Source organism: Pongo abelii, chromosome 8, assembly GCF_028885655.2.
Source record: "Pongo abelii isolate AG06213 chromosome 8, NHGRI_mPonAbe1-v2.0_pri, whole genome shotgun sequence".
NCBI lineage: Eukaryota > Metazoa > Chordata > Mammalia > Primates > Hominidae > Pongo > Pongo abelii.
Window position 1 is genome coordinate 17,745,659 of NC_071993.2, and position 113,778 is coordinate 17,859,436.

The 113,778-nt window shown below is 38.3% G+C and overlaps 1 protein-coding gene and 1 long non-coding RNA gene across 6 annotated transcripts; one reads left to right on the top strand and one right to left on the bottom strand.

The window, feature by feature from the left end:
• Positions 1-9,288: 9,288 nt before the first annotated feature.
• LOC134762032 (uncharacterized) lies at positions 9,289-12,529 on the bottom strand. The gene is made up of 2 exons (XR_010141483.1): positions 12,014-12,529; positions 9,289-11,911 (listed from the first exon to the last, which is right to left on the bottom strand). It is a non-coding gene; the product is annotated as an uncharacterized LOC134762032 (long non-coding RNA).
• On the top strand, positions 11,868-83,914 carry STAM (signal transducing adaptor molecule). Of its 5 annotated transcripts, none has more exons than XM_054522009.2 (14): positions 11,868-12,345; positions 28,334-28,418; positions 52,654-52,729; positions 52,811-52,906; positions 56,005-56,151; positions 61,232-61,322; positions 63,078-63,270; positions 64,802-64,896; positions 68,205-68,302; positions 72,421-72,508; positions 72,959-73,013; positions 73,593-73,746; positions 76,795-76,970; positions 82,532-83,914. In XM_054522009.2, exons 1-14 carry the CDS (start codon positions 12,306-12,308, stop codon positions 82,767-82,769), a joined length of 1,632 nt encoding a protein of 543 aa, XP_054377984.1. In that variant the 5' UTR covers positions 11,868-12,305; the 3' UTR covers positions 82,770-83,914. The 5 variants fall into 5 exon arrangements, with proteins under 5 accessions (XP_054377984.1, XP_002820612.1, XP_054377985.1 ...); XM_002820566.5 differs by having other exon boundaries at positions 68,214-68,302; XM_054522010.2 differs by lacking the exon at positions 28,334-28,418 and having other exon boundaries at positions 12,130-12,345.
• Positions 83,915-113,778: the final 29,864 nt, after the last annotated feature.

Sequence of the window (113,778 nt, forward strand, 5' to 3'; positions counted from 1 at the left end):
AAACCTATCTTTTCTCTGCTGAATTGCTCCTGTACCTTGTCAAAAATCAGTTGTCCATTTACGTATGAATATATTTCTGTTAGGTCTATTCTGTTCTATTGATCTTCTTGTCTGTCTTTATGCCAGTACTGTATTGTCTTGATTGCCATAGCTTTATAACAAATCTTGAAATCAAGTCGTGATTTGTGTTTGTGACAGTGACAGGGTTAATGATGTTAGTAATCTGTAATGTATATGTTCTTAGCACATCATGAGAGAATTTGACTAGGCATGGTGTGGTTACTTCAACAGGATGAGAGCAATGATACCACTAGAGAGAAGTGATAGCATTAATTTCAGAAGAAAAAAAACACTTTAAAATTTCACCAGTTTTTCTATTTGTAGGCATCACAATAGGAAGCAATGTGAGGAAGAAAGCTGGTGCATTTGGGAGAACACTTGTGAAATGTAGCAGAAGGCCAGGCGCTGTGGCTCACGCCTATAATCCCAGCACTTTGGGAGGCCAAGGTGGGTGGACCCTTTGAGGTCAGGAGTTCGTGCCCAGCCTGGCCAATATGGTGAAACCCCGTCTCTACTAAAAACACAAAAATTAGCTGGGCATGGTGGCGGGCGCCTGTAGTCCCAGTTGCTCAGGAGGCCGAGGCAGGAGAACTGCTTGAAACCGGGAGGTGGAGATTGCAGTGAGTGGAGATTGTGCTATCGCACTCCAGCCTGGGCAACAGAGTGAGACTGAGTCTCAAATTAAAAAAAAAATGTATCAGAAGTGAGCTGTACTGGAAACAAATACAAAGAAAGGGAGTGAGAACTGAAACATGAAGAGCAAGAAACCTCTGAACACAGAGGACTGATCTGGGAAATGATAAGTTGAGCATTGTGGTTTGGAAGGAATATTGGAATTCATTTAACCCAATCTCCTTATTTTTTTGTATTTGATGTGAAAACTGAGAGACAAGGAAGTTCCTTTAGAGCTTATCTATAATCTCCTTTAGAACAGAATCAATCATGCAAATTTGGTTCTACGCTGACAGTTGAAAGTCAAGACTTTGTAAGTAAAATCCTTCTGTTCTGTAGGTATATTATTGTAAATAAGAACTTCATTCTTAAAGAACAATTTCATACCTTACAAAATTGATTATGAAAATAAAACAAAACATACACATATGCGATTATGAATATTAATTATGTAAGACTAAAAACACTATAAAAAGTAGTATTTTAAATGCTCCTTTGGGGAATATTTTCTACATTGGCGCAGATATAGTCCAGGGAATTTTAGAATGAAAATACCTTCTTTCCTTTTGTAAATATGTAAATTTCATTTTGTAAATATGTATATGCATATAGAGTTAGCATATGCATTTTTCATTGTGCTAAATGTTGAATTGCCTTCAAAACTGGAGTCATCTATTCTGAAAAATCTTTGAATGGTAAATGATGGGAAGGAATAGATTCGTTTGTGAGGTCTTCAAAGATCCTTAAGATGTATCAGCTGCTGAGTCAGCAGAATCAGCATCAACCCAGACCAGCTGGTAAGTGTTGCTAATCTAGTTACCTGGTCTGTGGTAGTTACTGGGTGTTCACAAAAGAAAAAGACATGATCTTTATAATAGTGAAAGGCAAAAGTGGAAGAAGTCAGAAATTGAATTATGATGAATTGGATGAGTTTATATCATACTATCATTTGTTATGAAAAGGTTATTTATAGACCCTGGCATTACATAGATTGGTTCAAACTTCTCCAAATAAGAGACGTCAGACTATGATAGAGCAGCTGTTCCAGAATATCCATTAGGAGCAAAAGAACGACAGGGGTGGGGACAGGCCTGCAGTCTAGTTGCTGGCAAAGGGTCTGACTGAGGCTGTGGTTTTCAAACATTTTTGCTTTTTTGAAACATATACCTTCTCTCATATTTTTAAGTGATCTACAGTTTTTTTTAAAATCATAACTCTAAACAGTTGCAAAAGATATAATTTCTGGTGAATTTTAACAGCTTTATGTAGGTGTAATTCAAATATAGTATCCGTGCGTATTTAAAAATAAATATTGGCATATATACCAATATATATTGAAAATGTAGTAATGAAAGCATTACTAAAGTCAAAATAATGAAGATAGAGAGTCACCCCTTCCCACCCTTTCCCCCTCCCCAAAATACCCTATCACTTTAAAAAATTTCCAGTGAAGCCATTTAGGCCTGCTGTTAACTTTGTTGGAAATTTTTAACAAGAAATTCAAATAGAGCTTTTCACATTAAATATTTCTGGGGGCTGGACATGGTGGCTCATGCCTGTAATCCCAGGACTTTGGGAGGCCAAGGAAAGAGAATCGTTTGAGACCAGGAGTTTGAGACCAGCCTGGGCAACATAGCGAGACCCCATCTCCACAAAAAAAAAAGATAGAAATAAATAAATATTTCTTCGGTGAGCTTTATTAGTTTGTGCCACTGAAGGGATTTGCCATTTCCTCCGTGTTGTCCAGTTTATGGGTCTAAAATTGGTTATAATATTTTCTTATTATCCTGTTAACATCTATAGCATCTGTAGTGATGCCACGTCTCTCATTCTGCAAGTTGACAGTTTGTGACTTTTCTTATTTTCCCCCTAATTAGTCTGGTTATAGTTTTATCAATTTTATTAACCTCCTCAAAAAACTGGCTTTAGTTTCTTTTATTTTCTCCATTTGTGTCTTATTTCTTGTTGATTTCCATTCTGATGTTTATTAGTGCCTTTCTTCTGTGTACTTTGGGTTTCATTTGCTACTTTTCCTATTTTTTTAAGGTAAAAGCTGAGATCATTGATTTGAGACTTATCTTTTCTAACATAAGTGCTCTATTATACTATAAATATCTCTGTAAATACTGCTTTAATTGCTTTCCACAAATTTTGATATGCTGTGTTTTCATTTGTATTCTATTTAAAATACTTTTCAATTTTCATTTTTATTTCTCTTTGACCCTGGATTAGTAAATTAGTTGTTATTTAGTTTCCAAATGTTAATTAGTATGTTAATTCATTTCCAAATATTTGGAGACTTTCAACTAGCCTTTTGCTACATACTTTTAATTTAACTCCATTTTAGTCAGAGAACATACTTTGTACGACTTGAATGTTTTTAGATTTATTGAGATTTGTTTTATATCCCAGACTATGATCTGTCTTGATAAATACCTCATGTACACTGGAAAATAATGTATATGCAGCCTTTATTGGATGTAATATTCTAACAAGTTCAATTAAATCAAGTTTGTTGTTAGTACTGTTCAAGACTCTATAGCCTTACTGATTTTCCTCTACTTGTCCTGTCAATATTGAGACAGGGAAGTTAAAATTTCAACTATATGATTCAGTTGTTTATTTTTCCTCGATATTCATCAGTTTTTGTTTCATGTACTTTGAAGCTCTGTTATTACATGCAAAAATGTATAAAATTGTTATATTCTCTGTTTTTATTTTTAAAATAACTTTCTCTTACACATCATATAGTCTATTTTTAGAAAATAGACTGACAATTCCTGCCCTTTAATGGCAGTTTAGATCTTTTGTATTTAATATAATTATTAATGACTAGGTAAAAATCTATCATCTTACTTTTGTTTTCTATTTGTCTCTTCTGTTCTTTTTTCTTCTTGTCCTCATTTGCTGCCTTTTTTTGAATTATGTGAATTTAAAAAATGTTTATATATTTCCACCATTGTCTCTCTGTATCTTTTTGTTTGATTTTCTTTTGGGGGGTATTGCTCTAGAGCTTAGAGTATGCATTTTTAACTTATCATAGTCTACTTTTAAATAATATTTATACCACTGCATGTATAATGTAAGAACTCTTCTAGTATTATATTTCTATTTGTCTCCTCCTATCTTTTGTGATATTATTTTGATATATTTTACTTTTGCCTATGCTATAAACCCAATAATACAATGATTTTTGTTTTTAAATATATTTTAAAATGAGAAAGAAGTGTCTTTTATATTTACTCTTACATGACCATTCAGATGATTTTCATTTCGTTTTTAGATTCAAATCTCCAAGTGACACCATATTTCTATTGCCTGAAGAATTTTGGATTTTTGTTGTTTGTTTGAACATTTCTTATTGTGTAGGTTTTGCTGATGATGAGTTCTTTCAGCTTTTTTTGTATGCAGGGGATGTGGCCCCAGGACCCCCATGCAGATACCAAAATCTACAGATGCTCAAGTCACTTTATTTCAACTTCATTTTGAAAAAGATTTTTCCTGATATAAAATTTTACATTGACAATTTTTAAATTTCAGGACTTTAAAGGTACTATCCACTATCTTTTAAAAAAATTTTGCAATTTTATTAGGAGTCTACGGTAATTCTTATCTTCATTCCTCTGTATATAATGTGTCTTTTTGTTTTCTGGATGCTTTTATGATTTTATTATTATCACTTATTTTCAGTAATTTGATCATGCTGTGCCTTAGTGCCATTTTTGTTGTTGTTATTTATTATGACTGGGGTTCACTTACAGTCTCAGATTTGTAAGAATATAGTTTTCATTAAATTTGAGAAATTTTGGGGGTTTTTTTTGAGACGGAGTTTCACTCTTGTTGCCCAGGCTGGAGTGCAATGGCGCGATCTTGGCTTGGCACGATCTCGGCTCCCCGTAAACTCTGCCTTCCAGGGTTCAAGCAATTCTCCTGCCTCAGCCTCCCGAGTAGCTGGGATCACAGGCATGCGCCACTACGCCAGGCTAATTTTCTATTTTTAGTGGAGACGAGGTTTCTCCATGTTGGTCAGGCTGGTATGGAACTCCCAACCTCAGGTGATCCGCCCGCCTCAGCCTCCCAAAGTGCTAAGATTACAGGCCTGAGCCACCGCGCCCGGCCCTCCCCACCCCTCTTTATTACTTTCTATAGAACTCCAATTACCCATATGCTATACTGCTTTATAGTTTTCTATAGGTCATTGAGATGTTTTATTTCTCAGTCTTTTTCTTCTATGTGCTTCAGTTTTGTATAGTTTCTGTTGCTGTGTCTTCAGATTCACTTATTTTTTCTACTGTAGTGTCTAAACTCTCATTAATTCTTTTTTAAAAATGATTTTTATTTTTATTTATTTATTTATTTATTTATTTTTGAGACGGAGTCTCGCTCTGTCGCTCAGGCTGGAGTGCAGTGGCATGATCTCGGTTCACTGCAAGTTCCGTCTCCCAGGTTCACGCCATTCTCGTGCCTCAGCCTCCTGTGTAGGTGGGACTACAGGCGCCTGCCACTGCACCCGGCTAATTTTTTTTTTTTTTTTTTGTATTTTTAGTAGAGACGGAGTTTCACTGCATTAGCCAGGATGGTCTTGATCTCCTGACCTCGTGATCCACCCGCCTTGGCCTCCCAAAGTGTTGCGATTACAGACATGAGCCACCGCGCCTGGCTAAACTCCCATGAATTCTAGTGGAAGTTTTACGTCAGATAGTATAATTTTAATCTCTAGAATTGCCATTTGCTTCTTTTTTGATGCCTTTTATTTCTCTCCCCGTTATATTCATCTTTTTGTAAGCCCTTCAGCATATTGATCACAGTTAGAACTCTTTAAACATTCTTATGTTAATTCAATCATCTCTTGAATTTCTGGGTCTGTTTCCATGGACTGATTGCCCTACTAGTTATTAGCCACATTTTCCTGCTCCTTTATGTGTTCAGTAATATTTTATTGGAGTCTGGCCATTGAAGAATTTTATATTTTTGAGTGCCATAAATATATGCATTCCTGTTAAGGGTTTCATACTTTGTTCTGCCCCTAATTTATGTTGCCCCGCTTACTTTTCAAGAGTTACTCTTTAAGCTTTTTTAGAGCAGAGGTAGAGGTAGACTTCCATGTCAGGCCACTCCCCACTACTAAGACATTAGCCTTTTTGGGTATTTACTTAACATTCAGTGTATTCAACTAGTTTTCTTCCCTCTGGCTTTGAGAACTGAAATGATTCCCAGACTTGTATGAACTCTTGGGATTTTTCAGATTTTGCTTCCCTGGTAACAGGTCTTCGCCTAAAAGTGCTTTGCCCAAACTTGTAGAGCTTTACCGTACCCATGACTAGATTAGCATTCAAAGCCCCCAGGGGAACACTTGTGCAGATTTCTTTCTTTTTTTTGAGATGGAGTTTCACTCTTGTTCCCCAGGCTGGAGTGCAATGGCACGATCTTGGCTCACTGCAACCTCTGCCTCCCGGGTTCAAGCAATTCTCCTGCCTCAGCCTCCCAAGTAGCTGGGATTACAGGCACCTGCCACCACGCCCAGCTAATTTATTTTATTTTTAGTAGAGACGGGGTTTCACTATGTTGGCCAGGCTGGTCTTGAACTCCTGACCTCAGGCAATCCACCCGCCTCGGCCTCCCAAAGTGCTGGGATTACAGGCGTGAGCCACCACACCCAGCCCCTTGTGCAGATTTCTGAAGCTCTTCCCTGCACAGCACCCTCCTAATATATTGCCCTCCAAATTCTAGTCTCTTGGCCTCCTCAAACTTTGATTTTTGTCTCTTCAATGCAATAAGACCTTTGGGTTCTTTTGGGGTCCCACCTCCCTGTGCCACAGCCTAGAAACTGATTCCAGGCAGAATGTTGTTGCAATCACTGGGCTCACTGCATATGCTTCCTTTCTTCTTGAAATCATAGTCCAGTGCTGCCTGTTGTCCCATGTTTGAAATCATTCCATATATTTTGTCCAGTGTCCTGTTTGCTTATTGTAAAAAGATAAGCCTGGATCCTGTTAGTCTCTCATGACCAGTGATGGAGGTTTGCCATTTTAATCATAATAAATTTCATTTATTTACTGCATTGAACAAACATTTATGGAGTATCTACCGTGAAGAGCCCAGAAACAGGGAAAAATGATTCAGACTAATGCTTATACAATTACAAAGTTACAATATTGTGGTAGCTTTTAAGTATGACCCCAAAATTCTTTGACACTTTCCACCAAGAGGTAAATTTTATTTCCTCTTCCCTTAAGTGTAGATGCTGTGACTGCCCGTCCAAAAGAATATGACTGAAATGATGCTGTGCTTATTTCCTAGCCCAGGTCTTAAGAAACTGGCAGTTTCCCGGCTCTTACAATACTCAGTCGTATGCCCATCCAACACACTGAGAAGAACCAAGCAGATACAGAGGAGCTCCCATGTAGTTGTTCTGGTTGGTAACCCCAATGACTCAGCCAACTGCTAGGACCAACTGCCAGACATATAACTGAGCAAACTTTGAAATGATTGTAGTCCTGGCTGTAGTCATTCCAGCCTCTGAGCTACCCCTGCTGAGACTGTGTGGTCCCGGCTAAGTTCTAACCAAATTTCTGTTTGTAAGCAAAAGAAATGATTGTTGTTGCCCTAAGATGCTAAATTTGCAATTTGCAGTGTTGTTTTTTTTTTTGAGATGGAGTTTCGCTCTTGCTGCCCAGGCTGGAGTGCAATGGTGTGATCTTGGCTCACCGCAACCTCCACCTCCCGTGTTTAAGCGATTCTCCTGTCTCAGCCTCCCGAGTAGCTGAGATTACAGGTATGCGTCACCATGCCTAGCTAATTTTGTATTTTTAGTAGAGACGGGGTTTCTCCATGTTGGTCAAGCTGGTTTTGAACTCCCGACCTCAGGTGATCTGCCCACCTCAGCCTCCCAAAGTGCTGGGATTACAGACGTGAGCCACCGCGCCCAGGTATAACAGACACCTGTAACACATACCATACCATTAAGTGCTATAATAGAGGTAGTCAATTAACAAATGGATTAACAAATATTTATTATGTGCCTATTACTAGTCAGGTACTGAGTCAGGAAAGGCTTTCAAGAAGCAAAATCTAAGCGGAAGTTTAGAGGAGATCTAGGACCTAAACAGAGTAAGAGCAGGAAAAGCAGAAAGAGTTGCTTGTTTGAAGATATAAAAAGCATGGGGGTGAATGCCAGTAGTTCAGAAAGGCTAACGTAGAGGGTAGGAGAAAAAAACTGTGAAGAGATGAGTTACTGAGAGGCCAGTTCATTAAGGAGGTAATGCTAAAGAAGGGGGGTTTAATCCTGAAGGTAAGGCTACTCTGCACACTTGTAATCATACAATTAATTTAATTTTTTATTTAATGACTATCTTCCCCATAGGCTGTACTCCAAAAAGGCTAAATCTCAGAGCTTTTATCCCTATAATTCCAACATCTAAAATGTTACCTGGCACACATGGGAGTTAATAAATATTTACTGAATGACTGAGTAACTGAAGAAACCCTATAAGAATTTTAAGGAAATGATATATAATCACATTTGTGTATTAGAAAAATCATTCTGGCAGTAAGACAGAGAATGGTTTAGAGGCAATAGCTGTATTAGCTAGCTTGGGCTGCCGTAACAAAATACCAGAGTGAGTGACTTATACAACAGAAATTAATTTTCTCACTGTTCTAAAGGTTGGAAGTCTGAGATCAGGGTACCAGCATGGTCGGGTTCTGGTGAGGGCTCTCTTACTGGCCTGCAGAAGGCTGCCTTCTCGCCACATCCTCACATGGCTGAGAGAGGGAGAGACAGCAAGCAATCCAGTGACCTTCTTACAAGGGCAGTAATCCCATTAGCAAGGCCCCAGCCTCATGACCTCATCTAACTCTAATTATCTCCCAAAGATTCTGTCTCCAAATACCATCACACTGGGCGTAAGGGCTTCAACATTTGTTTTTTTGAGGATACAATTCAGTCCACAGCAGTAGGAAAGGAGAAAAGACAGCAGGAGGTGAATGTAGTAACTTGCCTAAGAGATGAGGGTATAAACTAAAGTAGTGACAATGCAGTGGAAGAGGAAAGACTGAGAAATAGTAATCATTCCTACTTGGGTTGGAATTATTAAACTGTTAAAAACCTTCCTAGGATATTCCTTTTCCTGAACTTGAAAATCATAGACTTTTTCCTGTAGCAATAGTAACTCTATTTGCATACCAGTTTTTTTTTTGTTTGTTTGTTTGTTTTGAGACAGAGTCTCTCTCTGTCGCCCAGGCTGGAGTAAAGTGGCCCAATCTGGGTTCACTGCAACCTCCATCTCCCAGGTTCAAGCCATTCTCCTGCCTCAGCCTCCTGAGTAGCTGGGATTACAGGTGCCCGCCACCACGCCCAGCTAAGTTTTTGTATTTTTAGTAGAGACCGAGTTTCGCCATGTTGGCCAGGCTGGTCTCAAACTCCTGACCTCAGATGATCCACCTGCCTCAGCCTCCCAAAGTGCTAGGATTACAGGCGTGAGCCACCACACTTGGCCAGTATTTTTGTTTTTAACGTAGATGAATTTTCAAAATCAAACTGAGAATAAAGGGATATAACATTTAACAAACAACCACACAATTTATTAAACATACATTACAGAAACATTTTAATATGACATTGATATGTAGTCTTCAAAACGTTTTAAAAACTATGGTAATACTAAAAGTGACACTCATAGAATTTCAGTATTTTAAAGGGATAATAAGGGACATTAACCACAAAACACAAAGCATTTCACTTTTTATGTTTGTCTTTTAAGTTAAATATTAAAAAATTTTATATTTAAAAAATGTTTATTATTTATACAGCACATTAATCATCGAGACCCCCCCACCCCCATAGCTAAAGTCATTCTAGGTCAGAATACACGGATACTACTCTCAATACTAGTATGTATTATTCCCAGGGCACACATATTGATAATCAAGGCTTGAACAGTTGGTGCCCTGGCTTATTGCTGGCAACAGAGTAATTCAGTCCAGAGTACAGAGCACGTCCAAATGCATTTTCATCAATATCTGGCTCTGATACAGCCAGTCTGAGCCACCAATATCTGGCTCACGCACTTATGATAATGGCCCAAGACACTGCTCATGATCTTAAGGTAAACAAGTTGTCACCTAATTCTGTCAGCCCAGCAATCAAAGCACATTTTTGAGAGGGAATGTTCTGACTTCCGTATCAGTCGTGATATTTCCGAGTAATTCTATACTTGTCATAATAAAACACAAGCACGCTTCTGGTATTGGCCCCTCAAAATATTAAGAAACTGGTGGTACCAACATATCATTTTTGACATTGTTGTGTTTTAACATTTTTTCTGCTTTTGAAAGGAATACACGCTCATCATTAAAATATTTTGAATAATAAAATGCACAAAGAACAAAAACATTGTCTAGAATCTTGCCACTCAGAGACAATCATGTCATAATACTCTCATGTATTTCTTTTCAGACTTTTAAAATTGTGGGCATTTGTAATTTTATAAGGTTTGTAACTTCCTTCTGAAAACTTTTGTATTCAGATGTCTTTCTATGTAAATACGAATCTGTATTATGCACCTTAAATGGCTGTGTAGTTTTCACATCTTATGTACTATGATCTAATTGACCAATATAAATTACAATGATCAGTTGCACTTATTTAGTGCTTACTCTATGCCAGGCACTATAATAAACGTTTTGCTTGTACTAATTCATTTGATCCTCACAACCCTATTATTCCTGTTTCTTACAGATGAGGAAACTGACACAGCAAGAGGTGAAGCAATTTGTCCAATCACTTAATGTGGGACATTTTAGTGGTTGGCAATGCTTTGATCCTTTAGACAATGTTGCCAATGTATACCTTTGTTCATGTTTTAAAAGAATGTCTTTAGGATTAATTTGCCAAAATGGAATTGCTGGGTCCTAACGTTTTAAAAAGTTTGTTCGTGCTTCCAAATATTTCCCTTAGGAAGATTATACAGTATTTACATTTCATCCAACAGTACGTGAGTGTCTGATTCCTCACATCCCTGATTCTTTGCAATCTTTTTTTTTTGTTTTGAGACGGAGTTTCGCACCCAGGTTCAAGCGATTCCCAGCCTCAGCCTCCCGAATAGCTGGGATTACAGGCGCGCATCACCACGCCCGGCTAATTTTTTGTATTTTTAGTAGAGACGGGGTTTCGCCATGGCCAGGCTGGTCTTGAAATCCTGACCTCAGGTGATCCGCCCGCCTCGGCCTCCCAGAGTGTTGGGATTACAGGCGTGAGCCACTGCGCCCGGTCGATTCTTTGTAATTTTTACTTAAATGACAAAACATTATCTAACCGCTACTTTAATTTGCACATTTCACTTTTAGAGGTGGGACTTCATTTTTAATGAATTTTTAAGCACTCTTTGATTACTATGTATTAATCCTGTGTTGACATCTCAATATTAGTTTCCATGCTACATTTGGAGGTGCCGTAATTTGGGGGATAATTTCCATAATTTGAAATTACGTACAAGATGAGCTTACCAAGTTTGTTCCAAGTGGGACGCAGCATCTCTAGTAGATGCTCCTTAAAACTCCATGACACAGAGAATAATTTTTACTGGTTAACCAAACTTATAAGTAAAATAATTAAACCAACATTTTGGGTTGCTAGGAATCACTCACTGATCGACTTCTAGCTCCAGTTTTTTTCTCTTTTCTTTTGTTTGCTCAGTCTAGGGAGGCTATCTTGGGCTGTGAAAGACATGTCACCAACCATCACAGCTGCTGAGTGACTGCACGGTTAGTCAGTAGGTGCCAACGCCCTACTAGAAGAGCTGTCTGCGGATTCCAAAGCCGGGCGTTCAGGGACTCCCGGGAAGGAGCCAGCGTTACCTCAGCCTCTCCGAGGGACACGCGCGCCCTGAACACTCCCCTCTTGGGATTCAGGCCAATTCATTCAGCTCCCATGACTTCATCCGAGCAAGTTTGTCACCTCAAGCAGCGAATTACACTGTTTACCTAGAAGATGATCCAAAGGAATTTCCATTTCCTTCCAGAGGGAATACAAGGTTATGATAACCGAGAGAGCGAAAGGAAAAAAGGGACACAGCTCGACCCCAACTCAACTTGCTTTCTTTCTCCTGGGTCTCCCAGTCACTCTTGGGGTTGTTAGTAGGCTTCAGCACGCCTGAAGGACCCCGTCCTCCGGAGACTCCTAGCCAAGGGAAAAGCAGAAAACACAACAACTATTTACACTCTTGTGTGTCACTAATTAAAAGAGGAGTCAGGCAGAGGGGACTCCCTGTTCAGCCTTTACCGACGGGGCAGGCTCGGGGCAGCTTTGTGACAGGCAGCGCCGAGGTCGCCCAGATTCCCGACAAGCTTCGCGCGGGGCTTCCTCGGCTCCTTGCTGTTGCCGCCGCCGCCGCCGCCGCCGCCGCCGCTGCTGCCGCGGTTGCTGGGGTTGGGTGAGAGGAGGAGCTGTCGCGGACCCTATAGAGTCAGTCTCTGTTGCTCTTTTTGCCTGAGGAGTCTTCCATCCTACGTCGAGCCCTGACTCCGGTGCTGTCGAGGGGGAGTCCCCGGGGACACCTCGGCACGCAGTGGAGATGCCTCTGTTTGCCACCAATCCCTTCGATCAGGATGTTGGTAAGTGTTTTTGCCTCTCCCTGCCCATTCCTCACCGGACTGCACGCTCACTCTGCCAGCCCCTGCCTGCATTCAGGACCCTCGGGCCAGGGCCGAGGAAGAGCTCGCTCTTCTCCTTTCCTGAGGTTCCCTCCTTCAGAGCTGGGAGGAGGTTGAGAGCTTGGCGCATCCTCTTTGAAAGAAATGGGACTCATCCTGTGAAATGGGCCTTGAGCTAGGACTGTAGGTTGCCAAAGAACTGCTGAATGGGTTGGTGTAAAGGGCCTGGGAGGAGCAGCTGGTGTAGCATCTGGTGCAGGGACTGTGCTTCTGGAAGAACAGCGAAGGGCTTAAGGCGTATGTTGGCTGGATTAGGATTGTAAACCCTATGCCAAAAGTGCTTGCCTAGACAAATAAATGTTGAGCGTCTGGAACTGGCAGAATGTTTTAGGTAAGGTTCCTTAGAGGATTTTAAAATCTTTTGTAACGGTAACTGAAGGAGGGAGCTCTGGTTAAGGGTAGACTCTCAAAAATGTTGAGAGCGATGAAGATGAAATACTTGGCAACGACTGAAACCGAATTGAGGACCTGAGCCTTTGGGATGTCTCTTTTAGGCTAGGTCTCTGCACTTTAAAAGGTGTAAAGAAGTGTGGAAGAAGTTGTTGAATATGGAAAGAGTTTGAAATGCTACGTTTTTGTTGTTTTCTGAATCACTGGCATTAGGTACTGATGATGTCAATTCAATAGGTTTGCTTTTTGTTTTTTATTTTATTCTATTTTATTTTATTTTTTCTGACTTGAAGATAATAATTATGGGAATTTTAGTTTCCGGGGAGAGAATTTTGGTTTAATTTGAACTCACGTAGGAACTACCTTGGCACAAAAGTGTGGAATGAAAGCAAATCCCTTATGGCAGAATGCAATCATTACTGTGAATAAGGACCACCTTATGAATTTACTTTATACGTCTTTGTGTATTTTAATTATGAAAGGTGGATGTTGAATTTTTCTTTTTAAACTCTTCCTTAGAGCATGTCACTGAAACTTGGAGGTTTATATAAGAGTAGAAAAAGGTTCACTCCTTACCTCTGCTACTTCTCAGCTCACAGTGAAATCATAGGCAAGTTAAATTCTTTGAGTTCCAGTGTTCTTGTCTTTAAAGAGGGGAAAACACATCATTCCGTTCTGCGGTTAAATGATACGTCTAGAGGGCCTGCTACAGTACCTTTATGTGGTTGGCACTTACTAGATGCTACCTTTTTTGTTCCGCCTTAAATGAGTGTCCTGAATCTTAGCAGTGGACGGAACCTTGGAGATCACCGATTATACTTAATGAATTGGAAAATTGCATTTAATTTAATAAGCACTTAGCACACACTACAGGACACAGCGGCTCAGTGACATAAGAGATACAGTGATGAGCAAGGCCTAGTGGCTGCTCTCAAGCAGTTTTACATCTCACTACATGAATCTCTAGGGGAAATACTTAAAACAGCTTCTTAATATTTGCTTCTTCTGTTTACAGCACCTTTGTCTAGTTTTCTTGGTCCTGTATAATTTAGCTAGCAACTACCCAATCACCTTTATATTCTGCTGACTTTGTGAACACATATTTGCATTGGATTCAGGTAAATTTCTTAATGTCAAACCCGTTCCTAGTACCTGTACCACCCAGTTCAAACACAGGCACCTTCTTGCCTTTATGCTTTTGTCCTATGCTTATGCTTTCTTTTATCTTTCAACATATCCTTATGTGTTAAGGCCAACTCAGAATCCAACTCGTTATACCTGAATCATTTCCTAATTACTGTAGCAAAGGGTTTCTCAGTAGCAACGTTATTGACGGTTTGGCCAGATAAATATCTTTGTCATAGGAGTTTGTCGTGTGCAACGTAGGGTGTTCAGCCTTATCCCTGGCCTTTATCCACTAGATGCCAGTGTCACCCAGCCCCCACTCATGATTTTAAAGTCTCAGGACATCGCTAAATGCCCCCTGGAAGGACAAAATACCTCCCAGTTGAGAACCGCTGCACTAGTCCACTCTGATTTCCACCTTCTTACAAAATCCTCTAACTTATTTTAGCATTTTTGCCTTTACCAAATTATTTAGCATTCAAGATAGTTATATACTGTATTTTCCTCCTTAATTAGTGGTTGCTACATAGGAGGTGTTTAATAAATATTTGTTGACTTGAGAATGTGTCAGTTGAGCCTGCCAGACAGTATACTTCTTCAATGTAGCAACATTGTTTTGCTCCAGAAAAGCTTACTTTTTAAAGTTGCTCAGGTTTTGGTATTGGACCAATTCTCTTCTGACAATCCTTGTATTGAAATATTACAAAAGTTTTATCTAAGAAGACTCCTCAGAGATGCCCAGTACATAATCCTTGCACAGAGTCCAGTAGACTCCTATATTATTTTTTAATAGTATAACATATAGAATACAGTGTATAGAATACACTTAACAATTTTTTCTTTCACCATATCTACCAATGAGTATGTCATAACATTAAAGTACCTCATTTGATACAATTATTTATCACTTAACACTTGTATACATTTGCACGTCTTCAAAATTAATTGTCTTCAGTCTTAATCTGAAGCTGAATCAGAAATTCACTGATTGATTTATATAATATAACATTTTTTATAAAGAGACACAATGCTGGTGATAGCTTTTCCCTTGGAAGAAACACCGAAAGATGTTACTAGAATGTGAGCTCTGTGAGGACAGGGGTTTTTGTTTGATTTGTTCACTGCTGTATCCCTAGCTGTAGACCAGTGTTTGGCATGCTGAAGAACTTTCAGTAAACATTTATGGAATAAATGAATCTCATTTTGGACATTATAATTCAAGAGCTGAATTTAGAAGAAACGTAAAGATAACTTATTTCATCAAGTTTTTATTTCAAAGTCTCTAGCGACTTCCGCCTTGCCAAATCCAACGGTCACTTTCTAGTCCATTTCTTTGTTGATCTCTTAAGCATTCCTCTTTGATATACAGTATTTTATTCATGGGATTTCAGGACACCAAACTTTTTCTCATTTTCTACTTAGCTCATTTTAAATTTTTTTGCTTCTCCTTTTTGCAACTTCTAAAAGTTGACTGCCCTGGGGCTTAGTTCCGGAGCCTCTTCTCTCCTTCCACCTTTTTTTTTCCCTTACAGTATTAGGAAGCAATTTAGCTTAGTGTTAAGAATTCAGACTCTGGGGCCACACTGCTTGGATTCAATCCCAGGTTTGCTGCTTACCGGCAGTGTGATTTTTGGGCTGGTTGCTTAGATACTCTGTGTCTCAGTTTCCTTATCTTTAATATGGAATATAAGAGTAATAATAATAGTTCTTACCTCAGAGAGTTGTTAAGAGGGTTGAGTTAATATTTGTAAAGCACTTAGAAAAATTTCTATACTTTTTATTAAGATTTTAAAAAGAACCTCATCTAATTTCTTAGCTTTAAATACCTAGCGTATTCTGGTGACTCCTGGATTTATGTTCTTACTCTCAGCCTCTTGCCTGAGCTCTCGACCTAGATATCCATCTCCTCACTGAGCATCTCCATTTGGATTCTGCTTAGAGTCTAAAAACAAACATTCAAAAACTCAATTCTTAGTTCTTTGCCCAAACCTGCTCATTCCTTCATCCTTGCCATTCTCAGTAGACAACATGATTACTGTTTCCTGTCACTGAGCTCCAATGTCTAGGAGTATCATTGATTCTTCTTATTTCTTCACACTTCACATTCATCCTATCAGCAAGATATTTTGGCTGTACTTTAAAAATATATCCACAATCTCATTGAGAGGTGAAACTAGCTGGACTTCCTGGGTCAAGTGGGGAATTGGAGAACTTTTTGGTCTTACAAGGGGATTGTAAAATGCACCAATCAGTGTTCTGTAAAAACGCACCAATCAGTGCTCTGTAGCTAGCTAGAGGTTTGTAAAATGCACCAATCAGTGCTCTGTAGCTAGCTAGAGGTTTGTAAAATGGACCAATTAGCACTCTGTAAAATGAATCAATCAGCAGGACATGGGTGGGGACAAATAACGGAATAAAAGCTGGCCACCCCAGCCAGAAGCAGCAACCGGCTTGGGTCCCCTTCCATGCTGTGGAAGCTTTGTGCTTTCACTCTGCATAATAAATCTTGCCGCTGCTCACTCTTGGGGTCCGTGTCATCTTTAAGAGCTGTAACACTCACCACAAAGGTCCGTGGCTTCATTCTTGAAGTCAGCGAGACCACAAACCCACCAGAGGGAACAAACTCCGGACACATCATCACCTTTTTCTGTTTCACCATTCTTACCTTACTTCAGTCGTTGTTATCTCACATAGTCAGTGGCAAGAGCCTTCTGGTAGTTTTCTTTGTTACCACTCTTGCCTCTACAGTCAGTTCTCATTTACAAAGGTCAGTGATCTTTTAAAAATGTTAATGTCACTTACCTGCTCAGAGTTCTCTGGTAGCTTCCTATCCTACTTAAAGGGAAATGCAAGGTTTTTTATTGTGGCTCACAGTATGGCTCCTTCCTGTGTGTCTGATATGATTATGATCTCCAAACTCACTCTCTTGAATTCCAGGCTTCTTAAATCTGAACGCTCCAAGCTCATTCCTGCCTCTGTAGCTATAGGGTACTCTTTGCCTGGGATACTCCTCACCCAGGTATTTGAAGGTCTGGATATTCATCACACCCATTCAGGACTCTGTTCAAACGTCATTTTCTAAGAGAGGCTTTCCCTAATAATCTTCTGTAAAAAAATACCTTTCTTAGGCTGAATGCAGTGGCTCACGCCTGTAACCCCCACACTTTGGGAGGCTGAGGCAGGAGGATTCCTTGAGGCCAGGAATTGGAGACCAGTCTGGGCAACGTAATGAGACCCTGTCACTACAAACAATAAAAAAGTTAGCTGGCATGGTGATATGCCTGTAGTCCCAGTTACTTGGGATGCTGTATCCAGAGGATTGGTTGAGTCTGGGAGGTCAAGACTGCAATGAGCTATGACTGCACTCTTGCCTGGGCAAGAGAGTGAGACCCTGTCTTTAAAAAAAAAAAAAAAAAAAAAAAATTCAAAAAGAAAGCATCTTTACCCTCTCAATCTGTTTCTTTGTTCCATTTTTTTTTTCTTTATAGTATGTAGTGACCTGACATTAATTGATTGATTATCTTTTGTGTGGAATGTAAACTCCATCAAGATGAGAACTTTTCATTTTTTTTCCCCTAATACTTTAGGGATAGTGTCTGGTACATAGAAAGCACTCAAGAATTATTTATCAAATAATGAATTACTGGTATTTTTCTAGAACATTAGTCTTGTATTTCTATTTGGTCTTCTTTTTTTCCCTCCAAAACAAATTCATCTGTCAGAAAACTGAAGTTACCTTTCTCAGTCTGGCTCTTCATTCATTATTTGGTAACATTTTTGTTTGTTTTTAAATCTTTTTTACATTAATATAGATGGGGTTTTGCCATGTTGGCCAGGCTGGCCTCGAACTCCTAGCCTCAAGTGATCTGCCTCAGCCTCCCAAAGTGCTGGGATTACACATGTGAGGCACCCGGGCCCAGCCAATTTGGTAATATTTTAGTGTTGTAGTTATCTTGACTTGAAACCCAAGAGGCATCTTTGAATCATTTCCCTGCCTCTGCTAAATCATCATATGTCTTTGTTTCTATAATAGAATATTTGTGTTCCCAGTCAGACTGCTTTGGGCCAGTCCACGTCCTACATACTTGGACATTTTTTTAGTCTGCTTTGCTTAGTCCAATCAGCCTCATAAATCATAAGCCAGATGAATCTTAAATGTTAATGTCACATTCTCCTGAAGTGTGGTATGATAGAAAGACCTTGGGCTTTGGGCTTAAACTGCACCTGCAGCATTTACTCTTAGTAAATGGACACAATATATATAGTTGGATAGGTATAGGACCCCTTTGAATTCACTTTCTACTTTGGTAAATAGGGATAGAAATATCCATTATACGTCATGCAGATGCTATGAGGATTATTTGTGAAAACACATGACATTCTGACTCTTTACCAGAGTTGAATAGGCTTCAAATATCTCAAGTTCAGCATGTTCAAAACCATTTGAAATTTTTCTTCTCAATTATGCTTTTTGTCTGTTTTGATAATTGGTACCTTAGTTTACTTAGTCATACAAGTCGAGAACTTGGGAGTAATTCTTGACTTCTGTAGTTGTAATTTTCTACATTCTAAACAACAAATGTATCCTGTCTACCGTGTGCCAGATACCCTGGTACCGAATATGCCCTCAAGGATTCCAGGTTTAGATCACCACTCTCTCAGATTAGTACAGTAGCTTCCAGCTGTTCTTCCCTGCCTCCAGTTTTTCCCTAGTTATTTTCCAGATGGCTGATGGTGATATTTTTAAAATGTAAATGTACGCGTGGCCCCTCCGTTTAAAATATTTCTAGAGAGGGCTGGGCGCGGTGGCTCACGCCCGCAATCCTAGCACTTTGGGAGGCCGAGGCAGGCGGATTATGAGGTCAGCAGATTGAGACCATCCTGGCTAACATGGTGAAACCCCATCTCTACTAAAAATACAAAAAATTAGCCAGGCGTAGTGGCGGGCGCCTGTAGTCCCAGCTACTCGGGAGGCTGAGGCAGGAGAATGACGTGAACCTGGGAGGCGGAGCTTGCAGTGAGCCAAGATCACACCACTGCGTTCCAGCCTGGGTGACAGAGCCAGACTCCGTCTCAAAAAAAAAAAAAAAAATTTCTAAAGGATCTACAGCTTTCACAGTACTTTGAACTTTTCAGCAGGGCATTTAAGGCCTCTTATGTTTGGCTTCTTTGTAACTCTTCAGCCTCACCTTCCACTTTTTTCTTACAGGTGTATTTCACTCCTTATTGGTTTTATGCCATTGTGCTCTTCAGATGTGAATCCTCTGGCTTGACATGCCTATTTGTTCATTAATCCTCAGTAGGTTTGTTTTGAGGAGATGATGCATGTAAAGCACTTAGCATAGCACCTGGTATGTAGTAACCAATGGATACGTTTTAGCTCGTTTTATAATCAAGTTAGAAATAGACGTGGGGACTATTGAATTCTAAAGTGTGCAGTCAGTTACTGTCAAAACATAGGAGAGAAATGTGAAAATTCAGAATACAAATATGTTAACTGTCTGATATCCACTGGATTAAGAACTTGTATTCTTTGGTTCTTCTGTCCCTATTTTACCTCTCTTCTAAGCTGTTTTTTCTAATGCCTTTAGGTTATCATTTCTGTTTTATGTTCCTCTCTGAAATGCTTCCATGCTGTTCTTTTGATACCTACTTCTTTTTCTGGTTAGCAGAGCTTCAGATTACTTTTCTTTGCAGATACAGTTTCCAGGAGGATCAGGGACATTAGATGAAAGATTTTTGAAGAATTGATTTGCAAAGAGGATAATTTTTTTCAGACTTACTTTTCCATTGGCCATTTTTAATGAACTGTTACATCTTCGGGCTGACTGAATGACAGTCCTTTCCTCACTGCCTGAATATGATGCGAAGTCATCCTGTCAGCATTTCTTACCTCCCCAGATCTTTGACAGTCATACATTTTGAGAAAAATCAAAAGTAGCTGCTTATCAGAAAAAAAGTTCTCTAATCTTTTGAAAAGACTTTTGAAATTCAAATGAGGCTCTGTGTGTGTTTTTTCTGGGTACTTCTGGGCAGATTTCTCAATCTCCTCTTTTTGAGTATTAGTGTAAGGATAATCTCAGGATAAAATGAGATCATTATGAAGCTTTGAATTCTTTAGAAGCAAGTCTGTTATTTTTGTCGCTTTTCCTTTTCCCACAAACCCTGTTTTTGTCTTAGAAAATAGATAGTTTTGACTTCATTTGCTATTCACAGAACCATGTTGAAGGTAGTTTATATCCTTCTGATTAAAAAAAAAATACTTGTTCTTTTATAACTGAGAAGAATTGTGCCACTGATTTTGATGATTTTGAGGCAGCCTCAATAAATGATGTGAACAATTTTAGATTTCTGAAGTGGATTGTTTCTGATCCATCCATACAAATATGAGTCAGATGCTGATTCTATTAATGTGTAGGAAAGTAATAAAGTAGTTCATGAGTGTTCAACATAATCTCTGCTGATAACTGTATCATGTGTTCCTGGGTATATCATTAATTCAAGAACTGTAAGATAGCACTCAACTATGATAGTAGGCAATTTATATTTGATCAGATAAACTTAACTTTTTAATAACAGTTTTTAAATAAGGTGGCAGGTTTTAGTATTTAAGTGTGTTCTTTTAAAAAATGCACTTAAAAAAAAAAGCCTGCTTGGCTACCAGTCAGTAAGAATGATGTATTAATTATTAAAATGGACTACCAGACCAAAGTAATAACATGCTTTCCTTTTCTAAGATGAAGAAAGTGATATTGTTCAGAATGACTCACTCAATATTCTTGGGCTTTAGAGGGGTTGAGTACCTAGGGAGCGGGCTCTGGGACTCCTCAATCAGAGCACTTCCACTTGTGTTTGCCGTATATATTGGGTTTCTTTTAAGATAAAATTCTCTTATGGAGTGTTGAATGATAAATAGTTTGACTAGTCTTTGTTTCCTAGGAAAGAGCCTCTAAATCCTTGGAATTTTCTGAGTGATAGGAGCATCCTTGTTATTTATGGTGGGCCCCTGGGATAAAGGCTTAGTTTATACTAATAAGATGACTCGGTCTGGGGGCTGGCCACCCCAGAAGGACTAACCATGTGATTAAAGGATTTGGGCTTTGAGTCATAGGACCTCCTGGGAAGGATAGGGACCTGGAGATTGAGTTCCACTATGTGGTCAGATTTCATAAATCATACCTATATAATGAAACCCCAATTGTAGAATCCATGAAGGTACATTTCCCAGTCCATTGAAACCTACACTGAAAAACCAAATATTCCGCGATAGAAGCTAGAAACAAGCTATTTATGAAAATGCTTTGTGATGTGTGGATTCATCTCACAGAGTTAAACATTTGTTTTGGTAAAACAAGATAAAAACTCTGAACACTGAAGCTCAGTTGAGCATTCTGGTAGGTGATACACATTGTGGTGATACACACTGATGTACTTGGAGGTTGATGAAGCTTCCTAGCACAGAAGCTTTATGTTTGGGACCCTCCCAGATCTAGCTCTATACGGAATGGGGGTCTGCATTCATGGATTCAAACAACAGTGGATCAAAACTTGTAGAGGAAAAAATATCATGTCTGTACCGAACACATAGAGACATTTTTCTTGTCATTATGCTCTATACAGTATAATTATTTACATAACATTTACATTGAATTAGGCATGATAAGTAATCTAGAGGAATTAAAGTATATAGGAGGATGTGCAAAGACTTTATGCAAATTCAATGCCATTTTATATTAGGGACTTGAGCATCCGTACATTTTGGTATCTGTGGAAGATCCTGGAACCAATCCCCCACGTATACCAAGAGACAACTGTGTATCTCTGTTGGCTGGTCCTGGTTTGTGTTTTTTATGATAAAACTCTAATTGTAAGTATGGTACTTTCTGAGTTATGTGAGTTGCTATGGTGAATTATCAATCCTGAAGGATAGTGGGAACTCCCAGTTTGTATCCAGTTGGTCAGAAGTGCCTGGGGACCCCAGAGCTTGTGTCTGAGGTTTGAAGTGAAGGGAGTCTTATGGAGAGCTGTGTCTTCAACCTGTGAAGTCTTTGCTGACTGGTTAGTTAGCATCAGAAGTATGCTAGCCCTCTGGGTAGTTAGCAGTGCATTGTTAGAGGGTTTCTGCATTTGAAAGTTAAGTTTGAAAACCATTAAACCAGGTATTATTGTTATTATTATTATTATTATTATTTTTGAGATGGAGGCTTGCTCTGTCACCCAGGCTGGAGTGCAGTGGCATGATTTCAGCTCACTGCAAGCTCCACCTCCCGGGTTCACACCGTTCTCCTGCCTCAGCCTCCCAGTTAGCTGGGACTACATGCGCCCACCACCATGCCTGGCTAATTTTTTGTATTTTTAGTAGAGATGGGGTTTCACTGTGTTAACCAGGATGCTCTCAATTTCCTGACCTCGTGGTCCGCCCGCCTCGTCCTCCCAAAGTGCTGGGATTACAGGTGTGAGTCACCATGCCCGGCTAAACCAGGTATTATTTAAGGTCAACATGTTACTATGACTTTTTGTGGCTTCATATTGCAGATACATGAGTATTATCATTTTTCTGAGCACTTAGACTGAGAGCATGGTTATTAAAATAATTCCCCAAAGTAAACCTTATTATTTTCAAGGGATTTACAATATATTACCAAAACTTGAACAATGATAGGTAAATTAATCTATCACATATTGGTGATAGATTAATGTTTTTCAAAAAAGTCTAGTTCTTGTTGTTTTATTTCCTTATTTAGAACTCTTGGCATTCTGATGTTTCTCGAAGTAGTACAAACACCTGAGCTAGTATTTTAGGTCTTAATGTTGTTCTCTTATTATTCCAAACTTTCACAAAGTAGTCTGTATTTCAGCCAGCCTAGATTCTTCCTTATACTTATTTTCTGTTTTGGTGACTTTACTTTTTACTTTATTCACTTAATTAGAAACAGATGAATTCATTATTCTGTCCTCTTCTTATTTTCTAAATACGTCGGGAAGCCCTTCCTGATTCTCCTCTTCTCTCTCTCCGGGATCTTTACCTTTCTTTCAATTTGCTTTGTGCTTTGCATTATTTGAAACCCTTTCAATCTTGAATTTAAGTCTATCTGCTGGTTTCATTTCCTTTCTTAGATTGTAAGCTACTTCTGATAGGGTATGGCATGGACTAGAAGGCTATTCCATTTTGCTGAATATGTGTTCAAATTTTATAATTGCCTGCAAGTAAATCGCTTTATTGAGATCATGAATTGTTTGGATCTTTGTATTAATTCTTACGCGAGGAATTAATTTGTGTGAATAATCTGCTTTTGCTATCTTCTATGTTAGAAGATTGTAGGGTAGCTAGGTAGGGACCCTACCTAACCAATACCCATTGGTTATTATCCACTTGGTCTTTACTAGATGCTTATTTTAGTTGTCCAGTGGTAGTGACTAACTAGCAGGTGATGCTGTGATATATAGCAGGTATTATACACCTGTAAAATATTTGGTCAGAGTTGACTGCTTTCTATTTTCTGTGCTTAAACTCACTTGACCTACTTCTGCTCTCAGTAGTAGGTCAAAATGAGGAAATAAGTGTACTCTGTTGATCTAGGCAGCAGGGCATGGAGGAGAGTATGGAAACAAGAATTTCATTATCACATGGTCAAGACCAACCATTACAGATAAGAATCTTGGTATGAGTCATTTCCACCATCCCCCCCAACCCATCTGTGTTTAAAAAATGGAGACTGCTATTGAAGATCTTGGTGATGTTATCTTTCAGCATATCTGCTTTTTGAACTGCAGTGTTCCAGTCAAGACTGGTTACCCTCTGCTTCTGTACAGCTGTTGTTTTGAAATATAATGATTTTTTTAAAGTTTTTTTTCCCTCCTACGCATATTCTTTTTCTCTTAAGTTGCTTTTTTCTTTTTCTTTTTTTGGTCTTTTTCTTTAACTTCCACATTAGAAGATAGTTTCCTCATGCCTGTAATCCCAGCACTTTGGGAAGCCGAGGTGGGTGAATCACCAGGTCAGGAGATTGAGACCATCCTGGCTAACATGGTGAAACCCCGTCTCTACTAAAAATACAAAAAACTTAGCTGGACGTTGTGGCACCCACCTGTAGTCCCAGGTACTCGGGACGCTGAGGCAGGAGAATCGCTTGAACCTGGGAGATAGAGGTTGCAGTGAGCCGAGATCGCACCACTGCACTCCATCCTGGGTGACAGAGCGAGACTCCGTCTCAAAAAAGAAAAAAAAGAGTTTCAAATAGCTTGCTTGTTTGCCCATGGCTAATACTGGAGAAATCAAAAGCACATTGGAAATTCTGATCATGTGGTTAGGTCTCATTGACTTTTAACTTCACTGTAGGTTGATCTGGTGGGCCATTGACTATGGAATTCTGCCTCTCCACTCCTCCTCCTGCAATATTACTGTCTTTAGGTCTTTCCTCTTGGGCTGACATAGAGCCCTCAGAAAAGAGTCTTCTGATTTCTTGGAGGGTAACGGTTCAAATGTTGAATCAGCCTTGTGTACCTGGGATGAATCTTAATTTGTCATGGCATATATAATTCTTTTTATACATTGTTGGAATCAGTTTGCTGATATTTTTGTTATCGGTGGAAGGTATCTGAGTTACTGGCAGTGAGTCTGTATGGATCTGCACCAGTCTCAGTTCTTGCCTCCTCAGAAGAAAGAATTCATCTGAGGGGTGTAAGGCAGACAAGGAGATGAGGCAAGTTTCAGAGCAGGAGTGGAAGTTTATTAAAAAGCTTTACAGCAGGAAAGAAAGGAAAGTGCGCTTGGAAGAAATCCAAGTGGGCGAGTTGAAGAGTAAGTGCGGTGTTTAACTTTGATCCCAGGACTCTATAGGTTGGCCCCTTTCCTGTGATTCTTCCCTTACGGTGGGCGGCCCACATGCGCAGTGTCCTCCTTATACTTGGGAGGTGAGCATGCACAGTGTGTTTAGAAAGTTGTATGCATGCCCATCGGAGGCTTTCTTCCCTTTTCTGGTGGATTGCCCCAGGAAGGTCATATACTGCCATTTTGTCTCTTAATGCACATGCCTGGGCTCACTCATCCAGTGCCTGAGATTTTATTGGAGCCCCCTTTTTTGCTTCTCCCTGGTGCCTGCATTCAATTAATACTTTAATGTTTAACACTTGTGGACTGTTAGGAGCTTCTCTCTCACTGCTGCAGGCTGCCAATTTATCACTTTTAGAGAGGCAATGTGATAATTGCTGAATCACCCAACATTCCTAGTGGGTGTGGGATAACCCTCTCCTGCCCTGCTCATAACTGTCTTACTACCTGTAACATTTTGTTGAGGATTTTTGCATTTATGTTCATGAGAGATATTGGCCTATAGTTTTCTTGTAATGTTTTTGTCTGGTTTTGGTATTAGAGTAATGCTGGCTTCACAGAATTAGTTAGGAAGAATCCCCTCTGCTTCTATATACTGCAAGAGATTACACAGAATTAGTATAATTTCTTCCTTAAATGTTCGGTAAATTTCACCAGTGAACCCATCTGGGCCTGTGCTTTCTGTTTTAGAAGATTATTAATTATTGATTCAATTTTTTAAATAGATGTGGGCCATTTAGATTGTCTATTTGTCGTATGTATTTCAGCAGATTATGTCTTTCAAGGCGTTGGTCCATTTCATCTAGGTTATCAATTTTGTGGGTATAGAGTCGTTCATAATGTTCCTTCATTTTCTTTTTAATGTCCATGGGGTCTGTAGTGATGTCCCTTCTTTCATTTCTGATATTAGTAATTGGTGTTTTCTCTCTCTCTCTCTTTTTTTTCCTTAGTTTAGCTTGGCTAGCAGCATATCGGTTTTATTGCTCTTTTAAAATAACCAGCTTTTGGTTGTGCTGATTTTCTGTATTGTTCTTATGTTCAGATTCATTGGTTTCTGCTCTAATTTTTGTTGTTTGTTTTCTTCTGCTTGCTTAGTTTGGATTTAATTTGCTCTTCTAGTTTCCTAAGGTAGAAGCTTATTGATTTTAGATCTTGATTCTTTTTAAAAATATGTATTCAATGCTATAAATTTCCCTCTAACCACTGCTTTTGTTGCATCCCACAAATTTTGCTAAGTTGTATTTTCACTTAGTTCAAAATATTTTAAAATTTCTTTTAAGTTTTTTTTTTTACTCTTGTTTAAAAGTGTGTTAATCTCCATATACTTTGGGATTTTCCAGCTATCTTTCTGCTATTGATTTCTAGTTTATTCCATTGTAATCACTATGTGATTTCTATTTTTTTAGATTTGACTTAGTTTGTTTTATGGCCCAGAAGGTGGTCTGTCTTGGTGAATGCTGCATGAGAGCTTGGGAAGAATGTGTATTACACTGTTGTTTTTGGATGAAGTAGTCTATAGATGTCAGTTGTCAATTATATACAGTTGGTTGATGGTGTTGTTGAGTTCAACTATGTCCTTTCTGATTTTCTGCCTACCTGACCCGTCCATTTCTTTTTTTTTTTTTGGTCTCACTCTGTCGCCCAGGCTGGAGTACAGTGGTGCAATCTTGGCTCACTGCAACCTCCACCTCCCGAGTTTGAGTGATCCTCCTATCTCAGCCTCCTGAGTATGTTCAGCTAATTTTTGTATTTTTTTGTAGAGAAGCAGTTTCGTCATGTTGCCCAGGCTGGTCTTGAACTCCTGGGCTCAAGTGATCTGCCCACGTCAGCCTCCCAAAGTGTTGGGATTACAGGCAAAAGCCAGTGTGCCTGGCCTCATCCTTTAACTTTTAATCTCTATGTGTTTTTATGTCTAAAGTGAGTTTCTTATAGACAACATATAGTTGTGTGTTGTTTTTTGATTCACTTTGACAATTTCTGCCTTTTAATTGGTGTAGTATGCAGACCATTGACATGTAAAGTGACTGTTAATATACTTGTGTTAATAGCTACCATATTTGTTACTGTTTTCTATTCATTGCCCTTGTTCTTTCTTCCCATTTTCTATTTCACTCTTTTTTTGGCTTTTGTGATTTTAATTAAGCAGTTTGCATGATTCTATTTTATCTCCTTTCTTGGCATAGCAGTTATACTTTTTTAAAAACTTTTTTTTTTAGTAATTGCCTAAGAGTTTTCAATATACATTCACAACTAATCCAAGTCTGCTTTCGGATAACACTGTACCACTTCATGTGTAATGCAAGTACCTTATAATAAACAAAAATATTATTAATTCCTCCTTCCCATCCCTTGCATCATTGCTGTCATTCATTCTACTTACATGGAAGCATACATAAGAATATCAGAATATATATAAAATCATAGGTAATGAATACATTGTTGCTGTTATTATTGAGAATAAACTATTTTCTGTTAGAGTAAGAAGAAAATTAAAAATAAAAATTATTTTTACCTTCGGGTATTCCATCTCTATTCTCTTCCTCTTTTTTTTTTTTTTTTTTTTTTTAAAGAGATAGGATCTTGCTCTGTTGCCTAACTGGAGTGCAGTGGTACGATTATAGCTAACTTCAGGCTCAACCTCCCGGGCTCAAGTGATCCTCCCACTTCAGCATTCTTGGTAGCTGGGAATACAGGTGCATGCCACCAGGCCCAGCTAATTATTTTTTTAACCATGAGGCCTTGCTCTGCTGCCCAGACTGGTCTCCAATTCCCATCCTCAAGTGATCCTCCCACCTCGGCCTCCCACAATGCTGGGATTACAGGCATGAGCCACCCTGCCCAGCCTCTAATGCTGTTTTTTTCTTTATGTAGATACAAGTTTCTAACTTAACATAATTTTTCTTCTTTGTGAAGAAGTTCTGCTAACATTGCTTTCAAGGCAGGTGTACTTGCAGTAGATTCCCTCAACTTTTGTTGAGAAAGTGTTTATTTCCTCTTCACTTTTGAAGAATAATTTCTTAGGATAAAGAACAGGCAGTTATTTTCTCTGAACACGTAAATATTTTATTTAAGGAAATACATTCAGTCAAAACTTGGTTTTCTTTCCTTCAGTCCCCTCTCCATATTATCAAAAAAAAATCCACAAAACTAGCTAAATAATTAACTTAATTACCTGAAACATTTTTATAAAGATTTACTAGCAAGTAAATAATCTTTTGCTAATGAAAATAGTATTTCTTATTTTAGTCTTTCTATTTGCAGATGGTGGTAGACCTATATATAATTTTTTTAATAAAGAAAAATCAATGCCTTTTGTTTTATACTAAGTAAAGAAGCAACTGCATTGTGAATAGGGAAAATAATTGCAAGAGATAATGAGGGTACATCTTTTCAAGACGGCCATGAAAATAACTAGAATGCTGGCAACTATTCTGATTTGTTGTTAAGACTTGATTATACTATAGTTTTGTGATTTAAATGTGATTATATATCTTTTAAAGATTTAAAAAATAATGTTTCTGCAATCCCCTTTACAATCTACAGAGAAAGCAACCAGCGAGATGAATACTGCTGAGGACTGGGGCCTCATTTTGGATATCTGTGATAAAGTTGGTCAGTCTCGCACTGGGTAAGTATTTAGTGTTTCAAAGGATTTTTATTTTTCCTTTTTAAAAAATACGAAAGGCCAGGTGCAGTGGCTTGCACCTGTAGGCCCAGCCCCTCAGTAGGATGAGGTGGGAGGATCGCTTGAGCCCAGGAGTTAGAGGCTGCAGTGTGTGATGATTACACCCATGAACAGCCAATGTACACGAGTCAGGGCAACATAGTGAGACCCCCGTCTCTTAAAAAAGAAGGATCAGGAGGTAAAGTATATTACCATTAAATTTAGTTTAAAAAGAGAATATTTTTATTAAAAAGATTTGAAGAATCATCCCATTTAAGTTATATACCTTTTAACCAGTTAGGGTAACATGGCTGGTAAAAAGTTGATACTTTAATCACCCTCCTTCATATTTTCTTCTGGAATCTCATTTTTCCCACTGATTTTAGAGTTATTAGTGATTTCTCAGTTACCAAGTTTCATGGTTATTTGTGAGTTCTTTTCTCCTTTGTCAGATTTGCAACATTGCACCTAATGAATCAGTTAGGTGGAATTGAAAATAAATTTTTTCTTTCTATTGAAAGATTAGGGGAATAGAATCTTAAAGTTTTTGGCACATATTACAGAGCTTTCCAAACAGTACAATAATTGGATTAATTGGTGTGGATATGGGTGATTTCTTCAGCTCCTGGGCTAACAGCATTAGCCTTTAGCAGTTTCATTTACTGCTTTATGCCACACAAATGGTATTGTCTTATTTGTGCACTTTCATGTGAAAAAGATTAGGAAGCGCTGCTGCATTATACTTGATACTTGCAGTGGTAATATTAAGCCTTTGCCGGTGTCTTCTTTGCCTCTTCTTCCTTCATCCCTATATATAGATGTTCCTGAAACTTTCCCTGATTCATTTTTTATTTCTAAGATTTTTTCTTTTGGTCTCACAACTTCCAGCTGTCTTTATGTAGATGGCATCTGTATTTTCAGCTCTTCTTACTCAAGCAGTAGTCTTATGGACACTGCATTATTTCTGGATATCGTTCTATATAAGCCTTCATCTCACCATCTAGAAACCAGAACTCCTGTCTCTTTTTGCTTTAAACCTACTTTCCTTCAGTTTTTCCATTTCAATTAATGACGAGGTGATTCTTTCATTGCACTAAAACTTGAGTCACCTCCACATTTATTACTCAATTCTGTCCGTCTGCCTTCATAATCTCTCTCAAAATGTTGATGTTTTAAAGTCTCCTTAATCAAGTTTTTGAGCATGGCCAAATGGTGCAGAGGCAGTCTTCTTCAGGGGCTGTCTACCTTCCACTCTAGCTTTTTTTGGCCCCTAATGTCCTCCCACTATGACGTTCCCAAAGAATCTCCCAAATGTGGTCCTATCCATCCCCTTTGTTGTATTTACATTTTAGTATATTCTGACCTGGTTCATTAATTTAATTGAAAATTTTTAACTACTGTGTGTTACATATTGCGTTCCCTTTTCTCCATTTTTATTTGCCCTACTTTACTATGGACGTTCCTTACCTTGCCTAGGCTAGCAAATTAACCCACTGGCATTTTTTTTCTGTTTCCATCTCTTTTCTAATTCTTATATCCAGTTGCCGTATAACAGCTGTGTTCATGTTACTCCCCTACCTTCCATACTGAGTTCAGTTTAAACTCCTTAGTCTTCTGAATCATTCATTTTCATTTTTTTCCCTCTTGTATAACATTCATTTCAGCTCAACTATTTGAGTTCCAGTGCGTTTTTTCTACCTTAGTTTGATGCTTTTGGTCCTTTTGTTTCTTGAGGATGGAATGTTTTCCTCTTTAATTTCCCATCTCTGTATCTCATATCCTTTCAGACCCAATGTAGATACCACTTCTTCCACAAAGCCTTTCCTTATCCCCTTTACTGACAATGGTGTGATCCTCTGAATCCTCAAAGCACTCTATCAAAACTATTCTTATTTGTGTTTTTTCCTGCATTTTAGTAACTTATATCTAATGAACTGAAGTTTCTTAGATATAAATCAAGTAGATTTGTAGAATGAGTGGTCCATGAACTTTTGTTGCGCATGGGAAAGAAGCAAATAGCTTAGTGGTGGAGATCATGTACTCTAGAGGGAGATTGCCTGGGTTCAAATCTTGGCTCTAGCCATTTAGCTATGTCGTACTGGGTAAGTAACTTATCTTTCTGGGCCTTAGTTTTCCAGTTTACCACCTAAGAATAATAATAGTATCATCTTCATAGGGGAGTTGTTATGACTTTGAGATTAGTTTTATCAAGTGTTTATAACAGTACCTGGCACATGGCTGAATGAGTGCAACGCTGCCCACTTTTGATTGAAGTCATATTTTGTGACAGTTTCTGTTGAAGACTGGGCACCAAGCTAGACCACTTCGTGCATATTTTGGAGATAAAAGTTTTATCTAGCATTACAGCTGCAAAGCCCCTCCTCTATCTGTTCACTTTGTTGGTTTCCTTTTTATCTTTACTTTGGTGTTTTTCATTTTGTAGACGCTTTCTGTAGTAATTGGGTCAATTGCTTGAAGTTGTTTGTCAAAAGGCAAACCCCCTTTTACAACTACAAATATTCCATGTTTTTCCAGTTAAAAAATCAATTTGTAATGCATCTGAAATTCTGTATGTTGTAGCACAAAGCTGTAGAGATCAATTTGTTTTTCTTCATGTTAACGTTATTCTGCCAGAAATGTTTATTATTCTTTTCCCTATTTTATTTCCTTTCTTATTTGAAATTTACTAATTTATAGCTTTAAAAATATTTTTTATTTGTCTTTTTGTTTTTATCCAGTATCGATAGGTTTAGATACATGCTCATTTTTTTTAGTTTTTCAAATTTATTTTTAAACTACATACTTTCTCTCAGTATATTCCTTAATATTTGAATTGTCAGTTGGGGATTTTAATTGACATTATACTAAGTCTATGAATTTACTTAGGAAATATTTTCAACTTCAGCGAATTCGATAATGAAGGTGGATCTGTTTGTTCTTTTAGTCAGTGTTTTTTCCTTTTCTTCTTCCTTCCCTCCTTTTTCTTCTTTTTTCTTCCCACTTACTCACTTAGTTTTGACTCCTTTAATAGTTATTGCTCTGGTTCTTTTAAATCCCCATCAAGTTAATCTTCAAGTATTTATTGTGTGCATAAATGGGATATCTTGTTTTACCTCTTGTTAATGAAGAGTTGTTTGAAAAGGATTAAACAATAATTGAGATACCATTCTAATATTATTGAGGTTTTAAAAAAATGTCAGGCCTTCAATAATTGCTCATGTATGTAGTTTCTTTCAATAATACTGTTTAACATACATCTCCCATTGTGTTTTTTCTTTCTTGTTCTCCCTTCATAATCTCATATTAGGAAATAGTAAACATAAGGGTCATATTAGGACATTCATAGGCCCTAGGCACTTTTGCCTTCTTGGGCCCCTCTTTCTATTAAAAAAATTAAAAATATTTTATGACTACATTGTTTTAAGGAAAAATATATTAGTATTATATATTAAAACATTTTCTTTGAAGCAAAAGTTCTCTTTTTTCTTATTTTAAAAGAAATTAAAACATTTACATGTACTTCTAAAATTATAGTGAGTCATAGGCCCTGTGCCTACATGCCTAATGCATAAGCATTTACAGAATTGGGTTATATATTCACAGATCAACTTAGTAATAGAAAATTGTTAGGTTTCTTTCAGGTAAGCACTAAACTGTGGGATACTTATGGTGACATTCCTAGTATGTCATTTGTTTTTATTTTTGTGGTAAAATATATATAAAATAAAATTAACTATTTTAAAGTGTTCACTTTAGTAGCATTAAGTACACTCAAATGCCCACTGTCTGTCTCCAGAACTTATCCATCATCCCAAACTGAAACCCTGTGCCCATTAAACAATAACTCATTCCCCTTTCCTCCAACTCCTCTTAAACATTTATAATTTGTCTTTAATATTTTAAATCATTTTATAATTAGTATATAAGGACAACTTATAGAAATCTGGTTTATGTTTTGTAGGAACCTGTGACTGGATATGGGTTGCTGATGGTAGCATAAGAATGTTGAACAGTACTGTAGGCTGCCATTGAGGTATTCTAAATATCTGATGTGCTTTAGAGAAGACTATAACATGTAAGTGGGATGAGAGGGGAAAGAGGACATGAGTTTTCCAGAGACAAATTCAGATAGAGTCTTTTGAAGTAGAGGGATGTTGTAGATTGGAATGCAGTTCAGAAGTGATTTGTGTTTCAGACAACAATCTAGATTTAGAAAAAAAAATATTATTGCTATTTGGTGTTAGCCTGAAATTTTGTAAAGTGCAGAGATCTTTTTAAGAGGACAGATTCAGAGATGGTGGAAGGACTTTAGGAGGAGCATTTCACTTTCAGTAATATTGTATTTTTTAAACCAAAATGATCTGTAACTAGTAATATATAGTAGAATTATTTAGAGGATAAATAAAATGAAATGGTTCATATTATTTTAACCTTTTTTCTCTTTTGGCTTCTTTTTTTTTAAAGTTGTCTGTCTTAAAATTATGGTAGTTTGAAAAATATTCTTAGGTTTTAAAGGGGGAGAAAAGAGCTATTATTGTGAAGTTTCATTTAGTCAGAACTGTGACCCGGAAACATGGCTCTCAGTGGTGCTGTGAAAAAATTTTCTTAATTCCTTCTCTTAAAAAGAAAGAAACCAGACAAACCAATTTTCTGTTCTTTAAACTCACATATACATATGCATATGCATATATATTTATGTTTGTTGATTTAAAGAGATACACATGCTTATATAAAGTATTTACTTCTTTTAAAAATAAGTATGTATTCACGTGGCTTAAATGTTAAAACAATTTAAAAAGATGGACATTGACAAGTCTAATTCCTATCCCTGTTTCACTGCTCTCATCTTCTGTAGGTTACCACTTCTGTATATTTTGTATCTTTCCATTATTCTTTTACACAAACGTGAATACATTTTCCCCCATTTACATGTAATAAGCATATTGTATATATTCTTCTGCATTTATTACTTAATTACTTATCGTCACTTATTGAATACTTATTATATCCTGTCAGTCTTAGAAATGTATTTAGGTCTATTAGTATTGGACAAATTTAAAAATTATTTTCTAGTTTAACATTAATTTTGGTTAGTGGCATGTAGAATATCTAATACGTATACATAATTACTGAATAAAAATTAGTAATTTTTAGTAATAATCTCAATTTCAGAAAACCTACTAGATGTAATCCCTGTTTACTTCATTTAGGTTGTAGTTTTTTTTTTAATCCTGAAATATTTGATTATGCCAAACCTAAAACTTTAGCAAACATTCTGAAATTTTTTTCTAACGTCTCAAGATATTCACATGATTTTTAGTGTGCAATTTCCAGTGTATGAGTAACTAGTGAAGAATGCCCAGCCAATTAGGTCATATGATGGGCTGAACAGCCTTCATTTGTTTAGAAATCAAGAGAACTTTCACAATGATAATAGCAGTTTTCTTTAACATGTCTTCACATAAATAATTTTTCTGTGTTAGTGTTGATTGATTTGTTTATATTATCATATGTAAACATAGACATGAGGATAGATACTGATTATCTGCAATAACAAGTTAAAGTTCTGTAATTGACCTCTAGATTAATTTTTGCTATTATTTTATATGTTAACTGTCTTTGCTTAACTTTAGCCAAAGGTATAGTTGACTGAAGGTGGAAAACATCATGTAACTTTTTCTTTACCTGACTAATGGATATATTTTGGTACTAAATTTATTGTAACAGAATGAGAAAGATCATATGATAGTCATTACTGGTGTTTTGTGAAAAACACAAATGTAAGCCTTTGGGAAGGAGTTTTGTTAAAAATGTTTTTCCTTGGCTTTGTATTTTTTTTATTTTTATTTTTATTTTTTGAGACGGAGTCTTGCTCTGTTGCCCAGGCTGGAGTGCAGTGGCGCGATCTCGGCTCACTGCAAGCTCCGCCTGCTGGGTTCACGCCATTCTCCCGCCTCAGCGTCCCGAGTAGCTGGGACTACAGGCACCCGCCATCATGCCCAGCAAATTTTTTTTTGTATTTTTAGTAGAGACAGGGTTTCACCGTGGTAGCCAGGATGGTCTCGATCTCCTGACCTTGTGATCTGCCCGCCTTGGCCTCCCAAAGTGCTGGGATTACAGGCATGAGCCACCCTGCCCGGCCTTTGGCTTTGTATTGCTTTGTCCTGGACTGGACTATGACTATTTCCAGCCTTCAGTAGGAAGTTGAAAGAATATTTACTGATTTTTGTAAGGGAAAAATAATCTCTGAGCTGGATATCCTAGAGTTGAAAGGGCAGCATCAGTAGAGAAACAGACCACTTTCAAATCTTTTTTTCTTCCTATAATCATATCCTCATTTTACAGGACTTTATCTTCAAAGTCTTTTAAATGCTTTTTTAAGAATAATCATCACTTATTGACTACTTACTGTTTGCCAGACCTTGTTACAGTGCCCTATGAACGTTTTGTTTGATTATCACAGTAGTTCTAGGTACTGTAGATTCTCTCAACTTTTCAAGTGAGAAATCTAATTGATATTTAGGTTTCTTTTATATAACTTAAAATAGGTGAGGTGAAGTGTTCCAGCAGAATTAAATGTTTTTTTTTTTTTTGAGACAGAGTTTCACTCTTGCTGCCCAGGCTGGAGTGCAATGGTGCGATCTTGGCTCACTGCAACTTCTGCCTCCCGAGTTCAAGCGATTCTCCTCTCAGCCTCCTAAGTAGCTGGGATTACAGGTGCACGCCACCATGCCCGGCTATTTTGTATTTTTAGTAGACATGGGGTTTCAGTGTATTGGCCAGGCTGGCCTCGAACCTCTGACCTTGTGATCTGCCCTCCTCAGCCTCCCAAAGTGCTGGGATTACAGGCGTGAGCCACCACATCCAGCCCATAGAATTTTTTTTAAAAACATGATCTTGATTTCCATGTTGCGCACAGTTTCATAAAATGGCAGAATTTCTTTAATTCGTTTCATTCTCTTTGCATTAGTCATTTTTTCTTTTATTTGTCAAACACTGAATGCCAAGTATCATGCTTTGGCTATACAGTGGTGAATAAAGCAGGCATAGCCTTTGCTGTCATTGGTGCTGATATTCTAATGGTGGAAGATGTGAAATAAACAGATAAACAGGTGATGGTCAATAGCTAAGAAGCTAGTAACCAGAGTGCTATAATGGAAAATAAAAGGGTAGACTGGTACTAGGGGGTTACATTTATGCTATAATTTTAATGTTGAAAAGAGACAAAGTTCAAAGCACTGCATCCCAGAAAGAAGCAATAGCCTGTAGGTAAATGCTGAATGCTACAAGGTAGAGAAAACTTGATGCCTTCTAAGAACTTGAAAGTTACAGAGTAGCTGGAGCAGAAGTCAGTTGCCCTGAATGAGCGCAGAGTTGGGTTTCAGAGTGAGTTAGAAAAATAGAAGATGATGGTTGGAATGTAGGATGCTTTAAATTAAGACTATAGAGGGTTTTCAATTATTGGTAATGACAAGGTCTAATGATTCCAAGGTCCATCGGAGTTAGTAAGATGTGATAGAAGTTGAAAAGCCAAGGTGTTGAAAGCATCACTTACACTGTTATTAAAAGCTCCAAGAATTAGGACAGGAGTGATGTTGGAGAGAGAGGCAGTGATCCAGTAGCTAAAATAATTGACAGGTGAAGGGGCATTTGAGATTTTTAAGTAAACTGCAACATGAGGGGACTGACGTGATTGGAGCTGGGCAGTTTTAGGAAAGAGGGAGAATGGTTTGGAAGAGGCAAGGGAAACGAATGCACATTGCTTAGCATAATGCATATTGAACAGATAGTACAGAGGTCAACCCCGGCACAATTTCCCCAATTATTCACATTTTTCATTAGTGTATATATTTGTTACAAGATATGAACCAATATTGATACATTACTATTAACTAAAGTCCATAGTTTACGTTAAGGTACACTTTGTTTTGTATAGGTCAATGGGTTTTGACAGCGTTTATAATGACATATGTCTACCACTGTGTAATGACACGTATCTGTCATTACAGTACCATGCAGAATAGTTTTATCACCTTAAAATGACCTGTGCTCCATCTGTTCATTCCTTTCCTTCCTCTTTGAACTTTAAACAGCTGCTGATCTTTTTACTGTTTACAACTTTATCTTTTCCAAGTGTTGTGTAATTGGGATCATAGACTATATAGCCTTTTCAGACTGGCATCTTTCACTTACCAATATGCATTTAAGGTTCCTACGTGCCTTTTCGTGGCTCAGTAGTTCATTTCCTCTTATTGCTGAATACTGTTCCATTATATGGATGTTCTACAGTTTGTTTATTAACCTACTGAAGGACATCTTGATGGCTCCCAGTTTTTGTGATTTTTAATAAAGCTGCTATAAACATTAATTTGCAGGCTTTTGTGTTGACATCGTTTTCAGTTCAGTTGGGTAAATATGTGAGAACATGATTGCTGGATCATATGGTAAGACTGTTTATCTTTGTTAGAAGACACCAGTCTGTCCCCACAGTCTCAGTATGGTTTTAGTTTTTACATTCAAGTCTTTGATCTATTTGGAATTTATCCTGTTAGGCAGTAGGAAGTATGATTCTAACTTTATTCTTTTCTATTTGGCTACCAAATATCCCAACACCATTTACTGAATAGTCCATCTTTTTTTCCTTCTGATTTGAAATACTTCTTTTATATATTATATTTGCATATGTATTTAAGTCTGTTTTTCTCTTTTGACCCGTTGGTATGTGTCTAAACACATTCTGCTACCACATGGTTTGAATTATTAATATGTTTTGACATTTGGTACGACACGGTCTTGAGGTTTTTTTTTTTCCTGAAATGTTCTTTTAGATATTCTTTCCCCTTCCTACTCTCCTTAGATAAACTTTCAAATTGAGTTGACTGGTTTAAAAACAAAACTTTTTGTTTAAATTGGCCTAGTTTTAAATTAACAAATTTATGTCTTTATGATATTAAATCTTCCTATCCAAGAACATAGCATCTCTTTTTGTTTATAACCTTTAGTAGTGTTTTTAAGTTTTCCTCTTAAAAGTCTTGTACGTTTTTTGTAATGTTTCTTATGAGGTATTTTGTCCTTTTTGCTGCTATTTCAGTGGGGTTTTTCTTTCACTGGGAATTTCCCTTCTTTTTCTTTCTTTCTTTTTTTTTTTTTTTTTTTCCCTGAGATGGAGTCTCGCTCTGTTGCCCAGGCTGTAGTGCAGTGGCGCAATCTCAGCTCACTGCAAACTCCGCCTCCCAGGTTCACACCATTCTCCTGCCTCAGCCTCCCCAGTAGCTGGGACTACAGGCGCCTGCCCCCATGCCCGGCTAATTCTTTTTTTTTCTTTTTTTTTTTTTTTTTTCGTATTTTTAGTAGACACGGGGTTTCACCGTGTTAGCCAGGATGGTCTTGATCTCCTGACTACGTGATTCGCCCGTCTCGGCCTCCCAAAGTGCTGGGATTACAGGCGTGAGCCACTGCGCCCAGCTGGGAATTTCCCTTCTTAAAGGGTAGACGAGATTATAGCATCTGTGTATCTGGAAGAGAATGATGCACTGTGAGGGGGAAATTGAGATGATGATTCAGGAGAGAATCGGGATAACAACAGAAGTCAAGTTGTTGACTAGGCAGTAGGGAATGGGATCCGATGCGAGCTGATTTTTCTATCTTTACTTGTCTAGACAATGATTTTACTTTTTTATTTTACTAAGTCTTAAAAACACCGTATATTTTATAGAATGAGACTTGTAGAATTCTAATGACTATTGCGCTTGTTTTGCAGATGAGAAAACTAAAGCCCTGAGATTTTAATGTGACTTGTCTAAAAGGAGTGAGCAGAGGCAAAATTAGAAGTCAGATTTCTTTACTTCCCATTTTATGTGTTTTTCTACCTTCAGTGTGCTGTGTGCTTAAGTGATTGTATGAGCAGTTATATTTGAAGATTAAAATTACGAATCAAGACATACCAATCTTACATTAAAGTTTTTGGTGATTCCTCTCTCCCCATACGTTATGTTACATTGTGTTTTGTTTGACTGAAATATACCTTAGTGTTATATGCTCTGGGAAACTCAAAATATCATCATACTGAATTTAATCCTCAATATTTTAGTTCAGCATGTAGAAGTTTAGTTTACCTCCTTTTCTAATGAAGTCCTTTGGGACTTACATGAACATGTTTGTTAAATAATAGTCAAATAACGTCACTGTATATATTTATCTATATTCATGTTCCATTATCTCATAAGAAATGCCTACTTAATAAGCTTAACATTAAGGGAATAATTTGATATTTGTACTCTATATTTTGCCCCTTTTTATATGTTGTGTGGGTTATGTTTTATGTAATGTATGTTACAAATCAAATTTGCATTTTGAATATGTTCAGTATATAAAGATTGCGTTATTGCTGTTGTGATTTCTTTTGTATTTTTATATTAGAATTCTCTTACAGTCTGTGACATGCCTTCATGCTTATGAAAGGCATCTAAATAAGGCTCTACTCAGTATTCAAGGAGCATTCATATTATCTGTTAATTTCTAAAAATATTTAGTTCATTCAGCAAAGATTTGAGTTCCCATGTCTTTTAGCTCCTATGTGTCTGCTAGGTCCTGGTATACTAAGACCTATAGAAGCTATGCCTGCACATGCCCCTCGTTCCTCCAGTATAAACACACATATGTCCTTGAATGGTAAACCACAGTAAAGCTTTTTTTGTAGCATTTTAGATGAAGATGTAAAGTTTAAATCACTCTAAAATAACTTTGAAAGCTACAGTTGTAAAAGTAAAGATAAAAAAGGAAACATTTTTGTGTTTTCAAGAGCTAACATTGTTGAGAGTCTCTAAATCCCTGGCATGAGTCTAGGAGTTTTGTATTAACATTCTGATAAGGAGGTATTAGACATCTCCTCTTTTACAGATGAGGTCTGTCAAAGCTTCAAATCGTTTTTCTACTGTATCACAATGCTTCTTTTGTTTAGTAATGGTTTTCAGCCTGGGTGGTATTGCTCCATTAGGGATGGTTTCAGGTGTCCCATGACAGGTGGGTTACTACTGATGTTACTGATGTAGTAACTAGCAGGGATCAGGGATGCAACATGCCAGATAGTCTTTCACTAGTGTCCTTGTACGTTTTTAGTCTGACTTCATAGGTTATTAGAGGTTAACCATGCAAACATATTTGTTAACCATGTTTTTTATTATTGCTATTGATAATTTTTGTTTTGATCATTTTTCTTTTATATTTGCAATACTTTTAGGCACATACCCTGTTATTTTTGTTATGTCCTGAGAGAGGGATAATGAAGAGGTGATATCCTCATTTTGAAAGATTGGTCTAAAAATCATTTATTAATTTAGTAATATATACAGGAATTAGAATTTAAATTTACTGTATTTTCAATGACAATAATTTCCTTAAGAGTATAAAATCTTCCTGTCACTGCTTGACATATGGTTTTTATGATACTAAAAAGTGCTTTTCAATGGAGATATAGAGCTATTTGAAATAAGAGACTTTCAAAAGTTTTAAACAGCACAGGATGTCACAAATCTTGACTCCTTTTTCCAACAATAACTTTAAATATTCTTGGCTTCCTCCTATATAGTAATGGGAATACCTTTTCAGGTAATCTCACTAACTGGTGACTGTGCCTAACGTTGAGCTATAGATCTCTCAGAACTGTATAACAGTATACCTATAAGTAGATAGACATTTGTAAATAATATAGTGACATTGTTGAAAACTTACCGTGGGCCATTCAAAGACATTTGAAATTTAACTTTTCTTGGAAAAGAATTGCAAGAATGCAAAATTGCTTTTAGTTTTCCTTGATCCTCTGACTGTAGAATTGAGCTGTATCATATACATGTTTAACCTACTGAATTTTACTATATTGTTTTCCAGCCTCCTCAGATTTTTTCCCAAAAAACTTGTGCCTGCCAGTTCATTTAGTGAGTTTATATGTGCTGTCTCACAATTACAATTCTCACTTTTCTCAGTGTCAATACCTCGCTGTGCTGAGGGCCATTCTTGCTCAGAGCATGCATATTTTATCTAACATAGTCCTGTATGCAAGCCAGCTCCTTCAACTGTTGCTCAAAGTAACAGTTTTGCTTTAATAATTGAGGAGAAGTTGGCTGTATTGGACACATTTGAGAGACGGTTCATGAGTTCTCTAATAGTTAAATCCCTAATCAAAGAAAATGGATTAACTGCAGTTTTGGCCTTACACCTTGACTTTGGAAACTGACCTTAAGAATGTTGCTCTTCTGTGACATCTTACAGCAGTGTGATCTGTGTTATGGTCATTTATCAAATCATAAGAGAAGAGCAGGTGTTTTTAGGTGGAAAACTGGGAAAGGTGAGACAGAATTCTCCTTTCCCTGTTCTTTGTCCGTGTCCCTGACCCCTATCTTTTTCTTTTCCCATCTCAAGATAAGGAAAAGAGAGGGTGTGTCTTACAAAAAGTTTTATAATACCAAAATGGGTTTTAAGAAGCTTTTTGAGAGAGATGAGGATTTGCCCACCCTTTAAACAGGTAGGTGATGGGAACCTTTGGTAGACTCTTCTAAGTGTACATGCAGATTTTCTCTTACCATGTATTTTTACAAAATATTTTGTGTTTATTGCCACCCGTCTCTTTTGTCACATCCTCTCTTCCTCCCAGCACTACTTACTGTGCGTTTTCCCCCTTATGGTTTTATTATAGTTCTATTAACTACATTTTATGAAAGGATGTACGTTTTCCACTTAGTGAACTCAGTGGAAGATACACAGAGCTTGGTAATAAATAGAGCTTTATAAGGAAGACGAGTTATTCTAAATATTAGTTGTACAATAGTGAAAAGTAGTATTTTTCGTGTTTTGCTCAGTGACTTTTTTTTTGAGCATCAGCCATGTTGAAGGCACAATTCTAGGCTCCATTCACAATGACAGTGTTTTAATTTCAGTCACGGGAGAGCAACAGCAGTTGCTAAATAATTCTTATTTTCATTTTCTCAGATTTCAATTGAGAGTTTATTATGTGCCGGAGGGCATGGTTAAGGAGTGGCGTGCCAAGGATGAGCTGTGTAACCCTGGGTCCTGCCTTCAGCAGCCCTCATGATGGGGAGATAAATAGTTAAGGAGAAAAACCCCACAAACCAACCCAACAGAAGAGAGGTGTTAAATGCCAAAGCTTTATCATATGGTGGTGAAGAGCACAGACTCTGGAGTCAGATTGTCTGCTTGTGAGGTTCTTAGCACAGCATCTAACACAAAGCAGGCGCTCCCTAAGTGTTAACTATTAGTGTTACAACTATTATCTGACAGATTTAGTTCAATCTTTGAGTTTGCAGATGGAATACCTAACATTCCAGGCACAGCTTGATGTGGGGAGCTGTCAAGGGCCTAAGTTCCTCGGTTTAAGAGATGTGTGAGCTCTGATCTGTAGAATGAGTAAGCATTGACTAAGAACAGCAGGGTGGGAGAGTCCTCGCGAGGGACTGGAGGTCCAAGAGAGCAGGGTGGTTTTGAGAAGTGATCCAGAGATGAGATTCATGAGTGGCTTTTGTAAGCCTGACCTAATTTGGGCTTTATAAACTTGAAGTGAATTTATTTAAATACGTATTATGCTTATGTTATGTTTTAAACAAAGATTAAAAGAAGACCCAAACAATTCTAAATAATATGACTTAGTACTATTCAAACCTACCAGCTGTCAGCTTCCTTTGTTAGAGGCTGTTCTAGTTATCTCTTACTACACAACTCTTAGTAGTAACCATCCTAACACTTAGCTTAAAAGAGCAGTTTATTATATCTCAAAGTTATGTGGGTTAACAGCTGGGCAGTTCTTGCGTGGGGTCTCTCATGAAGTTGTAGTCACATAGTGCCTGAGACTAGGGTCATCTGAAGGCTTCACTGGGATGGATGCTTAGTATGGTGAGCAGTGATGGTCGACCATCATCACCTGGGACCTCACCTGGCTGTCAGTTGAAACTCTTACCCAAAGCCTCTGCTTGTGGCTTGAGTTTCTCACAGAATGGTGGCGGGTTCCCAGAGGGAGCATCCTAAGAGTCAGTGCTCCAGGAGACCCAAATGTACTCCACGTGGCTTCTTGTAAACTATGAGTCTCAGAATGTCACTTCCACTATATTTTATTGGTCAAGCAAGTCACTGAAGTCAGTCCAGATTCAAGGGGAGGGTTGTTAGATGTCACTTCTTGATGGGAAATGGTAAGGTCATATCGTAGAAGAGCATGTGGGAAGGGAATTATTATCATAGTTATCTTTGGAATACATAATTTGCCTGAGGCCTGTTAGTTCCATAAGTGTTGAATCAGAACTTTGAACTTAACAAAACAATGAAAAATACCATTAGAAAAAAATAATTCTAATAAGCAAAATTATAAATTCCACTTTTGATACTTGAGACACTCGATCCTTAAGAATGGAATGACAAAATGTGATACAAGGGTTTCTTCATTTTTAAATCTAACATTTAATTATGACTTTTGACATGGAAAAAATTGTTCTGTGTTGAAAGATGTACCCATTTATGCATATTTATAAACATGAACAGCTGACAGATACGGAATTTTAACTGATTAGGTAGTTATGAAGATTTTCTTTCATGGTGCCTTTTCATGGCTTGGTTTTAGACACATGGCCTGATACAGCTTTTAGTTTATGAAAATTCATAAAAGCCAAATTAAAGATAATAGCATTTCTTGGCAGGGCACGGTGGCTTATGCCTGTAATTCCAGCCCTTTGGGAGGCCAAGGTGGGTGGATCACCTGAGGTCAGGAGTTCGAGTCCAGCCTGCCCAATGTGGTGAAACCCTGTCTCCACTAAAAATAAAAAAATTAGCGGAGTATGGTAGTGCCCGCCTGTTATCTCAGCTACTTGGGAGGCTGAGGTGGGAGAATTGCTTGAACCCGGGAAGTGGAGGTTGCAGTGAACTGAGATCGCACCACTGCATTCCAGCCTGGGAGAGTGAGAGTCTGTCTCAAAAATAAAAAAAAAGATAGTAGCATTTTCTGAAACTGATGGTTTTAAACATGATATTATAGTTTATATAAAGTTTGGACAACTATGTTTATGTCACAGTTTTAACTTATACAGGGATTCAGTTAAGTTTTAGAAAAAGACACTAGGCTAGACTATGAACTTCATGAAGCAGAGTCAGTCTCCTCTTGTTCACTACTTTATTCCTAAAGTCTTGCATAATACTTGTCATCTAGAAGGTAATTAATGAACGTTAGTTATGGAAAGTATTATTAACAGAGTTCTTTGTTACCTACTGAATTTTTTTTTTAACAGTACCTACTGAATTTTTTTTCAACAGTGCCACTCTAATTTTTATGGAGGTGATTCACCCTGAAAGTCTGGCTTACCTAATTAGATTAATGCAAAGGGCCGGTATCCTTTAGCACTGATATATACAAATAGCAATCTATGTGGTGGAATCAAATTATCTGAGTACTTCCAACACGATGAATGGGCAAAAATGAGAAGTTTTCTTAATTTACCATTAGATCAGAGAAGTGACTGCTGATAGAATTCATTAAAAAAAAATCTGTCCTTTGCACATTTGCTTTAAGAGCTTCAAGTTCTGCAGAGTTTGTGTTTTGTTTGGGAAATTGGAAAGGTCTATTGCAAAAGAAAGCACAGTAGCACAGTTTGGATATTTGTGTGTGAAGATTGATTGATTAAGGAAGGTTCACACCTTAATTCTCATTTACTTCCAGGCATGAGTTGACTTGTTTTTAATAGTTATGACTTCACATAGAAACTGAATGGTTGAGAGTGGTATGATGGGGCAGGAGTGGGTGTAGGCAGGATGTGATAGAGAGGAGCTCCATCTTAAATCTGCTTTCTTTGAATCTGACAGTGCAGTTTGTTGAGGCAGGAGTAATACTGGTAAATAATGAAATTGAATTTGATGCTTTCAGTTCATCAGCTGAGATATGCTGTGTAGGCAGTTATGTACATTCCTGCAAAGTCTGTTTTCTGTCTGTTCTGTGATTTGAGAAAAAGACATTGGAAGCTGCAACGGTATAGAAATGCTGCCCCCTTTTCCTTTACCCTCTTACGAACTATATGACCCAGATCTATTCATAAAAAGATGATTTTGTGGATGAACATAGTTTTGGCTGTTGTGACCATAACATCCAATTTGCCTTGGACAATTGTAGTTTATGCCTGCTGTTCCTCTGTTATGTCCAGTTAGCACCACCTTTCACTCTCGAAAGGGTACTGCTATAGAGAATGAATTATATAGACGCCATGCTTGTAATCAACTTTCATTTGTCATTGGAAGGATAATAGCCGTAAGTGTGCTTACGTTAAATTCACTTACAATCCCCAAACCTTTTTAAAAAATAGTATTTTAACCATACTTTTAATTACTTGGTAAGATTTAATAATTATACATATATATATATAAAAGTTCAGTATTAATAAAAACTGAATTAAAAATGCATAGGACAGAATGAGACAGTTCATAATAGTGGGTAAGTTCTGTTTTGTAGACAATTCTGAAGGGATTTTTAAGCTAGTATGTAAAAAGATACTGCTGTGTTTGCACAAACAAGGTGTTCATCAGCACTTCATTCTTACTGGCTTTGCAGCTCTGTCCTTTTAATGGTTCAGTAGCCAATTTTATTTTGGTGCCAGAGATATCTTTGGTTTGGTTTTTACAGTTGGCTGTGGTAAAACAACATAGGAATGTCTAAAATAAAAAGAACAGTTTCATTTCAACACCCCTTTCCCCACCATCCTTTCCAAAAGTCACAGTTTAGGTTTCTTACCTTAAAAAAAAGGTGGTTTATAAACAAAATACATAATCAATTTTATTTAACATTTGGTAAAGAAAGTATACAGGATTATGTTCTAAAATATTGAGCTGAATCATCTTTAGATAATTTTTTACTGATTTTAATTTTAGTGTTCAAATAATTCTTTATATCTGGCCTTTACCATGCCTTGAAATGATTGTTTTGTGTTTTTATGTCGGCATGGTATTCACAACTGCAAGTCAGTATGGGGCCATGGACCCTGGCTCCTAAAATAAGTCCAACTGTGAAAAAGGCAAAATCTAAATAATAGTGTTAAAGTACATAATTTCTTCAGTCTAATGATGCTGCTATCCAAAAATTTTAATATCTTACAAAATCAGTAAAGTAGAAGAAAAAAGTTTTAGGATAAAAAAATTGAATGCTTGGCACGTAATAGACATTCAATCAATATTAGTTCTTTTGTGTGTTGTTTCTCCCTTCACTGTGCTCTTTAGGTGGAAGCAGCCTCACAGGCAGTTGAACATCCTTAAAATCAGGAATCCTACCTTGTATCCTAATTTTTCTATATAATTATTAAGAAGAATTTTTTTGTATTTATTACAGTGCTAACTAATTATACTTAAGCATATTGCTTTACTTTCCAGGGCTCATTGGAGTTCAAATTGCTCGATAAATGTTTTTACTTTTATAAATATATATATATTTCATATACCATCACATTTACCATTTTAGAATGTACAATTCAGTGGGTATATTCATATGTTCATAAGTTTGTGCAACAGTATCTAATTCCTGAACAATCATCATCCCAAAAAGAAAGCTGTACTCATTAGCAGTCATTCCCATTCCCACCTCTCCTCATTCCTGGAAACCACTAATCTACTTTCTATCTGTGTGGATTTGCCTGTTGTAGACATTTCATGTAAATGGAGCTCTGCAATACATGTTCTTTTGTGACCAACTTTCTTCATGTGGTGTAATTTTTTTTTTTTTTTTTTTTTTTTTTTTGGGAGACAGAGTCTCGCTGTGTTGCCCAGGCTGGAATGCAGTGGCACAATCTCAGTTCACTGTAACCTCCACCTCCCAGGTTCAAGTGATTCTCCTTCCTCAGCCTCCTGAGTAGCTGGGATTACAGGTACATGCCACTGTGCCTGGCTAAGTTTTTGTGTTTTTAGTAGAGACGAGGTTTCACCGTGTTGGCCAGGCTGATCTCGAACTCCTGATCTCAGGTGATCCGCCTGCCTCGGCCTCCCAAAGTGCTGGGATTATAGGCGTGAGTCACCACGCCCAACCTCATGTAGTGTAATTCTTTTCAGGTTCATTTATGTTGTAGCTTGTATTAGTACTTATTTTATTTTGGTAAAATATATTTAACATAAAGTTTATTATTTAAATCATTTTTATGTGTATAATTCAGTGGCATTTAGTACATTCACAGTATTATGCAACCAACACCACTATCCATTTTCAGAACTTTTTCATCATCCCAAGTAGAAACTCTACACCTTTGAAATAATGGCTCTCCATTTCCCCTTCTAGCCACTAGTTACTTTTTTCTATGTTCTATCTTTATGAATTTGTCTATTCTAGATACCTCATGGAAGTGGAAACATAGAATTTTTTGTGCTTTTGTGTCAGGCTTATTTCACTTAGCATAATGTTTTCAAGGTCCATATAGGTTGTATGTAGCATGTGTCAGAATTTCCTTAAGGCTGAATACTATTCCATTGTGTATCGCATTTTGTTTATCCATTCTTTTGTTGATGGACATTTGGCTGTTGTGAATACTATTAATACTACTCTGAACATGGGTGTACGGATATTGGTTAGAGTCCCAGCTGGATTATATGTGGTTATGCTTAATTTTTTGAGGAACTACCACACTTTTCACAGTAGCTACACCATTTTACATTCCCACCGGCAATGTACAAGGGTTCTAATTTCACTACATCCCCTCCAATACTTGGTATCTTTCCTTTCTTAAAAAAATAGCCAGCCTAGTGAGTGTGAAGTGGCATCTCAAAGTGGTTTTGATTTGCATCTCCCTAATGACTAGTGATGTTGAGCATTTTTTATGTGCTTATTGGCCATTTGTGTATCTTACTTGGAGAAATGTCTATTCAAGTCCTTTGCCCATTTTTGAATTGGGTTGTTGTTTGTTGTTGAGATGTAGGAGTTCTTTATATATTCTGGCTGTTAATCCCTTGTCATATATATGATTTGGAAATATTTTCTCCCATTCTGTGGGTTGACGTTTCTTTATTGATGGTATCCCTTAATGCACAAAAACTTTTAATTTTGATGTTTAATTTGTGTTTTGTTGTTTTTTTTTTTAATGAAGAGTTGATGTTAATTTTTAAACATTTGGTAGAATTCACCAGTGAAGCTTTCTGTTTCTGAGATTTTCTTTGTGGGAGGTTTTCTTAATCAGTAATTTAGTCTTTTTACTTTTTACATAGGTCTATTCAGATTTTCTATTTCTTCTTAAGTCAGTTTCTTTTATTTTTTCTTTTTTTCTTTCAACACCTAAGCATATCATAGAGTTAGTTTCAGTGGTTTCCTGTCTTTGTAGGAATTTGTCCATTTTAACTAGGTTATCCAATTTGTTGGCATAAAGTTGTTCATAATGTCTTTTAAAATCCTTTTTATTTCAGTGAGGTTGAGAGTAATGCTCCCTCTTTGTTTTCTGATTCTAATAAATTGAGTCGCCTTTCTTTCTTGGCCAGTCTAACCAAAGGTTTCTCAGTTTTGTTGATCCTTTAAAAAAAAAACTTGTTTTCATTGACTTTTCTCGATTGTGTTTCTGTTGTCTGTTTCATTTATTGCCTCTCTTTATTGTTTCCCTCGTTCTGCTTTGCTTGCTTTGGGTTTACTTGCTCTTTTTCCTCGTTTCTTAAGGTATAATCTTAGGTTATTGATTTGAGATCTTTTTCCCCAATTCTTTAGATTGTAGCAAAATAAACATAGCATAAAATTTACCATCTTAATATTAAATACCTGCATAATGTTGTGAACTATAGTCCCCATCTACCTCCAGAACTCTTTAAAACTGAAACTGTATACCCATTAAACAATTAAACAATAACTCCCCATTCCCTGCTCTCCAGGTCCCCTGGCAACCACCATTCTACTTTCTGTCTATGATTTTGACTACTCTTTTTTTTTTTTTTCTTTTTTTGGAGATATGGTCTCACTCTGTCACCCAGGCTGGAATGCAGTGGCGCAATCATGGCTCACTGCAGCAAGTGATCCTTCCACCTCAGCCTCTCGAATAGCCGGGACTACAAGTGTGTGCCACCATGCTCGGCTAATTTTAAAAATTTCTTGTAGAGACAGCGTCCCACTATATTGCCCAGGCTGGTCTCACACTCCTTGGCTGGAGCAATTCTTCCACCTTCATCTCCGAAAGTGCTGGAATTATAGGTGCAAGCCACTGTGCCCAGCCTTGATTTTGACTACTCTTAGAACCTCATCTAAGGGGCATCATACAGCATTTGTCCTGTTGTGACCAGTTTATTTCACTTAGCGTAATGGCTTTAAAGTTCATCCCTGTTATAGCATATGTCAGAATTTCCTTTTTATAAAGGCTGGATAGTATTCCATGTATGTATGTACCACATTTTGCTTATCCATTTTTGTGTCTGTGGACACTTGGGTTGCTTCCGCCTTTTAGCTATTGTGAATAATGCTGCTATGAACACGGGTATACCTCTATCTCCTCCAGACCCTGCCTGCTTTCAGTCCTTTGGGGTATATACCTGGAAGTGGAATTGCTGGAGCATATGGTAATTCTATTTTTAATTATTTGAGGAACCAGTATACTGTTTTACACAGCACCTGTAGCGTTTTACATTCCCACCAACAGTGCACAAGTATTTCAGTTTCTCCACATCTTTGTCAACACTTACCATTTTTTCTGTTTTTCTTTATAGTAGCCATCCTGATGGATGTGAGGTGGTATTGAGATCGTCTTTTTTTTTTTCTTTAAATGTAGGTGCTTATAGGTATAAATTACCTTCTCACCGTTTTACTACACCCTTAAGTTTTCTTGGGTTATGTTTTCCTTTTCATTAATCTCAAAGTATTTTCTAATTTCCCCTGTGATTTTTTTCTTTGACCCATTGGCTATTTAGGAGGGTGTTGATTTTCACATATTTGAATTTTCTATATTTCTTTGTTCTTTCAGATTTTATTCTACTGTCTTTGGAGAACATGCTTTCTGTGATTTTTATCTTTTTAAATCTGTAGAGACTTGTTTTATGGCTTAACATTGTTTATCGTGTGTAATATCCATATGCCCTTGAGAATAATGTATTGTATTATTTCTAGTTGAAATAATTTATAGATGTTGATAATGTGTTATTAGAGGAAAATATATGTCATTTTAATCTGATGATTTAATATTTGGAGGCTATCCTTTTGACTTATATAAAGACCTCCCTGTTTATGTTATCTGAATTTATTGGGAGACATATCTGTGGCCAGAACATAGCATGTTTAAGTGACAGGTATGAATCTTGTTAGTGTCTATTACTGCCCGGTAACTGGCATCATGGGCAAGGAACTGAACTTCAGTAAATGGAGGACTTGGTTTGCTGTGAATGTTTTGAACACTGAATGAGTCATTTGCTTATTATATAATTTTTGAGAGCCTAAGCACGTGATGTTTCATAGGTTATATGAATGGTTACTCTGCTTTACTATTATCATTAATTACCATAAAGCATCCCCATGAAATGCATGTTTGCTACATTCTTGGCCTGTCATTTAAATAGGTCTGTTTTTACTGACCTGTGATTTATCTACAACAAAAAGCATCCCTTGTACGTGTATGGTTTGATAGTTTGATGAGTTTTGACAAATATATACACCTGTATAAGTATCACCCCAACCAAGATAGCATTTAATCACTCTCAAAAGTTCCTTCCACTTTATGCAATTACTAATATGCATTGTCACTATAGATTAAATTTCCTTTTCTAGAATTTCATAAAATGAAATGGTATTGTCAGTACTCCTGTGTCTAGCACTAAATGTGTTTCTAAGATGAATTCAAATTTTTGTGTGTATCAATATTCCTGTTTTTTGGGGAAGAGGTATTACATTGTGTTAATATATTACAATTTATCCATTCATCTGTTGATGGGCATTTGGATTGTATCCAGGTTTTGACTCTGAACAGAGCCTCTGTGAACATTCTTATAAAGAGTACTGGATAGTATGCTTTCATTTTCATGTCCTTAAGGGAAATTATGGTTCTGTGATTTCATTTGATGTAAGCCTTAGATATTTGTTATTTGATTTCCAAATATTTGAGTATTTTTATGCTATCATTTTGTTATCAATTTGTAGTTTAATTTTGTTATGGTCAAAGAATGTACTTTGTATGACTTTAGTCCTTTTAAATTTATCAGTGTTTGTTTTATAGGACAATGTAGTCCATTTTGTTGAATTTTCCATGCACATGAAAAAAGATGGGTATAATGCCATGGGTGGGTGGATTGTTGTGTAATGCCAGTCAGGTCAAGTTGCATGATAGTGTCATTCAGGTATTCCATATCAGTACTTGTGTTATCAAGTCATTGAGGGGGCATGTTGAAGTTTCCAGTAGGTCTGTCTGTTTTTCCTTTCAGCTCTATCGATGTTTCCTTTATATATTTTGAAGTTCTATATTTGTGTTCATGCATATTTAGAATTATGTTTTCTTGGGGGACTTAACCATTTTATTATTATGTACTGTCTCTCTTTATCCCTGTTAGTATTCCTTGTTATGAAAACTGCTAATGGTAGTGAATAGATACAAGTGTAGTTGGATTACAATCTTAATCTGCCATTTTTCTAGATGATTGGTTATGTTTCCTCTGTTTTCTCTTTCTGTCTTTTGTGTATCAATCAAATAGTTTTTATGGGTTTTTTTTTTTTGATTTAAAACTTTTTTTTGAGACAGGGTCTCACTCTATCTCTCAAGATAGAGTACGGTGGTGCCATCACAGCTCACTGCATCCTCGACCTCTGGGGCTCAAGTGAACCTCCCACCTCAGGCCATTCACTGTGCTCCTAGGAGCTGGGACCATTTCTGGCTAATTTTTGTATTATTTTTTGTAGAGATGGGGTTTCACAGTGTTGCCCAGGCTGGTCTCGAACTTCTGGACTCAAGCCATCTGCCCGCCTCGGCCTCCCAAAATGCTGGAATTATAGGTGTCAGCCACTGCACCCAAGCTATTTTATTTTCATTTCTCTCTTAAAAATATTTGTAGTGGTGGCTCTCTGTTAAATTTTTTCATTTTTTTTTCTCTCTGTACTTCAGTTTGGATACTTTCAGCATATTTTCAAATTTACTGATCTTTCATTCTTACCTGATTAATTCCATCCACTTTTTAATTTTACATTTTTTTTGTCTCTAGACTTTTATCTGGGCCCTTTTTAATATATCATTTCTTCATCATTATGTGGATGATTTCCAGCATGCTTATAATAGCTTATATAAAGTTCTTGACTGCTAATTTCATCATCTTTGTTATTTCTGCATTCTCAGTTGACTGAATTTTCTGCTAGTTGTGTATGGTAGTTTTCTTCTTCATATCATGTCTTTATATCATTTTATTGAATGCTTAGTATTTTGAATTTTACATTGTTGAGCATCAGGTGTTGTATTCCTGTTAAGGAGTATTGGACTTTATTTTTTCAGAAGTTGTTACATTTGTCTGTGGCTTATGTTGTTAGGCGGTATGTAGGTATGGTTGAGCTGCATTGCTAGGGTCTAAACTCCCCTGTATATCCACTGAATGCTCTGGATTTTCAATAGATGCTTCACTGTGGCCTTATCTCTGACAACTGTGTGAGCTTTGGATCTCTTTAGCATATCACCCTCAGTCACTTTTTGACCAGTTTCATGGAGTTTTTCACCTGTGCATACGTGGGTTTTTCAGAAAGTCTTCACTGATACTTGGAAAGTGCCTCTAGGCAGAAAGTTGAGGCAAACTTCTGGCTTATCTAATTCATTTTCCTTCTTGGGGATTATCATTCAGTACTGCCTGTGGCCTCATGTCTTTAAAAAGTTAACCTCAGTGTGTATTTTAAATCTATTTTTCCAGTTTTCTAATTGTTTACAGTGGGAGTGTAAATCTGGTCTGTTTTCCACCCTGGTTGGAAGTGGAAGTCATGGCCTACCATTTTATTTTCAAAGGTTTTTTTTTTTTCCTACCCAGAATTAGCCTGAAATGCCTCATCTACGATTACTAATAAGAGAGCCTGTTAATTTTGTTTGAAAAATTTAAAGGAACTAGTTTACAGTTTTTCAACCATGTTATTAATAAAAATTAAATTTCCCTACTTTATCATAGTCTCCCTTTTTATCGTAGTCTTTTGTCTATAACAGTTACGGGGCAGGGGGAAGCTAGATGTATTATTAAGTAATTTTTACTTTTCTCATTTTTTTAGACCTAAGGATTGTCTTCGGTCTATTATGAGAAGAGTGAACCACAAAGATCCTCACGTTGCTATGCAAGCTTTGACTGTGAGTGGTTTCATTTTAACCTGTACCACAAAATTATCTGCCACAATTGAGCCCCTTTAACTTCTGATTTTGTGCTTTTAGCTTCTAGGAGCATGTGTATCAAACTGTGGCAAAATTTTTCATTTAGAAGTATGTTCAAGAGATTTTGCTAGTGAAGTAAGCAACGTATTAAATAAGGTAAGGAGCATTATTTCCAGAAATTAATTAAGGCAGTCTTCTTTCTTCACATATTTTGTTGTTTAAATCTTCACAAAGGACTATTCTGTGCTTTTTAAGAAATCCTTTCTAGGCTGTGTCTATCCAGTATATAAATAAATATTATGTTTTGTTGAAGAGACTGCGGATTCATGTAACTTTGAGTTAGTTTTTTCAAGCTATATTAGAGTATTTTTAACCTGTTCTTTTCCATCATACTTTCATCTGATAAGAAAACAGGTATTTCTATATCTAATTAAATAATATCAGTCTATTTTAGGTACTGTTTTTGTAGGTACAAGCTGTTTTCCTAATGGAAAACCTTTCAGAAATACTGCAAAAAGTCTATGGCACCGCTGAGTTTTTATCTTTATCAATAAGGCTACTTCCTGGCCATCAGAGAATTTTAATACTATACTGCTGTTGTTACTGGCTGAACCCACAGCTGGAGTTGCCTCAAAAGTGGTGGCGGGGGAGTTCCCACAAGGGACTGCCCCAAACTGTTCCAGATAGGGCCAGATGAGAGTCCAAAAAAAGAGGCACTAAATGCCAGCCTGATCAGTCTAAAGCATTTATTAGGGGAACTTACACAGGAGGGCTGCAGTTTATAGGAGGGTTTAAGGAATTTGGCTCAGGGTTGGGGCTGGTTTCTATGTGTTTAGCAACATATTTGATGTTTTAGTGTTTTGGGCCACAACCTGAGCAACTTTATCAGTGCCTGAGAATGTTCAAGGCCCCAGTTTGGGTCCAAACCTATGGTGGAAAACATGCAACTGTCTGGGTCACAGAGCGGGACAAGGCACTCTGTTTTTCTATTGGGACACAGAAAGAAAGCAGGGAGAACTGGGGACCCTACAACTGCCCACTCAACTGTAGAATTCCAGTCACACAGTTCAAGAAATTTTTAAATTTTCAATTAGTAATATGTGAGTTGCCCCAGTAAAAATTTGTGCATTCTAAAGGTAATTATTTTTGGCTTTTTTAGGGGAAGTATTATAAATCAAGAAAAAGTTTTTGTATGTTAAAAGGGAAAATGCCTCATGTTTTTGGGAAAAATGAGTAGTTCCAGGTTACAGTAGAAAAAAAGCAGTATAGAAATATAGTAAGAATGTAAAATTCTGTACTTTTCGAACATCGTGGTTAAATGATAATTCTTTCCCTTTCCTGCTTTATGCAGTTAATATTTATTTTCTACTAATTAATAAACATTGTCTTTTAATGTCCTGAATGTCCATCGAGATTACAACTGTTTATGAAGAGATTCTAATACCATGTTTTTTGTAATGTAGGTGAAAAATCTGGTATACTTACCACTTGCACATAATAGTGCAAACAGCCATTTCCAAAAACGACTACCTATAGGCAAGAGGACTTCTCTTTATTTTCTGAGTGTTTTACAATGAACATATTGGTTTTGTATTTAATAACATCCTGTCTTTTTTTTTTTTTTTGAGACAGTGTTTCTCTTTGTCACCCAGGCTGGAGTACAGTGGCGTGATCTCAGCTGACTGCAACTTCCGCCTCCCGGGTTCAAGTGGTTCTCCTGCCTCAGCCTCCTGAGTAGCTGGGATTACAGGCATGCGCCACCACGCCTGGCTGGTTTTTGTAGTGTTAGAGATGGGGTTTCACCATGTTGGTCAGGCCGGTCTCAAACTCCAGACCTCGTGATTGCCCACCTCGGCCTTCCAAAGTGCTGGGATTATAGACATGAGCCACTGCGCCCAGCCAACATCCTGCCCTTTTAAAAAATTTCCTTTTATTAAACAAATTAAGTGCATGTATAGTCTCAATAAAGCATTTACAAATCCATTATATGCTCCTTGACCAAAATACAGATTACATGTGCACTTTGGAAGAATTCTTTTTCTTCTAATAGAGTAATCTAAAAGTCTAACCTTCTCCATTTTTAAAAGCTTTAGCCAATTATTTAGCAAGCATTGATTTGAAATACATTCATGACATTTCATAGAGGAATTATTTCTTCTCTGGTATCTGTGAAGGTTTCTTTATATTTATTACATCAAATAGTAAGACTTCAAATTACTGCTGCTATGAAGATACATCAGTATTTTAATGAACTGGACAGGTTTTTTTCCTTAATAAGCAATGAGTAAAATAATTTATTTTGAAAACTCACTACATTTATCTCTTTCTTTAATACAGGAGAATAGTACCCTGCACACCTGCCTTAGACTAACTTGAATCTTTGTTATACATCAGCCATAAAGAGTGATGTTATTTTGGGCTGGGCACAGTGGCTTATGCCTGTAATCGCAGCACTTTGGGAGGCTGAGGCGGGCAAATCACTTGGGGTCAGGAGTTCAAGACCAGCCTGGCCAGCATGGTGAAACCCCGCATCTACTAAAAGTACAAAAATTAGCTGGGCATGGTGGTGCGCACCTGTAATCCTACTCGGGAGGTTGACACAAGAGAATCGCTTGAACCCCATCCTCCACCCCCCTCTGGGAGGCGGAGGTTGCAGTGTGATGAGATCGAGCCACTGCAGTCCGGCCTCTGCCACAGGGTGAGACTCCGTCTCAAAAAACAAACCAAAAAAAAAAAAAAAAGAAAAGAAAAAAAGAGTTATGTTATTTTGAAGAAATTAAATTTTCAAGATGATTAACATGCAATGTACCTCAAACTAGGCCCCAGATAATTAAGCATCATGGAACAATGCATAGTCATGAACATTAAGAAGTCAGGAATTTGGAATAAAGGAACTGTATCATTTATTCTCTCCTTCCAACTTTTTTATTGCCTTGCAAAAAGCAAACAGACACTTTTCCTTGTCTTACTGATGTACAAACCTTGCTTCGTTGCAAAATATTCTGAAAAGTCCTTTCAGATCTCCAAAATGTTATTACCTATTTAATGCTTTAATTTGAAATGAGATATATACGATGGGTTTTTTCATAGTGTGAACATTAGTTTTATTTTGAATAACTATATTTTGTTATTTGTCTATAGCTATGTATAACTTGTGATAAAAAAATCACTTTATAATTTTACTATTTAAAATGTCTGTATTAAATCATTGGCTAGGAAATTGGTGCTCTTTAATTTCTTTTTCTATTTTACAGGGTCATCCTAAAGTATGTGAAAAATTAAAGGCTCTTATGGTTGAATGGACAGATGAATTTAAGAATGATCCACAGCTTAGTCTAATATCAGCAATGATTAAGAACCTTAAGGAACAAGGAGTTACGTTCCCAGCTATTGGCTCTCAGGTATTTTGGGAATGAAGTTGTGTGTGTGCTACAGTTTGTTTCTCTTAAATAGCTATATTTATTTGAATTTTTTTCTTCATTCCCAGGTAATTTTTACTACTTCAGAGAAATTTTCATTATTAATGCTAATTGTATTAGTAACTAGTTGTATTGCTAGTTAGTAATACTACTTTTCTGGCATTCAGAGGTGCCAGAAAAGTATTATAATGGAATATTAATGTGCTCTAACCTCTCTACTTCTTTATCAATGAATCGATTTAACATTTTGCAGTTTTTGAAATTTTTTAGTATAGTTTTTGTTTGTTTTTGAGACAGAGTCTTACTCTGTCACCCTGGATAGAGTGCAGTGGTGTGATCTCGGCTCACTGCAACCTCTTCCTCCTGGGTTCAGGTCATTCTTCTGCGTCAGCCTTCTGAGTAGCTGGGATTACAGGCACGCACAGCCAGACCCGGAATTTTTTTTTTTTTTTTAATAGAAGTGGGTTTCACCATGTTGGCCAGGCTGGTTTCGAACTCCTGACCTCAGGTGTTCTGCCCACCTTGGCCTCCCAAAGTGCTGGGATTACAGGTGTGAGCCACCGGGCCCGGCCAGTACAGTTTTAATAATATATACAAAATAGCTTTATTAGTTAGGTAACACTATCTTTTTAAATTATCTTAATGCTATAATTTTCTACAAAGAATGACAGCTCAGAAATCAGGATATCCTTGAAAGTTAGGGATGACTTGAGAGATTCTTTTGATGAGGAAATTTATTAATTCCTGTATTAACAATGAGAGGACTCTAGAAGGGGTAAATGGGAAGAGAAGCACCTGAAGCATTTTCTCCTTAGTAAGAGCCGACCAGTACATAAGTCTTCCTTTCCCCAGTGGATATGGCTAAATAGCTAAACTTTCTTCTCCTGTCCGCCCTTTTGCCAAAAAAATTCAGTCTCTAATTTATGTCATGTAGAAAAAAAATCAAGAAATGTCTTTTTTATTCCTATTTCTATTTTGGGCAACCTTCCTTTAGGATGCCCAACTAATCAAGAGGCTTAAAATATGTGCTGATTTACTACACTGTCTTTCCCCAGTTTATTGACTGGGACAGACCGTAATGAGCGATGTGAAGCCATGAACAGAAATCTGTGAATGTGGAGGGCTTATGTTTTGACCACTTCAGGGAGTCGTGTAGCTTATCTACATTCATCCAGACCTACAATGTGCTTTCTTCCCAAGGCATTTCCAGTTTATCTGAGCACTCTTGAGATGTGAAGACTCACAAATGTATCTGGGAGAGGAAGGAAGCAAAGGACATTTTTCTTCTTAAAAAAATTTTGGTTTATGATTGGCTTTACAATGATAAATTATGTCTTTGAAAATTCATTCATTCATAACTGATAGCTGGTTTTTACTACTCAGTATAGTTTCTAGAATCTGTATAATTAAGGAAAAATCTTAAGCAGAATAATCCAAGACATTATACATTCCTTGACAACAGAAACAATGTTTATTTATTAAAGAGTAGACTCACTGCAGAGAACCCACCTAGAATAGGTAGAGAAAATGCAAGCCCGCTAAATATCTAGAGTCTTTGGTTCTTGTTAACTCAAAACGTGGTTTGACCAGCATCACTGGTATGACCTGGAAGCTTTTTAGAAATGCAGCATGGTTGAACCCACTCCAGACCTATGGGTTCATTATCTCCATTTTAACAAGATCTTCAGAGGATTTATATGCACGTTGAGGTCTGAGAAGCACTGCTGCTCTAGAGGACAGTCTTCAGTGCAAGTGAAAACTGCATTTCAGTCCCCAAAGGGACTTACTCTTGTAAGAAAAGGAAGAATTAATGATTGTGCCATATGTACCCTTGTTTGGTTAATCTAGAATCTTAGCCATGGAAACAGTTTTAGGGAGCCTCTAATCTAATCCGCTCATTTGTACACATGAGGAAACTGAGACTCAGAATGGTAAAGTGACTTGCCCAGGGACACAGCTCATAGTTGACAGCTGGAACTAGAACACAGGCATGCTGATTCTCAGTCCAGTGTTCTTTTCACTGCCCAAGTCTACCTTCTTTGATAGAGAGGTTAGTGAATATGTGTCTGTCCAGACCAGGCTTCCAGTGGAGTGAACACTGGCAAGAGCATTATGTCTTGATTGGTAGAGAATCTAGCTTATTCTCTTGTTCAAGAGATTCAGGACATAGAAGAGCAATAAAAGATAGGACTTAATTTTCATCCTTTGATCTAGATATTATAAAGTATGTAACAGCTAATCTTGTCATAGTGGCTATATTTCACCTACAAGAAATATATATGAAGTAAAATATGATGAGGTAGAATGATTTTTTTAGTGTTTTATGAAAAGTTTGTTAGAAACCCTGTATGTAAAGAGCTTCACATTAAATGAAAAAAATAAATCATCTAAGTTCAACTGCAGAACTCCTTGTAGATTTTAAAGCCACTTAGTTACTTAAGTTATTACTGTGTTTTCATAAGACTAGATTTTTGTTAGGGCATACTTAACAAAAACCTCTGAAGATATATTTTTCTAAGTATATTTTTTTCATCTGAGTACAGAAGAAAATAATGTAAAAATATTAAGAAAAGTGATAAAGTCACCTGACTCATGCTGATACAGTTCTGTTAGCACTAACTTTTGATGTAAAGATAGAAGTAGGCTAGCAGCACCGCTACCGTAGTTGGCTACTTAATAAGACAAGTGTTATTGTTACATTTAGAACCTGATGATAGAAAGGAACTTTGAATAAAAAGTGCAGTTCAGAAACATACGACTTCACATAGCTTATTTCTGCACTTCTCAACTGGTAGAGATTTCTTCACACACCATAAAAGTTCAAATCTATCTAATTGTGAAGTTTGCCAAATTGTGAACAAAAATTTATATAAACCATAAAAATTATTTCTGACCAGGCATACCTGTAGTTTTCAGAAGTGTCTGATAATTAAAACATTATCTAAAGAAAATTGCAACTAGAGATAGGTCAGAATTGAGAGTGTTTAAAGTTGTATTCTGTGAACACCAAAAAATTTTTTTCTTCTCAGTTCTTCTAAAGATAAATGCCTGGCCAGGCGCGGCGGCTCACGCCTGTAATCCTAGCACTTTGGGAGGCCGAGGCGGGTGGGTTATGAGGTCAGGAGATCGAGACCATCCTGGCTAACATGGTGAAAACTCGTCTCTACTAAAAATACAAAAAATTAGCCAGGCATAGTGGCGGGTGCCTGTAGTCCCAGCTACTCAGGAGGCCGAGGCAGGAGAATGGCGTGAACCCGGGAGGCGGAGCTTGCTGTGAGCCAAGATCTCGCCACTGTACTCCAGCCTGGGCGACAGAGCGAGACTCCATCTCATAAATAAATAAATAAATAAATAAATAAATAAATAAATAAATGCCTGTGCATTTGTATGACAGTACGAAATCCAGTAAGTGAGGAATGTAGAACTGTATTTTATTATAATGTCAAATATTTTTCCTTTCATACCCTCAACAAACATTGATTGATTGCTTGTAATATTTAGGCACATTCTCTCAGGGAACATACAGTCTGGTTGTGGAGACAGAGATGTAATCAGACAATTATAACAGAAGCTGAGATTATTGCCTGTTACAATGTTCCAGTCAGTGTTCTAAGTGCTGTACATGTGGCAGTTTGAATGTTTTTTAGAATTCCATTTTTAAATTGTTTGCCCTGGGAATGACAATATTCATTCATAGCCTTTCATGATCCACTTTGAGTTAATATTTGATGTAAAACATAGCGACTTTGCATCTGTGGAGGTCGATTTACGCTGTAGTTGTCATGTGTATTACCTCTGCATACGTTAATAAGCCCCGGAGGTAATGTTACATACTTTTTGTTTTAAACCCCGAATGAGCCCATCTCATCTGATTTTGGAATCACATGTGCCGATTTAATACTTTAAATAGGCTGTGAGGTGCCCATGAGGTGTAGGTGCTATTATTGTACTCATTTTATTGATGAGGAATTTGAGGCACCAAGAGGCGAATTTCCCCAGTGTCATCCAGCTAGAAAGTGGTAGATTTGGGATTTGAACTCATGTCTGTCTGACTCCACAACTTACATTGTTAACCACTAATATCACAGTACCTTGTTTAAAGGTGTTATCATAAGAACAAACAAGAGAATGTGTAATTAACAGGTTTAGGGATGCTTCATTAACAGTGATATTTTGGCTGATTACTGACTGATGTGTTCAAACTCAAAAGGGAAAAAGTGAATGGAGCAAAGGAGCCATAGGGGGAGAACATTGTAAATAGAAGCAAATGAGTGTGAGACCTGTAAAGTACTGGTATAGAGACTGCTCAAGAACTGCTAGCAGTTTCTGGTAACTGGTAGAATGGTTGGAAATGAGGTTGGTAAGATAGGCTAAATTCTGATTTGCCTTGAATGCTATGCAAAAACTGAGAGGCCGCAGAGCCCATAGGCTTAGAAGCTTGTAATTCCAGAAGTGTGAATTGATTTATGTGTTTGTTTGTTGTGTATTCCCTTATTTACACAATTTAATAGAGGCAGTGATATACTGTCAGAATTAACTACTTGTAATTTGGTTTGCAAAATACGATTTTTGAGCATTTATATCGTTATATACATATATCTGAGTTCCCGAAGATAACATCCTGATACTTGATCCAAAAGGAAATGATAAATCTAACTATTAATAGATATTACATTTTTTTTAAAACTATTTATGTTTAAAGTAATTATCTCTTTCTGTCTCCCAGCCCCTTTTCTGGTTTTGGAGTTTTTTTAGACACATTGAAATCTTCTCTAGTCTGTCTTCTCTGACTTGTGTACCATATGCTTTTAGTTGAATCTCTTGACACAAACCTGGGAGGGTGTGCCTAGGCTGCCTCCTCTAAGTGTCCAGTTGCTCTCTGTATCCTCCAATTCTGATTCATTTCCTTCTCCGTTTTAAGGTGGAAGCTGCTGCAGTTTGGATTTCTTCTTTTAGAAATCTGTACTAGATTGATGAGAAAGGTTTTGCAAATTCTTAGGGTAGGTAAGAGGAGGAGAATTTGATAACAACCCTCAAATACTGTGTTCCTCTTTTTTGTCAGGCTGCAGAACAAGCAAAAGCAAGCCCAGCTCTTGTAGCCAAGGATCCTGGTACTGTGGCTAACAAAAAAGAAGAAGAAGATTTAGCAAAAGGTGCGTTTTTAAGTCCCTGATAGTGGGAATGACATAAGCCTTTATTTTTTCTCTGAGATATTTAAAGGTAGAATAAGTAGAACTTTATAGCAAAAGCTGAAATCTACTTTGTTGCCCTCCTCAGTATTCTTTCCTTTCCTCTTGAGAGGCAATTACTGTCACGTGTATCCTTTCAGTCTATGTTTTTATGACGGTTTTTTACTATACTGTGTATCCAAAAACAATATCAAGTGCTTTTTTGTGTCTAACAAATTTGTTTTTTGTAGATAGTACATTGGAGGTGCCATTTGCCACTTGCTTTTCTCATGCAACATTATGTTTGAGATCTATGCATGTGATATATCCATTAACTGTTCTATAATATCCAGTGTACTAATGAGTGTACCAGATTTTTCTCTCTTCCTACTGATGGACCTGCGGATTATTTCTGGTTTTTTTTTGTTTGTTTGTTTGTTTGTTTTACTAAAATTAAGCTGCAGTGAGTATTCTCGTACATATTCTCTGTGCACATATATGTGACTGTCTCTGTTATGTGTGACTAAAAGCAATATTGTTGGATCATGGCATTGGTACATCTTCAGTTTTGTTAAATGGTTGTATGATTTCCTTTTCCATTAGCAGTGTATGCGAGCTATTATTATTAATCTGACAACACTTGGTAGTCTTAAGAGTTTAACTTTCGTGAATCTGGTAGGTTTAAAATGATGTCCTGTTATTTTAACTTTAATTTTTTTGATTGGTAGTGAGACTGAGTTCTTTTTTTGTATATTCACTGGTCATTATGTTTTTCTCTTGGGTAAATTGTCTTTTGTTAAATAAAATAATGATATGTACAAGTCTTTATTTGAAATATTAATTTGTTATCTGTTGTAATTATTGTAGATATCTACTCCTGGTTTTTGACCTTAAATTTGATAATGGTGTATTTTATCAAGTAGAAATTTTAAGTTTTGAGAAGGCCAGAGTTGTTTGCTTTTTTGTTAGGATTTTTACTTTTTAATGGCTTTTAAAAAATATTGTTCCCTACCTCAAGGTCCTAAAAGATAGTTTTCTGTATTGACTTTTAGTAGCTTTAAAGTTTTGTTTTCATGTTGGTTCTTTTATTACTCTAAAACAAGAGTGGAAGAGCAGAAGGGGTTCTGGGTTGAATTGAAAGCAGGATAATCAATGCACTGATAATACATTTCAGAGCCTGAGTGACATATGGTGATGGTCTGCACTTGGGAAGTAGTGGTGGAGATAGAGACACATTTGAGATCTATTTTGGAGGATTTGTTAGGTTGAGTCTTTAGACTGATAAGAATTACCCTTGGAGCAATAAAATCTCGATTCTCCAAGATTGCCTTTAAGGCTTTGATTTAGTAAGTCTGCAGTGAAGCTTGATATTCTTGACTTTCCAGGCAATTTTGATGATTATTTTGAAAAAAAGGTCAAGGAAAATATCTGCAGCTAAAAAAGAAAAGTAGATCTAAGAGTTTGTATTTTTTATTACCCAGAATAATTTACATTGTATTTGTTCAGTAAAAACAGGAGTCATCATGCTCTTCCAATTTTGTTAATTTATTTTTAAACTTTCAGTTGTGAATGAATGAATAAAACTGACAAAATGATTTTTGTTCAATATATCAGGATATGTTCTAGTTTCTAACTATACTATTGAAGGAAGAATACCGTTTATCTTGATGTCTTTTTCTATTTCTTCGGATTGTTGGATATAATAACATTTTGGGTCTTTAAAAACTCATTGTTTTCTAGCCATTGAGTTGTCTCTCAAGGAGCAAAGGCAGCAGTCAACCACCCTTTCCACTTTGTATCCAAGCACATCCAATCTCTTAACTAACCACCAACATGAAGGCCGAAAAGTTCGTGCTATATATGACTTCGAAGCTGCTGAAGATAATGAACTTACTTTTAAAGCTGGAGAAATTATTACAGTTCTTGATGACAGGTAATGTTAATATTACATTTAAAATTTGTATGAAAGTATGTATGGCTTCTGTGTTTCATATTATTCCTGTTGATTGCAGTTACCAAATACAATAATAAATATTGACCCAGATGCTGCTCTGTATGACAGTTGGCTGATTTGCTTGTGTTATACTGGGTGGATTCTTATTTTGTTGTTTAATTTTTTTCTTATTTATTACTTAGTTTATAATTTGTTTTGGAGGCCTAGTTTAATCTATTCGTTTTTGGTTCCACCTAATAATATAGATTGTTACATTATTTAAAAGGTTATAGTTTTAGAAAAACACTGAGTATGTATATATACTTAATGGAATTTGTAAGAAATATGTAATCTATTGAGTTTTTTTACACAGAACAGTATATCCATATGGAACAAATTTATTTTATATGGAATTATACATTTATTCAGGAGGTGATACAGTGCATCAGTTTATGTTTTTACTATAGCTTTGTGATGTTTTACTTGAAAATGAATTGTTACTGATGCTTGTTACTGATAATGAAGTATTAAAATTTGCAGGTGTTTTTTAAAAATCAGTTCAAATTGATTTAAAGTTCTTCCTGTAGTGTCTCTCTTACTTATTGCCTTAGTCCATTTGGGCTGCCGTAACAAACTACCATAGACTAACTGTTTTATAAACAACAGGAATTTATTTCTCACAGACAGATTGACTGTGTGTTGAAGGCCCACTTTCTGGTTTGTAGAAGGCTGTCATTTTGCTGTGTCCTCCCATGGCAGCAGGGGCAAATGAGCTCTCTGGGGTCTCTTTTATAAGGTCGCTAATCTTGTTCATGACTTAATCGCTTTCCAAAGTCCCCACCTTCTGATACCATTGCTTTGGGGGTTAGGATTTCAACCTGTGAATTTTGGGAAGACATAAACATTCAGACATATTTTAAACTTTTTTTTTTTGAGTGGAAGAAAATAAAGTTTGAGCTGGTTAGCTGGAAATTGCACAAAACCTTACATCTGTTCTTTCAAAAGCATGTACTGAGTGTTTGCTAGCTTTCCATATACTAGAGTTTACACCTAGGAGTGTACTCTTTGCGAATGTTTTGCACTGTGAACAGTGTCATCTTTCATATTTGTTCTGTTGGGAGAAAAAAAAAAACCTTGCTGCTGTGTACTAGAAAGAGCAATGATTTAGGAATGGAGACTGAAAGTAAGAGCCTGTCTTTATAGCTCATTACAAAGACTTCTTACTCTGCAGCCTGTGAACCACCTGAAGCTGACAATTTTTTCGTATTGGTGCCTCTTTTTTTGGGAGAGAGTCCATAACTGCAGAGCATGCATTGGCAGTCAAAAAGATAAACAACTGTGTGTTTAATAGCTTCTTACCTTTTCTGAGGCTTCTTCTTCTTTTGTAATAAAGGAAGATTCATTGGCTTTTTCAGTGGGTTATTGTGAGATTCAAATTTTGTAATAGTGTAAGTTAAATACTACAAAAGATAAAGATTTACAGAAATAAATACACTTGTTATGGTAAAGCATTGTTTTTTGTTTGTCATAGTGATCCTAACTGGTGGAAAGGTGAAACCCATCAAGGCATAGGGTTATTTCCTTCTAATTTTGTGACTGCAGATCTCACTGCTGAACCAGAAATGAGTAAGTATTTTCCAGCCTGCCAATAAATGATGTTTTCTAATCCTTTTCTTAATGGAAGTTGAGTAAACTGAACTTTTTAGAGCAGTGTTGCCCAGGCTGGAGTGCAATGGTGCGAGCTTGGATCATTGCAACCTCCGCCTCCTGGGTTCAGGTGATTCTCCTGCCTCAGCCTCCTGAGTAGCTGGGATTACAGGCGCCTGCCACCACATCCAGCTATTTTTGTGTGTGTATGTATTTTTAGTAGAGACAGGGTTTCACCATGTTGGCCAGGCTGGTCTTGAACTCCTGACCTCAAGTGATCCACCCGCCTCAGTCTCCCAAAGTGGTGGGATTACAGGTGTGAGCCATCGCACCTGGCCTAACTTTTCTTTTTCATATGTATCTATGTAGAGGTCATTGTTAAAAATGCAAATTCATTAAGAAGTTTTACAGAATTTATACATTATATATTTTTCTTACCAGTTGATTACAGTGTGACAAATACAGTATAACCTCAGGGAGGATTTTTCTTGTTCAAAGGTTGGGACCCTTTGTCTAGTGTGTAGTCCCAGACTTGAAAGCGGTGGTCTCCAAGCAACATGTCAGATATTCAGAAGGAGCCATTTTTACTATCATAAAAGTTTTTTGTTTGATTTACAAACCCTGCTGAGTAGGATAATAAACTAGAAAGCGGGGCCATGGAGAAAAAGTGATACTAGTGGCAGGCTTAACAGTTTCAGGAGACATAGCTATATAGTCGGTCAAAGTAGTGAGAGACAGTTTACTATATTTCTACATAATATTGTGCTTTAATGAATCTTCATAATGATGAGTTTAGTCATCAAGCAAAGTTTAAGTCATAATCTCTCCTCTATTTAGGAAAACAGAAAAATATGTTCAAATCTAGAAAGATTTGTATTTGTAATAAAATGTTTAAAATTTTTAAAGAGCTTATATATATAGGTTGATATGCTACAGTTATTTGGAAAAATATCTCATTATCTTTTTTTAGTGCCAGATAGAAGGGATCAAAGAAAATTACAAACCACAAGATGCTTAGGTGTTTTTTAGTTTATAAGAATTTTAAGAAAAAAATCTTTGTCCTGGTCATCTTTTTATTTCCAGCAGCTCCTAATAGTGAATCTTATAATACATACTACATATTTATAGAATAAATGATACAGAAATATATATGTTAACAATAAAGAGATACTTCACTTCTCTTTCAAGAGAAGGCTTGAACAGCAAACCAGAAATTACAGATCTTTAAGAAAATGGTGTGCTTTCATAGTTATTGCCAGGGTATCTGGTGTCATTTTTATAGAGACAGATTGGTGAGACCCAGTCTTTGAATGATGTTTTCTGTGTCTGTTAGAATTCAAAAACATGTCAACCTTGTTTAAATGGAATTGCGTAGTATGCTGACTTTTTAATAACCTGGGCTGGTAATGATGTTTTGTTTGTTTTTGGACTATTTTTTTGTCCTGAATCAGTTCCTGGAGAGGATAGAATTGCTTGGAGTTCTGTTCAAGATAAGGTCAAGGATCTCATGTAGATCCTAGAGCCATTTCATCTTTTTTTTTAGTCACATAGCAATGCCCCTTCAATATGAGTTTTCTAATTTTTTTCATGTTTTCCACTCTGGACGATCTAAAAGAGAAACTGAAGCATCAGAGCCTAGGTAATGGGGTTGTAGTTCTCAAGCGTGGAGAGCAGGTGCTAGCATGATCCCCAGAGCATCATTCTTTTGAGGAAATAGAAGTCTATTTTCACTTAGCCTGTCAAAGAGAAATAGCTGCCCTATTTAGCTTGCTTTTGGTTCAGAGATACAGTAAAATATTGTGAAATCCCTTTGTTATATATTGTATATAAATAATATTTTTTTTACACACACATAGTATTAGTTCCTGTGAGAAAAGGGGCTGCAAACTTGTGCGTCAAGAGCTGTTAGAATATGAAGTCTGCCATGTGTTTTCTTACGGGTAATGGCCAAATGCAGTGCTATCCCAGCTTTCTGCTTGTAATAGCTCAAGATATAAAAAGCAAAATGTCTGCAGCAGATGTTTCTTTTCCTTTATAGGAAAATGAATCAGCTGTAGAATTTTGCTTTTGGTGACTTGAATGGAATGATTATATTTCTTAGGTTGAAAATTAAGCTATTTCTGTGTTATACAGAAGCACACAACACAGAGTACCCAAGTGATTGGACTTCATGTTCTCGGGGTAAAATCACCGGCACAGGCCAGATTTCAGTAGTGTGGGCTAGTAGAGCAAGATAGATTGGCATTCAAATCCAGGCTTTGTCATTTATTAGCTTTCTCTTTTACAAAAGTTTTTAATCTTTCCAAACTACCTTATTTATAAAAAGGGCATATCTCATAAGATTGTTTGGGAGATTCATTGGAGGAAATGTAATATTCCATCAAGCATATTCAATAGTTTAATAAACATTATTTCCCTTCCTTAAATTGCCCCCTCCTATCTTCCTTTCCATCATGATTCTTAATATTTTTATGAATTGATTGACCACAGTGATGCAAGGATTAAAAATATAGAAAGGAAGTTTGTTTAGTAGAGTTGTATATGCCTTTCAGTAGTATTTGGAGGTTGTTATATAGCTACTGTTATGTTAAATCGTTTTTAAAGATTGCTTTGATGAGTAGGAGCAATATGTGCTTCTGGCCAATGAATTGTTGATCCCTCAATGACCACTTTTTAATGTCAAATGATAATATTATATAACTAGAAAATACAGGCTGATTTGTTGGAAAACTGAGATCCCTGCCAAGGCCACTTGCAAAGTTCTCCACTGGCATGGATGTCATTCTCTAAACGCCTAAGTGGCATGCCAAATAATATATAGCTGATTTTCCCATTCGTTACATTGGAGTAGTGTGGATTTTCTATCAAACCAGATTTTTTTTTTCTACCAAATGAGATTTTTTCTTGAAGGATTGGTAATTTAAAAACAGGGTTTATTTTAAATTGCAGAATTCACTTAGGCCATTGTAAAACTTTGCTTTTGTCCTCCAGCTTACTAAACTCTGATATGTAGTAGGTGATTAACCTTTTTTCGGAAATACAACTCTTATTATTAGTGAAATCTCTTTTTATGGAAAATGTAAAATGTTTACAAGAGGAAATTAAGAAATCCAATTTCATAAAGTAATGTTCTGTTATTACTGCCAAAATCTGCAACTGAGTTATTTCTTAAATTGCGCCTTTTAGCTTGCTGGGAATATAAGAAAAATCCCCAAATCTCTGTTGGAAGTTAAAGTGCTTTAAAGAAGAATTTTAAATGTATTATAAAAAAAAGATAACTTTTACATATCTTGCAGTTAAAACAGAGAAGAAGACGGTACAATTTAGTGATGATGTTCAGGTAGAGACAATAGAACCAGAGCCGGAACCAGCCTTTATTGATGAAGTAAGTGGTTTCCATGGTGATAGGAGTTGGTACTTTGTATTGAAATTTAAATGGTTTTGCTTTAAGAAAAAATTGATTACTTGAGTTTTTTTGTTGTAAAAATTTTTGTATTTTTTTATAAAAATTCAAGCAATATAGACGATGCAGACTGTTTTTGAAACTTCCTCTCCAGTTCTTTGTTTGCTGTGCCAGAGCCTCATTATTTTAAATTCCTGCTGAATATTCTGTAGAGTGGCCTTACCATGATTTATTTAATCTATTGTTGAATGCCTAGGTTATTTACAGTTTTTACAGTGTTGTAGTGAGATTTTTTTTTGAACATCTGTCTTTGTGTTTCTTTAGGGTAGATATTCAGGAGTGAAACTATTGAGTTGAAGGATTTGTGTGTTTTCCATGTTAATAGATACTGTCAAATTGTTGAGCAAAACAGGTTTTTACACTCCTATTCATATCATGCGAAAACTCCTGTTTAAACTCCTGATATTAAGATTGTTTGCACATTACTGAGGAAGGGACACTCATTGACCATCTGTTGAAACAAATAAATTACTGTTGTAAAAATAAAATTGTCATTAAATTACTGCTACATAAATCATTGCATAAAAGCAGTGCTAATATATTGAATATCATTGGAGATGATTCATGGTTCCTCCTTGTATTGAACACATTCTAGTATTTGAGGAAAAGCTTATGCTAATTTTATATTAAATGTCTTCATATGTCATTATCACACCTGAAACAATGTATATTTTTAGTAATTATGCTCAAAAATATAATATCAACTTGGTGACACACCGTACTTTTTGGAGCCACATAATGGTACCCAAATTGGTATTATTGGGATTTAAATTTGAGATTTCTTGAATTAAGTTAATCACTCCTATTTAGTTAAGTTTTATAGAAATATCTGCTGTTACTGCATATAAAGAAAAGATTAAAACTGGCTACCTTTTTCATCTTTAAGCGTGTTTATGAAAAAATAAAAAGTATGTTTGTGGTTGTCTTTTTCTACTCAAACTTATTACTGTGTTTTAAAAATAACATTAACGTAACTGTTGACTTAACTTCATAATAATACATTAAATCATGCAACTAGCAAACCATTAAGGATTTTTCAAGTGTCACATTGTATAGATCAGGAGTTGGGAAACTCTCAGGCCAAATTTAGCCTGTTGCCTGTTTATTGGAACACAGATAAATTTGTTTATATATTGTTTGGCTGCTTTTGTGCTGCAGCGGAAGAATTGAGTAGTAGCAACAGAGATCATATGGCCTGCAAAGCCTGAAATATTTACTGGCTGGCCATTACAGAAGTTTGCTTGGCCCTCGGTATAGATAATCTAAAGAGAATCTTTTCAGATCCTCAGTTACCATAGCATTCTTTCCTAAAATTGATCTGCCCGAGAACATTCTCTCCTACCATTTTTCATTTTTACCCCCCTCCTCTCCCTTTTCAATTCTTCTCTTCCACTTCACGGAAGAAAGGCTTACCGCTTGCCTGTAGTGAAGATTACCGTGGTACATCGCCTCAGAGTATAAGAATTACCAGGGATGATTTCATATATTGGTTTTAGTATTAAGAAAGTAATGGCTCTAATGACTAGTAAACACAGCTGAGATGGTTCCATATTTTTTGTTTTTAAAAAATTGGACCAAAATGGATTTTCAGCTAGTAGATCATTAAAAATAATTTTTAATGACAGACCACTGTCATTCCATTCCATCTTTCAGAAGATACCGAAAGAACTTAATGAAATTGCTATAATAGCTTGATTATATGAACAACATTTCTCCTCGCTTTCAACTATAAAAACGAAAAATAGGAATAGAACTGGTGCTGAATCCTGGCTCATTTTACTTTTCAAAACTTGAAATATAGTTAATGTTGTTTTGACCCTTTATATATTAATAATAATAATCATTACCTTATACATATGAATGAATCTAACACTGGGAGTATTATCAGTTTACATACTTTTAGTGCAAAGATATCCCATATGGTCATCAGTAGAAAACTTGCAAGTATATGAGGATAAAATTTTGGAGGGTAAATTGAGTGGAAATATGATAAGTTCAAGGAGAAAAACAATTTGAAATACGTGATAGAGACTGTTGTTTGAATGGTAATGCTATGATAGTGTTTAAATTCCTTTGGCTATATTTAAGGGAATTTTTGACTATTTTATTTTAAAATGTCAACACTTAATGTCCTGGAAATCTTATCCTTTGTAACATTTTAAACGTATAAGAAATGAGATGTTATCCTTGAAATATGTGAAGGGGTTTATGGGCTTTTAGCAATCTTTTATGGGAGGCAGAAACAAAATTTGAAGAGTGAAACAGACTGTGGAAGACTGTGCTAAAGGCAAGAAATCCACCTGGGCTAGGAGAAGTGATGTTTGGCTGATTGCATTGTATAAGAAAATGCTGGCCAGGCGCAGTGGCTCTTGCCTGTAATCCCAGCACTTCGGGAGGCCGAGGCGGGCGGATCACGAGGTCAGGAGATCGAGACCATCCTGGCCAACATGGTGAAACCCTGTCTCTACTAAAAATACAAAGATTCGCTGGACGTGGTGGTGCGCGCTTATAATCCTAGCTACTTGGGAGGCTGAGGCAGAGAATCGCTTTTGAATGTGGGAGGCGGAGGGTCGTAGTGAGCCCAGATCATGCCACTGCACTCCAGCCTGGGAGACAGAGTAAGACTCCATCTCAAAAAAAAAAAAAAAAAAAAAGAAAAAAAGAAAATACTTGCAGAAGCAGACTAGTCATCTATCTAGAAACCCTACTTCTTTGACACTAAGTAATTTTAAATATTGTATAGTATTCTGTAAGCAAACAAAACGGAAACCATCTGTGTGTTAATGGACTCTCACTTTCATTTGACCTTTTTTTATGTGTGGTAGGCAAACTTTCTTGACATGTGCTTTTGTTTTTTAAGACTGCTTAAGATGAAAATTGTGAATAATTTACACTGAAAATTGGTATCTATTTCAAAAAAACAGAATTATTTTGACTTGGGAAGAGTTTTTTTTTTTAGCATACTTATGTCACTTTCACTCTCTGATGATTAATTCGTTCCTCAAGCTATTTTCCTTTTACACAGAACATAGTTTTTAAATTTTAAATAATTACTTTGCTTAGAATTAGTCTTTATTTGCCCTGCGTACCTATATATAGTAGCATAACCATGTAAAAACCATGCATGGAGAAAGGTTTGTAATTATCTTAGTAGTAGTCATGGTGGAGTAGATCTGTTTGGATTTTTTAAAAAACATAAATACATATATACTTATATATTGTATAGATGTGTGTATGTAATGATGGTTTCATTCATTCCATTGGTCTGTACAACAAAAGATTCTGAAATAGATCTGTGTCACTGGTTTGAGGTACCTTCCAGCCTCTCCCAAATAGGAAAATAGAGAAACCACTAGTCTTGCTCCTTCCTTTTATGACTAACTGAAACACTGGTAGAAAGAAAATGTAGAATAAACCCTAAGAGTCCCACTTAGAAGAGCAGCTGTGATACAGCTGAGCTCTGCCTTACTGAAACAGCTGCTGTATTCACCATGGGCCAGAAGGAATGACAAGTTGTTAGTCATAAGCAATGCCATCTTGAGATGGATAGCACGCTTGTTGGCATGGCTAAGCGAAAGCTGCTCTGAAACAAAGCAAAATCCTCTAGCATGACATAAGAGGTGGAAGAACTCATGCGTTGGAAGTTTAAATGTGGCTTGATTTCTTCTCGCTTAAGAGAATCTCTGTTAGCAGTTGGTTGGTTGGTTGGTTGAATTATTTATTTAAACAGGGTCTTGCACTGTTGTCCAGACTGAAGTGCCGTGGCGAGATCATAGCTCACTGCAGCGTTGACCTCCTGGGCTCAAGTGATTCTCCCACCTCAGCCTCCTGAGCAGTTTCAAAAATATATAGGAAGCACTTTCAAGGCTCTGACTTCATGCGATACTAGAGAGAATAAATACATGGGACACTGAAAACATGAAAGCAAAATTGGAGTCTCCGTAACTATGAATTTCAAAAGTTTGTCTAGTTGATAAAGTGAAAACATAAAGTTGCATAAAGGTTGGTAGCTTTTTATATTAACTACTTAATTCCTGTAGGATAAAATGGACCAGTTGCTACAGATGCTGCAAAGTACAGACCCCAGTGATGATCAGCCAGACCTACCAGAGCTACTTCATCTTGAAGGTAAAACTTTTCTATGTACCTTGCAAATAAAGAGTAATTAGAGGTTACTAACTGGTGTCCTGTTAAAGAATGGGTTTTGAGGATAATATTAAAAATGGAACATTTCTCACTTCTCCTTGACCCAGGGTCACTCTCATATGCAGTTGAAACCTTGGGTAGAATTTGAATTCTTATAATTTTCTGTCCAAACTAAGTGTTCTGTTCAACATTTTAGAATCTGGTAAAATGAAATATGGCACTTTAAGATTTCGACATTAATATTTTAGATTAAGTTGTCACCATTATACTTTAAGAAAATCAATTTTGGGTTCTGTAGACTAAGGTTAATGAATGTATATTTTTATTACTCCAAATTAAATCTTTTATTCCTTAAATTATACAAATATCTATCAAAGCTTCACATTTTTTTTCTTGTACTTTCTTATATTTCTTCACATCTTGTCATTTTAGCAATGTGTCACCAGATGGGACCTCTCATTGATGAAAAGCTGGAAGATATTGACAGGTAAAAGAACATGGGCGCATTTACGTTGTGTACCTTCTTTCCTGAAGCTATCACTATAAACTGCAAAGTGGGCTATAACTGCCTGTTTTTAAAAAAAAAAAAAAAAAGAAATATTGTGGAGGAACCAACTCTCATTCACATGTCTTGTGCTAGATGTGGAGAATTAGACTCATTTGTCCTTTTCTTTAAAGTGAGGATTTGATCGACCTTTACAATATAGTCAAAAGGACCAGCATAGATAGGTCGTTTTAAAAACAAGGGCTAGCTGTGTAATTCTCTTTGCTGAAGTGGCATTACCAGAGCTCACAAATGACCCATATGTTAGTAACTAGGGAAACCAAGATATTTCTGGTACAGTCAGGTACGATAAGCTGGAGTTCCCTCAGCCCAGCACATAAACCTTAAACAGTTTGGGTTGCTTCAGGGCTAAAATGCAGGATATTTTTGTTATAAGTGAAATTTTTAATAATGTCTACTAGTACTACTTTTTGCTATTTTTGCTATTTTGATGTATCATTATTTAGAACATTATATCATTTTAGTAACAGCGATGCTTCAAATTATTGTGTCATGTTTCAGAAAACATTCAGAACTCTCAGAACTTAATGTGAAAGTGATGGAGGCCCTTTCCTTATATACCAAGTTAATGAACGAAGATCCGATGTATTCCATGTATGCAAAGTTACAGAATCAGCCGTATTATATGCAGTCGTCTGGTGTTTCTGGTTCTCAGGTAAGCTTTTAGAAGCCCATGTTGTTTTAAATTCTCAAATGCACAGTCAGGTGTGGTAGCTCACGCCTGTAATCTCAGCAATTTGGGAGGCCAAGGCACGATGATTGCTTGAGACCAGGAGTTTAAGACCAGCCTGGGCAACATAGTGAGACCCTGTCTCTACCAAAAAAAAAAAAAAAAAAAAAATTAGCCAGGCTGGGGCATGTTCCTTGGTCCCTGCTTTCGAAAGGCTGAGGTGGGAGGATAGCTTGAGCCCAGAAGGTCGAGGCTGCAGTGAACCATGTTCGCACCACTGTACTCTAGCCTGGGCAGCAGCGACACCCTGTCTCTAAAATAAAGAAAGAAAGAAAGAAATTCTCAAATGCACTTGAGATTATTTGGAATAGCTGTTTGAAACTTTCTAAAACTAATGTTTAGAATTAAAGTTTAACAGAATTTTTTTACTTGGCAATTACAGTATATAACATACTAATTATACTAATAATTTTTTGTTATTGTTTAAAGGAAATTGCTTTTATACAGGAGTATGCAGCGGAATCAGCCATCACACTTTTTAAAAAAATTACAGATATATCCGTCCCACTCCACACCTATTGAATCAGAATCCTCAGGGTCGAGGCCCCCTTTTTTTTTTTTTTTTTTTTTTTGAGGCGGAGTCTCACTTTGTCACCCAGGCTGAAGTGCAGTGCTGCAGTCTCGGCTCACTGCAAGCTCTGCCTTCCAGGTTCTCGCCATTCTTCTGCCTCAGCCTCCCGAGTAGCTGGAACTATAGGTGCCCGTCACCACGCCAGGCTAATTTTTTTGTATTTTTAGTAGAGATGGGGTTTCACCGTGTTAGCCAGGATGGCCTTGATCTCCTGACCTCGTGATCCACCCGCCTCGGCCTCTCAAAGTGCTGGGATTCCAGGCGTGACCCATCGCGCCCGGCCAAGGCCCATATTTTTAAAGCTTCATATGTAATTATTTATTTAAGAACCTTAGTTCTTCATCAAGTTGTGTACACTCAATATGTATAGCCTTTTGCAGATCAGACATATCTCAATAAAGTAGTTTCATAAAAAACACAAAATGCTTTAGAGCTAAGAAAACTCTCTTAAACATCTAATGAACTTCTAGTTATCCTTAAAAGGAAAACTTAAATGCAGTGAAAAATAAAAATGAGGTAAAAACCTGTTTTTATTATTACAAACCAACAAAATATATTTCCATAATTTAAAAACTGCTATAATCTGGAATTTTCCCTCCTTTACATGAGAATGCATGCAATGCAGTGTAGAGCCCTTTGCTGTCTTTTCACCCCAAGCAACTATTTCAAGGGCCCCCTTTTCACAAACTCATCACGGTGAGGTGAGGTTATAGGGAATAACTAGCCAGATACTAGCTGGGTGCGGTGGCTCATACCTGTAATCCCAGCACTTTGGGAGGCCGAGGTGGGTGGATCACGAGGTCAGGAGATGGAGACCATCCTGGCTAACACGGTGAAACCCTGTCTCTGCTCAAAATACAAAAAAAATTAGCCTGGCGTGGTGGTGGGTGCCTATAGTCCCAGCTACTTGGGAGGCTGAGGCAGGAGAATGGCGTGAACCCGGGAGGCAGAGGTTGCAGTGAGCTGAGATTGTGCCATTGCACTCCAGCCTGGGCAACAGAGCAAGACTCCATCTCAAAAAATAATAGTAATAATAATAAAATAATAAATAAAAATAAAACTAGCCAGATACTCCATTTTTTCCATGTAGAGTGGGCACAGACTGTGTTCAGATTAACGTTTAGCAGAAATGAGGGGCCAGCACCCTGTAGATGAACAGCTAGGCCCAAGAAACTTGGGGCTAGAGGGCACCTACTTTAGAGTCTTGATCACCAGTTTGAGACAAAGAAGCAAAAAACCTTCATGTTCAATTTTCAAAGAATGACAAAATACAGTTATGAGGACTGGTATAGCTGTGTTTATAATGAAGACCCTTTGGATCCCTGTGTGGGTCTGTCGTTTAACAGAAGTGCTAAATGGAAGGATCTAATGAATACTGCAGAAAATTAGGACATTATATGTTTTAGACTTTGGGTAGTTAAGACTTCAGTCTCTTTAGATTAAAAAAATGCATTTTTAAATACCGAAGTAGACAAATCCAGCCTGTTGCCTGTTTTTTTTTGTTTTTTTTTTTTTTTTAAATAAACTTTCTTTTTGAGATGGAGTCTTGCTCTGTCGCCCAGGCTGGAGTGCAGTGCTGCAGTCTCGGCTCACTGCAAGCTCCGCCGTCCGGGGTCTCGCCATTCTCCTGCCTCAGCCTCCCGAGTAGCTGGGACTGCAGGCGCCCGCCACCACGCCCAGCTAATTTTTTGTATTTTTAGTAGAGACGGGGTTTCACCATGTTAGCCAGGATGGTCTCGATCTCCTGACCTCATGATCTGCCCACCTCGGCCTCCCAAAGCTCTGGAATTACAGGTGTGAGCCACCATGCCCGGCGGCTTTAAATAAACTTTTATCAGAACACAGCCACTCTGATTTACTGACATAGCCGAGTAGTTGTGTCAGAGACTACATGGTCCACAAAACTTAAAATATTTACATCAGGCCCTTTACAAAAAAGTTTGCTGACCCCTGCTTTATGAAGTTAGCTTGCTCTATTGTTCAACAAACTGCGGTTTAGGAAATGTGACTTGTATCCATTGCAGTCTATGGCTACAAAACAATGAGTTCAAATATACTTTCTAAATATCCTTTGGGATTCCTTAAAAAATATCAACATGCAGAATATTAAAATATATTTAATGTAAAGGGAGATTAGTATAAAGTTTCAGGGTAAGTTTCTTTAATGCTTCAGTATGGAGATAATATGAGTTTAGCATATGTTTAACTAAAAATGAAAACCATCAACAGCCTATTTAATTGAAAAACGTTTTTCAAAATGCCTGTTGACAGAAATAACTTTGAAAAAAGGATTCCAGAGTGGTAATTTTTCTTGTTTTTGTAACCGAATACCTCTACAGAGAAAGTTCAGTATGCTTATTAAAATTTTAGAATTGAATATGATTTCTCTTTAACCATCCCAGGTGTATGCAGGACCTCCTCCAAGTGGTGCCTACTTGGTTGCAGGGAACGCGCAGATGAGCCACCTCCAGAGCTACAGTCTTCCCCCGGAGCAGCTGTCTTCTCTCAGCCAGGCAGTGGTCCCGCCATCCGCAAACCCAGCCCTTCCTAGTCAGCAGACTCAGGCCGCTTACCCAAAGTAATTTTACTATTGATTCTTGTTTGGAGTTAGTGCTGTTACAGCTGTTTAAGTGCCCCCAGTTACCTATAACTATAAAATCTGGCTAATAAATATCTGTGGTCAGCGTCATGTGGCTGCCCCATTCATGCTAATGAGTGGTGGAGCCTGTGTGGTATTCCAGTACCAGCCAGCAAGCTGGTGCTCTGCTCCCAACTCGCTCAACTCATGTAATCTGGTTTCAGCCTTGTATTTTTAATACTACTCTAACCATAAGTTTTTATTGTTGTTTTTATTTGCATCTATGATATTTGATAATGTCTTTAATGAAATTTACGTTTAGTGACTATAATTTGTCATTTTCCCACACATTTTGTATACAATCTAAATTCTGTTATTTTAAAATATATAGTTCTGAGCTGTCTCTTTAAGACAAATATTTTCTTATTTTTGCCCTGTTTTGGAATTTAGTTTATATTATAGCAAGGTACCCCATTTGAAACAAGAAGATAATAAGAAGGTAAGCACCCTTGTTTCTCAGGAGGCACATGGCTGAATATGTGATGACAGAGGCCCATTTACTTTGCCATTTTCTTACAGTGCTCTCTGTCATGTAGTTAAATGATTATTATGTGTTTTTTCTGCTTTAATGGGACTCTAAGCTGAAATCTTTTCCTTGAAGCAAATAAAGGATAGGCTTTTAAGAGTTTACCAACGTGTATTCTAGAAGTTACGACATTCTAGCTGGCAACAGAAGTTTCTAGGTAGCACAGGCACAACTTCTAGAAACCTTTGCAGCAGTGTCAGGATTGCCCAGGAATGCTCCTGTACTGCCCTCTCTTGCACTATTCATCCTCAAAGAGTTACGTGTTAGAGATGCTTGGGGATTTTCAAGCATTATTTGGTTGTCAGATCTAGTATCCTGAAGTGACCCTAAGGGGGATGATGGCAAGGCCTACGTGTCAGAAAACAGGGCATTCCCTAGTGGGTTATGTATCTTAGAAAAAAGTGTTAAGTGTAGCTTGCACTCTTGCAGGATTTTTTTTTTAAGTTGAAATCTGGTGGAAATGAATACCCTTATGGAAAATAAACAGCTGTTCTTAGAGTAGCATGTTGCTTTACAACTAGATACAAAGTGGGTAGAAGGTAGGAATTGTTGAGAAGACACTAGGGTTCCTGACTTAATAGGACCCTTCAGCTATTTTAGTATTAGCCGGAACTGCCACCTTTCCCCTGCTGTTCCTCTGTTTGTCTATGTCACATGCTGCTCTACCTTCCTTGTTACTAGAGATTATTTGAGACTCATTCTTCAAGGTCGGGGCCTTGGGAAATTATCGTTGTGAATGAGATAACCTGTTGGTAGGTGCTCTAACAGTGAAGTTCTGTAGCGCTGTGGTACCCTGCTGCTGTTCTCTGTGTTTGACTCTGCTTCTGCATTCGGGATGTGAAATCCTTGGCATGGGCCCAACCCTACCCGTAGAGTGTAGCTATTAATGTCACCTCTCAAAGAACACATGTTTATTTCAACAGGTGTCTTTTGAAGAACATTTTCTTGAAATATTTAGCCCTCTTGTCCTGGCTCATTCCTGCATATTCTTTGGTTGTTAGCTTAGCTGCGTTTTTACTGGGACATCTTCCTTGCTTTTCCACCTCTCAGCACTGTTCCTCCTGTGTGCTGTCAGAGGACTGTGTGTGTACTTCTGTTTCCTGGCTGGTAGTTGCCTTTTTACTTGTTTGTATCTCCACTGAAGACAATATCTTGAGAGCTGGCACTGCCTCTTTCACCTCTATAGCCATCCTATGTAGCACACAGTTTTACACTGGCTAGGAACTCAGTAAATATTTTATGAATACATGTTTTAGTGTTAATGACAATTTCAAGTGCTATATTGGACCAGTTAGGTGTATTTTTTAAAAATTCCTTGCAAAGACTTCACAAAGGCTTAGAGTCCATTTAAATATCTATATATAAAGGTACAATATGTAATATCTGTTTATCAATATATAAAAACAGATGTGTGTTTGTGTGTTTCAACAGGGAAATGAGGAATTGCTGGTAGAGCAAATGTAGGATGAGGAAATTGGAAGGAGCGAGGGCCAGGGTTAGAAGTCTCCTTACTAGAGGTGTCCTGCGTATTTGACTCAAGCTTTCTAGCGGCAAATCAAGGTCAGTGAGGATTGTTGTTGTTTTTGGTAGGCAGGTTTTTTAGCACTCCTCAGTTTATATATATCTGAGAGGCTGTCTCTTGTTACATAAAATTTTGGTGTTAAAGCTCACCATTTTTCAGACTTCTGTCATCCTAGGACGGTCTTATTGTTAGTTGGGGAAGGTGTCACTGTTGACAGTTTTCTAAAGCTACCTGTAGCGATGGTAGTATTATAAGGTGATAATAAGTGACAATTACTGTTAGTATTTTGAGACCACTGAAGCTTATGTATTTATTTGTCTCTAATTTTAGTTTACTACAGTCAGCATGTGCCAGGCACTGTGTTAGACACTTGAGAGTCTTCTTTAGCTTCAAGGTGCTTACTGAGTAGTAGGGGCAAACACATAAAAAACATATAATTTTATACAACATGATTTATAAATAAAGAAAGATATATGCCTTGTGCCTTAGGAGCCTCAGGGTTTGAGGAAGTTTTCCAAGAGGGTTATTCTTAGCCAGTAGAAAAAAAGTGAGGAAGATGTTATGTCATGTCAAAGATGTGGTAGCCTGGAATGGCATGGTACCCGTGAAGTGAGCAAAGATGGGAGGTGTGAAAGGCGTGGTACGTATCGGCATTCCAGCAGCACACTTACCAAGGGTTGAAAGCGTGTGGGGATAAGCGAGATAAATACTTGAAGACACTGCCAAGGTCGAAGAATGCTTGTTCTAGATACCATCTTAGGGATAATGAAAAAGTTCAGAAAGGGCTTTAAATGGCAGTAGCGTAGATGGATTCACAGGGGCAAGATTAGAAGCTGGGAGACCATGGATATTAGGCAAGATATTATGAGTATTTGTTGGCAAGATACAGTGCTATTAATTGGAAAGAGTTATTTAGGAGATTAGCAAATAATTACACATTGGGTGACATGGTTGGGAGACAGCGCAGTGCAGAGATAAGAGAAAGAAGTATTGGTGAATTGCACGGTTTTGCCCCAGGCAACTGGGTGGACGGTGGAACTGTAAATTGAGAATGATTACAATAATGCTAACATTTAAGGGGTATTTAGTATGTTCCAAGCACTGTGCTGTATGCTTTACACAAAGTAACTTATTCCTCATAATAACCTGTGAAGTCGGTAAACTATTACCCCCATTTTATAGATAGGAAAGCTGAGGCCTGGAGACAGAACCAAAGTCCCACTTAGCTAAGATTCTAAACCAGTCATTCTGACTCCAGAACCCGGCACATAGACTCTATATTACGGCAATATTATAGCCCATACCATTGTAAATAATAGTATGAAATTTGACATCTTCTAATCAACTTTATATCTCACACATGGAGTGATGACAAATAATGCCTTAGGTCACCACATTAGTTGGTGAAATGTAGCATTAAATTACCATCTCTTATAATAAATTACCATCAAATAATGAATTTGTGCCGAGTACAAGAGCATTGAATTTCCCAACAATAGATTTATAAATAACAATTGGAGGAAAGTTTAGAAATAGGCAGTATTTTGAAAATTTGGCAGTTGCTTTTTATATCGCTTGTTTTACATTTTTAATACAAATGTAGGGGAATTCTCAGCATCTTAGTACTTCTCTTCACATAGCTAACCTAGTGTCTTACAGTGGAAACGCATGTATTCCGTTGGAAACAGGAAGACAGGAAGTAGAGGCAGTGGATAAAGACAACTCTTTGAAGAATTTTTTTCTTTCTTTTTCTAATGAGAGCAGCGCACAAGTGCAGGGACTTGAGATGGGAGTACTGGCAGCGGAGCGGTGGGAGCGGGAGGCAAGCGCAGCACGTGAGGGGTGCAGCTGCAGAGAGTTGATCAGTGTGGTGTTGGAGCGTGTGCTTCCGTATTTTCAAGGAAATAAGAGAAATGAGGTTATGAGGCCTTCCCTTCCACTAGTCCTTTGGGACCGTTCTTGTCAAGGACCCTGGTGATGCCCATGTTGCTAGACTCCCAGTCAGTTCACCATTCTCCTCCTCCTCCATTTGACAGTTCGTGATTCCCTCCTCTTCTGAAACGCTTCCTTCACTTGCCGGTGACCATTCTCTTTTCCCTTCTGCCTCACCGCCACTTCTTCTCAGCCTCATTTGCCTCTTGCGTCTTTATCTTCTGGACTTCAAGGTCCAGTGCTCCGTAGATGGACTGCCTTTTTCTCTGTTTGCAGCCGCTCCCCAGGGGACCTCATGCAGCCCGGTGATTCTGAATGCCGTGGATCTGCCGCGGATTCCCAGATGCGTATTTCTCCTCCGCACTTCCCCACAGGACAGCAGGCTTGAATAGCTGACTGCCCATGCATTCTCTTTGCTTGTCTGTTTTTTGGACATCAAACTTGACAGATCCAAGATTATTACTTTGATCTTCCCCGCATCCCTCACACCCCCGAGCCTACTATGGTCCCATCATAGTATTCTGAAAATCAGTGAATGGCCATTGTACCAGTTATTTCTACCAGTTTTTAGGTTCTAAACCTCAGGCATTCTGGACTCTTCTGTTCATTATCATATTTTGAAGGCATTATCTTCAAAAGCTATCTAGACTCTGACCCTTTCTCCCATCTTCACAATTACTGCCGTGGCTCTGCTGCCGGTCGGCTCTCTCCTGGTCGATCTAATAACCTGCAGTCAGCTCTCCTGGCCCAGAGGGAGCCCGTTAAACCCTGTGGAATCTTATCACCCTTCTGCTCAGAACCAGCCAGTGTGTCCTTCTGTCTCACTCAGAGTGTAAGCCACAGCCCTTATTGTGGCCATCAGGTGCTGTGTGTTCTCCAGCCCCCTCCCCACCACCGCAGTCCTGCCGGGTGATCTTAGCTGCTCTCCCCTCGGCACTCTCTGCGACCCCCTCTGCCGCACTCGTGGCCTCCTGCTGTTCCTTGAACGCGCCTGGTGTTTTCTCTCCTCAAAGGCTTCTTTCTGTTTGCCTGAAATGTACTTTCCTAGGAAATCTATCTGGCTCACTCGCTTACTTTTTACACATCTTTGCTTAAGTATTGTCTTATTGGAGAGGCACCCTACCATAAACTAGAATCCCTTGCTCCAGCTGCTCTTGGTCCTCTGTATTGGGCTTTGTTTTTCTTCTTACCAGTTAGAACCACTTGACACACGATACATGTGTTTGTTACCCTTTTCTACCACTAGAACAGACGCTCCATGGTGGTATAGACTTATTTCCGCAACACCCCCCCCCCCCACCTTTTTTTTACACAATGGTTAAATAACACACATATTTTTAATGCAATGCCTGATATCACAATGCCTAAAATAACAATGTTTGGCACATTATAGCTATTTAGTAAAAGGTTATTAAATTAATTGACTATATGAATGAATGCTTAATAAATAGCTTTTCCATTTATCTGTAGTTGCTCTATAAATCAGTATTGATCTAATTGAGTGTTTTTCTTCCTCCACAGTACAATGGTCAGTTCCGTTCAAGGAAACACGTATCCCAGCCAGGCGCCAGTATATAGTCCTCCTCCTGCCGCTACTGCTGCTGCTGCAACTGCCGATGTCACTCTGTACCAGAATGCAGGACCTAGTATGCCCCAGGTGCCAAACTATAACTTAACATCATCAACTCTGCCTCAGACCGGAGGCAGCCAACAGCCACCTCAGCCACAGCAACCATATTCTCAGAAGGCTCTGCTATAGGACCCAGTGTTCCTCTTGGTGGCAGATACCTGCTAAATGCCACTGACAATGTTATGAGATTCATTACTATCTTAAGATGTGTTTATCGTCAGCTTATAGGAATCTCTCCAGGTCAACAAGTTCAAATATTCAAGAAGGTAGAAATCTCCTCAATTTACACTGACTTTTTAGAGGTTCTTCCCCCCCCTGCCCCCCCCAGAGGAATGAAACTACTTACAACATTTAATTCCTTTCATAATATGAAAGAATTGATACAAGGCTATTTGTCTCGTAAACCTGGTCTGCAGAAAGTCAAACTTACAAAAACTGTTGTGGCAAATGTTATGTACATATATTGATGTGTAACTGCATTAATGGCCATTTTGAATCACAGTGCTGACCATGTGAATATATTTAACACTGTGTTAAATTAATTTACATTGCTATTTTATTTTAATCATAAACAACTACCATGTTTCTTAATGTTTTGTGTAAATTTAAGGTAATTATACTATCCTTTTAAACTGCAAGAACAAAGTTGTTAGCGTATTTACATGAAGGCGCATTATGTTGTCGTGTGTTTCAGTTTCACATTAAACTGAATCTTTTACTAATTGTGAGCTAAAGATATATGTATATGTGTATATATATATGTGTGTGTGTATATATATATATATCTACATGTCTTTCTGTAGCCTCTGCATACTACTAGCTGTCATCACACCAGTGTACAGTAGCTAAATTTTTGGTGCAATTATAGCAAATGATAATGTTCCCTTTTGAACTTTTACATTTTGGCATGACATTTCAGAGTATTGTGGGACCATGAGACAAAATTAAGTACGATCACATTCTTTATTTCTTATTTTTAAAGAAATGATGTTGGTTTACCTTTTCCTAGTTGAAGATAATAATTAGGTTTCTAAGCTGTATACTGTGTTTATTGGTGGCAGTGACACCAAAGATAGAGGCAATGGATAGAAATTTTTAAACTGGAAAGAAAACCTGAATTACACTACATTTTTGAAGTCTCTTGTAATTATTTGGGATATCAGCAAAATTTGATTCGTCTGTCTAATCCCTTGCTAGTCTTTTAAATATGTCTTTAACACATTGTATCCTTTAATTCTTCATTAAAATGGAAATAAGTAGATGTTTCAAAGTAATCTATATTTCTGGCTTTGCTTAACGTTTATATATTTATTGTTATCTTTCAAACTGGATTTTTGGGTTGCTCTTTCTGGCCTTTTAAAATTCTAATGGAATTATTTTGGCTTCTTACTTGGGAATATTTTCGAATGAATGCTTTTCTTTTAATTCATGCGAAAAATGTTTTCCACTGACGTTGTAATCTTAAATATTTACGATTTCCCTGGTTGGGCTATACTATTATTTTAACACTATTTAAACAACTGAAAAGTTGAGTTGAACATCATATTTAATGAATTGATGTAAAAGGTTTCATACTATAAATGAAAATTTCATTTTTATTTTCTAAGACTGTTGTAATCAGGTAACTTGTTTATTTTCTTTTTGAGAGAAGATTAAATCTTTGGCCAGTAATCTTAAGGGTGACTAATTTCACAGACTCAGATTTAAAGCACCATAGTTTTAAATCTGAGCCTGTGAAATTAGTCACCTGTAAGATTACTTAAGGGTAACTTAAGTGTTTCGCTTGAGTGTTGTGTTGTGATTTCCTGTGTTTAAAATACGTTGCCCTGCCCTGAAGTCAAATTTCACATTTTAAATACTATAAGTTAGTTTTTGATGAATATCCATCAGATTATAATCTTTTCCACTCCAATTTAAGTATTATGGTTTAACTGATATACTTTTCCCCAATTTTTCTTTGTCTTTTGATAAATTCCTGTTTACTAATGTTAAATGTATCATTTTCCCATTTTAATTTTGATATCTTTCATGCTGAAAATCAATGACATAGTCTCTACTATGATTTTTGCCGTATGAAAGTCAAGTAACAGTGAATAGAAAAAACTACCCTTATTACAACCCATATACATTTTTCTTTACCTTTTACATTACTAGCCTTATAAAGGTTTAAATGATGAGTACTTTAAAACTGTTACTGTATTAGTTTATGCCTTCCCATTATGAAAAATGAAAATACCAGGGGGAACAACTCCAGTGAAAGTGAAGCACTGGCTCGTCTTTCAAATGACATGGCAAGGGTAGAAATAGGAGGGGGCCAGTTAGGATCGTGAATGACTTTAAGTTCTGAAACCTGCAGGTCTTGCACTTTCAAGAAATCTTTCATTAATAGCTGTCCTTATTTTGAAGGAATAGAATAATTTATAAAATGAACTAGCTGTAACATAGGCCGGACGCAGTGGCTCACACCTGTAATCCCAGCACTTTGGGAAGCCGTGGCGGGCGGATCATTTGAGGTCAGGAGTTCAAGACCAGCCTGACCCGTCTCTACAAAACTACAAAAATTAGCTGGGCATGGTGGCAGGCACCTGTAATCCCAGCTACTCAGGAGGCTGAGGCGAGAGAATTGCTTGAACCTGGGAGACAGAGGTTGCAGTGAGACAAGATCACGCCACTGCGTTCCAGCCTGGGAGACAGAGTGAGAAATAAATAACTGTAATGTAAACTGCTGTGAAGCAAATTTTATTTCTCTTTTTTTAAAAAATAAAATTTGAGGTTGGTTTTCCGTAAAATAGTGACACATAAATGGAAAAAATCTAATCCAGTTACGATCTAGCATATATAGCCAACAGGCCCATGGCCTGTGATGTTATACCAGTGCCCTGAACCTGTAAGAGGATTTCTAATGCATACCTAATGTGACTTTACAGCCTCTTCTAACTCCGTCTTTCTCCTTCACTGTTACCTATCTTCCCTATGCAGTGAGGGACCTTTTTATGTGCCTAAGATTCCTTGTTTCATGTACTTCTGGCGCTTTGTTTCTATGCCTCATAGTTTTTGTATTTAAAATGTTTAATAGACCAGTATCTTTTTTCTCTGATACAGCTTTCCTATGTGATATGTATAATTCAGTTTGAAGACATCTTTTTTCCAAAGCTTCAAGTTGATATGAGACAAACTAGCACCCTACACGATAAACTATGCAACTATAAAAATTATGGAAATTATTTTCCAAAATGAGATTTATTGGTATAATTGCTCAAATTTTCATCTGTTTAATATACATTGAAGTCATCATTTTCTTTTCTCATCTATTTTCTTGGTTTACTTTCTAGTTCTAATAATTATAGCTTGCCTTTTGTTACATCATTTTTAAAATATTTAATAACAAAGCTATAGTTTAAAGTTTTCATTTGTATCATTTTCATTTATTTTTCTTTTTTTGGATTAACTGCTTGTACCCCTTAGAATAAAATATATAGAAGAAACTTACCTAAATATTTCTCAAAGGCCTTACATTCAATTATCTTTTATTTTAGAATCATGATTCCATTAAGTGTTCTTATCAGGTACCTAGATTGTTTTCTGTATTCTTTATACTGGCATGCCCACCACACCCCCACGTTTTTAAGCAAAACTGCCTTCATTGTATTATATGTATTCTTCCTTAGAATGGTCTTCTTTCAAAATTACTTAGTACTTGATAGTATCTTTTTCTGAAAATTTCCAGGCTTCAAAAATGCTCTTCCCTATGACATTCTAGAACACCTTAAATCTCAGTATTTAAAACTCTAGATTTCCTTGATGAAAAAAATTGAAAATTTTATTAGTGCTAACTTGTGGCCAAACTGCACTTTGCCAATTCTCTGATTCCCTGGCGTCTGCTAACACTTACCACTGTCATTACTGTCTTTTTGCTGCTGCTGTTAGACCTAGAATTTCTGATAATAAATTATTAAGAGTCAGTAAACCCCTGGATAAAAGCAAAAGTGACTGATTTTAATGGTCTTTTGGTGGTCAGAGACTTAGAAAAAGTCATGTCTGTTTTATAGAAGAGTAGTATCCAAATTTTTTGATTAGATACCCTGATGAGTAACACATTTTTTGAGTGTGTAGCCTTAAAAATATGTATATATATTTATTCACAAATTTTACAAGTTCTACTGTATTAAAGCATATTGTACATTATGAAACACACCAAAAAATAGAAATCTTAAAAGGGTGAGATGAAAAGTTATTAATAGAAATTTAACTATTTTCTTTGTATATCTTAGTGGTTTGTTTTCTCTGTGCCCTAGGATGTATGAACCTGATTCGGAGACCACTTTGTTGAGAGGCTAAGATTAAACAGGCAGGGGATGTAGAATGTTACTAAGTTGGTCCCTTGAAGTAAGTATGTGTTACTTTAAGTGGTACTTTCTCAAAAAACTGTTGGGAAATTTTCATACTTACAGAAAGATTGGAAGAGTGATAACACTGAACATCTAATTACTATTCATCTAGATTTGCTAATCATTAAAAATTTGCCACGTTTGTTTTATCTCCTTGTGTATGTTTATATATGCACGTGTGTGTGTGTATACATATATATATGTAGGAGTGTTCTTATGTATATACACACGTACTTTATTGTGTGAACTGACACGTTATAAACATTGTAAACCATATTTCTAAGTTCTTCATCTTGCGTCTTGTAAGGATTTGGACAGTTTCCCACATAACCTAAACCATTTTCACATCTAAGAAAATTAACAGTAATTCTGTAATATATTGTTGTCAAATGTCCCTCAAACTGTCTTTTATAGATATGTATATATTTTAAATCCAGGATCCATTCCAGGAATATATAACCACACTTCTAATGTCCTTTGATTCTCTACTAATCTGGCTTAATCTTGTCATCTCCCCCAGATGCTCCATGACATTGACTTTTTAAGCACCCCTGCCGGTTGTCTCGTAGAATTTCTTATGTTCTGGATTTCTGACTTGATGCTCTATTCTCATTGCCTCTACTCCTAGTACTTATTCCTAAAAGAATTACAATCAGAACCATATGAGTTCTGGTTAGAGGTAATGAAATTAAATTTTTCAGGCTTGCATCAGAAGCTGCACACATAGAGGAACGTTGTTAACCCTAACATGTAGCTGCTCTGTGATAGCCTGTCTCCTCAGGCCATTGATGCTGCCGTAGCTCAGTACAGTTTTATGTTCTTCATCTTGAATTGCATTCAGAGAAGCTGAAGAAAATTTGTGCCCTTTCCCCATTCAAACCCAAGTCAGCTTTTCTCCATTTATTCAATACCCACCTTATTCACTCTGGATGGCTTTTAGGTAACTCTAGAAATGTAACCAGCAAATAGAGTTCTATGTTTTTAGATGCAAACATTTTGGCACGTTTGTTTTAAAAGACTTCTAGTCATAACCTTCTGCTAAAATACGGAAATCACTGAAGGGGAGGGAAAGTCCTTTCTTTTTAAAAGTTATCATTGTTACTTATTTTCCTCAAGTTGATAACTAAATTGGAAGCAGACTGAATAAAATATATAAACACAGTCAATTTTGAAACACGCACATTACAGTAACATTTGCCATCAGCTTATTAAAGAACTAGTTTGGGACTTAATTTGAGTTGGTTAATGGCATTTAAAAAATAGAATAAATGTTTGTAATCAGTTGTTTCTATGGCAGGATACATCAAGTTTCTTAACTGTAGGGTGATCACATTATCTTGTTACTTTAGAAAAAGATACGCTGTATAAACAGTTAAGAATGTTTTTGGTTAATTATAGGTGATATTGTCTGTTAGCCAGGTAAGATGCAAAATAGGAAAATTTATGTGAGACATCCATGTATGGTTATTTTTCTCTGAACCAAAAATGGAAAAAAAATGTGTTTACTGTTTCAGAATTTGTTTCTATTTCTCCAGAGAAAAGAAGGGTTTGATATGAGTATCTTTGTTATTCTGTAATTTAAAAACATAATACCCTGTAAAGGAGTGGCTGAAAGTGACAAGAAGTTGTAATCAGGAATACAGGTAAGTTCACTTAGAGGAACCATTATAACAAGTTCATTTTTATAAAAGGTGGATGGCTCATGAAAAAATGGTTTCATTAATTTGCATTGTAAATGTATCATACTTTTGTGACTACATGGATTTCTTTTAAAGAAAGGGGTGGATAGTGGTGATGGTATTTGGGGTTGAAGATAAGAATAAGAACTAAATTAAGTTGTAGGAATTTACTTGTCCATTCTGCTATTAAGTGGAAATTTCAGCTCATGGCTCTAGGAATTCAGAGAACTAGATTTTAATCCAGATATATCTTTTGTTGAAACAATATCTTGGTAGATAAGTGATTTGGGGCAGCTCCATGTATCTTTCTGGGTCGTCTACTTATTTATGCATTGTAGGGCTAATGTAACATGATCTTTTGTAGCTTGTATAAATTTTCTGTTTCATATCATCTACCTCTGCCTACCTTAAATATCCCTGCCATTCAGCCTGAATAGTTCACCTATGACAGTGAATGGACCTGGGTACCATGGTACTGAGACTTGGGTGCATGATTTCTAGCATGTAGTTATAGCAGTGTACTTTCTGAATGTAACCTGGGGGTACTTTATCTCCATTAGTATCTGGTGAGCCTTTTGTTCTGAGTGATTTTACCAGGAACATCTGCATTCCAAGTAGAAGCGCTTCAGCCATAGTACTTTAACTTTCATTGGTGTTGATTTGAAAAAATAAAAATAAATAGTTGCAACTCTGGGACAGATACTGTATTTGTATACTGCTTCAAACTAAAGGAAATAAGTAGCATCAGACTACATGAAATTTTATTCTTGATGTTCTTGTATGCAAAGTGGCATCTTGGTCTTGGTGAACTGAAAATGATAATGTCACCAGTATACTACACTTGCCATTCTTTAGCTGTTGTATTGCTGAGATGCTAGAGTACTATGGAAACTAATAGTTTCCATCTTTTGTGCTGGCTAAAATTGTCTACCAAGTAAGGTGCAAAATCAGCAGTGATTTTTTTTTTTTTTTTTGCATCGCAAATATTTGGCCTAGAAAAATGCCATTATATACTGCTTAGTTACAAGTTATTAATATAAATAAGTATTAAAGTAGACATTAAATTCAAGGAAGGTTGATTTGTTTTTTGTTTGTTTGTTTGTTTGTTTTTTAAAAAAAAAAAAAGAAAAGAAAGAAAAATACACACCCATCAAACAAGTAGGATTTATTTCCAAGGCAGATTAGAGAAAGTAGATGTTACATTGATTTGTTTTTTAAAATCAGCTTTTTTCTTGTGTTGTCAGTTACATTTATCTATTATTTTATATAGTTTTATAAAACAATTCCACGAATAAAGAATACTTGTTTTTAGTTTTCCTATTTGCACTTTAGAAGATTAGATACCATGCTGGCATCTAAAAAGCTTTCCTAAAAGTTTATATTATTTAATGGAATCTGATGAAGAAGTTGGGGCTTACTTCAAGTACTAAGTAAACTGGATAAGGCTTTTATACTTGTTATGGGGGAAAGACAAACTTTTCTGGTTGTTTATCAGATTGTGTGTTGTCTCCCTTTGTAAATAGGTACCTTTTAAAATCTTTTTTGCTATTTTTTGCTAATGTTTTATAAGAATGGTCACAGAAAGGAATATTGGTCGGGCTCTACCAAAAAACAAGAAAAAAAGAATTCTTATAGTAAATACCAATTCTGTGTTTATACAATTAATGCCTTTTTTCTTTCTTTTTAAAAAAAGCCACTTAGATTCTAATAGATTTTAGTGAAGTATTTTAATATCAAAATATCAGAACAGTCTCATTTCATTCAGCTGGTTGCTGAATGTTAATTTACATGGGGTGTAGGGGCAGACAGTCAAGTGGATTCTCTTCAGGTTAAGTTAAATAAGCATTCGATGTGGAAAGACCTAGTGGCTAGAATAGAATTACATTAGGCTACGAGTTAAATTACTGTGCTTTTGCTTCCTTCATTAAGCTAAGTAGTAGAGTATTTCTACTTTTCTTCGTGCCTCTCTTGTATTTGAAAAAGAATAATTTTCTTAGGTTTTTAGCATGATGGAAGCAAATTACATTTTAACTTTTCACCAACATTTGTAGATATTTAACTGTGCTGAGTTGTATATTTTAAAGGCAAAAAAAGCCTCCAGATTTTTATTTGTCAGAGCATGTTTGTTGAAACATGATTTTGTTTATGCTTGCAGTGGGGAAAATTTAAAATTGAATAAGTGCCTGGTTTATGCTAAATGTTTGTTTTATGTACGTAGTAATTTAAAATGGTCTCGGGATTTTCTTCAAAGTTTATACGAAGATAGTGGTATTAAACACTAAGGGAGCGGTGTGTAGGTAATATGTCTTAGTAGTTTTGTCACAAGTAAGTATTTTGAGATTAAAACTCTGAAGTGCTAGTGCTCGTTTTTGACCAAGTGGTGAACATCACTAAATTAAAATTGAGTAGCATGATCTGAATTACTGTTTAATGTCCTTTGAAAATGACATTTCTAAATATTCACGGCTTATTAATCAAATGCTGTTTATAATTCATTTATTTCTAGATGTTTATTCCAAGAGCTGTCATTTGAGAAATGTAAAATGCTATACAGAATGCTTAAAATAAGAGAACTCTGAACATTGGGGGTGGTTTCCAGCAGATACCTCTTGGATATTGGACTTTAATTGCTATAATTTTGATGAAATTATGCTCACAATAGAATGCAGTGAATCCTGCTGTTAATGCACACTTGCCTTCTAAAAACCAGAATGCTTGGCAAAATTGCACAATAAAGAGGCCTTAGGATATACGGGGAAAACTGGGTTAGAGGCTCAACACCCCAAAACTTCAACAGTGACATACCTAAGAATAAAGATAAGAATCTAATAAGAGCAGCACAGTTTGACACATGTTAAATGGTTAATAAATATGGCACTTTACCTTGGAAAAGACCTGAAGTGTGCCTGTAGAAGTGGGCATAGGAAGGGTTACAGCTCGTGAATTAAGGTGAAGCTGTGGAAGGAGAGTCAGCTGGAGTCAGAGGGTGAGCTCTAATCCCGGGAGTGGGTAAGTGTGACTCAGTACTTGCAGTGAACGGAGGCTGCTCGCTCGTGTTCTGTGTGTTCCGATGCTGGGTGTGGTTTTCCACATTTCACCTAGCGTTGCTCCTGGGTGAGACCATGCATAAGCAAATTGTGAAATTTGCATTCTGCTCATATTCCTTGTAGTTCTGCTCATATTCCTTAGTAATTTCCTGGAACAAGTTTGTGTTTTCCAAACAAATGTGATATGAATATTGACTTAAAAGACACTTTGTGGTGGAGAATGAGCGGCTATTTACCATTTATTTCTACCCAGAAAAATACTCTTTGTACTTCTAAATGAATAAGAATTGTGGGCAACATCTAAGATACAAACCTCTTTCTTCCCCCTTACCAGATCAGAAATGATCCCAACTGAACATGTAAACACATTTAGATTCAAATAATTATTTTATGTGTTTTGCTTAAAATGTTTAAAATCTGTGGGAAATTAAATGCCCTGTAAACCTGGTAAGAAAACACAAAACATATAAAGCCTGTGAGAAATTATATGCCCTACAATCCTGCCTCTCCCGAAAAAACAGGGAAAGAAAAGGAAATTAAGGATAAACATTACTTTTTGAGATAAGTGGTCACAGCCATTATGTCCTTAATTTATTTTTGTTTATTAACTGTTGATGGTTTGGTCTTCATTTGCTTGAGTGTTTACACTATTTTCAAGATACACTAACTGCCTTCTTAAGTTTTGCATTTCATAGCACTAAATATGGCAGGCATTTATTTAAATATTTAAGTACCTTTAGAAATCAGAAAACTTGAATCCAGGACTTTTTACAAGTTCATTTTGATGTCAACATGTAAACTTACTAAAAAATGAACAATAAGGAAACATAGCAATGAGCCCACTCTAGTGTTAAAATTTAATTGTTACGCTGTATGTTAGAAGGTCTTTTGCACAAGTCTTCCCTCATTTACGTGTTCCACAAGCTCATTTGTAACATAGTAAGTTCTAGGAAATGTTTTAGAACAATGCTGAATTTGATGACTGGGATGCCAGGCTGGGGTCCAAACCCCATTTAATCTATGATATAACCAGAATGTAGCGTAGTGTTACTGGTATGTCTGGCTCATACCCCGTGAGTGCTTTGTAGGAAGGCACACCAAGTCCAAGGGAGATTGCCAGGGGCACATCTCCTGGTGGCCATCCGTGGGTCCTGAGGCTCCTCCACCTCCCCAGAAGCGGTGGGGCTTCTCATCGCTACCCTCAGAATACATGGTCTAGTCCAGTATGCTGTCATCCTTTTTTGGGAGTCCCAGAGATAAATCTACCTGCCTTCTTTCCACTTTGACAGCTTTACCTGATCCATGGAAAGACTAAAGACAATTTCTCAGCTCCTCCTTTTCTCTCCCTGAAGCAACTCTTTGTGGTTTTCCAGTGGATTGAAGGCTGAACTGTAACGGATAGAGGCCCAAGGCAGGCTAATTTGATACCTGTTTATCATGATAATCCTTAAATTTGTTCATTTATTTAATTTTTTTCTGAGAGGCTACACCTTGTATATCCACCTGAGGAATCCGAAGCCCAACACCCATCCTTAGAGGCAGCTGAGCAACCAGTTATTGGAGCAGGGCCCTTGGTGGGGAAGGGGACAGGGGAAAGGAAGGTGGTCATTTTCCTCACCCCTAAATGCCTCATTAAACAATCTTTTCATTGTAATGCTCTTTCAGGGTTTCAAAGTCAATGTTCATTTCATTATGATTTTCATTTCCTTATGATTCCATCAGTTTTATGGCATGTTTTATCTTAATTCTGCTGTAGGAAGCGCCACAGTAAACTAGGTAAACCTTTGCCCTGTCTTGCTTTTCATTCTTAACTGGGGGAAAATGCAAATACAGAAAAGAATGAGTATAACTAATCAGGAAAATATGTTCTGTTTTCTTCTGGACATTTATGAGTTGGGAAAGATCCTAATGAGAAAAGAGATCTTCTGCTTTCCTGCTTCCCTGTCAAACTGTCCCTTGAGTGAAATGGGAAGCAAGGGTAGGTGGGATGGCATGGGACAGGCTGGGGAAGAGGAACGCCCACTGCCCAGGAGAGGCCTTGGTCCTGGGGGATTCTCCCTGTGTGTGGTCATTTCTTAAAGACTGCAGTGCTGTAGCTCCCCAAAACTTTCAGGAAATAAGATCACTCTGTGTGATTCAAATTGACAAAATAGTAGAGAAGGAACCAAAGTAGGAGATGGGTACCTTAAAGCTGAGGTTAAACGCTGCTGGCTTAGCCAGATCAGTCTGACATGTTTTATGTGGCCTGCAGAGAGTTAAAAAATGTTTTTTGAATAGATGATATCTTATGTCTAGGTGATTTCCCACCAAAAATACAGACTTTTGGCTCCTTGAAAAATCCCAGATCTAGGCCGGGTGTGGTGGCTCACGCCTGTAATCCCAGCACTTTAGGAGGGCTAGGCGGGCAGATCACGAGGTCAGGAGATCGAGACCATCCTGGTTAAAATGGTGAAACCCCATCTCTACTAAAACTACAAAAAATTAGCTGGGCATGGTGACAGGTGCCTGTAGTCCCAACTACTCGGGAGGCTGAGGCAGGAGAATGGCATGAACCCGGGAGGCGGAGCTTGCAGTGAGCCGAGATGGCGCTGCTGCACTCCAGCCTGGGCGACAGAGTGAGACTCCGTCTCAAAAAAAAGAAAAGAAAAATCCCAGATCTAACAACATGAGGCCTGTGTTCCCACAACTATCCATGCTGTCTCCAGTTTGCTACTGAGCCCTCCCAACTGCTGGGGAGAATCAGAGATGGACTCTCATCGAAGCAGTAAAGAGACATTTATTATTATTATTATTTTGAGAAGGAGTTTCGCTCTTGTTGCCCAGGCTGGAGTGCAAGGGCACCATCTTGGCTCACTGCAACTTCTGCCTCCCGAGTTCAAGCGATTCTCCTGCCTGAGCCTCCTGAGTAGCTGGGATTACAGCCATGTGCCACCACGTCCAGCTAATTTTGTATTTTTAGTAGAGGTGGGGTTTCTCCATGTTTGACAGGCTGGCCTCGAACTCCCGACCTCAGGTGATCTGCCCGCCTCAGCCTCCCAAAGTGTTGGGATTAGAGGCCTGGGCCACTGTGCCCGGCCTGAGAGATTTTATACAGAAACTATTGCAATAGGGAAAAGAGACTTGCGTCCAGAACTGGGCTCAGTGGAATACAGTAAAGACAGATGGGGACTTACAGCCAAGGGTGGAGGGGAGCAATTCATGGTTGGAAAATCTCTAAGAGGAGACTTCAGGGATAGAGAGAATTCTTGCTAAGAGCCAGCCAGGGTGATCAGATAGCCAGGATGGAGTACGAGGGATTTGATGAGATCTCAAGGGCAGGAGGGCTTCTCTCTAAACTGACTTAGCAGGATTCTTGCTAAAACTGGGCTGTGCAGGCCTGGCAAGGATGGTGGCCAAGACGGAAGCCTGAGAAGAGGTTTTGGAGGTCAAGGAGAGCATCTTGTCACCACTTCACTCTTTTGCCTGACCCAGGGGATGTTTGAAGCATTGCTTCCTGCTTTAAAGAGAGGGTGGATCTAAGACCTCACTGTTCATTTGGACTGTTGAGCACTTGGAATGGGGTGGTGTAATTGAGGGACTGAATTTTAAATCTGATTTCGTTTGAATTAATTTAAACTTAAAAACCAGCAGTGTAAGCTATTTCGTAAGCTGTTTTGGTGGGACTGTATTTCATGGTAACCATTGCATCCATAGAATAGTATTGTAGTGTATGTACTTTTCACTTTTTTTTAATATGGTTGCTAGAAAATTTAACATTACACACATGTCTCACATTCTGTTTCTCTTGGACAGTGCTGGACTGTGGCTTCTAGGACCTGGCCGTGATTCTAAAGAATATGTCTATGGCAGACAGACTCTAGAGTGGGTCCCCATGAGCCCTTCCTTGTGATGTTCAGACCTTTATTTAATTCCCTTTCTTTGAGTATGGGCAGGACATGTGACTTGCTGAAAACCAATAGACTATGGCAAATGTGATGGGCCATCACTCGTTGCTGACATTACGTCGTGGTTTTGCCGGCAGGCTGAGCTTGGAAGCAGACCCTTCCCAAGACGAGCCTCCAGAGAAGAACCCAGCCCTGGCCAACACTTGGATCGCAGCCTTGAAGAGGACTCAGCTAAGCCCTGTCCAGATTCCTGGCCCACAGAAACTGTGAGATAATCAGTGTAGGTGGTTTTAAGCCATTAAATGTGTAGTAATTTGTTATGCAGCAATAGAAAACCTGTGGCCGGGAAGGTTTGGGGCACATGGAGAACTATGGAAATCCAGCAAAAGGACGATGCAGGATGGGAGGAGGGTGAAGACCGAAAAACTACCCATTAGATACTGTGCTTACCACCCAGGTGATGAAATAATGTACAGCGAACCCCTGACACAATTTACCCATGTAACAAAACTGCGTATGTACTCCCGAACCTAAAATAGTTGGGAAGAAGGCTGGGCGCGGTGGCTCACACCTGGAATCCCAGCACTTTGGCAGGCCAAAGCGGGAGGATCACCTGAGGCCAGGAGTTCAAGACCAGCTTGGCCAATATGGTGAAACCCCGTCTCTACTAAAAATACAAAAATTAGCCAGGCATGGTGGTGTACACCTGGGATTACAGAATCCCAGCTGCTTGGGAGGCTAAGGCAGGACAATCTCTTGAACTCGGGAGGTGGAGGTTGCAGTGAGCCAAGATCACACCACTGTACTCCAGCATGAGTGACAGAGCAAGACTCCATCTCAAAACAAAACAAAAAAATGTTGGGAGGTGAAAAAAGGTAATCTAGCGAAAGGGAACTCTGCTGATGAGAGTGAATCTTAGCTGGTGTCACTTAAGTATCCTGGTCCTGTGAATAAGCTGTTTCTCAGGTGCTGACTGATGCAGCTTTGGTGCTGATTAGCTGGCTGTCCTTGGTGATGATTACTTTCATCCTACGTTGGTCTGCTTTAGGGAGAGGAAGTTCAGGTCCATCTGATTTTTGAAGGTAAACTCATTGTTTGTGAGAGTTAAGTGGCTGGGTCCAGGCCACTGGGGTGTGGTTGAAGTTGGCTTTATCCTACTGCTTGCAGTGTGTTGGTGGTAGTTTTAATTAAATGTGCCATGGAACAGATTGGGCCGCAGCCTCTGTCAGACAGATTAATCACAGTGGCTGATGGATTGGCGTATGCATGGAAAAATTTGCCAAAAACTTAATGGTGTAGAAACGAAAGGTAGAACTTGTTGGGAGATAATCCTCCATAGTTCTTGCACATCTTGCAAGCAGAGAAAATGACAGTGCTTTTTCTAGGCTGTCTTTTCCAGGATATTTGTATAGCACACAACCTTGGGAGATACAGATAGCGTCTCCTCCTGGAGCAAGGGGCAGGTTTGTTTACACCCTTGGAGGATGGAGTTGGTGTCTCTCTTCAGAGCAGAGCGCAGGCAGGCTGACCGTGATGAAAGATTGAGAGATCTAGCTCAGGGCTCCTGTTTTGTTCTGCAGCTCACTGCCTTTGCCCTTGTCACCTGCCCTTCTTGTCTCCCCTGTGCTTGAGGAACTGGCACAGGAAATAATACTCTGGCTCCTGCTAATGCTGTGAGTAGCGTAGTTCTTCGTCTTGGAGCCATGCCTCTGTGCCTTCTGTCAGCATTCCGGGAACTGTGGCCGGCTGACTTTTCAGCTTGCCTTCATAGGTCTTGACAGTTGTGTTGGATAGTAATAATGAAGTCAAAAAGTCGTTTCTTGTGGAACAGAAGTTAATCCACCTATGACTAAACCTTTCCCAGAATAGGGGTGGAAGCCCATGTTTTTTCATTCCCTAGGGTCAGGGGCAGGGATTTTTGTTTTGTTGGATAAAATTACTCCCGTTGATTTATAAAATATGTGTATCAACAAGCAGGTCTTCCCAGGAGTGAGGTGATCACACCTTTCACAGTGGCTTACTGAATTCACCTTTTCTGGGCCTCAGTCTTATCTCTAAAATGAGAAAATTGGCCGGCTATGGTGGCTCATGCCTGTAATCCCAGCACTTTGGGAGGCTGAGGCGGCAGATCACCTGAGGTCAGGAGTTCAAGACCAGCCTGGCCAATGTGGTGAAAACCTGGCTACTAAAAAAAAAAAAAAAAAAAAAAAAAAATGCAAAAATTAGCCAGGCATGGTGGTGTGTGCCTATAATCCCAGCTATTCAGGAGGCTGAGGCAGGAGAATTGCTTGAACCTGGGAGGCAGAGGTTGCGGTGAGCGGAGATCATGCCATTGCGCTGCACTCCAGCCTGGGCAACAAGAGTGAAACTCCATCTCAAAAATAAATAAATAAATAAATATTTAAATAAATAAAAATAAAATGAGAAAATTATATTTCTCTTAAAGGCCCTTCCAGCTACAGTGGCTCCAGGTGATGTGAAAAATACCATCACTTTATTTATTCAACAAGCTCTTATCTTGTCCTTACTATGGGACAGGCACCAGTCTAAGTGCTTTTCAAATAACTCATTTAAACTAGGATGATACTAATAACCCCCTGCCATAGGTGAGGATACTGAGGCACAGAGAGATTAATTATTTGCCCAAGGTCATCCAGCAGGTGGCATAGCTGGGGTACGAACCTAGGCAACCTTTGTGCTTGTGTCCGCCATGCTGTGCTATCTCCCATCTTGTCACTGAACAATTGATTCAGTCTCCGCTGTGTGGGAAGCCCCTCCTGAGAATGCTGGAGGCCACAGGGGAGAACGAAGCAGGTCCTTGTTCTCCAGGGTCTTGCACTAATGGAGAATTTTGTATTTTTCTCTCTCCGTGTGTGTGTGTGTGTGTGTGTGTGTTTGTGTGTGCGTGTCCCACAGAAGGACTCCAAAGTAAGCATTTGCACGTAAGAATGCCTCACTAGAATGCAGAAGTCTACATTAAGTGTAGGTTAAAGAATTGTTTCCAGGTTTTTAGTTTGCTTATTTAAGATCGTTTAAATAAACCTTAGTGTTCTAATCTGATGGTAGTAAACTAGGTCAGACTCCTGTGGGGGAACTATAGAGACATAATTGGTCCAAAGTTCTACCTATTCAATACCTAAGATTAATACAATTGTGTATAGAAATTTAAGTAGTTATGCTGAATCACATCCCTTAAAAATGTTTTTTGTCAACCTAATCCCCTTCATGTGTGTAAATTTAAGCTTCTCGCGGAAAATAATGGAATCTTTATTATCTGCTATTACGCCAAGAGCAATCATTTTTGCAATATTCACTTAATAAATGTTGAGTGGGTGGCCAGTTCCACTTCACCGTATGCAAGCTGGGTCTCCAGAGCCCTGGAGAATCACACTCAGGAGCTTCAGGGGACAGGCTTTTCTGAAAGAACTATTTACTGAACGCCAAGGGAACAGACACCCTCAACTGTCACCACCCTGGGCCCAAAGGAGCAAGCGTTCAGTGGCAAGTGTGTACAGTGATTGCTGGGCCTAGGAGGAGGGATGGACTGACAGAGCTGAAACTGGCACAGTGAGTGGGAAAGAGGGAAAAGGGAATCAACACCCTCGCTTCTCCTGCTGCCCATTGACCTCCTGCCAGTCCTCCCACTGGCCAAACCCAACTCGAATACAGAGTGATGGGGAAATATTGAGGACAGGGAGAGAAGTGGAGGAGAGCCAGCATGCTGGAGACATACTCAATTGAAGCAGGCATTGTCTAGCTCACCACCTGCAAAAACATTAAATTTTTCCTTTAGCAATTATATTACCATGCATATTATTTTGTGAAAACCCAAAACATGTTCTAGGTTCTTTTGAGTTAATTGTTTGCTGTGTACATTGCTAAGAATTTACATAAAGCACTGAATTTAAATTATCAGTAGGTGGTGCTGCTGAGATTGACTCTTGAAAAATCCAAATTAGCCATTTAACAGAAGATGATCTAGACTTCAGACAGATTATTTGGGAAAAAACGTAACACTGCAGGACAGTTCATTTATGATTCACTGTTTTTTATGACATCTGGAATGCACCAATTTTTACAATTTTATTTCCTTTATATGTGGACCATTCTGGGTTTTCTCAACAATTAAAGAGCAGGAGCTGATGTTTCTCCGCAGAATTAGAAGGATGGTCATCTTATAGGCTATATGCTAGATGAGGGGTAGCTGTTGCCTTTATGTCTTAATTTTCTGTTAGAGATTCACATAATGAATTATAATGTGGATCAAGATTTTTTAAATGGTTCAATTTGAATTTTCTGGAGAAGAGAATTAGATGCAAGGAACGTCAGAGCCACGTCTTCGGAAAGCATCAGAAGTGAGCCCCTGAGGGGCCATTTTCCTAGCAACCCCTCAAGAAATACAATACTACAGGCCTTTACCAATAGAAATAGGCCCATAAAAATCCGGGAGTTGTGAAATGTTTAACCTGGCATATGGATTTTAAAGATGCCCAAGTCCTCTATTTTCCAAACAACATCAGAGGGGTACTTGGTAAAATACAGATTCCCAGGCCTTTTGCCTGCAGATTCTGATTGAGTCAATCTGGGATGGGACTGGAAAGCTATAATTAGCAGGTGCCTCCCCACCCCCGCAGGAGTCCTTAGGTCACACTAGTTTGGGAAACACTGATACTATGCAGCCTCCTCCTTTCCAGCAAGTGTCTTCACCTACTTGGTCTAAAGCTTCACAGACATTCTGAGGTCACAATCACCTTTGAAAATTGAAGAAAGCTAGGGACCCTTTCACCAGAAAAATACTCCTGCCCAGAGTTTTACATATAATTTCAGGTGCTTCAGGGACCCTTTAGAACTCTTTTTTTCTTTTTTTTTTTTCAGACAGACTCTTGCTCTATCACCCAGGCTGGAGTGCAGTGACATGATCTCAGCTCACTGCAACCTCTGCCTCCCGGGTTCAAGAGATTCTCTTTCCTCAGCCTCCTGAGTAGCTGGGATTAGAGGTGCCCACCGCCACACCTTGCTTTTTTTTTTTTTTTTTTTGTAATTTTAGTAGAGACAGGGTTTTGCCATGTTGGCCAGGGTGGTCTCAAACTCCTGACCTCAGGTGATCTGCCTGCCTCCCAAAGTGCTGGGATTACAGGCATGAGCCACCACACCCGGCCTAGAACTCTTTTCTGTAGCCTTTCTTATGAACCTCTATCCTAGAGTTGGTTTAAAACTCTGCAGCCTAGATTTCAAGGCTTTGCCTAATCTTGCCCCATCCTACCAGTTGAGCCTCTTGTCTCATTATTCCCATGATAGCCAGGAGCTGTGAAGAGGAACCAGTTATATTCCAAGTCAAAATCAAAGGAACCTCTGTGCTTTCCTTTAAGCATATACGAGGCCTTTGCAATAGAGTGGAGTCTGTTAAGGAAACACACTAGGCAGGATTTTGTAGATTGTGGTCATTGGCATCTTCCAGGGAGAAAAAAGATGATAAAAGTCACTGGTGATCTGCCAAGGCAGACATCTCACTTTGCTTTCTTCTCTTCCCAAGGACACAGTGTCTCATTTGTAGAGCATCATTTTGGGCCCTGTCATGGCACGGCAGAAGTCATTCTTACAACCCCTTGGTGAGCCACAGGGGCTTACTTCAGACTCCACCAGAGTCTTGCTGAAATATCTGTTAGCATCAGTAGGCTTCGATCCTACCAGCAATTAGAGTTGTCCAGTCACTCAAAAAAATTTTTGTTTTTTAAAAGAGACAGGGTCTTTCCATGTTGCCCAGGCTGGTCTTGAACTCGTAGGCTCAAGTGATGCTCCCACCTCAGCCTCTTAAGTAGCTGAGCCTATAGGAGCACACTACCACACCCAGCTCCCAGTCACCCAAATATTTTAAATTATTAAGACTAGTAGGTTTATTACTAGCCTGAATCAATCTATCAACAGTCTGATACTGGCCTCGTACTATAAGTTCAAAGTATTATTGTTATTACAGGGGAGGGTCATATAGATTAATTTAAATACCTTAAGTCAGATCATACATAAATGTTGAAAATAGAAGTCATACCTGGGCCACTACCTCTGTGGTGGTGATTTAAACCATTACATTTTGTTTACTTCTGTACTTATGATAATAACTAGGTATTTACATTAAATTGGCTTATCCATGCTTAAATAATATAGGAACAAAAAGTATACTCAAATGGCAAGACACAGTTTTTAAAAATATACATGCAAACAGTTTAAAAGTGTAACTAATTGTTGATATGTATGATGTTTTCATTTAATTCCCATTGTTTCATTTTAACAATGATATAAAGGTGAAAACGGAATTTAGCAGATGTTTAACCACTAGAAGAATCTAACATTGAGTAAGTGGACAGAAAACAGTTAACCGAGCAGGCTGGACTGCTGTCTTTTGAAAGGCCTGTTTACAAAGTTGGCCCTTGGCTGGCTTCTGGGAACTTAAATTTCGGGAGGGTTCCCACAATTCCCAGAATTGATAAGAGTGGCTCACTGTGCCTAAACGATTTGCATCAATGACGTGGTTTATGCTGAACACCTACTTTCCTTCTGGGAGTCTGGAGTTTTGGTGGGTTCCAGGCAGAAGGTGCCTTGGCAACCAGCACCCAGTAAAAACCATGGGCACTGAGTCACTGAGGAGCTTTCCTGGTGGCAACATTTCATGTGTTGTCATGGCCCATTGCTGTGGGAACTCAACATGTCCTGTTTGACTCAACTGGGAGAGGACCTGTGCAAACTGGTACCCCGTTTCCCATGGACTTCACCCCCTGTGCCATTTCCCTTTGCTGATTTTCCTTTAAGTGCTTTCAGTGTAAAAGAACATAGCCCTGAGTACAATCATATCTGACTCCTGTGAGTCCTAGACATTTATTGAAACGGGTGGTGGTCTTGGGGTTCCCCCAACACAAGATACTCTCACCACCTTTAAGGAAGTAAAATGAATAAGATACATATGCATTTGAAACTACAGCACAAGGTTAGAATGTAAGTATGATAAGAAGAAATAGGGACCAATATTGTTTGCAGCTGAGTAATTAGATCTAGTCTTTGGTTATCTCAGTGTTTTGTAGCAAATTTAGTGTATTTCGATTAGGACCTTTGAAAGAATCCAGCTAGACTAGTGTTACATGAAATTTATGGGAGGCCATTATTTTGATCTAGGCTCCCAGCAGATCAGACTAAACCCAAATGCAGTCACCAGCTGAAAGTTGAAAGTGCCATGTCATCAAATTGAACTTTGAGAAGTTTTCCAGACACCTGGCGATTTATAGCAGCCAATCAGAAGGGGCCCAGTGTACCTGAGCCAACATGCTAAGGAGGCCCCCTCTGATGTAAACTTATAAAGTAACTATTAAAAGACCAATCTGCTATTCATTTCTTATTTCTACTTTCTTCAGCCCTTTTCTGTCTATACAGCCAGTCTCTTCTGCTCTACTCGTCAAGGTTTTTATACTATTTTATAGAATGAGATGCTGTCCTGATTCATGAATTGCAATAAACGTCTGCTCAATTTTTAAATGAATTTTATTGTAATTTTTTTTTTTTTTTTTTTTTTTTGAGACGGGATCTCACTCTATTGCCCAGACTGGAATACAGTGGCATGATCATAGTTCACTGCAGCCTTGACCTCCTGGGCTCAATCAATCCTGCCACCTCAGCCTCCTGAGCAGCTGGGCTACAGGCGTGTACCACCACGTGTGGCCGGTTTTTGATATTCTGTAGAGATGGAGTCTCACCATGTTGCCCAGGCTGGTCTTGAACTCATGTGCTCAACCTGGAGGTTCAGGTAAAATTTCCTGAATAACAATTGGCACATTCTCTGTGCTTAAACTGTTAAAAAACAAACAAACAAACAAAATTAGACTCATGCCTATAGTCCTAGCATTTTGGGAGGTTGAGGTGGGAGAATCACTTGAAGATAGGAGTTTGAGACCAGCCTGGGCAATATGGCAAGACCCTGTATCTACTAAATAAAAATTAGCCAGGAGGTGGCTAAGGTGGTGATATGCACCACCTAAGTCCCAGTTACTTAAGAGGCTGAGGTGGGAGGATGACTTGAGCCCAGGATTTCAAGGCTGCAATGAGCTAGGATTGCACCACTACACTCCAGCCTGGCAACAGAATGAGACCTTGTCTCAAAAAAAATTGGTGGCCAGTCACGGTGGCTCACATCTGTAATCCCAGCACTTAGGGAGGGTGAGGCAGGTGGATCACCTGAGGTCAAGAGTTCGAGACCAGCCTGGCTAACATGTTGAAACCCTGTCTCTACTAAAAATACAAAAAAATTAGCCGAGTATGGTGGCGGGCACCTGTAATCCCAGCTACTTGGGAGGCTGAGGCAGGAGAATTGCTTGAACCCGGGAGGCGGAGGTTACAGTGAGCCGAGACCGTGCCATTGCACTCTAGCTTGGGCAACAAAAACGAAACTCCATTGCAAGGAAAAAAAACTGGTAAAAATTCCTGCTGTCAAGAAACTTACATTTCAGTTTGAGGGAGACAGGCAATTAACATAAAAGTAAAATATTATGTTAGATAGTGTTAAGTGATAAAAATGAGGCAGAAAGAGGGATAGGAAGCCGGGGGGAGGTGTTGAAATTTTAGATAAATTGTCTCATGAGAAAATATCACTTAAGACCTGAAGAACGGGAGGCGGTTGGCTTTTTGGATATCTCTGGGGAGTTTTCCAAGCCAAGAGAATAACAGGGCAAAGTCGAACAGAAGCCTTTATGCTTGGTGTGTTTGAAGAATATCGAGGAGGACAAGGAGAGAGGAAATTTAGTCAGAGAGAGAGGTGGTAGGGGAGAGATTGTGGAAGGCCTGGAAAATTATGGTGAAGCCTAGGGCTTTGATCTAAGTGGCTTTTGAGATGGGCTCTGACGTACCTCACTAAATATCAAACTAAATGAATCAAATTTACATAGTTTAAGTTGGCGTATTATCTTCCACAAGACTCACAACTTAATAGCCTAAATTTTAAAAAGCAGTAATTTAGGTTGGAAGATTTCAAAGCTATAATATCTTTTAAAATATCAACTCAAGGCCAGGCACATTGGCTCAAGCCTGTAATCCCAGCACTTTGGGAGGCCAAGGCAGGCAGATCACTTAAGGTCAGGAGTTCGAGACCAGCCTGGCTAACATGGTGAAACCCCGTCTCTACTAAAAATACAAAATTAGTTGGGCATGGTGGCGCATGCCCGTAATCCCAGCTATTTGGGAGGTTGAGGCAGGAGAATCGCTTGAACCCCGGAGGCAGAGGTTGCAGTCAGCCGAGATCGCGCCACTGCACTCCAGTCTGGACAAAAGAGTGAAACCGTGTCTCAAAAAAATACATATGTATATATAGATATCAACTCAAAAATTGTGATGAAAACAGAACAAAACCAAACCTGCACCACCCAGTGGAGTTAGGAAGCACTGCATACAGGCAGATCACTCGGAATTTTTTTTTTTTCTTGAGACGGATTTTTGCTCTTGTTGCCCAGGCTGGAGTGCAATGGTGCGATCTTGGCTCACCACTCCCGACCTCAGGTGATCCACCCGCCTTGGCCTCCCAAAATGCTGGAATTACAGGCATGAGCCACCGCGCCCGGCTAGAAATTTTATTTTAACTTCTATCTACAGTGATCACATTAACTGCACAATTATCATTTTTGCTTACTTTGTGAATATATGGTGGGCAGGACTACTAATAGTTATTTTAAGATATTTTAACTTACGTAAGGGAGAATTGGAGAGTTGCAAACTTATCAAGTCCTCAACAGTGAAGATGTGGGAAATTCAGGTTAAAGCATCCTTGTGAACTTTGGGATGAATTTATGCTAATTGATTAGGCCTGAACCTACATTTTTGCCTGCCTAAATTTGTTACTCTGGAATACCAAAAGGCTAACTTGTTTTAGTCCCTTGAAAAATAAAATTTGAGAATTGTTGCAAACAGTGAAGTGACTTCCTTTTCTCCTTTAATACAGTTTTTTAAAAATTTCTAGCTCATTTACACATTACCACACACACAATTTGTGTGATGACTACATAGTGGAGTGGGAAATTTTAATTCACTTTCTTTCTCTTTTAAGATCTGGGAAACTTTAATGGAATGACATTTTAAGGGAACATAATTTTTTTTAAAGTAAGGATTTCCTGTACATTTTGTTAATTTCAAGAACAGAGTCGACCAGGCGCGGTGGCTCACACCTGTAATCGAGCACTTTGGGAGGCCAAGGAGGGCAGATCGCGAGGTCAGGAGATCGAGACCATCCTGGCTAACACGGTGAAACCCCGTCTCTACTAAAAATACAAAAAATTAGCTGGGCTTGGTGGGGGATGCCTGTAGTCCCAGCTACTCGGGAGGCTGAGGCAGGAGAATGGCGTGAACCCAGGAGGCAGAGCTTGCAGTGAGTTGAGATTGCGCCACTGCACTCCAGCCTGGGTGACAGAGCGAGACTCCGTCTCAAGAAACAAAAACAAAAACAAAAAAAACAACAACAGAGTCACCAGTTATAAAAGGGCCAGAAAAGTGAGTACACTGTCGTCTTTGCTTTTACAAAGTTGCTAATTTGATAGCCAAACAGATGAAATAATACTTTTTCCTATAGTATATATTTAGCATAATCTGGACTATGATAGCATAAAGTTGGTCAAGGGGGCTTATATCAGATAGTAATATCATCTTACTAAATTCACTTCAAGTGATTCATTTGGTCATGCCTGCGTACCATGATCAGCAACTCTGGAAATTTTAAATAATCAGTAAACCAGGCCCCGGAACCTACTTTCACTTCTTCCCTAGGCTCTATGTACATTCAGCTCCATCCCAAAAGCAGTTTCACTGCCACTAGCTCCTGTCTTTTTGCACATCATAAGATCACAGGAAACAAACCACGGATATGCCAGAACATTCCTGGCAGTTTGTACATTGTGTTTCACAGACCCTACGCTGAAAACAATGAGCAAACCTTGAGATTACAAATGATCTTCCTAACAATTTTAGAGACTCGATTTTTGACTTCCTGCCTTCAGGAAGGAAATGACAGTTGGAAGTGTGGAGAACAGGTGTTCCCCTGAACAGAATGATATCTTCTGCTTACTAAAATAAAAAACACTGCATCAACACTCCTACATGGAAGTGAACTCTAACCACAAGGCTCAGTCTTTTCACCACGGATCCAGCTTCAGAAACCCAAATCTGTTTCCTACCAGGAAGCTGTTAAACCCAGCATTAAAGAGCGAAGTAAGGCGCAGAGTTCCTCGAATCAGTACTGGGTTAATCCAAGTAAAGAATCTGGGAGGTTTGAAAATGTCCCCTTCCATGTCTTTCCAGTTACCACAGTGCAACTGCGTGGCACACTCATCAGAGGACTTAGAAGGGCAGGAATCAGGATTGGAGTAAACGGGTCCCAGCTGAAGGGTAGGTAGGTGATCTTAAACCCTCTTTCATCTCCCGTTGTCTTTGTCTCGAAGTGAGGGGTCTGGGATTATTTCCTCCTGGTAGCTTAGTGTTGGCATAATAGCTTTCTTTTTCTTTGCCAAGCTCGCTAGTTGCTCTATCCCTCATGAAGGAACCTTCGCTGCGTCCTAATCCTTTTTGTAAAATTCAGGCAAATGACACCTTAAAAGGGCTGAAGACTCTGACATAATTGAAGGCCATGCCTCGGGTCAGACAAATACCAGACAGTCCTCTCCAGTCTCCTTCATTAATGGTGCAAATCCATTAGGGCGTTTACATTTTCTGAGGGCCCACAGATTGGAGAAGGCTGGGGAAATATTGTAGCATTCACATCTATGAAGCCGTGGTGAATGCTTGGAAAGGGTCATAGTCTTTTTCAACAGGCATCACGAGATTAATCAATTCTGCCATCCGCAGTGACTTTGTCTTTTCTCTTTTACCTTGAGACCGCAAGGAACCATGCTATGGAGAAAGAGATCTGGTAGCTTTATTTGGAGCCAGGCATTGCAAGGGTAAGGAGGAGCGAGCGAGGAAATTGAAGCCTGTAGACTGAGTGAGTAGATTGAATTGAGACTCATAGAACATGATTTCTCCTTCTGAAATGTCAGCGTGGGAGACAGCTGACTCTCCCTTGGAATAAAAAAAGAGTTAACCATGATCAAATCCCTGCACATTCCTTCTGCTGCCTGCTTCTCTCTCTTTTTTTTTTCTCTGCCGTATTCTTGTTTATTTAAATTTTTTTTTCTAATTTTTATTCCCAGCTCACCACTTTTCTCTCTCTTTTTGAGTTGGTAGGGGACAGGGTCTCACTCTGTTGCCCAGGTTTGGAATGCAGTGGCACAATCATAGGTTAACCTCCTGGGCTCAAGCGATCCTTCCTCTTCAGTCTCCTGAGTAGCTGGGAGTGCAGGTGCACACCTCCATGCCCAGATAATTTTCCTATTTTTCATAGAGACGGGGTTTCGCCATGTTGCCCAGGTTGGTCTTGAACTCCTGGGCTCAAGCAATCTGCCCACCTCAGCCTCCCAAAGTGCTGGGATTACAGGCATGAGCCACTGTGCCTGGCCGTCTCCACTTCTCTTATACTTCTCTTGTGCATTCCTTTTTTCCAGGAATACATATTAAGGGACTGTTGTGTGCTTGGCACTGTGCTGAGAAATGAGGACACACAGATGAAAAGCAGATGCTCTCTGCCTTCCAGGAGCTCACGGTTTTGTAAGGGACCCAGTGTGTAAATGAATGGCATAAGAACATTTTATCATTTGTGCTACCCTACAAGTATCCAAAAGATGTTTTGGGCCGGGACACAGTGACTCACGCCTGTAATCCCAGCACTTTGGGAGGCTGAGGTGGGTGGATCATTTGAGGTCAGGAGCTCGAGACCAGCCTAGCCAACATGGCGAAACCCCATCTCTACTAAAATACAAAAATTAGCTGGGCATAGTGACAGATGTCTATAATCTCAGCTACTCTGGAGGCTGAGGCAGGAGAATCGCTTGAACCCGCGAGGCGGAGGTTGCAGTGAGCTGAGATTGTGCCACTACACTACAGCTCAGGTGAGAGAGCAAGACTCTGTCTCAAAAAAAAAAAAAAAAGGTGTTTTGAGAAAGGAGGGAAGACTTAATTCCTCTTGGAAAAGGAGAGTAAGAAAAGGTTGCACAGAGGAGCAGAAGAGAAAACAAGTGTCTGTAGAAAGATGAAGCTTCCGTTTTCAGCCATTTCCTATGAAAGCAGGAGAGGATGATCCAATTCTATCCAAAGGCCCAGCCAGAAAACAGTGGTTCAAGCCTGTCTCCTGTCTTCTGCTTGCCTCTTGACTATTTCACTGCTCTTAGGTACTACCATTAAAAGGATAATTGAAGTGCAGTTTGATTATTTGGCTTCTATAAAGTAAGGGAAATCAAATTGGTGGAGGAAAGATTAAAAAAAAAAGCACAAAATTATTATTAAACTCCCTCCTCCCCACTTCACCCATTTTCTAGGGACAGCACTGTGAACAGTTTGACAAGTATCTTCCTGGATTTTAAAATTTACGTAGAAACCTACAACTACAATATTTGAAAGCAAAAAGATTGTACCATTGATGTTGTTAGACATAGTATCTGCAACTTGCTTCTCTCTCCCACCCTCTTCCTTGTCTTACTACATCATGAACATTCTTAGAACTATTTTTCCTTGAAAAAAATCGTTATTATTTTTAGTGGCAGGGTTTTGCTCTGTTACTGCAGGCTAGAATGTATTTGCTGTTGACAGGTGCAATCAAAGTGCACTGCAGCCTCGAACCCCTGGGCTCAAGCAATCCTCCCACCTCAGCCTCCCTATTAGTTATTAGCTGGGACTATAGGTGCATGCCACAATGCCTGGCTAAATTTTTAATTTTTCTTTTTTTTTTGGTAAAGACAGGGTCTTGCCATGTTGCCCAGGCTTGTCTCAAACTCTTGGCCTCAAGCAATCCTCTCACCTTGGCCTCCCAAAATACTGGGATTGCAGTATTTCACTGCACCCAGCCAGAACAATTTTTCAAAGGAAATATTATTACACTATACAGAGAAAATTGCTGTAGCAATATACAGCTACTGCTTTGAGTCAACAGAAAGATTGATACAAAGCTTACCTCCTCTGAGAAGCCTTCTCTGATTAACTCTGAGTTTTTTCCATCCTTTTCCCTGTATTTTCTGGTAATTTCCCATGGGATTTCTGAATGGTATTTGGCCTCTGCTCATAAACACACTCCTTTGTCTTATTCTCAAGCCCTTTCTCTAGCAAAGAACAAAGACCACCTTTTGTAAGGACACATGTGAGCTGGAAAGTTCAACAACTCAGACTCCTATAAAGACTGGTCTTTCTTGGCACGCTTGCTTCTCCCTGTTGGTCTGTCCTAGCCTTCTCACTCCGAGGTTCCTTGCTCAACTCACTCTTCTGTTCCCTCCCCGCCTGGCTTCTATTTGTTCATTCATCAGATAGAATTGACAACATGCCAGGAGTGGAGGTTCCAGCCCGTAGAGTTTGGCTTGCTCTAATTCTGACTCAAATGCATGACCTTCTTTAGCTCCATTTACCAAATTCTCCCCATGTTTCTGAGTTCAAATTCCTAAGTGAGAATCCGATTGACCTGGTTTGTGCCAGGCTACACATAGATGGCTGGACACTCTATGGCCCAGGACCCATTCATTCAAGAAGATGTGGCTGGAGAAGGGAGATGGACTGTGGGCAGGTCCCCCTTCTCAGCCCTAACTTGCCCAGTGTACTTACTCCACCAATGTCCTCGGGTCTTTGCAGGGCACTTGTGTTATCTCCCTAAGCAGAGTGTGAGTTAACAGGGACTGCCATGATCTGCACGCAGGAAGTGTTCAAAGGACAATGTGAACACACTCAACTGTTTCTTTACATGGAGTTGGACTTGTGGCGGGTAGAAAGCGAGACTCACAGCCTTCCTCCTAAAGAAACCACAGCCAGTGACCAGGGCATTCCAGGAGGTAGAAAACACTGGTCACAGGTCACGTCACATGAGTGCTAACACTCTTGGGGTCATCTTTAAAGGTAAAGGTGACCGGAAGCAGTGGCTCAAGCCTGTAATCCCAGCACTTTGGGAGGCCAAGGTGGGTGGATCACTTGAGGCCAGGAGTTCGAGACCACCCTGGCCAATAGGATGAAACCTCGTCTCTACTAAAAATACAAAAATTAGCCAGGCGTGGTGGTGGGTGCTTGTAATCCCAGCTATTAGGGAGGCTGAGGCAGGAGAATCACTTGAACCCAGGAGACAGAGGTTGCGGTGAGCCGAGATCGCACCACTGTACTCCAGCCTGGGCGACAGAGTGAGACTCTGTCTCAAAAAATTAAAAAATAAAGGTGGAGGAAGATTATGAACCAGAGGAACATTACAGGTGGGAAATGGAAAGCTAGTGTCAGTTTTAAATTCTCATAAATGGAAATAAAAATTGAGCATTCAAAATGGAATTATAGACCTGGGTAAGAGACTTCTTTCTCAAGAGTCAAGCTATTCAATAACTCTCTTCAAATGCTCAATAATTCTTATTCATACACAAAATTTGTAGCAGAAGTTATGATTCAACAGAGCACTAGTGACTCAAGACGGACTGTTAGGAGGTTAAAATATAATTCATATCCAGTATCATTTAAATAGTCATTTTCATCAGGGATGATACTGACAATTGATGTCAATGATAAATTATCAGAAGTAGTTGACAACTGGGTGCAGTGGCTCACACCTGTAATCCCAGCACTTTGGAGGCCGAGGCGGGTGGATCACCTGAGGTCAGGAGTTCAAGACCAGCCTGGGCAACATAGCAAAACCCCATCTCTACTAAAAATACAAAAATTAGCCGGGCGTGCTGGTGCATGTCTGTAGTCCCAGCTACTCGGGAGGCTGAGTCAGGAGAATCGCTTGAACCCGGGAGGCGGAGGCTGTAGTGAGCTGAGATTGTGCCACTGCACTCCAGCCTGGGTGACAGAGTGAGACTCCGCCTCAAAAAAAAAGAAGTAGTTGACGACAGCACTGCTGCTCAGATGGTCAGATGGGCCTCCACCCCATCCTTTCATATTTTATCATTGTTCTTCTGAGTCTCTTCTTTGGCTTGAAAGAACTTCTGCTAAACTTCAATGGATTCAAAATCCAAGTTCAAATAACATAACTAGACGGCTTGAAAAACCTGCTGACTAATTGTCTGGCAGTGGGAGGGCAGAAGGCATCAATCCTCAGGGCCACACCAGGAGCCTCCGATGCACCCTGGAAGTCCAGCAGCGCAGGGCCTCTTCTGCCGGGGGCCTTGAGAGAGAGAAGCCTAGAGAAATACAGGTCTGCATCAGTGTGACAGCAGGCACAGGGAAAGCCACAGAAGGGACGGGGCTCAATGTCTGCTGGTGCGTCGCCCCCCTCATCACTCCCGCTCCATTTGTGTTGGCCAGGGGGCTCTTACCTCTAGCCCAGGCTCCTCTCTGGTTCCCAGCTGGCCTCCTGCCTCCAGGGTAACACTGCTCTGTCCTTTTTCCCCATCAGCATCGAGCCCCTTTTCCAGATGACCAAAGGACTGCTGTGTTCAGAAAACCTCGCTTTTTCACTGCCGGCTACACACCCCCCCCAAATCCTTCATGGGACATGACATTCTTACCCCAACCTATTTTGTTGTTGTTTTGAGATAGGGTCTCGCTCTGTCGCTCAGGCTGGAGTGCTGTGGCACGATCACAGTTCACTGCAGCCTCAACCTCCCAGGCTCAAGCAATCCTCCCACCTCAGCCTCTGGAGTAACTGAGACCATGGGCATGCGACACCGTGCCTGGCTAATTTTTTGTATTTTTTCTAAAGAAGCGATTTCAGCATGTTGCCCAGGCTGGTCTCAAACTGCTGGCCTCCTCAAGCTATCAACCCACCTTGACCTCCTAAAGTGCGGGGGTTACAGGTATGAGCCACCCCACCTGGCCCCCAAACTATTTTTCTAACATTGCCTCCTCCTGTTTCCTGCTGTGCCACACCAGATTCTCACCAACCCCTGCAGCCTCCTTGGCTGTGTCTGAAATGTCACCGACACCACAGTGCCCCCGTCCATCCTGACCATGCTTATATGCCTATCCTCTTCCACAACCCCAAGGTGAAGCAAGGTGAAGTTCACCTGTGTCTCTGTAGCACTTCATTTACACTCTTCTGACCTTGGTTTTTTGTTGTGGTTCCTCAGTTTATTTCCTCCATTGGACCTCAAACACATTCGGAACAGGAACTGCTGTCATTCATTCATCTTCACACCCTAACACTTACTAAAATGCTCATTGTAAGTGCTCAAGTATGTTTTTTTTTTGAGAAGGTGTCTTGCTCTGTTGCCCAGGCTGGAGTGCAGTGGCATGATCTCAGCTCGCTGCAACCTCAGCCTCCTAGGTTGAAGTGATTCTCCTGCCTTAGCCTCCCAAGTAGCTGGATTACAGGCATGTGCCACCACGACCCTCTAATTTTTGCATTTTTTTTTTTTTTTTTTTTTTTGAGACAGAGTTTCGCTCTTGTTACCCAGGCTGGAGTGTAATGGCGCAATCTCGGCTCACTGCAACCTCCACACCTCCCAGGTTCAAGCGATTCTCTCATGCTTCAGCCTCCCAAGTAGCTGGGATTACAGGCATGCACCACCACACCTGTCTAATTTTGTATTTTTTTCTTTTTTTGTGCAGATGGGGTTTCACCATGTTGGTCAGGCTGATCTCGAACTCCTGACCTCAGGTGATCTGCCTGCTTCAGCCTCCCAAAGTGCTGGGATTACAGGTGTGAGCCACCGTGCCTGGTCTTAATTTTTGTATTTTTTAGTAGAGACGGGGTTTCACCATGTTGGCCAGGCTGGTCTTGAACTCCTGACCTCAGGTGATCTGCCCACTTCAGCCTCCCAAAGTGCTGGGATTACAGGCATGAGCCACCGTGCCTGGTCTCAAGTATGTTTTTCGAAGGAAGGATATTCATGGAGACAATTGTCATCCTTTAAATATTTGATATGCATTTGAGCTAGTCACAGATAGCTGTTAATGTGTAAATCCTGATAACAGGCTTCTAATGTCACCATTTCAGTTTGCTGGGCAGCAAAACAAAAATAACATTAATTTGTGTTGTATGGCAACTAATGCACAATAATGAATGAATATCTTAAGTATTAGGGAGAATCCTGGTTAGAAAGTTGATAAAGTGAATTCAAACTCCCTTTTCA

What these genes read in the sequence shown, in the direction of transcription:
- STAM (XM_054522009.2), top strand. Translation starts at nt 12,306, where the DNA reads ATGCCTCTGTTTGCCACCAATCCCTTCGATCAGGATGTTG. An exon ending in GTTGGTCAGTCTCGCACTGG is followed by an intron (nt 28,419 to 52,653) that starts GTAAGTATTTAG and finishes TCATTTTTTTAG; the next exon opens with ACCTAAGGATTGTCTTCGGT. An exon ending in CACTGCTGAACCAGAAATGA is followed by an intron (nt 64,897 to 68,204) that starts GTAAGTATTTTC and finishes TAACTTTTACAT; the next exon opens with ATCTTGCAGTTAAAACAGAG.